Source organism: Xiphias gladius, chromosome 15, assembly GCF_016859285.1.
Source record: "Xiphias gladius isolate SHS-SW01 ecotype Sanya breed wild chromosome 15, ASM1685928v1, whole genome shotgun sequence".
In the NCBI taxonomy this organism is placed as follows: domain Eukaryota; kingdom Metazoa; phylum Chordata; class Actinopteri; order Istiophoriformes; family Xiphiidae; genus Xiphias; species Xiphias gladius.
This window is the reverse complement of record NC_053414.1, coordinates 17,579,395-17,723,573: the sequence shown is the minus strand read 5'-3', so window position 1 is coordinate 17,723,573 and position 144,179 is coordinate 17,579,395. Positions and strand designations below refer to the sequence as shown.

The 144,179-nt window shown below is 41.2% G+C and overlaps 2 protein-coding genes across 4 annotated transcripts; one reads left to right on the top strand and one right to left on the bottom strand.

The window, feature by feature from the left end:
• Positions 1 to 81,125: 81,125 nt before the first annotated feature.
• On the top strand, positions 81,126 to 122,468 carry pcdh7a (protocadherin 7a). The gene is made up of 6 exons (XM_040146789.1): positions 81,126 to 81,403; positions 81,556 to 83,536; positions 84,766 to 85,942; positions 91,091 to 91,873; positions 115,385 to 115,586; positions 118,326 to 122,468. Exons 2-6 carry the CDS (start codon positions 82,116 to 82,118, stop codon positions 118,862 to 118,864), a joined length of 4,122 nt encoding a protein of 1,373 aa, XP_040002723.1. The 5' UTR covers positions 81,126 to 81,403; positions 81,556 to 82,115; the 3' UTR covers positions 118,865 to 122,468.
• A 10,202-nt stretch (positions 122,469 to 132,670) lies between these two features.
• Positions 132,671 to 142,784, bottom strand: crmp1 (collapsin response mediator protein 1). Of its 3 annotated transcripts, none has more exons than XM_040146085.1 (14): positions 142,434 to 142,784; positions 140,447 to 140,535; positions 140,004 to 140,188; positions 139,719 to 139,883; positions 139,118 to 139,179; positions 138,905 to 138,985; positions 137,931 to 137,999; positions 137,735 to 137,855; positions 137,428 to 137,584; positions 135,766 to 135,907; positions 135,466 to 135,636; positions 133,978 to 134,157; positions 132,954 to 133,119; positions 132,671 to 132,762 (listed from the first exon to the last, which is right to left on the bottom strand). In XM_040146085.1, the coding sequence occupies exons 1-14, from the start codon at positions 142,782 to 142,784 to the stop codon at positions 132,671 to 132,673; spliced, it is 2,031 nt and encodes a 676-aa protein (XP_040002019.1). The 3 variants fall into 3 exon arrangements, with proteins under 3 accessions (XP_040002019.1, XP_040002020.1, XP_040002021.1); XM_040146086.1 differs by having other exon boundaries at positions 142,473 to 142,784; XM_040146087.1 differs by lacking the exon at positions 142,434 to 142,784 and adding an exon at positions 141,520 to 141,567.
• Between the last annotated feature and the right edge of the window lie 1,395 nt (positions 142,785 to 144,179).

Genomic DNA, 144,179 nt, shown 5'->3' with positions numbered 1-144,179 from the left:
CAAGTGATAAGAGTGTCTGCTCAGATGATTTCAAAATGTGAGTTGTTCGTACAATATACACACATTACAGCACTGATGTGCAAACAGTTCTTTCGTTTTTTTTCCCAGTGTCCCCTGTTAGTGGGTTATGATCAAGCCTCCGGGAATGATGTGTGTTTTGCATCGATTTTGGTGTAGTGGACAAAGCCAGAACTGCAGGACCAAGAAAGATGAACAGCGGCCTCCTGTGTGAAAGTCCTGTGTTATGTTAACCCCTCCATCCACCCCGACCTCCTCCTAGGGATTTATCTATATACTACGTCACCTATCTGTGCCCTTTGCTCCCATCATAATTACTATGGCCGCTAGAAGTCACCTAACAATAAAATCTAACCATGGGTTGTAATAAGCTCCTTGCATATTGTTGACAATATTCACCTCACCTTACCCACAATCCATTGCCTTCATTCCCCAGAGGTTCCATGTGTTCCAGATCTTTGTGACACTGTGTTCTGCACCAGAAACAAACTGCAGCATTGCTTCCTTGCAGCAAGACTGTCACTGAGTTTTCTTGTTTGAACACTTGAAATCTGAGTCAGCAGTTCCACCAAGATGGGGAGACCCTTTAATTTCCATTTAATGATTACAGTCCAATCTGTCTGTACACTAAATTCTTTTTTTGAATAGATTTTTAAATGAAATTATGAAAAAACAAAACACAAACAAAGAGGCTATCCTATTCAGAGTATGGGCACACAATATACTTTTATTTTTTACGGCTTGGCTGGCAAAAAGTGCATGTGTTGATGCTGTGATAGCTACTGCAGATATCTCTCCCTATATTTTTACTACTGCTTTTTCATTGCTCCCCGTTGTCTAATATTATGCATTACCACTGCAACCAATGTTTCTCCTGCACAGTGTGTAGCTTAAATTAAGGCATACATTTGGTTTCATGCCATACCTGTGATCTTTAACATTATCCATTGGTCTGAGAGTCCAATGCACTTTAAATTCAATTACTTGTTAGATTTTCTGCTAAACTGTTAAGTATAAAGTCTATTAAAGTTTTCAGAGTTATATCATGAGATGGATGAATATAGTGTCACTGTAAGATGACTCCTTGGGTGCAGGCAAGGTAATGTGTAGCTAACAAACTACTGCCTGGAGGGATCACCTCTCTCCTGCTGGTTTGTGTCCTTGTCTGCAGCCACATAAATACACGTGTGTGTGTGTGTGTGTGTGTGTGTGTGTGTGTGCCTGAAGTATCTACAGTACACAAATCACCAACAGCGCTTACCCTATTACAAGAGAGGAAGAAGAGAAGGAAGGAAGGGCACAAAACAAGCGTGGAGGGTAAGAAGGAGAGGAGTAGAGAGGGAGCACAGAGAGGGTAAATAGTATTCAAAAGAGTAAGAAGAAAATTGGATAAAGATTAGAGAATAATGCAGGAATCATTTTAGTTATGTCTGGATGCACCCAGAAATAGTGGTTTCCTGCTTCAACTGGATACTCATCCAACTTTAAGATTTGTTATAAATTACTGAATCTTTCCTAACCTTTACTTTATCGCAAAACTTTAGGTCACATAAAGGAGTCATAATGAATAGGTTTATAATGACAATGCACCAAATGTCAGTTTGAAAACAACGTTACAATGTGAGAGGGGTTACTCGTAGTGATGGTCCTACTGCCACAGCAGGCACCTCTTTTCAGCAAAAGAGCTAAAGAGCCAGATATTCCGTTAAGGAGTTAGTGGAGAACAAACACAAAAAGACATGTGAAGACAGGGAATATTTGTCATGCATTTGCCAGGTGGCAATAACGACACCAACTTAATGAAACTGTTGCTCCGTAACATGGGAATATGCAACGTTTGCCTTATCAACCTAAAGGTAATTATATGTGAATGTTGTGTTCACTGCTTGTTTCAAGGGGCCAAAAAAGGTATGTATTGTGGCTTTAATGTTCCAGGTTACCCCCTTATGATCTCTAAACGCGATCAGCAACAGAGTCACTTAGCGCTGGTGAGAACTATTGTTTTCCTATGGATAGAGTGGAAAATGCTGAATCTGACAGCAGCACTACTTTGAGCAGTGCACACCCTCCAAAGTTCAATCAGTTTCAACTTTGACCTTGTTTGTCTGTGGCTTTGATTCTGCACCTACTGTATTTAGAGGACTGCCGTCTTTGATATGCTGTACTCTACAACTCTACCTTCTTGGAAGCAAGACTACGCCAGCAGTCTGAAAGGTCAACATGGTTTTCGAATTTCCCAGTGCTTCCCTGCTACGTGGTGCACATTAGTGACGTAAACCTTTTCTACACTTTGCCTACGGTGTGTGCTCTGTGACTCACCTTGCACTGATCATGGCTAAAGAAGGCAGAAGACAACAAGGAGACAGACAGATGGAGGCAGAGTGGTGGTCAGAGTCTGTTGGTGATTGATGAGACTACAGGGGATTTAGACTCCTGATGTGGTGGGATTCTGCTGATTTATTTTTAAGGGAGTGCTCTATCACTCCCAGGGGTGTAGGAAAGAGAAGAGGGAGGAGTGAGGTGAAAGTGAGGACATTAGACTGCTTTGGCAAACCTATCTGTCAATCAGATGGGTTGTTCTTCAGTGAAAAAGCTTGCATGTCTGTGTCCTTTGTTTTTGTGTGTGCGTTTCAGTTGAATTCTTTTGTATTTAGGACTTGCAGTTGGATTTCTGTTTGTAGCCATATTTTCTGCCAATGAGGCGCCGTGTGTGTTTGTGAGTGTGTGTGTAGGCTTGTGTTGGTGTGTGTGATGTGCTTTTTCATCTGAATGACAGTAAATATATCACTGTAAATAATCACTGTTTATCTTCCCTGGTTGTGTTTTTTCTTTCCTCTTTACTATTCTGTTGGTGTGTATGCTCATGTTTGTGCACATGGGTGTATATGTGTGGGTTGGCAGGTGTTTGTGTGTGAAAGCACGCTGGATAAAAAAAGACCTAACTCTATTGCTGAACTTTGCAAAGGTAGTCACATTTGCACAGTGGCAGTGCCTACACACAAACACACACACACACACACACACACACACACACACACACACACACACACACACACAGAAACTCCCTTGTGACCAAAAGAGACATGCGTTAAAGCCTTCAGGCAATTAAAGCACTTCAGCAATATCTCCGTATCCAATCACAAGCCTTAAGATTACGGCTGTGACCAATGAGGATAAAACGCTTTAACTCTGTATATCTGTCACATATTCAAACATTCATGTTTGGCTAACAGCGCATGGAAATCGCAAATCTCCGTGACCAATTGCAAAGCATTCAGGTAAATAAAATTTAAGTAATTTGCTCAGACACAAACTGACTCACTGATTATATAATATTTAAACCCCTGATTCATTTATATTCAGAATTGGTAAAATTATACAGAACTCTGTGTGGGGATTAAATAAACAACGTTTTAAACCTGATGACAAAATACACATTGATAAAAAAAATATTTCTTTCACTAAATAATAACACGAAAGGAACAAAAGTAATTAGTGCACAGCAACTGGCATTGACAACACTTATTAGCGGAGATAAGCTCCTAGTTACCGGCCTCTTTTGCTGGTTTGGCTGGAAGACATTAGCAGATGATTTGATCACATCATGTTGCTTTTATGAATCATTTTATGACACAGAACATTGTCTAGGGCTGTATTTCACCAAAGGCATTTACTATACAGGTCATGTGTTTGAGTCACACAGGTTAACTCCTCACACAGACACACACACACACACACACACACAAAGTAACAAGATAAGGACAAAGACACACACAAACAAGTATTGAGACACGAACACAAACACACACACACACACACACACACACACACACACACACACACACACACACACGCACAGTCAGGGTAGAAATCAAACAAAGAGATGCAGACAAAGGCAGAGGCACATGTAGTGATGCACACAAGGGAAGCAAGCTGTGATCACGACTGGGTTAATAGTGAAGCCTCGGAGGGAAGTCGCCCCAGGCCTACCTTAACATGTCTGATGGGATCAGATGGAATATATGCATGTTGTATACAAAACAACAACAACATTAACATGTTCACATGCACGACAGACATGCACGTGTGCCAATGCTTATGTATGCATGGAGCAAATGAATTTGGGAGTATGTGTGTGGATGGTTTTATGTTTGGATCTTTTTGTATGACTGGCTGTGTGTCTCAGACTGCGAGTGTTTCTCTACTATATGGCCGATGCAGGTCAATTAATAATGCAACACTTGCAGAGGTAAAGGAGGCCTGTGTGTCTGGTGGAAGGGTAGGGGGAGGAGGAAGGAGACAGTATGAGACAAAGAGACTGAGGAGATGGGCAAGTAGAGTAGAAAATGTGGCATGAAGCAGGGACAACCATGGAGGGAGAGTATTATTGGGGTCTAGCTGTTTGAAAAGAGGTAGAAGAAACCAATATTCATTCTGCGTCTCTTATGTTATGATTTTTCCCAATTAAAGATAATCTAAAAAAAAGTTATTAGATCTTTCATTTAAAAGTTTCTAAAAATTCCAACTCTGCCTCATGACAGCTAACAATAACTGAGCAGGAAGCATATTAGTGTCTCGCGCGAGGCTTCTTCAGTAAGATGTATGGCTGTTGTGAATCTTAACTTTGACCTTTTGGGTTTAGCATCTTTACCCTTCCCTGTTCTCACCCAACTTGTCTAAGACTATATGCACATATTTACATATCTATGCTTAAAAAAAGGTATGTCCATATACTCTTCATATATTATGTTTACATTCACCTCATATGTGAACTCTTCTTCCTACCAGAACAACACAGACACAGGACGATTAATTGGAAAAAGGAGCAGCTTGTGTTTCATTAAAGTGATCGTCATGTTTCCAGATAATGATTTATTCATTGTGAAAACAAATAAAGGAGGATAATTAGCTAAAACAAGCTCTAAGTCACCTTATCATTAAAGAGGACTCAGCAAAGAAAGGTGAGAATGATTGGATATATTTTTGCAGGGAGGAGCACGGCAGGGAAAAAGAAGTGAATAATGGACAGGCAATGTCAGCCGCAGGGATTTGCAATGGTTGAGAAGCTTTTTCGAGGCTGACTGTTAGAAGAAAAAAATCACAATTGGTAGGTAGGTTAATATGCTATACCCAGGTCTACAATGACTTTATTCCCTTTCAAAGCCATTAGACAAAAAATGTGTTATTAAACTGCAGCCATTGTGTATAGGCTGATGTGTTTGGAGTGAAGTGGGGATAGAGAAAGAGAGCCATGGGTACAGACGGGATGGATGAGATTAAAGAGGTCAGAAGGGAGAAAAGGGGGGAGAGAAGATTTTATTGTCTGTTTGTGGGGATGCAGGAAGAATGGAGTGGGTGTGATGGGAGGAAGAGCAGGCGGAGGCGGTGGAGGTGGTTGGGGGGGAAGAGGGAAGAAGGAGGCATGAAGGTAGAAAAAGTAAGAAGATAAGAATGGAGCATTGGAGGGATACATCAGCACATGACTGCATCACTGGAGACGCAGTGTGACTAGTGGCCTGAGAAGAAGTGTGGTGTGTAGCCAAAAAGGAAGAGGTGGAGATGACATGTCAGTGTGTGTGATTGTGTGTGTGTGTGTGTGTGTGCGCATGAGGGTAATACTTGAAATATACAGGGGGAAAGGTGCAGGTAGTGATGTGGGGAAGGGAAGTGATGAGGAGTGTGTGTGTGTGTGTGTGTGTGTGTGCGTGCATGACAATAGGACCATGTTCTGCAGACAATAGGACCATGGGTGGGTGGGTAAGGTCTTGGGGGGGTGACACTCAAGAGACCATAGAATGGGAGGGCTGAGTGTCTGTGGAGTGAAATGGGGTATGGGGGTTAAAAGGGTTTTTCTAGGTGTGGGAGAGGACAGCTGGAGGTACAGCAGAAAAACAAACCAAGATGATTGTTGGGCAGAATAATAAAGGGGCAGTGGAAAAGAGTGGGAGGATGGGGGGTGAAGCAACAAAAGGCGGTGGAGGGGAGTGAGGAGGGGTGGGCGTATGAGACAGACAAGGAGGAAAGAGAGCGAGAGAGAAAAAAAATAGAAGACGAAGCATGAGTTGCTGCAGTAGAGCTTCTCACCCACAAAGAAACCCCATGCAGCCTCAGCCGAAGATCCAGAACCACTGCAGCTGCGACTGCTGAAAGTTAGTGGGTGTGTTTGTGAGAGTGCGCAAGTTTGCAACCAAGTTAAAGTGTTTGTGTGTGTGTGTTCGTCTATGTGTTTATTTTAACCTGTGGTGGTAACTGCAGCTTTGAAACCACAACCACATGTAAGACTGAGGTCTGCAACACACTGCAGAGCGTGTAGGAGTGGGTTAGAGAGAGAGAGCGGATGAGAGAGACCTGAGAGAGAGATAGAGAAGGACAGAGTGAAAGAGCAAGAGATTGAACGTGCCAGAGAGGGACAGAGAATAAGAGACTGAAAGATTGAGAAAAACAAAGATTAAACAAAGAGGAGACGAGGTCAAACGGAGGGGGGAAATTGTGAAATATGGACATGGCGGAGGGAGGGAGGGAGTGAGACAAGCCATGATGGAGACAAAGAGTGATAAAAGGGCGGGGGGAGCACATAGGAGAGAGGGAGCAGAGTGGAGTTAGGAGATGTAAAGTGAAAGAAATAGATGAAGTAGCTGTGAGCGAGGGAAAAGGATAGGAGAGTTGGATTAATGAAATAAATGCAGAGGAGGGCTCTGGAGAAAAAAGAGGAGATAGAAGAAGAGAGGCAGGAGGAGAAATAGGGAAGAGATGGAAAGAGGCGGCTGAGGGGGGGCAGAGGCAGAGGAAGAGATTAATAGTTTTGTAGATCTGCTCCTGTGTTGCTACCTCAAGAGTAATGCCTTTTTTCTCCAATCCTTTCTACCATCCTCCTAGATTCCCTTTTAAAAAGGCTTTTTGAAATAGACACTGACGCAGTCACACACGCACATATATGTATGCACATGTACACAGACACACACACAATGAATATCTGCTGTGATTCATGTAAGCTGTCGCCATTCCAGTGAGCATTTGCCAGCTCACTAATAGGAGAAATTCTTTAATACTGTGCCACTGAGGATTCCAAAGCCACTTACTGCAGTTCACATGTCTCTGAACACATTCGAAGGCCTGGGCCCTCAATCTACTGCCATAAATAATCCACAATAGCAGGTTGTTGCATCTGGAGTGTGGGTGTGCTCCTGTGTACAGGTGAACATGTGCTTATAGCTGCGTGGACATGCAAGAGAACACTAAATAGTCCCATCTACACGGGTTTCTAGAGAGGAACTTTGATCATGGTGCTTATGATTAATTACTTCCGTACCATATCTGTCAGTGCCACTGAGGCTCCCGGGCCATTCAGCTCAATATCCACCATGTAAAACATCAGCAAGTTCAAAGCTTATACTAGAACCTATTGTCTGGGGTTTGCCTGCTTGTGTAAAAAGAGTGATGATAAAATACAGCAATTTATGACTTTATTGTAAAATCTGCAATTATGAAGCAAGCTTCCTTTTCTAATTTACTTTGGCAAGACTATCAGTACCACCTACCACACACAGACAAAAAGCCTCCATCAAATTATGTTAATGACAGCGTAAAACATTTATGGCTGATAGTTCTTAGTGCTGCAAACTCTGCATTTCTGTTCCTCTGACTCTCTCTCCTCTGGCCTCACCTGCAGTGCCAGTGTGTTCCTGCGGCTGAAGTAGAGCGCTGGCGTCATTAATATTTAGCTCTGGTATGCTAATTATCTCTCTGAATCATATCATAATGCTACAACCTCCAATTAACCTCTCCAGAACTCTATCGTCCCCCTCCCCACTTCACTCCCCCTTCCGTTTCTCTCTCCCCTCCCCTCTCGTACTCTCTCTCTGACTTTTTGTCTCTCTTTCTCTTAACTGTGTCTTTCCTCCTCACTCCCAATCTCTCTCTGGGACCCTCTGCCTTTGCCTCCGTCACCTCTTTTTCATCTCTACCTCTCTCTGGCACATTTTGCTCTCAAAGAATGTATGCTGAGGCAGTTTTCCCTCTTTTGTGTGTGTGTGTGTGTGTGTGTGTGTGTGTGTGTGTGTGTGTGTGTGTGTGTGTGTGTGTGTGTGTGTGTGTGTGTGTGTGTGTGTGTGTGTTTGTGTGTGTGAGAGCACCCGGGGTCTGTGCTGTCCAAACCTGAAAGACAGCTCCTGCCTTTCAGAGTTCATCTGTTCTGCCGAGAGATCCAAGTGCCTGTCCTCCATTTGTCCTTGGTACATTTTTAATAAAGCTAATCAAAGAATGGTGGATGAACCTCGTCACCTGCCCGTCACTCTGTTACTTTTCATTCTCTCTACAATACACTTTCTGTGTGAGGGGCAGGGGAGAGAGTGAGCTCTCTCAGGTGTGGATGTGGTTCAATAAAGAGAAGTTTTTTTTCTAAATCTTGTGGAACTATGAGCTTCCTCCACAATACTATGCCCTCATGAAGTTGAGTACAGGTTTGTGCAACCCGACTTATCTGTGGACCTATGAATGCACACATGAATACTCACAGCTATCAAATTAAAACTACAGACTGCTTTTGTGAAAAAGTGAGTCATTCTGGTTTTTTGTTAGGAAAAGTATGATTATTATCAGACAGGGGATGAACTTGACATTTACTTTTTTTTTTTTTTCACAAAGCCAGACCTTCTTTCACACTATTAATATTTTCACTTGACTCTGCCCTGTCGTTTGTAAGAAAAACCTTCTATACCATCTCGCTTCACTGATTTACCGCAGAATATAATGCAATCACCACAGCAACTTTGAGAGTGAAGCCAAAGTATAAATACACAGTTGTTATTATTTTTTACAAAATGGCCCTGCCCCATACTGTTGTAGCACACAGCTGATGGTGTGAACAATTCCGGTATTCAGCTTTCAGTTGCCATCTATAAATAATCGATAAATGATCCACAAAAAAAAAAAAATCAATAACATCACCACAACAAAATAGAAAATAAGATCACTAGTTTGTAATGCTCTCTATTGCAGTTATATAGCAGCCAATAACTTCCTTTTGCTTGTTTTTTACCAACTGTGTTCTGCCAACTAGAAGAAAATTAACCCTTTAGGTTTCACTTTTCAGAATAAAAATTTATCACTATTGATGTATGACAATATACTTTAACACTGACTAAAAACCTTTACATCTGCACATAAAAAATTAGGTATCAATATGCAACTAAAACTGTACAATAATATATGTGTTCAAATCAATATGTACATAGCTCCCATCTACATATGAAGCACCAGTAATATTTTTCATTTCAACATCAGCCGCTGTAATGTTAACCGGTCGCTAGTACTGCTGATCCAACTGAGAATAAACATGTGTTATTGCCACTCTCAGATTACGGCTACATTAAGCCATCTAAATTTTAACATGCCATTTTCGTCTGAAAACAATTTCCGTCCACATTATTGTTTGCATGTAATATCTGTAGAGACCTCTGTCCAACGTTAAACAGTTGCCCTCAGAAAAATTAACTTGGGCGTGGGTTTGAGTAGCTAACCAGGAATATGTTAGTATTAAATACATTTATTTCATAACATTAAATGATTAGTTCATGTTTACTGGACATGACTCAAAGAAAATTCTGATGAATGAAATGAACATATGTTAGTCCAATGAGAACACAAGTACACAAGTATTTCAAAACAATTATGCAGACACAGTTGGCTTTTGTGCATGCGCCATGCCAACCCAATGTGGAATAACCCAGGAGGAGGTTGCTAGAAGCAGGAGCACAAAATTTAAAGGATGCAAACTTAAGGTACATACAAGAATATATTCAGCCAATTGTTTTGCTGCTTTGATGTCAGTGGTAAGTAATTTTGAATATATATCTACATGAATGTCTTAGGTTAAATAGGATGAGTGATAAAAATGTGTTATCGGATACATTTGAACCTTTACTCAGTAGGCTAATTTTCCCTAAAACAGCAGTTATCACCTAGTACAGGACTCTACAGGACCCTACAGTCTGAGCATTTTGCTCACATGTGCGAGTGTAAATGAGATTTAAAAATGATTTGGGCACACCGGTGCAAGTAACTCTTGAGTCCCTAGGGTTGCCATTTCTAAATTTGTAAGAACCCAGAGCATTTTCTGGTACTTGATGAGACCAGTTAGAGAGATTAGCAGTCAGGAAAATACAGTTTTGGTGTTTACGGTGTATGCAGCTTCTCCTCTCTGCTCTCAGTGTCCGTGTTTGACACTTAGACGGAGGGTGGGGCTCAGCTCCTCCTCCAAGGCTGTGGAGGGGCAAGTTAGCCAAGGTGAGGTGAAATGTATTACTCAAGCTGACAACATCTATGCTCATGTCTGTACCACAATAAAACCATTGCAAGTAAAAAGCCAATAAGAGTAATTTATCAAAACAACAGTTAAATAACCATAAACATTTAAAAAGGCAATATTTTTAGCTTTGCCTGCAGTCTCCCAGCCAAGCTGGTTTCTGTTAAGCATAGTGGGCATGTTACGGTAAGAGCAAATTGCTATGTACAAGCTAAAATGAAAGCTGACTGTGTTTAGCCTAAGTTAACTTTTTTAGCTTAATTTTCTACATATCTTAAAACTGAGCAAGTCCTTGAACACTTTCTGGCCGGGATGGCAGCCCCTCCTCCCTCCAACAAAAACTGATTTCCTCAACTTCAAACAGAGATGAGGATGTAATTGTTGAAATATTTTGGTCAGAACGAAAACCAGCGTGTGCTTGCACACTGCACACTGTGGAACATGGTTGTGTCATTTCTGGTCTGATTCTGGGTGTAATTTCATACAGTGCTTGGGACAAAGTTTCAAATACTGAACCTGCTTGTTTTTAGCATTCCTGTCCTAAGGTGAATGTTACTGTACCGCTTGCCATATCATAACTATGTGCAAGGCTTAAGAACAATGTACACGAAAACTTGCAGTTGCTGCTCAGGCTTTTTTTTTTCCTAATTGCTGTCTTTGTCTACCATCCATGTGAGTCTTGGTACACCTGTCTGATTGAAAACCATAAGAAAGGAATGCACGGTGAGATGCTTATGAAATACACTATTACTTGTGACATTGTTCTTCTTAGGTAACTCTCATAGGCCACTTTTTTGCACAGGTCTGGATTTGGTTGACTAATGCACCTTAACTCTCAGCAACTGAAGTCTGTAGCTCTTTTGTGTCCCTTCCAGTCACGTGTTTTGTCTCTTTTTACGTCTCTACTCTGCCAGTGATATAACAGTACTTATAGGGATATCCGAGCACTCTGATTTCACTTTTTACCATTTTACTTATGATTGTGTCTGTATTACTTCTTTACATCTCTTATGTGCTTAACTCTTCATTTTCACTTCTTTTCTTCATAAAATGGTTATTTGTGAATGTGGGATTTTCAAGAGCACAGTCGTTAATATGCAAGCAGCGTTTGCATTGATAAAATCCTTATTTCATAATCACAACATCCTCCGACAAAATCGACAGAAATCAAGGTTAATGACACCAGCTCTGCTGTGTATTCAGCTATATTGGCATTTAAAAATGAGGGATCACAGAGAAAGTTACAGGCGACTAAAGGTTGTCTTAACTTTACTCTGGCACACAGTCCCCAACCTGGACAGGGCTGGGTTACGTCATTGTTTCAGAAAAGCTCCGTTTACCTCATACACACTGGAACAACAAGTCACAGTTTTACGTTTTAGACACTCTGGAGGCCATTTTGGAAAAGCTCTGTTTTGTCACTTATTGTATAAAATAGGGTCAGTGTTCAGCTGCTTTGAGTACATGAGTTCACGTGAGATGAGTGTACACTATGTGCTGGGTGCAAAAACGCTAGTGGCCAGTAAAGAAGTTCAAACACCAAGCAGAGACTCAGAGAGCTGTTTTACCAAACTATAGATAAAAGGCTGCTAAGCAACTGACTTCACCTAGCAGGTAAGCAGAGAGAGTTTCCCTGGGTCAGTTTATTGTGTAGTTGTATGCTAACATATAACAATTTAAATGAACTGTACGTGTATCAAGGAAAATCCTTCTGCCCTTTAGGGGCCCATATATTTTTTTTTTGCATAACTTTGTGTGTGAAAAATGCAACGTGACAGCAATTTTCATTTCAAATGCAAAAGAAATAATGTCAAAACTGTCTTGGTCTGGATATTGTTTTCCAAAAACATCTCAAGGCTAAGAGGATTGTAAAGCATCCTCTTACCAAAGCACACCCAAGGACACTAAATTAACTTGCTTCTCACCTATAAGTAGAAGATTAAGAGGGTTTTAGAAACTTGAGTACCTGCAGGAGGAACTGTAAACTAGTGTATTTTATTTTGAGTCTTTTTGTTTCTTTTTAATATTTTCACCTGTAACTAATGTTCTGTATGACGAAATATGATTTCCAGCAGCTTGACTTACCATTACACTAAACTATGGCATAACATGTTCGTGCATTTGCCTCATGCGCTGTGTTTAAATGAAGGTATCACATACGTTGATCTTCTGTATTTGGACTTATTGCACCACTGAACTAGGTGAATATAAACCAAATATAAACTGCCAGAGTCACTGTCCCTTTGTGCCCCTACAAAGATGACGAACCCCCCCCCCCAAACACACACACAGACACACACGCCCTGGTAACATTTGTATGGTCTTTTAGACAATTACTCCAGTCTTGCTAATGTATTGCAGTATGTACTCTTGCTCTCTTATGCATCTCTCCCCTTAATTTTTCTCCCTCCCTCTCTCTTGTAGCAGTGATTGTGATGAATTGAGTCATCTTAAGTGTTTCCTCTCTTTGTGCATCCCGGGAGGATTTCAATCCCCCTCTATTATCCCTTGTCTCTCCCCCTCCTTCTACTGAATCCCCTCACTTTCTGTGTACTAGTCTCCCCAACCTTATTGCAGTTATTCTCTCTATCTCTCCCTCACTGTTTCATACCTGTCTTTCTCTCCATCTGTGCCTTTCCTTTCCTTTATTCTGAAAGCATTACTCAAATCACAATCATGCCCTCAGGCCCCTCCACCACTTCCACCACCACCCTGCAGTAAATAGATAATTTGCAAAATGGAGAGTGAATGCATATTAATAGTAGCAAGCTATGAATTGTACTGCATATCAAACGAAAGTCACGGCAGTCTGTGACAATGCTTTTCATGTGTGCACAAAGAAACAGGCTTACAGGGATGCGCACCGCCATACACACACACGCACACACACACACACACACACACACACACACACACACACACACACACACACACACACACACACACACACGCACGCACGCACGCACGCACGCACGCACAAACAAATCCACATTTACTTCTACAGCACTGCATCCTTCGCCAAGGTCATGACCTCCAGTTGTTCTGCATCATATCAACAGCGTTGGAAACGCTTGAGCCATCTACAGGGAGAAAATCAGGCAGAGTTTTAGGCAGCTGCTGAGATATGGTGCAGTGGGCCATCAATGAAATGGTGTCACCTCCACCGATGCATGATGATTTAGTAATATCTGCTACTCTATAAAGAAGAGGCGTTTCTTTATGGCTCTTTTGACTTCGTGAGGAGTAATATTTGGGGTCAACCCACTGGTAAGGACTTGATTTCAATACTATCATTCTGTTCTGAGTTAGTGGAATCCCTGTGTGAAGCTTAAGATAAATTATCATGGCACACTACATTTTTATGTAAATGGTATGACAAAAATTTCATCAATAGGCCCTGAGGAACTAATACCTCCCTAACAAAACATTCCCATCAGGCTGTCTGAAGACATAAATGCTCCAGCCCTGTGTTTGAAATGTTTTGGAAAAATTAGCAGTTGCCAAGACATCAGATGTTAGACGTGTATGGAAAATAAATAAATAAAATACATTCTCCCCAGTGTAAAATAGTCAGTCACATCCCCAGCCCCTTTATAAAATTTGTGTCACACTCTTGCCTAGTGGGGTTTTGTTTAATAGAGGAGAGAACTTACGTATGAAATGTGTCTGCAGTACAGCGCTTGGCGGTAGATGCCTTTGATTTGCCTATCAAGACGGTTACTTTTGAACGACCACCACTGCATGACAGAGACAGCCATCCTGAGGGCTGTCAGTCGTCAAAGCCAAAGGCCATCTCAGTTTAACAGTCTCAGTGTGTCAGAACGGCCACATTTCAATAGATGGCATGTCACAGAGCTGTTATTGTTGGATTGTATACATCTGTACAAACACAAACTTCGTGTGCACTGGACAGTATACACCTCAACACAGAGGCAATATATGGCAAGGTCACATATACTAACGCACACACTCACACAGAAAACCCATTATACAATTCAGCTTTCTGGGCTGGATGTGTTGGCAGATGAAACTGTTTAACACTATCTCATCTGCTCTCTGCTTTGCCAGCTCTGCTATGGGACACAACCAGGTGCAGGGAGAGAAAGAGCAGGAGAGAGAGACAGAGAGAGGAGGAGAGTAAAACTGGGGTGAAGTAGTACCTCTTGGCAGCACACCAGGGCTGCAAGGAAGTGAGCAGGAAAGGGAAAGATCAACAAAGCACTGGTGTGAATGAGAGGTGGCTACAGAAACAGCAGAAGTGAAGTAAAAAAAAAAAGAGCAAAGACAGTGAGATAGAAAGTGAAAAAATAAAGCTAAAAGCACGGCTAGAGTGATGTATAATATGAAGGCAGAACTTGCCGCGTTTCTCAAGTAAGCAGGTGTTGATGACTGTGAATCAGTGCCACTTTCAACTGTTCAGAAAGGTGGTTTCATCATCAGCACTATTTAAAGTACAACGGAGAAAGAACAGGGGAAAAAATTCTAAGAAAAAGCCTACAAAAGGGGGAAAATGTAGACAGTTTGGAAAGAGAGTTGTAGCTGGATAAAGGAGTGAAGAGGGTGAAAATGGTGTGGTGAGATGGGAAAGACAGAGTAAAAAAAGAGAGACATACATTAAATAAACATTTCACCATCATTACTACAATACATTACTGTCCTTTCATGTTTCCTGTGTTCATATGAACATATGCAAAATCAACATTAATGAAGTATCACATTCAGTTCCATTTTACTGTACTTTGGAACATAAAACAACACAGAACAGACAGGATTAAAAACAGAAAACGCTTTCAGTCTGGATTTAAAAGTAGCATGTTTGGTCAAAGGTCTTCTGCAAGTCTGTTCCGGCAAAGTTTGTGCCGCTTAGTAACTAAATGCTAATTAACAATGTTTTGTTTGATCTCCATGAATAAGTTGAAAGGTTCCGATGACCCTGAAGGTTTGAAGGGTATGTATATTATTGTGGACTCAGAGCAGTAGTGAACTGCTTGGTATTTGTTGGTTTTGGATGTTTCTTTTGGGTTATGTTTCAAGCTCCACCAGTGACAAGGGAGTGCCTGAGTGCTCACTCGTACTCAGAAAAAAGTCTCTGCATTCCACTGGATGACATATTTGAACAAGGCCGGAGATGTGTTTCCAGAGCCTATGAGGTTGAACTCTTGAGATACAAATTTGGCAGATTTTCCTCCTGACAGCCAAACAATGGAATTTAGCTTAAAAATCTGCAAAGTGACCCTTAAAGATCAAAGCACACATTGAATTAGAAATGGCTTATATAAGTAGGAGGCTGTTATTCTTGCCTATGTTTATCCATTAAGGGATGAAAAGGAAATGAGGAGAGTTGTGCAGAGGGGCGCATGAGGACAGCGAGGCACAGTGACTACAACAAGAAGATAAAACTGACTGAATAAAAGTTTTACAGATTTCAGATAGTGACAATATATTTTTCTTTGATCTTTTCATTACGCCACACAGGTTGTTATTTGTAGACTAATTAATCAGAAACCGATAGCGATAAAAGCCAGACCAGAAAAAAAGCGAAACACAGTCTTTGACAGACTGTAATTCAACTATGACAGTAATTCTTTAAAGATAGGTTTTTTTAGTCTGTCTGCCACAACAGGTAATATTTACCTTCCAATGTTGGGCACCAACTGAGGAAAGATTAACGTCAGGATTTTTGTTATTATTTTAGAGCTTCTTGTTGGTGGAATCCAACACCCAAAATCTAAGGAAACATTAAGTCAGAAGAAAAAGTGCTGTATTACGCAACATCCACAGAAACAAAGGGATTCGACAAAAAGAAGAAAGTCTATAAAGCTATAAAAGCCCAAGATGATTCATTCTTAGTATGGATGAAACCAGAGGGCATTTATGTGTTTTGTTCTGGTTTTGTGTTGTGTCGTTCTTGTGCCAACAGTGCTGGCAGTAGTTGAAGGAGCTGTGCTGTGCCTGTCTGAGAAAATATTGACACATAGTCCTCCAAGTAGGATGAAGAAAACCAATGAATTCCTCTTTCATACCTTGTTTTATGTCTTCATCTAGGCTCATTATCCCTCCTAATGATTTGTTTAGTGGAGAGAGTCCCACGGTTGGAAGTCTATTAATACTTAAAACTACAGGTATTTTAAGATGGCTACTATTGTTCCTACACACAGCCCTCACACTCAGAATTTCATATTACAGTAAATGTCTTGTGAGCTGAATGGGTTGGATAAAGGGATTAGGACATGATGTAATTCTAATGTAAGGAGGAAATAATGCTGAAATACTGTTTTTAATATTGAATAAAAAGAGAAGAATAAGCAGATGAAGAATAAGAGCTCATTGTGAAGATATTTAAGAGGGATTGCCTGGAGAAGTTAAGTTAATTTCGGGTTTAAACAGTTATGACTGTTGGGATTAAAGGGACAGCCCAGATTTTTGTGAGTTTGTCCATTCGTTTACCTGACCCAGAATATGACTAGAGGGTTGGTACCACAGTGAATCCTCTCTGTGTCTATGGTAGAGTATAATTTTTATCCTCGGATGGCTCTCGCCGGTTCCGAATTTTCCTCTGGTGCCACAATGATGTTCATAATTGTGATTTTGAGTGAAATGTCTTGACAACTAGTGAATGGATTGCAATGAAAACTGGTACACTCATGATTCAGGATTCAGGATGAACTGAAATAATGTTGGTTTTAATCTAGCATTATCCACCATAAGGTCAAAATTTATATTTGTCTAGTACTTTGGTTAATGATCAAGTACCTGTAAAACTAATGACAAATGTTAGCATCCCAACATGTTAAGCTAAGATGATTAAGATGTTAAACATTACCTGATAAACATCAGCATGTTAGCGTTGTCATTGTAAGCATATTAGCATGCTGACATTAGCGGCTACATCAAAACACTGCTGTGCCTAAGCACAGCCTCACAGAGCCATTATCATGGCTGTAGACTTAGTCTTTTGTGTACCAGCTAATGCCTTACATCACTCTATGTTTAGTAAATGTGTGTAACCTAATTGTAGTCAGTATAAAGATCCAAAATAATTTTTTTTATCAAGTTTTTAAAATGACGGTCTTTGGAAAGAATATCTCCTGTAAGCAAAATGTAAATTTCTTTTATCAAAAGTCTCATAAATTAGTTGCCCCACCCCCCTCAAAAAAATGTCCCTGGTTTACGATTCAAATGTCACTCACCACTTACTCACTTACCCTGTGTAAACAAAGCAAATTACTATAGGTCTCATCGGACAAGAAAGTTGCTTCTACTGAAAGTACTGTGTTACTGTTTAACTTTATTCACTAGTTCTCAAAACAAAATACAGCCCAATTGCATTACTATAAAATTAACTCACCATCCAATCTTGCTAGGAAATGCAAGTCACCTGAAGTTATTCAATAAACAAACCCAACTCCCGGAAATTCAGCAAATTGCTTCGCGTGCATACTTGGGCAAAGAAGCCTGTGCTTTTTTTTTTTTTTTTGATACGATTAACTCCAACCATCCAGTGCTGTGGCCTTTCAAAATTCCCTCACTTCAAGGCAAATCGAGAGCATAGCAGTTAAACAAGGAGGAGGCAGCAGGATACCTCCGTGAATGGTTTTATAGCTGGCATCCAGGAAATGGTGGCTCTACAGCCTCGCACATCTTCACTCTCGCACACATTCATCTGCACACTTGGACAGACACTTGGGGCTGACATTTCAAACTGTCAGGGAGAATGCTGTCAAACAGTGCATTGTCGTGGGACAGGCATGCATGTGGCTGTGTTTTTTGTGTGTGTGTGTGTGTGTGTGTGTGTGTGTGTGTGTGTGTGTGTGTGTGGGAGCGTGTGAGCTTGCGCATGTATTTTGTAGGAGTGTGTTGATATGTGTGCCTGTGTGTGTGCTGAGTGTATATAGTACTTGCCTTAGCTCACCTGAGGCAAATTTATATAATAATGCTCATTTATTTTTTTATATAGATATATCTTGCCTACACACACACACACACACACACTTTCTACAGATTAGTGAAACAGACACACATACTCAAACTCCTCCCACTACCCCCTCCCACCACCGTCACCACCACCACTTCACACACAGACCCACACATGCACACACACACATACACACCCCCCTCTTCCCCTCCCCTCCAAACATACACTTATCGAATTAAATAAAGTCAGCGTTTTGCAGCTAGTCGGTTGCGGGGAAATAAAACACCATGTCATTTAGTGCTGATGGGATGGAGCCTCTATAAATAGTCATTTCCTGCTTGGCTTTAATTAAGTGGCGCTACTGTCAGCTGTCACAGAACACAATTATCAAGCAGACCCATTTAGCAAACTAGCCCCTTCGCCGTGCCTTTGTCGTTTTATCCCTCTGTCAGTCCGTCACTCTGTGTGCTATCTGCTTTACTGCCCATCTCTCTATCCCCATTATCCCCATTGCACTGCTTCTGTTTCTTCTGTCTACTTCCAGTGGTCAGTCTCACTAATAGTGTTTACCTTGTTTTCATTTCTCTTTATAATCTCCTCTCCAGCTTTTTTTCTGCTTTTGTTTGCTTTGGCAACTGCTCCCTCGCTCTCATCTTTCTCTTCTAATCAGCCGCAAGTTTTCTTTTCTGACAGCTTGTTTCATCTTTTTCCCTCTATATTGACATCTGCCCTCTGCTCCAGCTTTTTTAAAGGTGATTTACTTTTTTTTTCAGGTTCATATGTAGCTGAGTTTTCCCTTGTAAAAGTCCCTGTGTGCGTGTACATGCGTGCAAATTTGAATGTGAGACTTGTGTGTGTATGTGTGATAACACTGCTGCTGTGTTTACTTAAAATGTCCGGTGCAGTTCTGATTGGAGCTACACTCTCTGTCTCCATCTGAAAGCACTGAAGCATGTTACTCCCCTGGTACAGAAAGTTAGAGGGAAAGGCAGAAACGCAACGAGGAAGAGAGACGAGGAGATGTGTGTGTGTGAAGGGGGGGCTGAAGAAGACATGGTAAGATAGAGAGAGCAAGGCCAGGAGATGGAGATGGCGAGAGAGTAGGATAGAGAGAGGCAGAGAGAAGGACACTGCAAGGACAGTGCAGAGGGAAGAGAGGGCAGTAGGAGGAGGGAAATGCACTCAGGGACAGACAACGGAGAAACACACTGATGCACAAAAACTCACATATTCAGTATACACACATAGCCACACACATGGCTGAATTTATGCCAGAGCTCAAATATACTGATACACAATCCGTCTTTATCACAAACACTCCCGCAACACACAAGCTTTCATTTCCGCTGACACACTAACACCAATACACAATTAATCTCCCACACATACAGACACAAACAAATACATGGAACATTTTAAGTATAAGGCACAAATACTTTTATACATAACTAAACCATTTATGTGGATATACAGTATGTATTCATTTTTGAGGTTTTTTTGGTTTGTTTTGGTTTTTTTTGTTTTGTTTGTTTGTTTTTTTACACACATATACGCAGGGGAGGTGAAGCCTCAGATCATCAGATCTACAGATACACACACGCACACATACACAAACTCTCACGCACACTCAGATACAAGTCCAACATCATACAGCAACTTTAAACTTCAAATGGTGTTCCTCTTCGTGTCCACGTGTACGCACACATGCACGTCCACACACATACTCTGTCTCTCACTCTGTCTCTCTCACACGCGCACACACACACACACACACACACACACACACACACACACACACACACACACACACACACACACACACACAAACAAACACACTAAGATGAGAAAGTCCAATTATCAGCTGACATTCCTCTCTCAGGGTAATTTAATGCATTGGGTGAGAGCTTCTCATTTATGTTTGGTAATTACACTCTCTCTGCTTTACACTCTCTTTAATAAGCTCTAACTTCACTGCATAAACCGTTAGATTACACACACACACACACACACACACACGCACACACACACACACACACACACACACACACACACACACACACACACACACACACACACACACACACAGACACAGACACAGACACACGCTCCCTCATACAGAAACACACACCCAACTACGTCTGCAGATGAACATTTAAAGGCATACAGTCTGGAAATTAAGCTTGCATTTTTACAATACATAGTGGCATAAATGTTGGGTGAATGCATACATACATGTGCACATGTGCACATGCTTGCGGAACCTCCCCTCACTCTCGAGCATCATCACCACCTCTAACTCCCAACCTCCCGTCATTTTCCTTCACATTATCATTCATTACATTATTGCACTTGTTTTGGTGCTTGGCAGTTTTTCCCCTCTATAATTCATTTCTTCGACTGAATTTTCATCAGGGATTATGTTTTGCGTTATGGAAATGCCTGTGATTACTATTCGTTATGTGGTTTCATGATTCGGAGTCTTTTAAATTTATGTGCACGTTTGGGCTTGTGTGTATGTGCGTGTGTGTGTGAGCGCTCTCTGTTGTGTATGTGGGAGCTCTTTAATTCAAAAAGGCTTAAAGAGACGCAAAAGTTATGTGTGCATATGTGAGTGTTTCTGTGAGTGTGTGTCAGTGTGTGCTTGCATATTTCTTCAACTTGAGAAGTCGTGACTCTCCATCAGTGACAGAGAGGCAGAGTGTGTGCTAAGACTCTCGATGGAGCATCTGAGAGACCAAATTATAGCTGTGTCATCTGCTTCAGTTCCCGTCTGAGAAAACCCGCTGCATAATCATCCAATTCATTTCTGATGAAAATATATACATAAAATTGTTCTCTAGTGACTTGGATTCTTAACAATAATAACTCATAAAAACAGATAAAACAAAATCAGATTTCATAAAAGACACTATGATTCCAACAAAGGGCATTTTGTGTTTGCTCAGGGGAATTAGTTTTTTTAAAGGGATAATGGCATGCTTTGACATATTGGCTGTGTATTGTGTTTGCTTTGATACCACAAAACACTGCACGGCATGCTGGCAGTTTAGAAACATTTTATAATTATTTCCTTTTTTTACTTTAGCACCCCTCTTGACTTTTTTACCTCATAGGAGACATCCATTCAAAAAGTATAAGCCCGGAATGTCGTTTTGACAATTGAAAACTTTCTTCTGCTACAAAAAAGTTGACTGGAGACCCATTTACAACAACAAAAATATATAGACATCCATTCAAACTTATCAAAGTAGGATGATTCAAGTCTCAGGTATCCAGTTGTATGCCTAATATTACCCAGACACATGTATTTTTGATGGAAGCCACTTCCAATTCACTCATTCATTGGCCAGATTAAAATCCCAGCTAACTCACTATCCCCCTACTTACACAGCAGCATCAGAATAGCCAGTAAATGAGCAATGACTAAGTAATAACTGTGTTTGTGAAATTTATCCCTTTCTCTCTTAGAGTGGCTTCCACTTAGAGAAGCTCAACTCTCTGTAAAGGATGCGGGTAAAGACTAAATGTCCACCAGTCCAGGTTTCTGGGTTTAATGGCTGACTGAAAGTATTCACTGAAAATGCTCCTCTAACTTTTTTGCACTGCTGTTTTCCAACTTCAGTATGTGACTACCAGATTCATATCTCCAGTAGACATATTTCAAGTGCATCCCCAGCTTGGGATCAATCAAATATATTCGTAACTGTAAGTAGAGAATACACTTTGAAGAGTAGAATATATCAGGGCAGTGTGAGGATAGATGGGATTCATTTTAGTGTAAAAATAAAAATATAGTTTAAATGGAACATGAAAATTAAAAGCAAAATGAATAAGCCCCTTTGAAATAAAAAACAAATAAAGAAGACATTTTTTAGATTTAGCACTCTAGATCCACACCTTGGTTCATAAGTGGCACCGCTATCGCAGTAAAACTATTTGGTGTTCAGAGGCCCACAGACACTCCATCTCCTGCTGGTAGTAGGCTCATTTTGTAAATCGCATCCCTAGAAAATATGGCTTACAGTCAAAATAAAACTATCAGTGGGGGGGGGCTACAATGTCACACAAATAGAACCACTCATAAAAATTCAGTGCAGGCGACTTACAATACCGAGGAATCCTTTCTGGACTGCAGTGTGTCGGGTCAGTCATTCTCGTTTGTTACTGCTGGAGTTGGCTGCTCCGCTCCGCTCCAATAGTGTCTGGGTGACGGTGTAGAAAGTGCTGTCGCAGTTGAGTTCTGCCTTTCTTAAAACCCTGGCATATGCGTGCTGTAAATTGTCCGTGCACTGCACTGCCTTCATAGTTCTGCCTTTTTCTTCATGTCAAGTAACATGTAGAAAAGCTGTTTTCTTGAAGTTTTCTCTAGAACCGCTCATCGGAAAAAACTTCACAGTTGTCACTACGCTTCCTAGGGTGCTCAGCAATAGGCCTGCAAAGTCTGAAGTTGATCGGATGAACAATTGTTGACAAAAATCAAAATACAGACAGACCGAGATTCCACGATTTATAGTTAGATCTAGGTCCAGGAGTAAAAATGCAAACCCAAATAGATTTGTAATTTTCCAGTTAAGACATCTGAGACATTTAGTAGTTTTCTATCTGAGAGAGCTACAGACGGACTTTTCTTCAGCATGCATAACCTAAGCTACCATCTACTGACAATGCCCCAGTGCTCCATCACCATACTACATGTTTACTGTCTGCTAAAGTTATAAATGCAGTATGTCTGCTGGAGACAGAGAGTTGATTTTCATGCAAATCCTCTCCTAACTTGTAGTGCCTCTGTCTGGTTTACCCTACTTTTGATTCACAAAATAATGGAGTTTTTATGCTTTATTAAGCAAAACGTTTAGCTGAAATGTTGTAGATGCACGCTACACCACACTGACTTTGCATCTCAGAAAATTGGTTTCGATATTGTTTGGAGCTGAAATAAAGTGAAATAGGGAAGGAACTCACATGTTATGATAACTGTGTCTTAAGTGATATGAAATCCGCAGGAATTTTTAGAAAGGAGAAGGGGCAAACTGGGAAATGGGATTAACGTTAACTGTGACCAGAATTATTCTTTACACTAGTCGGACCCATGGAAATCAGTACAACTGATTAAACTGAATCATTAACTTTTGACATCTTTTGTGAAAAATACTATAAGGTAAGCTCAACAATGGGCAAACTTTTCCAATGGACTGAGTAACTGTGCATGTTAACATGTTCAACACATGCAGTTATTCTATATATAATATAATTGCACTTATATACACAATCATTCCGATTGCCCATTCATACAGTTTGTCTATCAAATTTGGGTATGCATCCCATCCAAAAATGCCATCCATCCATTCATTCATCCATCTATCCTTGGCCATAACAGCTTGTATTGTCCTTCTGTTAAAGCTAATTATAGGCTTTTTACTGGAAGTAAAAGACAACCTATTTTAGCTTCTTTAGATTGTGCCAACATTCAACAACACAAACACAAATGCACTCACACACCCCTATCCATCAGTTTTTGGTACTCAGTGACACAGATGCAAAGGGAATAACCTGACTGGATTTGAATAATGCAATAATTTACCTCTTGCCAAAGTAGCTTGGCTTCAGGTCTTTCACCATGCACATCCCTCCAGTCCTCATTCCTCTCGTCTTCAATTGCTATCTTTATCTTTGACATTTACCATTCTCACTGTTTTCAAAAGTGTTTCATGTTTTTTTCTGCTCTTTAACTCATCTGCCTCCCTCCCTATTCACACACACACACACACACACACACACACACACACACACACACACACACACACACACACACACACACACACACACACACACACACACAAAACCCACCTTGGATCCAACCTCAGGTTCTTTCATGGAAACCCAAACCTTTAATTTATGAGTGTTTATTAATCATTGATAGCTTATTCATGAACAGAAATGTAAAAGTGAAGTTGAAGGTATGAAATTTAACCCTATCAATGTGAAGGGGTTTTAGCCTGCCAAAAACCCGCATGGAAGTGGAAATGGACTCTTAAACATGTCTATAAGTGCAGGTCTTCTGCACACATACAATATCTACACACGCACAAGCACTTGTGTGCGCAGTGTCTGAACGTGTGCTCCTGTGGGAGAGGGCGGCTAATTCTGTCTAATAGCATGGCTACCCTTCATCTTCCCACTGGGATTCTGGTATTCAATTACCACCAGTTTATACCTCTCACTCCTCTGCTACATATTGCCACTAGCACTGACAAACTAATGGAGCATCTTATTACAGTATTTCTAACTGCGACATGTGCAATATTTTCATAACTAAGTGTGAGTGAGTGCAGTGTTTTTATAACTCTGTACACAAATGCTGCACGTCTATTGCTGTCAGAAATGGTTTAAATGGATTTATAATGCAACACAACCAAAAAGTGTACATGGGAAGGACTTTTGACTGGAAACAAATTTCAGCCATGTTCAGGTTGACATGGTTGAGTGGAGTGCTGCTCAGCTGAAAAATGCATACAGACAGGTACCATGCAGAAGTGGAACTTATTAATTCCAACTGTGGGCTGCATTGTTTCACTTCTCCAGTTCAGCCCCCCCCCCCAAGTGGGCTTTCAAGTGCTTAGTCTCCACTCTGAGACCTTTCAAAGGTCTTTATGAAGAACGGTTACTTAAAAGTGTCTGAGTGTGACTGCTCGGTAAGAAGGGAGGTGCTAAATAACACGTCTCCAGTCCAATTTGAATTCAGTTAATGAATGAAAATCAACATTATTTGCAGGTATGCCATGTCATAAGAAATCTGTCAACACCTGATAACATATAACCAAACCTATAACAGCAGAGGCAGTTTTAAATTAGCTGCGCAACTGTCATGTACACAGTTTGTAATTCTTCAAATCCAGTCTCTGCTAGATACTAATGGAATCAAATGACAATGTAAATAAGATAAATAAGATAATGCCACATTTATTTATTATTTATTTATTCTTTTTTCTACCAGATCAGCTTCAAATCACTGTTTGTTTATCACAATCGTGCTTCGCTTTACAGGGAATAAACCCACCTATATTTGTAACTATTCAGCAGCGAAATTAAACAGCATGATGGCTTTAAAGGAGCAATATGCAAGTATTTTATTTTATAAATATTCACAAACTAACTAAGATTATCAACAGAATGTGAGGAAATAAGTTATGTCAGGTACATCTATGTATTATAAACCCACTTCAAAGGAAAACGTAAAATAAATGTAAATAAAGGGTCGATGTATAGATTCCCAAAACACTGCGCAGTGAGTGAATTACAATCTGTATGTCTTGACAGACATATGGGACATGATAAATGTGAATGTAGTTATAGATGGGAATAAGTAAGGTTTTTGCATTTTTATGTATAAGTTGCCTTCGCTGGTGTACTGAGAAGACAATACACCAGTGTTTCATTAAGTGTTTAATATTGCTATACAGGCAAAAACAAATAAGCAGCATGTAAAACCACTGTGTTAATTATGTCTATTATTTTGAATGTGTAGTATACAGTCAGTGAGCACTTTATTAGGAAGACCGACCGTGACACAAGTCAGGTTCGGTCCATGTATTCATGCTGTTGATGCCAAATTCTGACCCTAACATTCTTCAGTTATCTAGTTTTGGTGAGACAGCAGCCTCAGATTTCTGATCATTGCTTAAAGGAGTGGAACCCGACCTCGTCTTCTGCTGTTGTAGCCCATCTGCCTCAAGGTTCAACGTGTTGTGCTTTCTGAGATGTTTTTCTGCTCACCACAGTTGTAAAGAGTGATTATCTGAGTTACTGTAGCCTTTCTGTATGCTTCAACCAGTCTGGCCATCTGACCTCTTTCATCAACAAGGTGTTTCTGTCCGCAGAACTTTTGCTCACTGGATGTTTTTGTTTTTCGCACTATTCTGAGTAAACTCTAGAGACTGTTGTGTGTGAAACTCCCAAGAGATCAGCAGTTTCAGAAATACTCCAACCAGCCTGTCTGGCACCAACAATCATTTCATGGTCAAAGTCACTGAGATCACATTTCCCCATTCCTTTGGTTCATGTGAACATTAAGTGAAGCTCCAGACCTGTCTCTGCATGATTTTATGCACTGCACTGCTGTCACATTATTGGCTGATTGGATAACTGCCCAAATAACCAGGTGTGCACGTGTTCCCAATAAAGTGCTCGGTGAGTGTAAGAGTAAATCTACCTCCACTGTAAAAGCAGGCCACTTTGGAAAGCATAAATACAGTATTTGAAATACAATCTGTCCTGGTATTTGAGTCTGATTTTAACTGCCCAGGCACACGAGCAGTTCAACCTTTATTTCCTAGATTAGAAAAGGTTTTAACATACAGAGTTCATTCAGAGTGTATTCCACTGCAGGGCACCCAGGTGCTCCGTTCTACTTCCTGCAGAGCCATAATTACAAACACAGAGGAAATTAAATCCATGCAGGGAGGTGTGTGTGTGTGTGTGTGTGTGTGTGTGTGTGTGTGTGTGTGTGTGTGTGTGTGTGTGTGTGTGTGTGTGTGTGTGTGTGCAGTGTGTGTGTATTTGTATTTTTTGCTTCATATCTATGTGTATTTCATTATTTCATTTAATTTCACTGATTCATTGATTCCCTTTATGACTGTTTATGCAAATAGGAACTATGGGTGTGTGAGTGAGAGTGTGTGTAAGTGAGAGAGTGAGCGAGTGGCATTCTCAGTAAATATACAATGTCAGCAGAACATAAAAGACAAAACTCTGCAGTGTACTGTGAGTGTATAAAGCAGTCAAGTATACCTATTATACTATACCTACTATAGAGGAGGGGAAAAAATCAATTCAATTAACCTGATCTTCAACGAAGGAAAGAGTTTGGATTTGTTTGGATTAATAATCTCCCTGAGAATGTTGAGTCTGAAATTATTCACAAAATATGATGATTTTAGCGGGCACTATTGTCAGGTGTTCAGTTAATAAGACTGTGCACTAATGCAGGAAGGATTTGCTCATGTTTTTTCTGCTGAAATATAAAAGATAAAGAATCTACAGTTTCCTTAAACCTGCACAAGTGTAAGCAAGTTCTGAACACAACAATGACACATTATAACCTTTTTAAGTTGATATGGCTATATCAACCGAAAAAGTTTTATCTATCTAACTCCTGAGGGAAATATCTGTCTCATTAGCTGCTAAATGCTTAATGTTTACCAGCTAGTTGCTAACTTTGTCTGGCTGTATGAGGTTATTTTATCAGGGCTTTTTTGGCTTTAAGCAGCTGCCTGCTGATTAGAGGGGTGAGGGTTGTGGGGCATAAAACCAAAAAAATGGTCTTAAAGGCACTAAAAATCGCTGAAGAATTGAGTCATGTGATTATTGTCACTATGCGTGACACCTTTTATATTGCACACTGTCATTGTTCATAAAAATAGTATTGATTACAGCAGCTTAAAATTAATAATACATGTGAGTAATACAACACTGAGAAATATTTGAACATTTTTTCATACAAAAATAATATCCTTTGGAGATAAAACTGGTAACATTAGCTTTATTGAGCTTTATTCTCAAGATCTGATTTTGAATCAAATTATAGTTCCAGGGATCAAAATCCATTTATATTCCTTAATTTCCCACGCCCAAGAAATAATTGCTAATATTGAAGCTAGATTTCACTTGGACCGGGACCAGAATATAGAGAGTAAAGATGTTCTCACAGACTCATTGTTTGTTATTTCAAATGGATATGTCCTCGTCTCTGCAGTTGAGAAAGGTGTGTGCGCCCTGACAGTTTAGCAGTGCGCGCACAGGACCTTGGAGGGAGAGATGGGGATGAAGGCAGCATCAGCGAGAGGGAGAGAGAGAGAGAGAGAGAGAGAGAGAGAGAGAGAGAGAGAGAGAGAGAGAGAGAGAGAGAGAGGGGAGCACACTGCATGAGAGGAAAGGACAAAGGTCAATCCTTTCTATAGTGACCAAGAATGTGGTGGTTTGCCAAGATAGTCAAGTGGTTAAATCCTCAGCCTCTGGATCTGTACTGGCCAACCACTGAGTGTTCTCCCTGACTCTACCCCCCTTCCCTGTCCAACCATCAGAATAAGTATGTATAAGTATTACAGGTAAGGGCACTGCTCACTAAAACGAGTTCCAGGCCATTAAAATGTGGCCCCTTGGAGCAAACGCAGTGTGGGTGTATTATATTAACATGGTGTTCCTTATTAGCAGCGTGACACTACTGCTGATGCAATGCTCCACAAACCAGTTTATTGCCTAAAATTTTAAGTTAAGTTTTAAGCCTCAGTGTGACACAACACATATGTGTAGTTACCACAGCAGCTAGCTGCTCTGAACCTTATCTAAACCCTTTTGTGTAAGTGAGTGCATTTTAAAATGAGTAGGAATGACTACAAATTGTTCAGTGTGCAATCACAACTTCAACAACAACAGCACATTTTAGAAGTAGACTTGCTCTCTTTCTTTCTGTCTCAGTCTTTTTCAAGTCCGTAAGACAGTCTAAAGGAGGGTGTGTTATCTCCTGCAGAACAAGGGGGGGCAATGCTTCTCGCTACACCTGTTCTCACATACCTGTCCTGTTTGCAGATAGATAGAGGTGTCTGTGTGTGTGTCTGCGTGTGTGTGTGTGTGTATGTGTGTGTGTGTGTGTGTGTGTGTGTGTGTGTGTGTATTGTGCGCAGGCACGTCTATCTTACTTTCATCTTATTTACAGATTGAGAATTAGTCGTTGGTTTGAGAAATGTCTCCAAGGGTGAATGTACAAGTGGGCAAGCATACAAACAAAATAATTCAGTCTTCTACGGCAGGAAAAGTGTCATAACAAATGAAATTCCCCAGAGGCAGAAACTCTAGGGCTCAATTTCAACTCACGCCTAAATCCATGAAGGAATATGTAAATATATGCACCACACACAATATTACAATGCTATGCTGCTCCATCTAGTTGCAAAATATACTCACACTGAGCATCAAAGTGCTCTTAACACAGCAAGCCAATTAATGTATGATTCAAATAATCCACCACCACTGCAGTAATGTTAAGTTTCCCACACCACGCACAACATTGTACTTACAAATACAGCCATCACAAGGCTGCCTTATGCTGCCTTGTTGTCAGCTGCACGTCTAAACATAGGTATGATAAGAAATTATCGAAAGAGGTTCCCATAATTAGAAAAAAAGGGTTTCAAAAGTAAGGTTGTTAATTGAGCTGAAGCGCCACATGTTATGATATGCCACCTTTATCTTAGTAAATCAGGGGGCTTTCAGTTTTCCCTTCAGTTTAAAAGACAAGCTGTAATGTCATCTTGTTATTATGTAGTAGCTGTGTATTGCTTTGTTTTGAATGCATTAATTTTTATTCCAATGAAGTCTTAAATCATTGCCGTACTATGTTTTCCTAATGACATGAAAAGCTGTCCTCAGTCTTATCTCCATTAATGGAGCAGGCGTGCTTAGATAAAACGTGACAGCGTTCACAATGCTAGAATGATAAATCCCTGTGAAGGTGTGGAGTCACATTGACGCTACAAACCCAATACAACTGATTAAGCTCACACTCAATCAGGGACATATGCACAGATGCAGAGCACTTGCACGAGAAAGACACACATACATGCGAATGAAACCGCTCTAGAAAAACACACACACACAAACACACACACACAAACACACACACACACAAATCAACAGGCATAAATCCTTTATAATTTCCATGTGTCCTTGTGTTATGCGCACTTCCTCTGCCCACATTTTCAATCTACTAGCTGTGTGCTGTAAATTGCCAGTTAATCATTCATTGGTAATTGGTAATTAAGCACTAAGATAACACTTGCCGTTTTATATGTGATTGATATAATTGATGGCATGAATCAAAAGCAGGAATGTGTGCATGTGTGTAAGTGCAAGCGTAGAATTATAACCTTTTCTCCTTCATCAGCCTTCCCAGAATGACAGCAAAGCTTTGTGCCTTTGCTGTCTGTCATAGAGATGAAGAAATGGAGGAAGAAAGGACAAATAAAAAAATAAATAAATAGAGGGGATATTAATGTTTAACACAAAGAGAAAACAGTGACAGATTCAGAGACTGATAGGAGAAGCAAGTTCAAATTAAAGAGAGGGGGAGACGATACAGGAGAAACAAGGAGAAAGGTGGTTTGAGGACAAAAGGAAGAGGAGATAACAAAGAGGAAAGATAGAAGGACAAGAGGGGAGAAGAGAGTGGAGGAGTGAATTAAGGAGAATTTAGTTAAAGATAAAAAGTCCTGGACCACTTAAAGGGCAGCAACATTAGCAACAAAGCTTTCACCCATATTTTAACTGTATGCATTCTCACATATAATGTATGCATCTGTCTTACATTCAAAAATGAATAATCTGCTCCATTTCCTGTAATTGCAAAGGAGGATGATTCATTTTACATTTTCAGCAGCAGCAACAGGTTTGTTTGGAATTAGCAGAAGAAAAAGTGGGTAATTAGAATGAGCAGTGATATCCACCATGACTGAACAGATGAAGAAAATAAACAACGGAAGTAGATTTAGTAATCTACTGGCTGTATTGTCTGATTGAAATGTGTCTGGGAAATGCAGTGCAGTGTAACACAAAGAATAACACCTACCACCCCAGCAGACAGTTTACTACAAGTAGACAGTAGTTAATGGTGACTCGAAGTAACTTCCCCAAGGGAAGTGAGGCGAGCATTGGCAGCAATAATAAATAATCCCAACCATGAAGCTTTGCTAAATTAGGCAATTCTGGGTAATTGGTGTGATGTTAATATTTGATTAGCGAGTAAAGGCATCTAAAGTGACCAATGATAGACACAACCCCCACTGAAACGGATGAGTCGAATGCATCTGGAGCATAGGAAAATGGGAAAAAAGCTCTTTTTGGATACGGCAAAAATTGATTGATTTGACACAAATTCAGACCTTGGTTTTTCTGTCCTTTTTTCAGCAACACACACAACAGTAGATGTGTGTGGATATATTTTTCAGTGAAAACTGATAAAAAATTAAAACAATGAGCCTTACAGGAGACGTTTCATTTTTCTAACTGAGATTGAAAAGTCAAATCGGTTGTATTATAGTGGTTGTGTGTAACACTACAAAGATACTTAGTCAGACAATTGTTGCAGTAATTTTAATGTTTAACAAACCCCAACCAAGGTAATTGTCATCAGCTCTACTCCAGATACTTTCTTAGTTATGAATTTTTGAAGTTTGGTCCTCAGAGCTGTATTTCATCATTTCTGGGATTCTTTGTAACAAGATGACATCATCTAGTATGCAACAACCCAAGCCATTACAAGCTGTAACTTGCAAATTTCCAGAGCCCAATTAAAAACAGGCTCAAGAGGTATCACACAGTGATAGAAAACCTTGAAGTTAATATATTACAAAGATCTACCTATGGAATAAAACCACTGATTGTAATACAGCCAGTAATGTTTGAAAAATTAGCCATTTTCGAATAAATTATTAAATGATGAAGCAGTAATAGAACATCTTTGAAATTTTTATATATCTGCAATGAATATTAGTACTTTCCCATAAAAAAAGTTTCATGGAAATTGAAATAGTCCTTGGGAAAATATATGGTCACAATATCTTAGAAAGTGGGGTTTTCAGCTCTGAAGCTACATTTAGCGAGATCTGCAGCACTCAGTTTTTCACGCAGGACCAAATAACTTCTAGATGTGATAGAACTATATTAATGCTACACTGAATCAAAATTTTTAGGAGTACATATCACAAATTATCCTCACGGTTTCTTGGATTTTTTAGTACAAATTTAATCCCATTCAGTGAAAAATAAGTAATTGGCGAGACTTACAAACAATGGCTGAAATGATTAAATTTAGCTCCAACGCCCAAACTTCAAAAATTCATAACGCAAAAAGTCTTTTGAGTAGAGCCATAGATTTTGCAAGGTTCCAGAAGTTTTCACATTAATTTTTTCAAGAAAATCCATGACATGAACTGGGAAAAGTTCTGAATTCTCAGTGAGTTTGTATGGAATGACCCGGAAATTGTTAAAGCCTTTTGTAGACAAAAATGATTTAAATCTTCCCACAGAAAAGCTTTCTATTGCAAACAATACATTGATTCAACTTCTGTGGATGCAGTGGAGTGTGTTGGAGAGAATGAAAATAAACAGAGTTGGCCTTCCTCTTTCTTATAAGCAACTTTCTCTTCAAGTTGAAATGTCATTAAGATTTGCCTTTAGTGAATATTCCAATTTTTATTATGTGTGTGAAGTAATTCAACATACAATTCAACCTGTAAAACTTTTTTAATGACAATTTAACCAACTTTGCTAAGTTTGTTACAATGAATAACACCAACATCCTGAGAAGTTTGAATTTATGCTTACAAAACCAGTTGCTAATTGGTCAGAAACGGAGCACAAAGAGCACCACCTCTGCCCACCCCAGAGGAGACTATGAGGCTGTTAAATGAAATGAGTAAGGCTCCCACTGATGGAGCTCTAGAGCCTCGGAAGTGACAGATGCCTGTTAAGCAATAGGAGTCAAAGATGAACACACAACCCCTACGGTGCACACACAGACACCCTGACACACACACACACACACATATATTTTCTCATCTCCTGACACTCAAAACGCTCATCTGACACTCAAACGCTGCCGACTGACAGCTAAGACATGCTGCTCTGACAGATCAAACCTGATTTACAATGCATGCATGCTGCGCTTGTGTGTGTGCCATTCTGTGAGGAAGAGACAAGCAGAGGGACTTGAGGTCAGAATTGTAAATTTGAAAGTGTCACATATCATGTCATTTATCTATCCAGCACCCCCCCACACACACACACACACACACAAAGTATCCACCTCTAACCCTCCCACACATTCATTCCAATCTTCAGGATAATCAATCAGCTCATTCTGTCTTATTTTGCTTCTTTCCTCTTTTTCCTTTCCATTTGTGGACCACGTCAGTGTCATTCCCTCATTGTTAAGCAGTGGAGTCAGTCCCACAGACAATGTGTCTCCATGACCAGATGGGTAACAATAGCCGACACCTTTGTGCTTCAGTGCAGTCCCTAGACATAGAGTGACAACCTAGTCTTTTAAAAATGATGTTCATGTACATATAATTTGCATTAGCAAATATGTTTTGTAGGAAACCTTATGCTGCCTGGATTCATCTTTTATTAACATAATGAGATGATGTTTCCCTACAGTATCTATTCTTGGCAAGTAAAGCATGATTAATACTTTAATGGTTAAGTTTAGGTAATTAAAAGACCTTGGTTAAAGTTAGGGAAAGGTCATTGTCTTGGTTAAATCTGTCTGTCCATACTGCAGCAATTTAGCAATGAAGTCATAACCCGGTCAGACTCATAATGGACATTTAAAAAAAAAAAAAAAAAAGGTTCAAAGTTGATGCCGCAGATAAGGCAGTCTTTTTTACTCCATGCATTCTTCTTCCTTGTCAAAACCTGAGGCTTATATTGCCCAGAATGCAAATCAACAGCCAAGAGTTAAGCCAGAGATTCAGGTATGTTATCCTCGTAGCCGCTAATGTAGCCTAAAGCACAGATGAGGAGTGGGCTACAGAGGTCTGGTAAGCTTACTTCTTTCTAACTCCTCAACCCCCGATATTTCTCATTTTCAAACTAGTAGTCGTCAGACTCTACCAAGACTGACTTGTGACATGTGAAGATTGGTGCAGTTCCTTTTTAGGTATGAAGGCAAGAGGTGTTTGGCTTAGCTTGGCACAAAGACCGGAAGCAGGGGGGAACAGCTAGCCTACCAGCACCTCTAAAGCTCACTAATCAACACAATATACTGTATCTTGCTTGTTTAGTCTGTGCTAACAACACGTAGATTGGAGGATGCTAAACCCCAATTTGCAATGTGCTTTGTATGCCTAACTATCCAGCCATCCCTGCAACTTCTGTGCAGAATAGCAATATTACACTTGGGTGTGGTATTGCTAGGCAAAAACGTCAACAGAGAAAGTAATTCAGGCAGCAATTATATTTCTTCCAAAAAAATATATTTGGCAAAGCAAATGAGCAGTATATACACACACAGTATATCGTAGGAGAAGTTGTGATGACTCATGTTATAAAGTCTACCCACAAACAATTAGACTCAAATTAGCATATTCAGCCCTTTGCGTGCATGCGTGTGTGAGCTGTCGCAGAGGTCGGCTGTCAAAGAATGCCAAGTTTGACACCTGTCTGTCATATGTTTGATGCTTAGTACGATCTCCAGAACAATAGGGAATACATTAAAGTTGGGGGTTTTTTCGAGCAAATACACCCTGTTTCTCGTTTTCTTTCCATCCTTTATTAGTTTTCCTTGTATCAGGACCAAACAGAATATGAAAAGTAGGGAAAGACTGTGTATGTGCCTAGGTTGTAGAGTCTTTGGATTTATGTGTGTGTGTGCATTTTTTACATGAACGCAGTGTGAGTGTGTGTTTGTGCGTGTGTGTGTGTCACTTGGCCTCAGGACTTCAAGGAGGGGTACTGCTGAGGGAATTCCCCTAAAGGCAGAGATCCTCAGACAAAAGGAAAACGTGCATCACCGCTCCCTCCCATCTTTGCTTTGCATGCCACAGACACACACAAACACCTAACATTTCTGTCTCACAACAGTCAAGCCAAGCCAATTCACATACACTTGTACATTCATACATTCATTCAATGCCGTCTTCTAACCATGCTCCACTATAAATTCAAATACAAATACACTGTGAGTGTTCCTGTAGGCATTGAGCATAGAAAGTAAAGTGGTGCTGCCAGATGATGAGCTGTGAAATATCATGAAAGACTCAAAGGAACAGGCCCAAGATACCTTTGAACATTTAACATCTAATTACCACATCATGTTTGTGCAGAGTCAATGATCCTGTATATAAAAATCACTAATTCTATCCCCTAATCATCTATTTGAACATCACCCTTGCTCATATTTTAGTCATCGGTTCAGGCATCACCCACGGATTAAATATTTACAAGTAGAAGCATAGCTGATGATGAGTCTAATTCTAAATAGATATGCCTGAAATGTGGTCTGATGTGGGGTTAAGCCACAATTCTCCTAGGCACAGTCCCATAAGTCCCATAGACACAGTGATGTATAACAACCATTATCTTATCCTGGTGTTGTGCATCTGTGACTGTGCAGTCTGGTGAGGTATCACAACTGAGTGTGCAAGATTTCAAACAGTGACTTTTTTTAACCTATAGCTGTTGGTAAAGATGCAGTTTATCGTTCTCACAGTTGGTCATTTAAGGAAAATTATGTGGAAATAAGAAGAAAAGAAGAAAAAGGTGGCGACTTGTTAAAACTGGGTGGCTGTTAAGATTATAGAGCACACAAGGCTTTTATGCTGCAAGTGACACTTTGCACGGCACAGAACTTTTACAGGGAATGTGTGAGTGTGTTTGAGTACAGCCTGTAAAAACAAGTCACAAGTTCACTCTCTGACAACTCTGCTCTCTGTAATATACCTGACTCTCAGTTCTTCATCATCTCGTTTCTTCTACACACAAGAATTATAACAATACTTGGATTAGGAGCAAAAGGGAAAAGAGGGGGGAAAAAACAAACACAGCCCTGCATTATTTAAACATTAAATGCTTGTGGTTAATTATGGCAAAGTATGATTTAAGTTTTATATGACTTCTGCAAAGAACAACAGTAAAGGCTCCACAGCAAACTGTAATATCGGGCTCAAAAAGCATTGTTGTAACAAGTAGAAGCTGCATCTGACTGATAATATTTGGTTAATTTTTTCAGAATGGTCTTAATTATAAGTATAATGATGAGTTTTAATTGTTTTTTTCGTTTCAGAAACTCCAAAACCTTATTTATTACCTCTCTATCTATATTTGCGGCACTAACAGCAGCCTACGTCCACTTGCTTTGCTCACCAAGGTCAGTATGTGCAAAGCTGTTTCCATCACAAAGATGAAAAAGGAGGGGTGTAGAAGAGACCAAAATATGAAGGTAGCAACAAAAAAATAAAATTGTTGATGGAAATGGAAGAAATTTTGCAATTCTCGGATCCTTACCAACTGGCTTAGTTGTGGTGCAAGAAGAAAGATTGTGTTATTACCAAAATAAAATCAGTTTACAGAGTAACTCCACAAACCATACACCATGCTTGTCAGTCTGTCCCCACTCTTTCTTGCTCTCAAGTAAAAGCCATGGTCAGAATTTCCAGTTCAAAGCAATAATTTCCTCATTCAGGCTGAGCACTGATAAAACATCAAACAAAAATGCACATAAAACTACCCTAAACTTCTATAATCAATACTAAAGAAACCAAACAGCTTTACAAAACCACAGAATCTAAACCTCTAACAAAAAACAAGTGTAAAGTAAACTGAAAAAAATGGCTTCTCACCACTGCAAAAACATTACACTCCTACACAATAAAGACTGTTGTTCTTACAAATGGTTCTATTTGCAAGTTTCCCGTTTACAAATATTTACAACTGCCAAGATTGCAGCCTCAAGCAGTGTAATACCGACACACATATCACAGATCTCTCAACTACAGGTTCAAGCTGTGATTTACCAACACACAACATTCTCTGTCAAACTAGTTGACAACACCGAAGAGCTAGTGGCATTTGTTGGGAGCTGGGACGTGGAGTGAAGCCTCAGTGGGCTAGCTGTCATCTGGTTATCATAGAGGGTGTGAGCGGATGTCACATTTCTCGCATGATGCCAACCTGCCTCACCACCTATGAATAAATACTGCTGCTACACCAGGAGGAAAACAAAGAAATATCTCGGAAGTTTAGGCCATTAGATCTATCACTGATCTGAATGACATACTGGACTCTCAGTGGTCTGCTGACATTGAAATTTGGCCAGAAATTGAGGTCCTTGACACATATATACATGTAGCTGCTTTGACTTATGCAGGACCTGTCTAATAAAAGTCACAAGGACTTCATAATAATAATAATAATATTAATAATAATGTATTTATATAGTACTTTTTAAAACAAACAGTTATAAAGTGTTTTAAAGGGTACACTGTTTTTCACCTTGCTCGTCTTTTTCTTTTTCCTCAGGTAGTTGTAAAAAATTATACCCATTTCGTTTGTGTGGTCAGTTTAGCCCTTTTTCCAATGTTTTATTTCTATGTGAATGCCTGATAGCAGTTGATACACTAACTGTTGCATGTTTGCCACTCAGAAGGCAGTGACCATGCCCACTTCTGCCTAGGCTGACATCATGTGCATCTTGTATCCTCAACATCTCAGGAGCTGTGATCCATAAGCCAATTCATCAACAACTTCTGCAGTCACTTGAAGCCGATCAAAAAACAAGCAATGGGTCATAGACACACACGCTCATAAGCAAAGCTATAATACGTAGTTGTAATATTAACAAACTAATGATGGCATAACAACATACTGAGTTAGATTTAATATCAAAGTCCAGCTGAGGCTGATTCTTTCCTGTTATGACATTAAGTGTAATTGTAATTATAACCATGTGGCACTAGATGTGAAGTCTGGGTATCACTAAAGTGATTAGAGTTAATCCTTTAGGATTTCATGGTAAGAGAAATCTAAGAAATGTAGATTCAGTGTTGTTATTATTGTTAATAAGTTCTTTTGAAACGTATACCACAACTGATAATCTGTTTTATTTCAGGAAAACCACTTCAGTTAACATAAATCCTGAGTGGCTGGTAACATTAAAACCTAGTTTCAAATGGTGATTCAAAAAGGTTATTTCAAGCAGATGTTCCTTGTTTATTGTTTGCTAGGGAATATCGTGGGCTGTGTCTAAGCTTGGTTTATTGTTGTTATCAATATTATATTATGTCTGAGACACAGAAATACAAATCTTTAATTATTTCCACCAATTGACCTGAGAATTAGCACATAGCAATGGTGTACCAGTGAATGTACTAATTCACCCATTTCCTGCAAGGATGAACAAAATCATTGTCCCAAATACTGTTTCATTGGGTCTAACTAATGCGCCAGATAGTTTCAAATGGGAAAACTCACAGATTTGATGTTAGAAAGAACTCTATACATAATAATCAAGAAATATCAGCAACATTACTCAGTAATTAGTTGCCTGGATGTGAGATGAGAAATAGATGCAGGAGACTGTAAACTGTGTTGACACAGAACACAGAGCCAAGCAATCCTTGGTGCTTCTTGTTGTGGTTGTTAGAATATTCATCAGCATCTTCTGTACAGAAAAATAGCCTCCATGCATGTTGCTCATCTAGTGAAACAGTTTGACGTGACTTGTTTTTGCTATAAGGGAATTGTTCAGTGAATATTTTTAATTTTTCTCTAGTTTGTAAACACATTAAATAGAGGCCTAATATGAATGTTTTAGACCATTGGTTTGGGATATGTTTTATAATATGAACATGGAGATATGTGGAATTCACATTGTGTACATGGGTGTGTTTTTCGGTGTGCATGCAAGTGTGTATTAGTATGGTGTATTTGCATGTGTGTGTTCGCTCAAGCTGAGAGATCAGCCTATATTTCTGTCTTCGTATATCCCCAGAGCTCTGAGCAAACTGTTAGCAGAGCCCAGATGAAAAAAAGGCGTCAGTTCCTTTAGCCCAACGTATGTGTGTGCATGCGTAGCTATGGTGTGTATCTGTGTGTACATATTTGTGTGTCGTTTTGGGTGCATGAGCATGTCTTTGTGTGCATGTTTGTGTGCAGGCATGTGTGCGCACCAATGTCCATGCATGTTGTGCCGTCATGCTGACTGGTCACGTTCCGTTCACAATACATATTCAGCACTTTGCTCTTTTATTTTTTTCCTCTTGTCCCCCCTCTCCCCCATTCTCTCCATTTTAGGGTGTTATTAGATAGGACAACTCTTGCCGCTGGCGGTTCTCCTCTCAGCACTCTACATCCAAAGGCATGTGGGTTTTGGAAACCAGTGTGTATGTGCGTGTGAGTAGTACCTACTCAGCACAGATTTGATGTTATTTGTACTTACTCACACACACACATACACACTGGTTTCCAATACACAGACACACAAGGTAGGTGCCTGCTGTAAATGTGCAAATACCTTTTCTGTATGTGTGTGTGCACATATACTGCTATAGTTTGCAGTATACAGAAAGTAAAAGGTGCAGAAGAGTAGAAGTGCATTTTCTAAGACCTCCTCATTTTTCTTCTATCCGCACCTCTCATTCTTCCCTCCCCCATCATGCATTATGCTTCTCACCAAAATGACAGGAGTCCCACTCTCACTTTGACCCCTCTCTCTCTCCATACACACACAAGCTGGCACATACACCAAGCCCTCACACATATAAAGACCCAGACACACACACATGCATGGTGTAAGAGCCCAGGGGCTCCATCTATTAAAGGTCCATCCATCATCACATATAATTTTAATATGGTAGAAATAAAAAGATGCTTATGCGGCTAGATGAGAAATTTCTGAAACCTGCGTGCTGGAGTCTAAGCTTGCCTAGAAAGCTGCATAAGCACTTAAATGCATGCACACTAGCACACAAACACACTGAACAAGGTCGATGCGCTCAACCAATTACAGCTCATGACATGCTGCTTTCTTTAATCTGTGTGTGTATGTGTGTTTGTGTGTGTGTCAGTATGCGTGTGTATACGTAGTCTTTGTAGTGTGTGGCAGGATTACACGAGTATGTAAGGTTCTCTACAGCTCCCTAGGGGCATATGCCATAATGCATGCATTCAGTGTATTTTGATCTCACATTTATCCTTTCCACTTCTTTTCGTTGTGTCCTTTTCAACCTTTTTTCCTCATTGCATCCTCTGGGCATCTTGGTTGAGCTAAGCAGGGTAAACTGCTTCTTAGTCTATGCTTTATAGCTCAGGATGAGCAACACCAAACATGGACATTACATATTTATTCAGTTCAATGTAAATCTGTCCGGGTCAACATCAATAAAACATTATATGCTCAAAAAACAGATTTCACTATGGCTCAGAACTACCACATTTGTAGAATTCAGATATAACTTTTTGTACATTTCTAGAGCTGTTAAATTTCCATCTTAAGTAGGGCTATTTTGTTATTAATCTGGGTAAATTATTGCTTGGTTAAAAGTAAAAAAAAACATTAACAAAACCACAGCTTCATACTGTTCAACTCACTGTTTACTCTGGCAGAAACCTTGCGCCTTCTGTATCAAGGATGTTTTACCAAAGTCAGTGATGAGTGTAGCAATAGCAAAAAATTATAAGTATTTCAAGGGGGTATGGAGCTTTATGCTCACTTCATAACAGTGCTACCAAACCACAGTCTTTATTTGTCAGCTAACAGTTTATTGTCAGTTGTCAGCAGGAATCATTGATTGTAACCATGGAAACACAGCTCTTAACTTTGAGATAGCCAGGGGGAGGGTTAGTTATAACTTTTTCTACTGCAGGTAGTGTTTCCTTAGCCTCCTTATGAAGCAGAGTCACCAGTCTGTCTGCCTCTTCACACATTGGCCCTGGAAGCAATGCTTGCCTCAGCATCACCAGAGCCCCATACAGCAGTGTGGACCTCATTTTTCATCAGGACATTTCAGAGACTTTGAATATTCAGCTCTTTGAAATAAGTCCACAATGGTAGGCCTACATGTAACAAGCTTTTGTTGACATGACATCCACTCCCTGCTGCAGCAGTTCTGTTTAACACATCATGAAATGGTAAAATCATTAACTGCAGTTGCTACCGTTTTTTCCCATTAAACAATACCTGAGCCTGTGTTAAGCTATTTGAGATAAGGGATGTGGAATCAAGATGAGCACAGACTGCAGTGTGCAACATACCCAAACAGATCTATTATAAGCCATATTGATCCATACCCAAAGATGGACACCTCAGAGCAGTATGGTGTGTTTCAACATTGCAGTCTGAAAATGGAATTTCCCAAGAGAAGTGAAATGTAGCTATGCCAGCAAAATTCACCAGCCTGGTCACTGCTGATGTCAAAACCTCTCTTTATACTGTGTGATATTATACTGCACCACTAATAATAAAATAAAACAGTGATTCACTTGTTACATTTCCCTTTCCACTGTGTCCACCTATTGAAGCAAGTTAACTAAGGTCCTGTTATTCATCACAGCAAAAGGGTGTAGGAGTGGTTGCAGGAAAAGGCAGAGTTAGTACACAAATAGTCTCACCTGGGAGCAGCCACAAAACAAACACACTGTTGTGGAAATAGCCACTGAGCAGATACCTCAAAATCCATACTGGGTAAAACCAGCATTTGGAGTTCCAAGGTTTATCATCAATACATACTTAGAGAGGGAAGAACAGAAGCCATTTGCAAAACCCACCCAAGTATTTTATAACAGATTTGGATATTTAAAGCAATAGCTCTACAGCCTTGCTATTTCAACAAAGGAGGTAATGAAAATGGAAAGCTTCCAATTTAATGTGTGAAGATAGACCATTATATTATGACCTGATGTTTAAAGGGAGGAAAACTAAACCATAAAATTATACCTATACAGTTAATATAAGTTAAAGAATAATAGGAATAATATCTAAAAGCCAGGGGCTAAGAGCATATGCAACAGGTTTTTTCAGGTATACACAAAGCTCACTCTAATCTATGCGAGTCTGCTCTACTTGTCCATGGTTCTCTAGATCATTACACTGTTTCAAAATTAAACATTATGAATGGGACCAAGTTTTTGCTTACAGTTGTGTTTGCTATCAACAGCTGACAGTGAGAAACTTAGCCCAAAGTAGTTTCTTACCAAAACAATTCCAACTAGAATGGCACTCAGTATAGTGCATACCTCCACCAAGGCCAAACAATCCTACACATGCCTGTCTAGCTCTGAATCTGCACCAAATTGTACAAACTCATAGATCTCACCACCATAAATATGTCTGATGTTTTACATCAAGATCTATATAATTATTTCCTGAGAAACTGACAGAAATGATGAAAAATGCCCTATCTCGTTAAGGAAAGTGATTAAAAAAAAAAAAATCCTGGATCCATCCCTATAACCAGATCTGCACAAGAATTTAATGGGTTCTTCCCAGACCCATGCCCAATCCCTCCACCAAGTTTGGTGCAAATCGGTTAAGTACTTTTTATGTAATCCTGCTGACAAATAAACAAACAAACCAGCAAACAAACAGACACAGGTGAAAATATAACCTCCTTGGTGGAGGTAATAAAAATGTCAATAATTGCATTTGGCTGATCACTAAGGACCAATATACTGTCCAAATTTTGTATATGTGTCCAATCTTTCTATTTGTTGTGTGTAGGCTCACTCTAGCAAAAGACAAAAACCCAAGGAAAGATTTGTCTTTGGAACAACCTGGCTTCTTCTCAACTGCCATTGTTGGCAAATTGCTGCATTTGTTGGCACGTTACCACGACCAGCTTTTGATCACTGGAATAGCAGCAGGAAATTCTTGCAAGTGGGTATATGCATCCCCCATACAAATGTAAGATGAGATAGTTTTGTTATAAACATGCTAAACTACATCACTGCCCATCATGAGACCTGCCTGTAATAATTACTAGAAAACTATTTTCACCTTATTAATGTCATCAGATTTGATTGCACAAACACAAAGGAACTTGCAGGTTTGTTGTCTAACTCCAGTTGAGTCAAGCCCTCCTCACCGATTAAGCTTATTACCTGTCGCCTCTTGTTGGTGTAAAGTGTTTGGCTGGAGTTACTAAAGGAGTGCAAAGACTCAAAAATGCACACTGCCCACCGAAGTCCCATATTGCTAGCTGTAAGTATTTGGGTAACACTTTGAATCTGTTTCCTGCATTGAAAAGGAGAAAGTAGTTCCTTCATCCAAACAACTCTTGCATGCAGCAATGTACGCATTGGTCTGCAGTCAGTAAAAGCTAGGAATATCCATAGGTATCATGTTACCTGCTTTTGCTTTCTGACTTAACAGTACTGTTGGTATTTGCTTGGTGAAGTATCCTGGACTAGTGTCATCTCTTAGAAATTCCAATGTATTTGCATTTAACTTCCAAACAGAGGTGTCTGGTGGCACCTGTAGTGTTGCACACATGCCACTTTTTTGGGCTTTGCTTTTTTTTTTTTTCACCATGCAATTTTTCCACTGATTCTTTGCACATCTCTGATGCCCTTGACCCCAGGACAGAAAGATATCAGCCACACAATTCCATACTAAACAATGGCAAATATATCACCACCACTTCCTCTACTGTCAAGCAGTGCGACTCTGCAAATTGCACTGTCAGCACAGCTAAATCCAATCGCACTCCCATTTCCCACAAAAAGCAGAGTTTTTAACCCTTTTTTTTTTTTTTAACTTTCAAGGCCAGTTGTATTTTTCACTGATTACAGTATAATCTTTACTGTACAGGTAGCCTAGCTAGCAAGGCTCCCAAATAGTAGCTTTCCAATATATTCAGTTGCCACAATTATCACGTGACCGTTGCCTTGTGATACCTGGGAGTCTCCCGTGGGGCCCATTATTCAAAGGATTGCTCTACAGCAGCACAGTGGTAAAAACATCATAAAGTTCATTCGATGATGGATGGAAACTCACAGACAGTTCTGAGATGATCTGAGACAAAACATTTATTAATGTTTGAAGACTGCTGATGCTGTGTATATTTTTCTACCCTGCATGCATACTGACGTTTAATTTATGTAGTCAGTGTTATGTTGTTAATGCTTGTGTGAGGATTTGTAGAAACTGGTAAATTTTTAAATGGTTTATTTATTCTTTGTCTAGTTGTAAGATTCTCAATCAAAAATAAATTAAAAACTGAAAACTAGCTGTGAATTTATTTTCACTTCCCTGCAATTAGCATTAGAAGGAGTTTGGCATTTAAAACCTACAAAATCTTTGCCTCTGCTATTCAAGCTTATAAAATGGGCCAGAATTGTTAAGCCCAACCCTTCTTGTAACTGCTGTGTGACACCCTCTTCCTTACCAAATTTTAAATAAACTATGAAGTCTGAGCGATCTACTGTATCCGTTTTCATCAGTTTCTTACTTTAAATAAATTATTCACTCAAAGCATATTTTTTTCACTTTATGAGCCTAGATATCATTTCACTGTTCTTTTGTATGCAGCTCACACGGCAGAGTTTATGTGTCTAAGGGTGTTCCTTATTGATTTCACATTTGTTTGCCAAAGTGCATGCCTGTAAAAAAAAAAAAAAAAAAAAAATCACTTTTCACCCCAACTCTCGTTTTCCGTTGAAAGGATTTATTTATCTCAGTTAAGCTCAAGGCACTACTTGAAAACCCTAGTTGAGAAGGGGATATTCAATGTGCATGTACAGTAGGCTTATAAAAGAAGGTGTGAGGCAGAACAGAGAAAAGACATCTCTGGCTACAGCCTCTTCTTGTGTTTTCACAATGCATTTTTTTGCTTTTCATGTGTCATTTCATGCCATGTCATTTCTCTACTTACTAACCCCTATTCCTCCCCCTTCCCCAACCCTAACCCTAAACCTAAAACTGCATTAAAAAAGTCAGGCGGACTAAAGGGCGTTAAATAAAACGTGAAAAGCTTAAAATGTGTAGACATGACATAACACGCGAAACGTACTTCAGAGTACTTAATCACTGACCTCAGCCTGGTGTCTCTCAGAGAGTTCACTGTCTGCCCACTAACCCCCCTGTCAGACCCAAGCAAAACCACAGTCTACGTGAAAGGATCAATGCGCAATCATGAAGTATCAAAGCCAATCAAACTACATACTATTAAAAAAAGCTACAAATGGAAAGAAGGTAGTGAAAAGCCTACCAAAACGCTATTAGGCAACAAGAGGTCCAATCACTCTTTGACCACTTTCTGGAAAAAACCTTTCAATACAACAGTTAACATGTAAGCAGGACAGTAGAAAACTTTAATGACATATTTGACCTTTCAGCCTCTTTATCAAACCTAAGGGCCTCAAATAGAAATGCCAAAAAAAAACTAACAACAATGATAAATGGTTTGACAATGAATGTAATCTCTTTTCTCCAATAGAGAAGAATTAACATCAAAAACACATACAAGATAAACTACAAAGTTTAGAGTCAACCATAAAAGGCTATCAGAACCCACTAGACTCTCAAATTACACTAAAAGAACTACAGGATAAAATAAAATCACTCAAAACCAAGAATGCCTGTGGTGTTGACGGGATTATAAATGAAATAATATTCACAGACCTCAAATTCCAATTGGCTATTCTAAAACTCTTTAACTTCGTCCTGAGCTCCAGGATCTTCCCCAAGATTTGGAACCAAGGACTGATAACGCTGGTCCAAAAAAGTGGAGACAAATTTGACCCAAATATCTACCGTGGAATCTGTGTCAACAGCAAAATCCTCTGTATGATCATAAACCATAGACTCCTACAACTCCTTACTAAATAAATGTCCTGAGCAAATCCCAAATTGTCTTTTTACTAAATAATCATACAACAGACCATAACACCCTCAGCACACTAATTGGCAACCAAATAAACAAAAACAAAAGCAAATTATTCTCCTGCTTTGTTGACTTCAAAAAAGCCTTCAATTCAATTTGGCACAAGGGTCTGCTGTGTAAACTGTTAGAAAGTGGTGTTGGTTGAAAAACCAATGACATCACTAAATCAATGTACACAAACAACAAGTGTGCTGTCAAGATTGGCAAAAAATACACAGACGTCCCCCAAAGCTGGGAATCAGACAAAGACACAGCTTATGTTTGACCCTCTTCAACATATACACCAATTAACTGGTGAGGGCATTAGAACAGTCTGCAGCACCTGGCATCAGCCTAGCAGACACAGAAGTCAAACGCCTACTGTTTGCAGATGATCCGGTGCTCCTGTCTCCCATCAAAGAAGGGCTACAACAGCACTTTGATCTTCTGCACTAAAATTCTCAAGACCTGGGCCTTGACATTGAAACTAACCAAGATAAAAATTATTATATTACAAAAAAGACACATCAGCACCACGGCTAACTTCAACAAAGCTGTGAGCGACCTGAGAGACAAGACAAGATTGGGTTTTTAGAGCATCAAAAGGAACATTAGGTTTTACAACCAAGATTTTAAGAAATGGGACAATCACCAAATTGGGACTCTGCATGCAGAATTCTGCAAATCCATTCCCTTCATCCAACAGAAAACAAAAGAGAGCTGTTCAATTTTATAATCACCTAAAAGAAAGTGACCCTGACAAACTCCATAAAAAAGCCCTCACCTACAGAGAGACCATAGAAAGAAGGCCACTGTGCCAGCTGGTTCTGGTATTCTGGTCACAAACACAAGCAAAACTTTCAGACAGACCTTTCAGACATTCCACTAAACCAAATTCTGGGAAAACAAAAAACTATTTGACACATTTGAAAGAATCATCCAAAAACCAGGGCAAAGTGGAATGCTGTTCGGACCTAAATAGAGAATACTCTGTGGCAGGTTATCTGACCACTGTGACGGATCCAAAACTACTCCTTAACTATGTACACTGTAAATTCTAGCAACTTAAATTTACTTTAAAAATTTAGGAAACTGATTACCTTGGAAAAGTAAGTAGAAGAACTTAACTGTGTCAAGCTGTGTGAAATGATTATCTGTTTAGAATGAACATGCATTATTTGAGTGAGCTGTACTTTTTTAAAGATGTGAGCACTTAATGTATCTCAGTATCGTCTAATTCAATCGAGCTGTTACAACTCTAAAACCGAGTCACATTAACTTAATATATTCTGCCAAAACAAAAGGGGGCATTACTTGAAATTTGTAATACACTACACTTAATGTATCTTAGTGTAGTCAATAACGATAAGTCATATGAACTTAATATATTATGGCAAAGTAAGTGAGCTGTACTTGAAAACTACTTAAAATAAAATGTACTTATTATACCTTAGTTTACCTGACTTAACCCTCTATGGCTTGAATTTTGATTTATTTATTTTGTCTGGGGGGTATTTCACCCCATATTTTGGGAGCTTGGAACCCTGATAATATATCCATCATAAACTTTAAACGAAAATACTACAAAATCTACTAATTACAACTAACATCTGATGTATAAATGTTTTTCACGTCATATAAACCAACATCGAAATGACTGTCTGTGTGTGTGTGAGTGTGTGGTTGTGAGTGGAGTGTTTAGCCCGTGTGTGTGGATATCTGTGCGAGGGTGTAAAGTACACATTGTAGGGTGTTCTCCACTGGAGTAGGTGTGGAACATCCACATCTGCTACATCTTCATCTTCACTCAGACTCAGTTTCATTGTCAACAGACAGGCATTGTCTTTTAAAAAAGAAAGCAGGATGCACAAGCTCGAATGTGTCATACACCTTTCTTCATCCACCGATATGCATGCAAACACACACACACACACACACACACACACACACACATACACACACACACACACATACACAAGCACGCTAACAAGAGAGCTAGGATTAGCTAATTTAAGGAATACTAAACTAGCCTTGTGTTTGCTAAGGCTATTTTGTTTATTACACTCAGATCCTGTATGGTTTATGATAACGATTCATTTGACAATACTATAAAGAAAAAACTTTTCACAGTTACCAACATCTTTGTTAGATCCACCCTTTTACTTGAGTGCAGCGGATTGAAATGAGTTACTAGAGCACCTCGTGGTTTCTTCGTGGTTCCAGTGGTAGATGCCCGCTAAGCGCTAATGTGCACGCACACAGTCTTCTTCCTCTTTTTTGGTTTTACTGGCGGACTACAAACCAGAAATAAAGCTGCACGCAGCAGGAGGTGGAAACTGAGCTGCAATTTTTAACCACCTTCCAACTGTACCAAAAAATCAGAGACAAATACAACTCACAGACTAAAACCACCGATAAAGACTTTGAAAACACGATTAATTACAAAAAAACTTCCATGTCTGTTGGACTAAATATAGCAAACACAGCAGCAAGATTGGTGAGCTGTTGTAACTGGAAAAAGGCGTCCAATGGAATACAACCAACCTCTGTACAAAGACATACTTACTGTACATATATACAGAACAAATATCTTTTCATACATTCACTTATATTAAAAGAAAATTGTTGCAGGGTTTGTATAGTCCTCCCTTATTTGTATTTTTATATTTTTTTAACTGCAAGTCTACATTTTTCTATTAATACACTGTTTTTTTCTTACTTATATATTTTATTTTTTATTTTTTTAATTTGTCGTTTTTATTGGACAATTGCTTTGGCAATGTAAATGTTTGTTTCTCATGCCTATAAATCCCATTTGAATTGAATTGAACTGAAAAGTCACATGATGGTAGCTTGTCATAGTCTCTCTACTTCCTCTCTCTCTCTGTATACTCTCTTTCTTTTACTTTCTCACCATGCCTCTATGTCTTAAGAGTTGCTGAGTAGGGATTCTATAATGAGAGAACGGTGACGTGGAGAGGGAGAAGTGGGTTGTGGGGAGGAGGAATGGGTGGAGGGGGCAGGGAAGGAGAATGGGAGGGAAGAGGTGGAGCGGAGTCAGGAGATCAGGATGTAGAGAGAAAATTCTCAGTCAAGGTCTTTCCTAATGAACAAATTATCATGCAAAGGTCTCACTCTCCCCCTCTTCCCCCCGCCCTCCTTCCTTTCCTCCCTCTCTCTCTTTCACTGTCACTCGCTCTCTGTCCCTCCTTTCTTTTTTTTCTCACCTTTCTCTCTCTGCTTCACTGGCTTGACCTTGGTTCCCATCTCACTCAAATCCCTTGCTTGTTGACTCCCTCCCTATTTCTATAACCTTTATTTATTTTCTGCCGCATTCCTGTTTTCTTTATCTCTGTTGCTTCTCCTCCTTTCGACGGTTTGCCCCCCCTCCTCGTTCTCCAAGTTCCTCTAGGCCTTAGGCAGTAGTCTGCTGCTCTAAAACCTCTCTATCAGCACATCCCTGCAACAGTCAGGTCTGACAGTCACTTTCGCTGCAGAATTGCCTGATTTACCACAGCAGGAGCGCACACACACACACACACACACACACACACACACACACACACACACACACACACACACACACACACACACACACCGGTTTGTGTATGGTGCCAACATTGTGTAACCAGAACAGTCAATAGTGTGTGTGGCTGTGCATGTGATTATCTTCTGCATCAATAATAACAACATAGATCCTCATGCATTAACGCTTAATTATAATTTTGATCGTATGCACAAATACGACGGTGTGTGGGTGTGTGGGTCTATGGGTGTATGTGTGTATGTTCTTGCTGGTGTGTCTACTCCCCCAATTTCTTTCCTCCACCTCTTTTCATTTCTGTATTAGCCCACTAGGATTGTAAAGGTCACTCATTGCAGCGGCGTTTGACTATGCAGTCTGTTAAATAATAGCGTTGCTATTTACTGTTCTCAACCTCGGCCTGACGTCCATGTGTGGCCTGGGGGCTACACCCTCACCACAGCATCGCTTCAGCGGCAGCTCTGCATTTTGTCAGCAGTCACTGGGCAGGCACATAGTCTGGTACGTGTTTTGAACTTGTTCAGACCCCACTTAGTATTTGAAAGGAAATGAGTTCGGGAGCGGGGGGCAAGAAAAAAGTGAGGGAAGGAGAACAGTAGGAGATAAGGAACAATAAAAAATGAGAGACAAAAATAAAGAAATTATTTTGAAGTAAACATGTTTGTTTCTGACATCAAATTCGGAATAAACAACTTGAAAAGGAATCTGCTTGTCGTCTTTACTTTGTTTGCTTAGAGTTTCAATGCTGTCAAGAAAATATTGACTTTCTTTGTTATATATTGACACTCACTTTTATTTATACTTCTCCTAGTGGCCCCAACAGTAACCTCCAACCACCAGCACAGATGACAGCTGCATCCCCTATTTCAGTAACATCTAAAGAATTGGGGTTTAAGTTGAATTGAACTCATTCAAAGGTCTGAGCTGAGTTTGAGTTTGATTTAATTTATATCCACCATTTGAAAAGTATAGACAACATAATGAAAACAGCAAAAGACTAAATCCCTGTTGAAAACACCGTAACAAAGATGGGTCGTGTTAGGTTGAATACCAGTTAGAATGATGTATTCGTCACCCCTATACTGTATATATCCCATATATCTATGTTGGTTAGTTTGAGCTTGTAACTGCTGCTACTCTTTGTCAGTACAGTATGTCCTGTCAGTATGTCTGTTGTAATGTTTTTTTATATTATATTTGAGAACAAAGTCGGGCATTATGAGCTCATTAGTTCTCTGATGTTGCCTCAGAGCTGGTAAATTACTGCTTATTGCCACTCCAACCTAATAAGACCCACCTTTGTAGCATTGATTGCAATTGTGATTAAGCCACTTCAAGGTAAGTCTGTATTTTCATCAAGTGTTTTTGTTATTTTATCTACCTCCTGTATGATAATTTTTATATTTTATATTATATATTATGAACTGAGGAAGGACAGTAAAATAAAACTTGTAATGGGAATATACTGAAATTGTTACATATTCAGAGACATTACTTATTGGACCTTTAAGTGTACAGGGAGGGGTTTAGTATCCATATCAAGAGCACACTGTCAGAACACATGATGCAGATATCAAATCTGTTAATATCTAATGATCCAGTGCTGACAGGAAATTAGGAAGGCACAAATCACCATATGTGACTGTTATCCATCCACCTATCACCCACTCCCAAATGAGCATTTCTTTTTGCTTGACTTTCTTTGACCCTTATTACAGTACGTTGAAATGTAGTTCACAGACTACATAAATGTGATACAAATAAATTTTTATCTGTTAATCTCGGGACAGATCGCGGTTACCTTACGGCATGTTTTGGCTTTCTCGTGTGGGTGCTTGCATCCTTTTTGTGAACTGTTTCTGTTTCAGGGAGCCACTCTTTCACAGCTACTGCAGATGTTCCAGGGCTTGGAGGCTTCATTTAATGAGCCTTAAACAGAATTGATGAAAATAATTTAGCTGTGATTAATCACACTGTGTGAGCTCAACACTGGCATAGTCTGTGCACAAGGTCTAGGATATCCATGCTGGTTGTCCCATTTGTAATGAAACCGGGGCTCTCCAATTCTCCTTTCGGTCATGTTTAAACAATCAATATCATCCTGTAGCACATTCCTGCAGTGAAATATTAAGGTTTTTTCTTGAATAAACTGAACCGACCTTAAAAATGTTTATGATCATGAGATTCCCATGCAGGATGGAAAAAAAAAAAAATGCCAAGACTGCAAAAAGGATTAAATCTTGACTAAGCAATCTGTGCCACTGACACATGGATACAACGATGTCTTGGCTTGTTTAGTCTTTCAGCATGTGCAACATGGCATCCACTCCGAATACCCCATACGGTTGCAGTTAAATCATTCTGTTTTCCTACCCAGTCTAAATTGATAAGGCAGTGGACTATGTAAAATTGGACCTAGATATTATGCCTTTATATTTCATAGTGCCAAGCATATGAAAATTTTTTTAAAATTGAGTAGGCTCTAAATATTTAAAAAAAAAAATGCAATCCCTCGCTAAATTGAAATAGAGGTCAATTGAGCTGAACCGCAGGAAAATTACTTATTACTTTGGTCTTTTTTTAAATTTTCATTTGTTAAAGACATTTGAAAAAATGGGAATTGCTTAAATGACACAACAAAGGGGATTTCCCCTATTGAAATGAAATTCATTACAGCCAAACAGGGGGGACTACAATGTAAATACAGCGAGTGCTAAACTGTCCCAATCCAGTCCCAGCCTCTAGGCTTGTCATTTGCCAGTCAAGAAGAGGTATTTTATCTTTGTTTGAATAGAGCTCTCTTGTTCCCCTCGCCTCTGCTTTCGTATGTCTCAGCAGCAGCTCCAGTTCAACATGTGTTGTGTCTATGTTATCTTAAGTGCCTTTTTCCCCTGGGGCTTACAAAAAGCAAGACAGAGAAAGAGCCTTTTCCCCTCTAGCCAGGGAGAAAAAGAGGAATAAATCAAGGTAAGTGTACTGAGTGCGTGAGTGAGAGAGATCATCTGTTTCAGTGTGTGTTTATACTGTATTCGTCAGATTATCTGCATGTGATTGTGCATTAGTAACACCGTATCTGAATGTGTGTGTCTGGATGCATCCATGTGTATGTGTAGAGCTACCTGTGTGTTTGTCTATCTATGGGAGTGCGAGTCCAAGCCTTATCCTCCCTGGCCCAGATGACTCTGGGTAATTGCTCCTTATCTGGTGGCCTGTCAGTTCACATCACTGGGACCAAGGGAGGGGGCTAGACAAGCGATTTATTCCACCTATCTACCCCCCCCCTCCTTTTAATGATCATTATGAATGATTTATGCTCTACTGGCATATGTGTGTATGTCTGCATGTCTCACTAAGAACAGACTGTGTGTGTGTGTGTGTGTGTGTGTGTGTGTGTGTGTGTGTGTGTGTGTGTGTGTGTGTGTGTGTGTGTGTGTGTGTGTGTGTGTGTGTGCGGCGCTCTCAGCTCTGTTCTTGGTTATTTTGCATTCACTGATTTGGTTATTTTGGTAAATATTGTTCAAGATGGGAACATTTGGTATGTGGGTCCCTGTGAGTGTTACTGTGAAGCCTTTGGGATTTGGTGGAGCTGCAAAAGACAGAAGGATTATTGTGTTTGTTAAGAAACACAGAAAATAAGGATCAAGAGACGCACTGACAGAGCTGGTGAGAGAGATAGATATAGAAGAAAAAAAAAAAAAAGAAAAAAATGCAGTGTGTGTGTGTGTGTAAATGTGTGCACCTGTTGTATATGTGTTCGTGCACTACATGGTCATGTATGTCACATTATTTTTTATTTTATGCATACCATATGCATCCATGCATGTGCACAGTCTATATTTCTATGCATTGTTCCCTTAGAGCGAGCCTTTCATCCATGGCTCAGCAGTAGTTGTAATTGGTCTCTGATGGGACAGGCCCACTGGGTACTGACTGAGTGAAACAGGTTTTGGATGGCTTTCTGAAATATTTCAGCCCAGCCAAACGTGAGGTCTCCTTGCTCTCGCCTCAGGGTCAGCCAACACCATCACTTAGCTGGCTGCCCTCGCCTCTGACACAGAGCAAGAAAAGAGAAAGAGAGCCTGATAGACTTAACGAGTGTGCCTGATGAGGGTGAATGGTTAATATGTGCTCGCACTATGCACACACTCCTCTCTCCCAAAATCCTTACATTGTGCCTTTGAGGGTGAGAATGTGAGTGTGAAAGTGCTGGTAACATACATTTGTGGAAACCAGCATATAATGACAAGCTGTCATTAAAACACAATCTGGCAACTGGCAGCTTGAGCTGCATCTCCATATCTCAAAGTTAGTTCAAATGGAGATGCCTGTTTGCTACAATGAACCACTACCTCATTAGCGCATCTTGTGTCTGGACCTTGCTACATGAACATCTTATTCTACACTACAGAAGTGGAGCATTCTACATTATACCAAATATTTGGCTTCCTTAAATGCTTTACCAGCAGCCCCGCTTCCCAAGCGCCTCATTCTACCTCTTTTTCTTCATTGTGCCTCACTTTCCCTATCTCTAAGTTACTACCTTTCTGGCTGTCACTCTTCCTCTTTCAGTCACTGTTTCCCTCCTCTGTCAACCCACTCACTCTCACTTTTCTCTGTCCCCATCTTCTTCTGTGTATTTGACATTTTCTCTACTTTTCCCACCTCTTTCTCTCCATCCTGTTCACACGCCTTCCACGGATCCAAGGCAAAGTGGAAAAGATAATTCCCTGGTTCTCTGAAGAGAGACAGCGAGTAAAAATAGAGAAGGTTACCTTTCATGTTCAATTTTAAAGGAATGTTTGAGATTTCCCAGAGATGATTAAATAGGAACGCTCCTGACAAGGTCACACAGTCTTACACGTTTAGACACACGGAGACACGCACACACACATGGAGACACACACTCAGAGAGCTTGGTCAAATCACCTTCGGGATGTGCTGCTCTCTCTAAAAGGTACAACTGGAAAGCAAAAACTGGAGAGAAGAAGAAGAAAACGTTCATGCGTGGGTGAAAAAAACAAATCACAGCATAACCAGGACATTGGTCCGCGCTGCTCCTGATACCTGAGAGGCTATATTGCAAAGGCAGCAGAATTGATTGACTTGTTTCTTTATTACTCTGACATTTATCTCCTTTCATTTTTATTGTAGCAACACAAACTTAAATTATTTACATCCGTTTGTGCGTACGTGTCTGTATTTTGAATGCCTCAGTCTTGCATCCGTCTGTGTGTTTACAGCCTTACTGAGGTTTAACTTTTAGCTTTAAGCAGCATTGTATCCCTGGAGATAGGGTTAAGGAAACTCTCTAGTGCCAGTGAAGGGAGATTGTGAGGTTCTGACAACACTCCAGCAGGTTTCCTCAGGCATGCCGAGTGTGTTTGTATGTCCCTGGTATGCATGTGTACATGCACAAGTGTAGTATTTATCGTCAGAACCCCCATTAGCTTACAAATTAGTATCGAACACGGCTTTCCAGGGTGTTGCTCTGATCATGTTTATTGCCCCTTAAACAACATCACAAGAGGAACAGGCAGTGTGTGTGTGTGTGTGTGTGTGTGTGTGTGTGTGTGTGTGTGTGTGTGTGTAAGTATCACATTCTGCAGATTGCTGTCAGTCATGGTGTTAAGGTATTCTGGATGTGTCCCAGCCACTTGGTAACTACAGCAGACTGACAGAGGTGCTGTGGGACAAAGCGGAGTTGGCGTTTTGAATGAGTTATCCCAAATTCAGACTGTGTCCGTCTCCAGAGGCATGGATGAATGGCCTGATTCTCTCGCCACCTCCCTTTTTCTCTCTGACGTTCCAGACCTCTCTCCTCCTCTCCTCCCTCTCTCCTCTTTCAAACTTTCTCACTCTCCTCTCTCCCCAAATTCCCATATTGTTCCTTTTTTTTTTTTTTTTTTAAATCGCTCTCACCCTTCAGCCTCCCTAATTCTTTCCTTTACTCCTTTATTTCTCTCTGCCCTCACACAAAATTCTCTCCATTCTCCCATTTCCCCTCTCCACTTTTTGAAAGTTTTTTTTTTTTTTTTTTTAAATGGGCTGCACTCATTGAGCCCCAAACTCTGTTTCCATAGTGAGAGGAGATCCACTTATGCCCAACTTTCACTTGAGACAGAGTTTTCCTTTACACCGGGGCCCCTCTCTCTCTCTCTTTGTCGTCCTCTATTTTGGCTTCCTCCCTTCTCTCTCTCTCTAAATTTCTACCATATATTATTTGTACAAATTTTACCACTAGAGCTTTTTGCAGTCTAAATTTACAACAAACAGCGAATATATCTATATGCTGTAGATGTAACTACGACAGATGTTAGTGGTAGCTAACTAGGAACATATGCTCCAGCGGTGTGTATGATGGTGATTTCAGGACTCACCAGGAACTCCATTTCTTTCTGTTGTTTTCCTCCAGTTCCTCTCATTCCTCGTGTCCCTGTGAATTTTTCATGCGGCATCATAAGCCTCGGATTAACAGTTGAGTTGAAACATTTTCAAACTATGTATGCTTACATCCGTTTGCATCTTTACATTGACTACACATGTAATCGCGTCACTAATAAAACTTGCTTCACATTCGGTCCAACACACCTTAAGGGGCGATTAATGGTTTCTCATAACTAAGTTTTTAAGAAGTGCTCTCCCACCATGTCGGAAATTAGAGGTGTCTTTACTGATGTGTCTGCCTGGCTCCTCTCCCACTTACGCACAACACCAATCATGGTGTGAAGTGGGTGTGAATGTCAGATCATCGGTTTAGGAAAATTACAGAAATGGTTGGGCATGGACCCCGTCTATCCGACGTCAGAAAGGTGTGGGGGTAGTGTTCCAAAGGTATCCGACCTTCCAATCCCGCTCAAAGATGTCACTATGCTTCAAACAAAGTCCAGTCACAACCTCCCCCTGCACCACCTTTCTGACATCACAATGAAAGTGGCTGTGTCTGAAAATTTCTGTAACTTTCTGGAACCGACAACCTGACAAACAGGTGTGCCAGGTGGCCAGGTGTGTGGAGGAGATGAGAAAGGACGCAATTTGAACTTCTTTCTCAAGCTTCCTTTTTTCCATTCATCAAGCAACTACTTCCTTCACTTTTGGTGTGTACAACCAAGTGCAACACAAAGAATGCCTTTGCACTGTTATCCCCTACTTAAATGATTACCGTATCTGGCCTCTCCCTATGTCAGCAGGCTTTTCACTCCACCTTCAAATTGGGCCATTTGGAAAAGCTAAATTAACACGTTGTCCTTTAGGCATGGTCAGAAGACAGTTTGTTTCAAGCATGACCCAGCCAGAACAGCTCGGTAACTCTCCTTATGTCCCCCAGTACTGCGTTTTCTTCTTCTCCCCACTCTCCTCCCTCTGTGTGACTCACTCCCTCTCTTTTCACTTTTTTCACGACTCTCTCTCCTCTCTCTCTGTCTTCAACTAAATGACCCTCAAGAGTCCCAGTTCCTCCCCTCTCCTCCTTCCATCATCCTGTTTCCTTTAAGTCTCTTTCCATCCCTCTTACATACTGCCCCCCCCACTCCTTCTTTCTTCCCAGAAGACCCATGGATATAGACGATGCACTCTGTATTTTTGGCCAGACACAGGGATTAGCAAAAACAAATAAATAAATAAAATGGTCTGGGCCCAAAGTGACTCACACGTTTCCACAAGACACATGCACAGAAGCAACCGGATGCTGACATATACACATACACTAAAAAGTGGAATGCACATAGAGGCAAAAGTGCATTACACATGTAAGGTGAATACACACAAAGCCTATATGTGCATGGATATCCCACACACAGACATGCCTGTTTTTAAACTCTCCAGGGAGTAGAAATGCAGGAAAGGACAACAAAAATCACCATTCATACATGTTCAAGTGTGGTCTATAATTAGAACTTTGGTCAATGTAAAGCTCTGCAGAGTCAGCAGCTTAGACACACACACACACACACACACACACACACACACACACACACACACACACACACACACACACACACACACACACACACACACACACACACACATAAAGGCAGAGGTACTGTAGAGAGACAGGCACAGAAGGAGGGAGGGAGCATTATTAAGTTACCATTATGCGACTTCTCTGTTTCCTATCAGTAGTTCCCTCTCTGCTACTAGAAAATAGAGACAAAGAGATCATATTAGGCAGCTATCATGTGACCCTTCTGGTTTTTGTGAGTCATTCTCCTTTTTCTACAAGAAGCAAAGAGGGGCTACTGTATCTGCTACATTATTGTCTTTGTGTCATTGAAAACACGGAAGACTCCCAAGTGCAGTGAGAGCTGTTTGTATAACCCATTTTTATGGCGGATAAGAGTATCCAGTGACAAAATATGATTGCCTCGTTGAGCAAATATAATCCAGCTTGATATATATATAGTGTTAAATAAATATATATAGTGATTTGAAAAGTGATAACTTTGATTGTCTCTCTTTCTGTTGGTAATTCTGTTTTATGTCTGTGTAATCTTTTACACTTTCCACTTGTTTTATAATCCATTCATGATTTATCCTGATGTTCTACAGAGAAGAAATGTGTCACTTTTTTAAATATCATTTCTAAATTTTATGTTTTAAATAAATGTAATCCAATTTAAAATTTAATACTGAAATGTTTCCAGCTATCTACCACCTATGATGTCACAAAATTTCCTTCCTCTTTCTCTGTAGCAGAAGTTAATGATGTCCTGGAAAAGGTTGAAGGGCCCTTCCCTCTTAAAAAGACGAATAACGTTATGACTAAGAAATTACACCAAGCGATGGAGAACGAGGGTTTATCCCAAAAAAAATACAATGCCCATAATGAGGAAGACATTTGGATAAGGGTGGTGGGGTCTAATTAAAAAGGACCAGACTATGCAGTATAATAATTCATGGATGAGGACAAAGGTTTTCAAAGAAAAACAAATTCAGCAAGAACAATCCACTGCATTTATTAGTTGTCCTGGTAAAGATTACTTTAGCAAATAATTATCATATTCCTGTTTTAGCAACAGTATTAGATTTAGCAGTGAAAAATAATTATCCTCCCCATTCTCCTGTAATAGCTAGATCAAAGCTGAATTATCCAAAAGTTAAAACCCACCCTCATGCAGTGATTTGTTATTGTAAGAGTTAGGCATGTCCTCTCACACTGATCTACTTAAGATGAGAAATGGCAGGACATTGTACTTTCTCCAGGTGGAACTATACCCATTTTTTTGATTTTTATCAAGTGAAATAACATAAAACAGCGTGACAAAGGTAAAATGTGTGCAGGTCCAAAAAATTCCTCCAAGTCAAAATAACATTACACCAGACCACTTCAGGCACCTGCTCCAAATTAATGTTGAAATAGCCCGAGGGTTGAACCTTCAAAACCCTGCCAAAATCTGTTGGCTACAAACAAAAAAAAAAAAAACATAAAAAATAAATGAATTTACTAGCTTTATGGAGATCTTTTATTAAGTCACAATAAATGTGTAAAACAAAATATCCGCTTTGAAATCTTAAATGTTGAATTCTTCTCTAATGTATATTTTAATACTTGAAAGCTCACAAGATGGACAAAAACCTATTGGCTGGCTATTTTCATCTTAGAAAAAAAAGGCACTTATCGCTTGCACTTGCCGAAGCATGTCACTTGCGTCACAGACCATAAGCACTACACAGCAGTGTAATTTATGTCTTCAATGTAATATACACTTCTTATGTTACCAAGTGTTAGATGTTATTTTTTAACAAATTAAATAAATGACTACTTTTAGAGTTGCCCATTAAATCAAACTAAGGAAACTAGCAATATGTGCTAATTTAGTTAGTCTGAAAAGCAACTTTACCCAGAAATACTCAAGTGTAGGGGTAAATGCTTATCAATCTGTGAATCTATATGTAAGCTCTGACTATTTTTGTCTTATTTTTGACTGAGATGAGACGCTGAAATACTCTGCCTCAGCATTTTAGCCTGAAACGCTGTCTGGCAGAGGCACAAGCTCCGAGTGGGAACATGATCTATAATTTATCTCTGCTTTTGAGCAGACGGTCTGTTGGGGTGTCTTGTGTGTTTGTGCATATGTTTTTGTGAGTGGATGTGATTGTGTATGTGCGCTCATGATTTTTACATGTGACATTTTAAATCATCAGTCACACTCTGTCCTCAGAAAGAAATCTTTAGCATAATTTTTTTAACATTACTTTGCCAATATGTAGTCTGTTGCCAGCGGTTTTAATGTGGTCATGGCAACATTGTTACCATGGCTTTTGTAGATATCATAGAGATGGAGGAAGACAGACCTGAAGTGGAAAATGTTGTGTGGCGTATTCCTTTGGAACATGATGCATTATTGTTTAATGCTGAGAGGATTTTCCCTAGTATTGTCTTCCTTACAATAAGATAAGAAGCGCAACTGTGTTAAGCTCTTGCAAAAACATAAGAATTGCAGTAACAACGAGTAAGTGCAAACATTTAGGCTCATAATCCTCCCAAGACAAAAGAGACCAAGTAAAAGACTGCCACAGATATTACTGTTATCCTGCAAGTAGTGACGGAGCACTCTTGATACCACCTTGACTTTCAGTATCATCAGACAAAGAAAAACTACAGATCATGTGAGATGTCATTTTATGTGTGTTTCTCTGTAGATCTATATACCTATGTGTGTCTGTATCTGAGAATGTGCGTCTGTATGCAGATTTGGGTTTGTACACGTGCCTGTGTACATGTCTGTGTGCTGTATGCGGTAGACACAGTGAATGAGAAAGAGAGAAAGAGAGAGACTAAAACTACTTTGATGCAGAAACTGTGGGACAGAAGCTGTATTGATTATCAATAGTATGTAACATGTCCAGAAGGCCTCCAAGATCATAGAGTCTCAGTAAAGCTACCTTCCACATGCTGAGATTAACAAGCCCACGCAGTTTTAAGGTCTTCAATGCAAAAAATGTAAGCACATTTTAAATGTTAATCTAATCATTTATGCTGTTATGATATTTATGATTATGATGCATGAATAAAAAAAAGTAACACAATAAATGCAGATACACTAAGCAGCATGTCGGGGTTTTGTTTTAATTTTCATAGCTGCACTTTACAGATTCACTCTTTTTCTACACTTACTTGTTATCCACATTGTTTAGTTACCCCTCTCTCTATCTCCATCCAGGCCACAGCCATAATTTAACAGAGAAACACACACACACACACACACACACACACACACACACACACACACACACACACACACACACACACACACGTATGTGCATGCACACACACTTAAACACAGGCTCAAACTCATGATGCATTGCCACTCCCCCCATGCACACAAAAATACACACAATAACATAGCATGAACTTGCTCACCAACAACTCTCAAGTCCACTCACATGTACACACACACACGCATACACAAACAACACATAGACACAGTGCTATAGGGCTATTCATCTGTCTGGAGCAGTGGCTTATGAAAGGTCAGTCTTTGAGTTATGACAGAATCTCCTGGCCACAACAACCTAAGCGTGGGTGGCAGAGCAGTGACTGTGTGTGTGTGTGTGTGTGTGTGTGTGTGTGTGTAGGTGTGTTTGGTAAATGTTCGTGTGTCTGTGCGTGAGAGAACAGGGGCAGATCTATAATGAGTGTGTGGTGCTGTCACAAGGCAGTAAAGTTGGAGAAGGAAGAAAATGAGGACTGCGCTAGAGAAGTGGGTCTACACAAACAGTTTACCTCGATGCGTGTGATAGAAAAGGACAGCTTAAAGGAAAAGAAAATAGAGTGGAGGGCCGGAGAATTGAATATGAGACAGAGTGAGACAGATTATGAGGGACAACGCTGTGGCAAAGATGGAAGAGGAAAGACAGAGAGGGGTCAGCAAAGTAAGAGAATGCCAGACAAGTGCCAGCAGAGAGGATATATTGGCACAACGGACAGGGGGCTGGGGCTAAATGAGAGATTGTGAATTATCTAGTGTGTGTCAATACATATATGTCAATCTGTTTGAGTGTTTATGCAAATCCATCCATGTGTGTAAGTGTGTGTAAGTGTGTGTGTCTTGGCAGCAATGGAGGGGCAGATGCTGCCTGCGCTCCAGGCCTACTGCTTTACGGCCTTCTGCGGAAATATTGTTGTGCCAACCATAGCTCTTATCCTCAGCCAATCACACGCCCGGGCCCACGGTGGACCAGAGTGAATGTACACACACGTATACATACACCAGCGGGAACACACACTCACCGGAGCGCACATGCAGAAATTCCAGAATGAGAGACAAGGGTAATAAATGGGAAGTGTGTGTGTGTCAGTGGTGATTCTGGTCATTAAAGTACAGGGAACAGTGTGTGCCTGTAATCAGCAGGAGTCTTTTGGAACACACGTTTTCTCTCTCTCTCTCTCTCTCTCTCTCTCTCTCTCCCTCTCTCTCTCACCGTCTCTCTCTTTCACACACACACACACACACACACACACACACACACACACACACACACACACACACACACACAAGCTAGAAGTGCTTCCTAAAGAGAAATTTAAGGATGCTTCACAACAGGCAATATATAGCTGTTCCAACCTCTGAACGTTCCTGAGTTGTAGCAGCATTTTACAGCGAGTACTCTGTATATGAAGTGGACCAGCTCTACATCTCTCTAACCACACTCCCAGGCTATTCTAAAAAATCTGTCCCCTCTCACTTGCTGGAGCGTTTGAACCGGATCCTACATATCACTCCATTGCAATATGAGGCTGTCACTTGACTGCTGTCGCTGCCTTGCTCTCCCTACAGAACTTCATCAAGAATTGGACAGGGAGTGCTGTCACGCAACGGCCCATAACAGATGACTGACGTTGAGTCGGAGACTTTCTCATCATATGCATCACAAATCCCCCCTATTTATCTTCCTTTCCACTGTATCCATCTTCACAGTCCAACTAGGTCAAGAGGCATAAGAAAGAAAAATAATGCGATCCCAAACAATTTTTTTCTAAATAAGCATAAATAAACAATCAATATCTTTTATAAAAACTACATTTCTGCCTCGTGTTCTATCAAGTTTTGTTTTCAAATACCCTCTGTTGCTCAACTCCAAGACTTAAAAAGAAAAAAGAAGTCAAGTTAGTATTTTAACAAAGAATGGCAGAGAGGTGAAAACAGCCACAGTGAAGCAAGAGATTGAAAGTAAAGCAGGAGGAAAAAAGGGGGTGGAATAACGCAGAGGGAGAGATGGAGAGGGCATCAAGGGAGATAGACAGAAAGATACTGTGGAAGAAAAAAACCAGGGAAGCAGCGACGAAGAAAAGATAAAGAGAGAGCAACAGAGGGATGAAGAACAGAGGGATGCAGATGTAAAAATCGGAAAGAAAGGAAGAAAGAGTGTGAAACAGAAGGAGAGGTTGAAGGTTGAGAGGTAGACAGACAGATCACAACCAAGATGAGACTAGCCGACAGCTGTGAGAGCAGAATTTGATACTGCGGCACAGACACACACACACACACACACACACACATATGCAGACGCAGACACGCGTATGTGTGTATGTGCATGCACACGCACAAACGTGGGCTCACAGGGGCACATACACATGCTCACACTATCCAAAAGAGCCACATTACACATGAAATATTAATGGTGCAAAGCAATCAGCAAAAATGGAGATGGGGAGACAGAGGGAGAAAGAGAGGGGGAGACAGAAAGGGGGAGATTAAGAAAGGGAGACAGATGAAAGTGATATTTCTTTATTACCAGTCCTGGACTGACATGTTGACTATCAGCAAAAATGATATGCATTTTGAATCATCAGTTTTACCAGGCGCATGATCAACCCACAGAAACAACTTATTTTCTTCCTCAGTGGTGTTGTATTTATTCCATCGCACAACAAAGCAAGGTCATGCCAAGTGCTAAAACGCCCTAATGTAGATCCATTCTGGCAACAATAAGTGTATAAAAAATGTATCTGTGTGTATCTGTGTGTGCTTATCTGGACTTAATGCTGTGTTAGAAATGCAAAGCTTATTTCAGCTTCTCAAGCATGGATGGCTTGTGTGAGTCTCAATAAATCATTAATGAATAATTTTCACAGGTGAGAGAGTGTGCGCAAGGAAAAAACTGAAAACAAAATTGGGTGAGAACATACTGTCTTCCCCAGCTAAATACTAATGTTTTCAAAGATATTGCATATGTTGGATATTTGTGTGTTTTATCTGTCCGTGCTGGTGTGTGAGTGTGTGTGTGTGTGTGTGCATATCTGAGTGTTAATTCCTGATGACAAAGCACAAACAGTCAGGTGTGTTTGTTCTCTTAAGCACCTTTCTGCCCCTTAAAAGCTTCAGGTAATAACACCATCCATCACCAGCTTGTGTGGACATGTGTGCATGTGATGTGTGTGTGTTCACACGTTCAACAGAAAGGTCAAAAACAGGAGGGGTTTACAGAGACACAGGAGGTATCGCTTCACTGCAGGGGTTTAATCAGAAGGAAAAAATATGCCAGCATGTACGTACACACACACACACACACACACACACACACACACGCAGACATTGAGCTACACACAAAAACAGACACAAATGCCCAGGACATGAACATCAGCCGAGTACATGCATTAGTGCACAGCAGTAGCTCCTTACTAATGAAGAGGGGAAACATTGTGGAACGGCGTGTCTAGGCAGGTGTGAGGAGAAATAAACAAATAATGAGATCAACACTGCCAAGATTACAGCACATTCATTACAACATTTAATCTGTTCCCTTCAACCACTGACTCTTTTCTTTTTCTCTTTATCAGACAAGACCATCTCCTTCCAGCATGTGTTTCCTCTGCACCTCCCATCTTGTTCTTTATTTCCATACATTGTAAAGCTGGTGTTTGTTATTACATCATTGACTGAATTGTCAAATGTAATGCAGCTCTTTTATCTCTATGCTAAACTCGACCCAGAAGCACAACTGATAGTCAAGTGCAAAAATGTCACTCGGGCTGACTTATAAAATCTGGCACCAAAGCCTAAACCTTGAATATTATCTAGGTGGTAGATAAGTGCAGAGTGACGTTTTTCATAAGTATCCTACTACTATAATTGCAGAGTGGTTTGTGTGTGTGTGTGTGTGTGTGTTTCCGTGTCCATCTAGGAAGCAACTAGGGGCATGGAATTTTGAAAGAACCTATTTCTTAAAGTGGCCTTTCAAACAACACCAAATTTTCCCGCTTCGGTTGTTCCAGGTTCCGGTTCGTTCCTTCGGTTCTTTTTTCCCTTGCGCATATACTGTGTTGTATACAGTAATACTGTCAAGAGGCGAGTTTTCTCATATTTTCACTCAAACCACACTTCTAAAAAAGTAAATAATTGATTCAAATGTGGGTGTAAATGTATGTATCACAGTATATATATATATATATATATCTATCCATCAATTAATCTATCTGTGTTGTAATGCATACAAGCAATGGGATAGGATACTATAACAATTCATACAGTTGTTTGGTAAAATATTTTTCATGTTTTTCTTAATTGTGGACAGGTGGACTATGTATACCAAAGGAAATTAACATTAGTATTAACATTACAGACACTAAATTTTAGTAACACAGAAGTCATGAGCCTAAATTTTCCCAAACAGACCCTACTGACCTAAGAAATATAACTAGCCACTAAAAAAACCCTGCAAAATTTTCGAGGTATTTAAGAAGAATCAGAAAATATATATATATATATATATATATATATATATATATATATATTTTTTTTTTTTTTTTTTTTTTAATTTTGTATCTAGACTTCCTCTACAGTGCCAGGTATGTAATTCTGGTGAAGAATACTAAATCCTTTCTATTTTAATTTTATCTATTTATTCATTTGCCATAAAACTGTAATTTTTAAGATATTTGGTTTAGAAATGATCAAAGTCTGCCTTTAAAAGACGTTTCAGAATTATGGGTAATAAGAGAATTTAAACTCCTCAGAAATTTTCCTCATTCCATTGAAGCCCCCAGAAGTCCCAGAAATATTACCAAGGACAGTTATCTATATACTGTTTAAGAGGAAAGGCCAAGAAGAACCTGAAGAGACAAGTCTGTTGACAACTTTAATACTGCACTTAGGTAGAACCCACTGAAAACCAATAGTCTAAATACAACTTCCTTTTTTCTGTTAGGTATTATAATTAATGGAAATAAAACAACATTATAAACAAAGCCTCATGTCACAAATGGAGCCAATGATGACAATAAATTACACTTGCCATGATAAGGTTTCAAGACGATACATTGGTACTTTCATTTTTCCTAAATTAACCTTTAAATGAACAAGAAGTCAGAGTTGAATAAGTATGACAGTGGAGTTACAAAAAAAACTTTCTTCATTCAAAATGGAGAAGAAAAAGATCACAGGGCTGTTCTGGGTGGGATTCATTTGTTTTCCTTCATATGAAAAAAAATGGGGACAATTTTTGCATATTTTAATAACACAAAGAAAAAATCCATCAATAGTAAATACTGACTATATTTAGGAAACTGCCCTTTAATTATAAATTACATTTTAGTTATGATTTTTTTGTTTTGGTTCCATTATGTGCAAAATTTATTTTTCATAGGTTCTGCTAGACCAGCATCATCCATTCACACTCAAAACAGGCTAATCTAGTTTGGAAAACTGAAATCAAATCAAAAGCATTGTCAACCAGCTCAAGGCCAAATGTATTAACTGCTGATTTCCATCATAATCTACATTCTTAAGACTCTACTACTAAGTCACTTTCTTTTTCTCAAAACATTGTCCAAGATTTATGTATCTTGACAACCACACTTAACGTCTGCTCCATGCCTGACTGTATCCATGACAAGTAGCTTGGTCTGCACAATGTAAGACTTTCAGAGTTTAACTGCCAGGTGATTTCATGACTTGGATCATGTTTGCGCAGATGTCAATACATAACATGCTGCCAAGTGCACTAAGTTTCCTCTTGCCTCAAGGGTTTGTGGCTACAATAATCTAGGATTTCTGCTGCAAAGGACATCTGCTACAAAGGATTTACAGCCTGCTGATGCTTTAATAGAGACTTTTTCTTTACTATTTCACCCCTGGTATTACTTTAGCGGTCACTTGTGGCCAACCTGAAAGGTTTGACTCAACATTCTTGTGAGATTTTGAACAATGCAAATCAAGTACTGACATCCGTAGCAGGGAAAACCTGTTATGACAAATAAAGGTGAAGCGTTGAAAGTAAAAATTTGTTCTGGTCCTGCCTTTTATTTGCCAAAGGTCTGTAACTTTTTGACAGCTAGTGCTGTAACTGTAAATTTCCAGTGGGGTAAGCCTATGCTGCCTGTGCCAGCATGCTTGTTATTCTGATGATGGAGGGAAAGGAGGAATGGAGGAAAAGCTTCCTGATCTTCATTAAGAATGACTCAGCTGCTTTTTTTCAGTCTGTCAGCATTTCCAAAGCTGATGACGTTCCAGGGGCACGGCTGGGAGAGCTATTCAACACAGGAATTGAGAGTTTAAGACTAAGGCTGCCAATGCTTGAATTAAACTATTATTGGCAAGTGTAAGAGACATTGTATACTCTGTGTGTGTGTGTGTGTGTGTGTGTGTGTGTGTGTGTGTGTGTGTGTGTGTGTGTGTGTGTGTGTAGACAGTGCATGCAAAGTCAGAGACTAAGAATAAGAACTTGTCACAAGCACTTTATATTAATATTATTAAACTGATAAAAAAAAAGGGTAAAGCTGAAAGATAATTCCCTTCTTGTTCCTTATATAAATGCCAATGTTAATATGACTACTGTAAGTTTAGGATTTGTTGTTGCCAAATTTAGTTTTTCAAATAAAGACAATTTATTGATGTTTATTTCAATTATGTGTTTAAAATACATTTCTCTCTTGACTTATCAGAAGTATTTTCTGAGCTGCAGGAGGTGCATGTTTAGTGTAAACTGCAGTGATCTGAGACTTCTTGCAACAAGAAAAGCACCAACGTTTGGATGTGTGGGACATAATATCTGGTGGAAATTAAGTGAAGATGTGGGTATTTCAATAAAAAACAGTTGAAAAAAAATTAATCAATTGATCATTAATTTCTTTAGTTTCTTCGACTGTTGTTTAAAAATATACCATGGTTTTAACTGCAGAATTGCAGGCATATATAAAACACTAGCACAGACTGGATTTTTACAATAATGCTGACATTTTTGCTAAGCTTTATGGGTGGATTCTTTCTTTCCACTGCAGCAAAGCTGGCTGAATTGCAATGCATTAACAAAGCAAATGACCACTATGATTGTTTTAAGAGGGATTTCTTTTATCCATTTATTTTTTCAAAACAGCTATGATATACTGTATATATAAGCTTGAGTGTAAAGCGTGAATGAGATATGTGTAATCTTTCTCAATACCTTGTCAGAGAAAAGATGCGAAAAAAAGAATAGGAGACATCTTTATGGACAGAATAAGAGCAGGTTAGGAGGGAAGACTGTGAGAGAGACTCACAGAGATGAAGAATCACGATGAAATAAAGCATTAACTGACTTTGGTGTGTGTGTGTACGCGCACATGTCAAGACCTATCTGTTCTTATAACTTTCTTCCAGACCTGACAGGTGTGAAGTAAAAAAATAGTAATGGAGGAGAGAATATGTGTGTTTGTGCACACGTGTGTTTGTGTGTGTGTGTGTGTGTGTGTGTGTGTGTGTGTGTGTGTGTGTGTGTGTGTGTGTGTGTGTGTGTGTGTGTGTGCTTGCCCACTTGCATATCTGACTTAAGTAAGAGACAAACAGAGAGAGATAGTAAAGGGAAACAATAGCATATGTGCAATTATGTATGTTGTGGATCCATATTTAAGTTTGTTTTGTATGCATGTGAGATGACTTAGAATTTCCACTTCCTGCATCATGACTTACGAGAGTGTGTGTGTGTGTGTGTGTGTGTGTGTGTGTGTGTGTGTGTGTGTGTGTGTGTGTGTGTGTGTGTGGGTGGGTGGGTGGATGCATGCATGCACATGGAGTGTGAATGGCTGAAAGAGAGAGGGAAAGTACAACCAACTCTCTCTCCCTTGCTCACTTTTGAGATTTATCCTCTGCAACGTAACAGTCTCTTTCCCAGGTCCATTAAGCAGCTACAGAATCCCAATACACATAGGTTTCAATGAATCAAATATATATTGCAAAGAATTAATGAATGTGGTTGATGGGATTTCTGGCATGTTTTTCAAAATGCAAAAATGAAATATCCGTGCTGTGGATAAAAGAGTCAATTTGAAAACTTATGAAGAAGGATTTTGCACTTCCAACTACACTGAGGATCCGCTCCAATACTGATATGGCCCTGTATGAAGGTTTAAAAAATCATTTTAATAAAAGAATTAAGAAATGAAAAAGCCAAAAATTATTCCTGAGTAAACACAGAGGCCAGAAGAAATTGTTGAGCCCTTTGGAAACCAACAAATAATATGATAAAGCCATGCAAAACAGTGGTGGTTGAGCAGTAAAACTTGCCAATAATGATTTCCAACAATTCAAACAATATAACCAGTTTTGATCATGAAAGCACACCTTTGTTTGTATGACAACAAATTAATAATGCAGACCTTACAGCAGGAAGAGATAAGTTTTACTACAGGCAAAACAGCTACTCTTTTTCACCTGGAATCTGTATTTTTTGGGGGGGCGTGTTAAGGCTTTATTTGATAGCCAACAGTCAAGAGATGACAAGAAGTGAGAGGAGAGGATGGGCAACGATATGCAACAAAAGTCCCCGGCCAAATGGGTACGCTGCGTTTCATGGTTGACACTTTTAGTTAAAGGATGTTTTTAGTAAAAATTATTATATTAATAATGGACATGACTACTTGTATGTGAATGGAGTTGCTATAGAGATGAACCTGATTCTACAGTTCACTCAGCTCTACAGAACTTTTTAGAAACTTTTAGCCTGCTGTTTTGGTCTTCAGCCCACAGCTTCACTATTTTGGTTCTCTCTCATCACTCTCACTGAATTTGTTTCAGCTGAAGTGGACAGCTGTTTTCAACAATAAAGCTCCAAAAATCCTTTGTACACTGCCTGCCTAGCACCAAGTATCACACAGACATAGTTAGAAACTAGCTGGTGAACATGGTGGAATACTGAGCCACTTAAGAGCAAAACCTTCCCTCATAAGTATGCGGTGACCAAAAACAGTGCGAAAAGGAAAGTGAATATTTTAATTTCCACCATTTGAAAAGGTAACATTAACATCCTACCATGTATACAGAAAGCCAAAGTCTGCGCTCCCAAACTAATAGCACTAGCATTGCAAACAAGCCTCTTATGGTAAAGTTAGTTCAAACCCAGCAGCAGTTGCTCATATTTGCCTTTTCAGTCATCACTGGATATGGTCAGAACTCCAGAAGAAGCTGGGACACAGCAAGTGCAATTTCACATTTTATGGCGAAAGACATGGTAGTTGGAACGGTGGAAAAACCAGGATTCAAAAGTTAATGAAAGAGGTTGACTCTGGGTACAAAGTCGCAGGACAGAATTTCTTTTAAAAAATACTGCTGCCTCAGCTTTATACAGATTGCAGGAGAAAAGTGGAAGAGCAGTTAGTGATGTTACACACTTTGCCATCACTACTGACATGTAGTCTAGCCACACAGCTAAGGCTTGCATGAGCCCAATAAGCATAGATGTTATACCATGTTGTTTGTGAAGCCTATTAAATGATCAATTCAGAAATAAACTACTGTTTAGAACCATAACACAGTTTGTGATTTATGTAGGATTCAATGCTAAACTTAATATACCACCTTAAATTCAAATTAAAAGGGGCCCTGTGGAGTTTTCATATAACCAAAAAATGTATGTATATATTCAGCGTTACTTGCCAAATCATCAAAACAGCATTTTCTGCCCAGCCCTACAATATGTTTTCTGTTCTGATCATTCTACAGAAAGTGCCAGTTGTGTTTGACAGAACGATTTAAATCCTCAGATAATCTCTTTCTAAATTTAACTTCTCTCTTCCCAACATATTATTATTGACAAGACACAATCTTTCATAGAGATTAAAACAAGAATTCTACAACCTTTCACAAGGTTCTTCCCTTAACAGTAAATCAAAGTGCAATTAAACTCTCATCTTTAATTAAGGCACAAATACAACATCTACAGGATATCTTTCAAACTGTACTGGTGTTATGCCACTTAAACATCAATCAGTTACCTTAAAAGCCTACAAGTTAAAGGTAACAGGGATGAGAACCTGTGCAGATACACCCGGATAAGCTAGAAGCAGTACATATCCCCCCTGACCTGGAATTTCCCTGTGAGAAATGGTGGAGTCTCTGCAGTCATTCCATCCTGCTAGTGTTGAAACTAAATCCCGAAAGGACATTCCTCATCAACATTCACAGTGGTCTACAGCCACTATAGATGTATTCTGTGGCCCAGCACAGAATGTTTCTTATTTGCCCACTGGGAGAAAAAAGTATATGCTGTATGACAAAATAGCTCAAAGGTCTTCAAAAAAATGAAAGGTAAAACAGTGTTTACATACATGTACATGATGTTACCAACTAGAAAACTACTGCACCTCTTCAGGCGCAAAGCCACAGTCCACAGACCAGAATAAAAATTAGAAACAGAACTGCAGCATTTTTCTGCTCTACTAGGCTGTCTCAGGTGCATGTACGATCAACTCAATAGTATTGTTATCCATCCTGTGTATTTTTGCTGTATTATTGAGTTGATGACTGCCTACTCACAGGAAAATAAAGAGACTAATGGGCAATCCGCATAGAAATCATTTTTAGAAGTGTTTCCTGGCATCTGTCACTCGACTGTCTCATAGAACAGATACATTTCCATTTTAAATGTATAAATTGACACTGACTCCGGGACACGCACATCGCCCCGGGACACCCTGCATTTTTCACACTCCCAGTCTATTTTCTTTCTTCCGGCACACTTAACAAAGCATAATCTCTACAGACAGCAGTCTAAATCAAATACATTTCCCACTGTTTTTAGGTTCTGTAATTACTAACAGTATCTGTAATGACTGATCAAGGTTCCCAGTGTCAGTAATAGCTTTCCAGTTTCACTGTAGGCAGATTCCCTCACCCCGCTACAGTGGATGGGAAATAAAATCAATGAATCAATAAATAAGATAATGCCAAATAATGCCAATTTCTTCCTGTATAACCCTCAGGCATCTATTTTTTCAGCCTGGTGAAGACAGTTTGGCTGGCTGCTGTCCTTTCAACATCTAAGGAGCTGTACTCCTGACAGAAAGCTGGTTCTGACGACACAGAGGTCAGAGTTGATGTGGACTGAATGGGCCGAACACTTCAGTGGTGCTTACACCAATCACGTCTCCTTTCTAATGTGGATTCCCAGTAAGACTCTGTATGGCCTCAATTTTGTTACACCTTAAATCCCTTCAACCTCACCTACCCTAAGTAAAAATTTAACAAAATTTTAGCCATAGTAGTAGTACTAGGTGTAGTAGCAGTATGACAACTAGACCTTACAGATAGACCAGAATCTCAGTGCTCAAAAACTGAGACGTGGACAGATTTGATCTGTGGGCATACAGTAAACCTGTGTAAAACAATACCCTCAACTGTCATAAATGTCAGTAATACTCAGAATGTCTCAAATATTCAAGTATCTCAAAAACCTGAGTAGCTTAAACACTGAGTACTGCTCCAAATGCTCAAATACTTCCAATAACCAAATACCTCAAACTTTGGTAAATGTACTGTAAACCTGCATTATATGCATACAACATGTCGCAATAATGCGAGTGTACTTTAAAATCGACACTTAGTCAAGAGGAACTTGCCTCTTGACTGACCAATCAGAAGCAGAATCTAAACAAAACAGTATTTTACGGTAAAGGACTAAAATTGGCAGGTTAGTTTTTACAACTTGATCACATGTCAACTCATGTACCTGTCTTACAAACTAATTCAAATGCATTCAAAGTTGTCAGTAAACTATATGACAGTCATTTTAAATGGCTACAGTCATCTAAAAACACTGCATAACATGTATATAGCATGGAAATCAAAGAAAATACCCTAGAGATTTAAAAACAAAATGGGAATACAGAGTCACAGTTATAATATGAATTTTGGAGCCAGATATGATTGCACATGCAGCATCAACAGGGGTATAGTCAATACAATAATAATATTATGTAAATATAACTACTATATTCAGAGGCATGTAGGGTTATTGTACTTGAGCTAGTAAGAAATCAGTATAAAACACCAAATACCAAGTGGATGCAGCACTACAATATGAAGTTCAGTCTGAATGGATCGGACAGAATAAAGGATAGAACAAGATATGGTATAAAAGGATAGTATAAGACCGGTTAGGAGAGGATTGGATAGGAGATAGGAAACAACAGAATATGACACGATGCAAGACAAAAGCTTAGGATGATCCCTAGGGGTAAATTTAGATATCAAAGCAGAAAACCGATAGTATATAGATCAACACAAATTATGTATAACAATATTAGCTATCTAAGTATATTGGTAATGGAAGTATGTCATAATTGTGACAAAAATACATCAGCATGCAAAGGATAAATAGTTGTAATTAGCCAAAATCAGTTCAAACAAAAATTATTTTAACTAAGTAATAAAATACTGCGAAGGTTGGCTATATTAGGTTGCAGGACAATTAAAAGTATTAGTCAGCCCCCTAGTACGTTTTTATGTGTCATATCCCTGTTGGTTAGTTTCAGCTTGTGACTGCTGTTGCTCTTTGTCACTGCAGTTTGTCCGTGTTGGCATATGCAACAATTTTGGAGACCCTTCCCCTTGATATATTCAATATTTTAACACTTTCTTGACTGATAGTGCTGTAGATAGAGTGCAAGTGATTTGGCACCTTTGGAGCCCTGTTACTTAAGTTTGTTTCATGTTACTTTGAAAGCACATCACAGTGCTGATTACCAGGCCTCTTCTTGTCTATAAAAGCTACTACTTGGCATTCCACCACATACAGCCCACCTCTGTAGCAGTGTTTGCTGTTGTGATTACGTTATTCCAGAGCCCAACTGAATTAGGTGTTTACTATTTTGGCAACCTGTGTATAGAGTATGCATACTATGAAAGTACATCAACATATAAACTGGAATAGGTTATTATAGAAATTATAGGTATGGATACACATATGGACGTGCACTGTAATGTAACTGTAGGTGCACATATCCTTAATATACAGTAGAAATCTATCACACAGCACAACAGCGAAGTGCACGGTTCAGATAACACTATAGACCAGATGTGTATGGGTACAACTGACCCCCACATTGGAGGTGCTGCTTAGAAGTTGCTGCTTAGTTAGTAGATTCAATACTGGTCTTCATCATATTCTGAATGACTACCTCCAGACAATCTGGACTCTGGCCTACAACAGAGTTGGCGATCTTGACCGACTTATTAAGCCATATAGCTTTACCAACCTTGACACCGCCTCTCTAGCACATCATAAAGAAAGAGTGCACCGGCTACTGAATGTCCTGTGTTATGGTACTGTGCATAGTGAAGGACATGAGCTTCCTCCCTACTCTGTAATTCTCTGTCTGTGCTTTTAATACAGGTATATTGTAGAGGATAATAAACTGGCACAGTGTTTTGTACAAATAGATATTGTGTACAGTAACTGTAGGTTTACCCTCACATCGGGCAAACCATTAACATATTTACAGCTGGTGTAACAAACCTATTTTAATGTCTGATTTTTCTGGTGCTCTGTGATCTGAAGCACCTGACAGAGAGAAGGAAGGAAGTGTGTGACCACGATGCAAAGGCTCTACCACCTCATATTGCTTTTTTTCCACCCTTTTTAAATCTGCCTACACCAACCATTGTCTTTATTCCAGTTCTCACATTCTGCTCCTGTAACCCCTTTTATTTCCTTCTTTCCATGACCGTACACAGGGTTTTAGAAATACCAAGGTCCAAATACTGAGCTTTCTAGGGGGGGTCGGGGGCATTCCCTGATCCACATATGTGCAATTTAGGATGTTGGAAGGCAGAAACTGGATAACAAGAGCTTTGAAACCATTTCAGTGGGAATTACAGAGATTTATCTCAAACAGTACATACATGCAAGCAAATTGTGTTGTGTACAATAATATATGTACACAATAATACTATATAACACTATAATTTTGCTGGGTTTGTGTTGTGAAACTGAGCCTATAGGTTGCATCGTAATTGCCAAAGAACATATATCTCTGATGTAATTCGGCCTACATTGTTTGAATATGCAATCAGGTCAGTTTATGTCGAACAGCACAGGGACATAATGCTAATCCTATCCTGGGCACAGTGGTCAGTACCTGCTCGTCCTCTCTTCTCCCCATCACCTTCTCTCTTTCTTTTTCTCTTAGTCTCCTCATCTTGTCCCGCATCTCTCCCCTTCCCTGAGCTGAGCTTTGATTGTTGCAGTCTTTTCATTTTCGTCTGTGTCACTGAAAAAAGTGAACACAAGGTCAGTTGATATTTATATGCAAATGGTACCGGCCTCTGCCACGATAATCTTGCAATGAAAATAAAAATATTAACATTAACAATTTTGACACGCATTTCAACCCTTTACACCAACTGAGTTGAAATAAAAGCATTTTGAACTGTCCTTGAAAGTTTATCAGTCTGACATTGGATAGAAGGAATAACTGTAAGCTAGCTAGAAAGTTAGTTGACTAACTAGCTAGCTAGCTAACTAACTAGCTAGCCGGTTCATTCACTCAACTGAAACTGACTAACCGGCAGCATGGCGGGCGGCCACAGGTTAACGCAGCGCGACCGCACAGGAGCTAATCGTCAGATAATGTCTGGAGATGAAAGGCACTGGACTACAAGCAGCTCGCAGGTAAACCTCTCTAGTTACCTGTATCACGCTTCGGTGGATTCAGCTGCCTGTCAGGTTTGTTGACATAATCAAAGAGGCACCGTGTTGAGTAAAGATTTCGTAGTAAAGACAAGATCATTCACCCCCCCCAACGCACACACGCACACACACACACACACACACACACACACACAAGCTATGAAGCCGGTGATCAGATCAGGGAGTCGGTTGTCTTGGCACAGTACAATATCTTTGCAGCACCAAAGTAGAGTTATTTTCAGGATATTACCACACGACCTTTATTATTTACACCCTGTAAAAAAACACCGAGGTTCGGCCCTCGGTGACCTCAGTGGTAGGTACGGCCATGCTTATTTCCTTAGTAAATGTGGGCTGAAGTCTCCGGCCAGAGAAGTTGCTCCATCACTGCCTAACCTCGTGAGCTCTGTACCCTGCTCGCCCTTTCAACACTTACATTGCAATAAACGGTCACGCCACTGAGCCAAGGGGCCCCGTTTTAACCGCACAGCCGGAACAACTAGCCCAAAGTTGTAGGTCTTGGGTGCACGGGCCGTGTGGGCGTATCCAACCTGCCGTTTTTGTTCGTGTAGGTGCGGCAGGGTTGAATATAAATTGGAGGGTGTGCTGGTTAATAAATTGAATCTTAGCCAGTCACATCACTGGCCTCATTGTTCTGAAACAACGGTGCAAATCGCACTGACGCATGACAACAACAGCTCAGCAAACGGAAAGAGGCTTCTCAAGGAAATCACGTTGTTGTCCGGGTGGTGTGGAGCAGCACGAGCGGAACACACAGCAGCTCAAATCTGCAGCCAGAGGCAAATGGTTTGAGTTTTTATTTAACTATTGCAATGATGATAGGCATAAAAAAATAAAAAAAATGTTGATGAGGCCATATAAATGACCACATCAATCCCACGCTATTTCACTCTTATTTCTACTTTATCTTACGTCATAAATGCTGTCATCATAACATGAAATGTGACACGGCAGCACCATAATGCATTTCAAGAATAAAACATAAAATGCTACATTTGCTAAAAAGAAAGTTTGAATGGAGGCAATGACAAACAGGACTGACGAGCCGCTGTATTCTGACATCTCCCATTTAAACAACATATCATAATGGACTATTCTGATGTATTTAGTATTGATTGGCGTTACTTTGCATCAGCCTGGTGTCATTTGCACGTGGTTTAATAAAGGTAAACACAATGGACGGCCATGCATAATGACACTGAGCTGTGGCATGGCACCTCTCAAAAGCAGATTTATTAACCTATGTGTCCTGCCTTCAGGTGGCCTCGAGGATTTAATGAACTGAAGGAGAAACTTTTCATACAGTATAAAGCAGCTGTGGACAACAGACATTGAAAGAATCACTCATACTAATTTATAGACATATGCAGACTGATTTACTGACGTTCCTGTTTTAAACACAATAAACATTCATTTTTTTATGCCAGTTTCAACGTTTCTACTGGCTGGGGAGTGATTTTTAAAATGGTTTATTTACATTTTAAGCATTATTCAATCATTGCTTTGTTTGCTCCATGTATTTAGTTTGCACTTGTTGATAAAATCACCAAGATGGCAGCAGATTACACAGCCATACCGATTACAAATGGTTATTACAGACTTAGTAATTCTTTGTAGAGCTAAACCATTAGTTCCCTCCGCTAGCTGAAAAATTGCATTATCCACCTGGCCTTTTGTATAATAGAGTATTCTCTGGCTTTCTTCCCTGGCTTTCCTCTTTAGATTAGGCTGTGGAATTCAAAGGTTATCAAAGCCATCAAAGTTCTAAACGCAGTAAAGGCATGCAGACGTTGGTAGCTCCTTCTCAATTCAACCCTCATCTCCACTGTTTTGAGCATGTTGTTGGGGTTGCCATAGCTGTTCAATTTACCACTGGTATGCAGACATAACATCCCATTTGAGAATACTAACTGTTGTGTTACTTCCAAACTTAAAAAGATTAAAAGAGATTTCCTTGCAGGTGCAAATTTGTGTAAAGGAAGAAGAACAGTGGACAGAGTGCACAGACGTCATCATACATTATCAGGGGATTGGATTGAAATTTGCGCTGCCTTGTTTGCTCTCTCCTACCTATCAGAACGCTGCTGATCCCCTGACAGGAGGAGGCGGACATGGTGAGTTGGTAGAGCTTATTGTGAAACAGTTCATGGATCAAAGCAGTGAACGTGGAGCTAAAGTCCACTACCAGAAAGGATTCTTCCATATACTCCTGGGCTTGTATCTGGTGGGCTGTGTAGAATGTGAACTACAGTGTCTGGTAGGTGGTCTATGAAGTGATTCGGGTGTGTCAACACAAGATTGTGAAAGGGCTTTATGACTACTGAGGGGCCGGTGACAGGTTTGTAGTCATTAAGGCCTTTCATGCTGAGATTTCTCTGGATAGGACTACTGCAGTTGAAAGCAACTAATCAGAGGTTCCATCCTTACTGTTACTGCTCTAACAATCAAATTTGGCACAAGTAAGCTACAATTAGTTCAGTGTCTAGACAGCCCCGCAAATCAAAAAACAGGAATTCATGTGTGGGTCTGCAGCAAAACAGAACTAGACAGCAATCAATAAACAATTAGCAATGCCCATTTACTATATGCTGCAATTTGTATTGAAAATGTGAAGAAACCAAGGAAAAAAACAAATTTCAAGGAAATGGTAGATAAAGAGGCATTGCAACATAGATTGTAAACTGTAGTGAACTTTGTCAGAGCTGTTTGAATTTCAGCCGAGCTGAGGCTCTGTAGTGAATTCTGGATGAAGTCGATTATAAAATATACTCACCGAAATCTGAATGAAATTATTTATAAAATAGTAGTCTTTCACTTATGCTACACCATACCATTCTTCTGTTTACCCACTGTTTTCTGTCACTGTTTTTATTAGTTTCTCCTGCGCTCACTTCTAATGTTGACAGTCCCAAGTTCAGTTGAAATCCGCAACATTAATGGGAATGGAAACTTGCAGTGGATGGACTGAGAAGCATTCCTTTTAAGTTTCCTTGGAAACTGATTGATAAGGGCACCCAGCATTTGTCCAGCTTCAGTATTTTTACCCATCTGAATACTTCTCAACTCACCATTAAAAAAAAAAAAAAACATATGATCACTTAAAGTTATTAAATGAAAAAAAAAAAACAAATAAATAAAGAATAATGCAGACCGTGTTCCCTATTTTTCTTTTTGTCAACAAATCACAGTTCGTTCCAACAACAATTCATCCTACTAACAGGTATTTCCTGAATTACAGACTTTCTATTTTATTCCTTTATAGAGCTCCTTTGTAGTCCAAAAACTTTTAAAAACACGTCATGATGAACCTGGGCACTGTAGTTTATTACAAGCAAGTAACGCTTGCGAAAAACTAGTGTCCAATTGTTTTAGGAAATTACTCAGCCATTTTTTTAAGTGAACCTATATATTTTTTTACCTGTTTTCAAAGATTTCAGAATCAATGGGCTAGAATATATATTTTCAATGACAGGGGAAGTCGTTAAGTACAGACAAACTGACTAATATGTTGTTGGTCAAGGAATTTGCTGAGAGTAAGAAAAATACAGAATAATGCCAATTTATTCTTTAAGTTAAAAACATTACTTTACATAACTGCTGGGATTCAACCTATGTCATTAAATGACTGCTAAATGACTGTTGCTATAGTCTACTGAATGCTCAAATGTGAAAGTTATTTTCTTTATCAGCAGTTTGAAATCAGAGTATTGAAATCTACCATGACGGATGTTGCCACAGAAATTGATTTGTATTTTTGCTATTGCAACCCTGAGCCACTAAAGTTGTTACAAAGTCAAAGGATTTTAATTTCTAAGCCATATGCCTTTAAAGAGCATGCAGAAGGAGCACAGGATTTCTTCGGGATATTTGGCAAACTTGATCCCCGATTTTTCATTTGAATATCAGTCGCTATAGCCAGATGCTGTCAAATATGTACAGTGTTTCTTCATTTTCTACACAGTGATCCTTGTAGAGCATGTACTGAAGCTGCGATCCTCCTTTCTGTCGGCACACACAGTAGATTATTCCTTTAGGCTAAAATGGATGTCAACCCAGGTTATGTTTCTCCAAAGAACATCCTGTCTTTAACTAGAACACACACAAGTGCGTGCGCACACAAGCTCACACACACATACACAATTCTCTTTTCATTCAATATGCAAATTGAAACTGCAGTTAATTTGCTGATGAAAGAGGATTCATGCTCAATTATATCGTAATGGGTCGGATATAACAGCATGCTCAGGCCAACAGATTTTTATTAGGTGGGTTTTTTTTTTTTCATTAGGTCAATTCGGACTTAAATTTCCTAATTCAACTGAAATAGGCTAAAAGGGAACCGACATGACCCAGGCAGCAGAGCTGCACACACAGGCACACATTCACGTATGTCTGCCTCTTTCCAAAACTTCCTCTCTCTCTCCCTCTCTCTCTCTCTCCCCACCTCTCCAAATACACACGCGCGCGGGTGCACGCGCGCACGCGCACACACCGCAGGGCGAACTCCGCCACTGATTTCGAAGGAAATAAAAGCGCGCGTGGCTCGAGCGACAGAGGGCGTGGGTGCGCCCGGAGCTGGCGCGTGCCGAATGCACCTGGAATGCAAAAAGCGTATACTGTAGGGCCCATGAGCACGCGCTGGCAAGTCCCTGCCGGTGCAGCTAAGGGAGCGCGAGAGATGGACAAGGAAGAGAGGACAAGAGAAAAACGGAGAAAAAGTCAGCGAGGGAGAGAAGGGGGGGGGGGGGGTGACTCGTGTGGGGAAGAAAAAAGAGAGACAGCCAGAGATATGTGACCTCTCTTTGCAGTTTGTCGGTCTTTGTTTACTTTTCTGCCAGCCATAAAGCTGCTCACTAATAGCTGCTGCGCGGAACTCTTCCCCGGCCGACAACCCCGGGTTGGGGGAAACTCTCTGCTGTCCAGCCACGGCCGGCCTGAGCAGCTTGGGAATTAGAAATGCGGAGGGGGGGGGGGGTTAGCGGAGCAGCGGCGTGGAAGCCCCGGCAGTGTTCGGTAGCAGCGGGCCGGTGCTGCATTGCGCTCCTCGCGGAGCAGGTCGGTCCGCGGGGACGCAACATCCTCACAGCGGTGTGCGTGCATGTTCGTGTGTAGGCGTGAGGGAGAGGATACTGCTGACAAAGAAAAAAAAAAAAAACAGAAAGCATGTCCGAGTATTGTAAATTTAGGAATAAAATATACGTATTGAACATAGAGCTTAATATTATACACACACACACACATATATATGTGTGTGTGTGTGTGTGTGTGTGTGTGTGTGTGTGTGTGTGTGTGTGTGTGTGTGTATGCATAACTTCAACTATTTTTTGTAATTAATTTATTTATTTGCCCTTTACAGCATTGGTCGCCGTGGTGGTGGGCAAGGAGTCTACCATAAGGCTACTTCAGGTTTGTACAATGTGTACCACTAGCGACAGCATCAATCGTTGGCCTACAGTGTACACGACTGTAGGTCATGGACATTAGAGCTATTTCCCATTCTCCAGGAGTGTATGTGACAATTTCTGTCTCTTTCGGAAAAGAATGAATGAAGCGTGCTACACTTGCCCCGGCAAAATAGCTGCACCAGCAGAAATGTGACTGAGCACTGGGCTGACTTAAAGCCGGATCACTCTCTTTTCCCCTCCGTCTCTCTTTGTCCTTTGTATGAATGCGAGAATAAAGATATTTTTCCCACCAGGAGCTGTCAGCGGCCGGGACACCGAGACATTTAATCTTCCTATATGACAGGAGGGGGTTGCGTCTGTCCCCGGTAACCGACATACACCCACGGCGAACCTACACCGCCTCTGCTGCCTCTCCCGTTACAGCTCAGCGATCGAGTTACGCGGCCGGGGAAAATGTTGCAGTAGCTGAGAGAGAGAGAGAGAGAGAGAGAGACTGCAGCATCGCTGGAGACCGGCAGCAGCAGCAGTCCCAAGCAGTGCAGGTGAGAGGAGAAAAAAACGCCAGAGGAGGAGGAGGCGCATGTGGTTGGAGACGGAGAGAGAGAGGGAGAGAGAGAGAGAGAATGCGGGACTCTCGGAAAAAGACGCATCTACACTCGGTCCATCACCGAGGCGTCCATCCCAAACACGGGCTGCGCGGGATTACGCTAAATTGATGCTGATGCCGGGACCTCCCCCTTAGCTCACCAAGAGAGGCTCTCGTTTTCAGTTCTATGCGGAAAAAAAGATATGATGAGAAACTCGCTCTGAAAGGCACTCTTGTCTCCTCGCAACTTGCGTGAAGGAATCCGACAGCCTGGCACGTTGCTTCACTGCGGGAAAAAGAGGAAAACGCAGCTGGGGCTGAAGGTAAGAAAAGAGCCAGTGGCAGCACCCCAAAGACTTTTTATTCCTCTTTGGGAATGTGAGATAACGCTCCTCGGCGTCCGGAGAGTCCAGCCGTGTGTTTTTGTTTTTTTTTTTTTCTGTTTTTTTTTTTTTTCTCTCTCTCTTTTGTGTAGTGGTGCTGCATTGCAGTTTCTAACTGTGAAAAACGCGAGAAAAGCCGCTGTCCCAAATGTGACTGGAATAAAGGGCACTTAAAAATGGCTTTATGAACTGATGAGCGTCCTCGTGTGAAAACGGGATAGTTCTCCGGTTTACAGGGAAGAAAGGAGCGAGGAAAGAGCGAAGTGGATTAATCAAAGGCTGGTGAATTAGTTTTTTTTGCCACTTTTTTTCGCAGCAGGATGGATTTTTTTTATATTTTTGTGGCACGAAGAGTCCAGCAAGACAACGGAATTCTTATTATAGAAGTTGCAAAAAACCACTACTGAGTATAGGAGGAGAATAAAAGGAAGAAGCCCGCAGCGCTGAAGTGAACTACAGTGAGAGTGCAGAAGCTTTTCCCCGAACCTCAGGCGGCAGTCCGCAGACAGCGATAGAGAGAAGGCAAGAAAGGATAAATCAAACACCCACGCTGTGAGGTACACCAGACCATTAAACACCAATAAAGAAGAGACAAGCCGCAGCTCGGAGGCAGACGGAGCGGGAAGGAGAGAGGCGAGAGGAAGACGGAGCCATGCAGAGTCTTGGTGCAGTGCACTCCTCCGCGGCGCAGGCTCTCAGCCTCGTGGTCTTAGTGCTGCAGCTGCTGACTCAGCCACCGGGCGCCGACTCAGCTCTCCGGTACCGGGTGGCGGAGGAGGGCCCACCTGACGTCAAGATTGGCAACGTGGCCGCCGACCTGGGCCTCACGGCAGGTACAGGCAACGGGGATGTCACCTTCGCCCTGGAGAGCGGCTCAGAGTACTTCAAGATTGACAATGTGACAGGTGAGCTAACAACAGGCCCACGGCGCATTGACAGAGAGAAGCTTCCACAGTGCCAGATGATATTTGATGAAAACGAGTGTTTCTTGGACTTTGAGGTGTCAGTGATAGGGCCACTGCAGAGCTGGGTAGACCTGTTTGAAGGCCGTGTGGTCATAACAGACATCAATGACAACACGCCTTCATTCCCCTCACCTGTGCTCCAGCTCTCAGTTGAGGAAAATCGCCCGATAGGAACGCTTTACCTGCTGCCCACAGCAACAGACAGGGATTTTGGGCGAAATGGCATTGACCGGTATGAGCTGATCCAAGATGGTGGAGCTGGGTCAAGTTCAGCAAGGCGCACAGCAGGAGGAAACCCCATTACTAGAGTAGATGGACTTGGGGATCGGAGGGGAAGAAGTGGAGATATTGGAGGAGCAAGGAGCAGTGTGTTTGAACTGCAAGTTGCAGATATACCAGATGGTGAAAAGCAACCGCAGCTCATTGTGAAAGGCACATTGGATCGTGAGCAAAAAGACTCGTATGAGCTTGTCCTCAGGGTTCGGGATGGAGGGAACCCACCACGTTCCTCCCAAGCCCTGCTTCGTGTTTCCATCACTGATGTGAATGACAACAGCCCACAGTTCGAGAGGTCCACGTATGAGGCAGAAATGGCAGAAAATGCTCCTCCAGGCACACCTGTCCTCCAGGTCAGAGCTTCAGACCGTGACATCGGAGTGAACGGGCAGGTGGAGTATGTCTTTGGAGCCGCCACTGAATCTGTCAGGCGACTCCTGCGGCTGGACGAGGCAACTGGGTGGCTGAGTGTTCTTCACAGGATTGACAGGGAAGAGGTGGCTCAACTGAGGTTCACAGTAATGGCCAGGGACAGGGGTCAGCCTCCCCGCACTGACCGCACCACTGTAGTTTTGGCTGTCCGGGATGAAAACGACAACGTCCCAGTCGTAGAGATCCGAAAGATTGGACGGATCCCTGTCCGAGATGGTGCAGCACTAGTACCAGAAAATGTACTGGTGGATACGCCAGTAGCTCTGGTACAGGTGTCTGACCGAGACCAGGGAGAGAATGGGGCTGTGACGTGCACAGTCGTGGGAGATGTCCCATTCACACTGAAGCCAGCTGGTGAAACAGCACTCCCACCCCTACCTGCAGATGAAGCCTTTGACAGGTAAGGCAAATTAAAGGTAACCTTTTAAAGTGAATTACACCAAATCCAGAGTAGTTACAAATGAAGGAGTCAAGAACTAACTGCTTATCAATAAGTAATTCCTGAACAATTCTGATTCAGGGAATTTATAATAGATAATAAGTTACTTGAGCATATACTTATAGATACTGCAGTTATGAACCAGTATCCAATAATCACGTCCTGATGATTTGGGTGGGATGATGTATTGCTTTTCTTGAGGAACAACAAAAATGGTAATGCTAAGGTAATTATAAAGATGCATTCCAAATATCAGCGAAGTATGATGCACCACTTTCTTTACCCAAGGGGGAAAAAAAACATTAACTAAAATGTACATAATAAACAAAACAAATTTGGATATGTGCCATTAAGCACCTGATCCCAAGTTACCAGGAACAATTAATTTAAAAATGGTCATTATTCATTAAGAAAATGGCCAAAATGTCATTTAGCAAGTTAGTTCCCGATATATGATAGTTCCTGAGTCATTCTTTAGAACCTACGCAGGTATATATATATGTGTGTGTGTGTGTATATATATATATATATACACATTTATGTAAAGTTAAATTTTAAAATTTCACAGTCATAGATAATCAGTATGTATGTATTTTTGTCAGGGGTTAGCACTGTTTTTACCCTTTTGTTTTCTAATCTTGACGACTACACAAGCAGCATGCAGTTGTTATATTTCTCAGTGACACTACTGCTCCAGGAGGTATTTGTACAATTTCTATTTTCCACAAAGAATCCAGAGAAGAGTGGCTCAAGTGTTGCTGCATGCATATTTCATTTAAGCTTGGTTGAAGTGCTGCCACTCATTCACTAAGGCTACAGGGTAGTTAGAATGTCAACTTTGAGCATAAATATTCATTAAAATTCAAGGGTTTTGGACTTTTTTAATATTTCAGCAGTGCAGAATGCAGATCAGCATGTCATCTTTGGTGTTGTGAAAATTAAAATTGGTTTATTTCACTATTTACTGATATTTCTAGCATATAATAGAACACCCCCCCTAAAACAACCAACACAATGACTACTGAGGAAATCATTTTTAGTCAGCCAACACCCTGTTAAAAAATCAGCCAAATAACTAAGAGGGAGCAGCACTAGTATTTTATTTGACTGCTTTGGGGACAACACCTATGTTATTTCCATGTAGGGTAGTAACTACATTCATGAAATTTATCTTCTAATTATTTTTACAGGAACAAGAAAAAATACTTCTTGCATACTTCCGCCCTGCTGGACTATGAGGCCACCAAAGAGTACAGTGTTACCATTGTGGCAGTAGATTCTGGAAGCCCTAGTCTGTCCAGTAACAGCTCACTGATGGTGCGAGTGGTAGATATCAATGACCATGCCCCAACCTTTGCCCAGAGTGTTATTGAGGTCCACTTTGCAGAGAACAACTCACCTGGTGAGAGGGTAGTCACTGTGGTAGCTACAGATGCAGACAGTGGCAAGAATGCAGAGATCGCGTACTCCTTGGACCCTGGTGCTAATGGGCCATTTTACATAGATGCAGATAATGGAGATATACGCGCCACTGGGGTTCTGGACCGTGAGCAGCGAGAGAGGTATGAACTCCGAGTTATTGCCAAGGACAAGGGTACCCCTTCTCTGCAAGGCTCTGCGACTGTTGTTGTTCAGGTGACCGACCGGAATGACAATGCACCAAAGTTTGTTCAGGAAATCTTTACGTTCTATGTCAAAGAGAACCTGCTTGCCAACAGCCCTGTTGGCATGGTCACTGTGACTGATGCTGACGAAGGCGAGAATGCAGAACTTAGTCTGTTTGTAGTAATGGATGGAGTTGACGAGAAGGCAGGAGAGAAGATGGAGAGTGAAGATGGAGAGAAAGAGCGAGGTGAAGAAGTGTTTTCCATCGAGAACAACACAGGAACTATCTTCTCTTCTGCATCGTTTGACCGTGAAAAGCTTTCCACCTACACCTTCCGTGTCCGGGCTGTGGATGGAGGGGAGCCCCGCAAAACTGCCACTGCGACCATCTCGCTCTTTGTGACAGATGAAAATGACAATGCCCCCTCAATCACCTCTCCAGCCAATGAGTCCTACACTCTTCTTCAACCTGTCAGCAGTGCCCGCACCATAGTCAGGACTGTAACAGCTGTAGACTCAGACACAGGCCCAAACGCAGACCTTCGCTATGCTTTAGTGGGGGGAAATCCCTTCAGACTGTTTGAGATTGGTCACACCAATGGAGTGATCACCCTGGCAGAACCCTTGGAACGGCGCCACAGAGGTCTGCATCGCCTGGTGGTCCAAGTCAACGATAGTGGGGTCCCCTCTCTCTGTGCCACTGCCCTTGTTCATGTCTTCATTAATGAGAGTTTGGCCAACGCCACCCTAGTGGATGCACAGGTAATCTTTATGTACAAAGATATGTTTTTCAAACTGATTTCAGCAGCAGCAGGTAAATTATATTCAAGAGCAAAAACTTAAGTACAAGAGGTAATGAAACCCACTGCCTTGTTTTGATGTGTGCAGACCTCTATTGTTCCACAGAGCTTGTAATGATAACCAGTAATGACAGTAATGATACTGTCCTTTGATCCATTCAAATAATGGCCAAAGTGATAACACATTACAATGGAGGAGGGTGGTAATGACAACTGATTGTAGCTGTTTAAACTAAACTGGTAAGAAGCTTATTTTCTTGATAGAATGAGATAAATGCACAATTTCTACGGTCTGTGCAGTGTTGCAATTTTCTGCCCATTTTTGAGGAAATAATTGTATCTATATTTGTCCCAGATATAGAAGCCATTTTTCTTTTGAAGACTATTGGCAATGCCAGCTTCTTTGTAGTTTGGATCCTACTGGAGTGTGTTCTTTGTCCAGCATGCATTCTTATAATGACTATGTGGTTAAAATAACTGTTATTACTGAAGTGGTTCTTCTTTTATGGTACATTGAACTCAGAGCTGAGAGTATTAGGTGTGTGTATGTGTGTGTGTGTGTGTGTGTGTGTGTGTGTGTGTGTGTGCGTCTGTATGTCTGTGTGTGAGAGAGAAAGCGAGAGAGAGAGAGAGGGCATTAGGGACGAGTGTGTTAGAGAGGCAGAGAGAGAGAGAGATGGGTCTGTCCCAGTTTTGGCCTTGTGATACAGAGTAGGCTGAAGTATGTTCATTTGAATAGAAGTTGTACTCTAGCAGTGTCTCTTCACTGTAGGCCCGAATATTGATGAGGTTTTGGAGTTTACATTGTGTTATGCAGCACAGTCAGAGCAGAACAGATGTGGTCAGACTTAGAGGATCGTAAATAAAAACCTTTATAAACTCTAAGTGAATAATGTAAATCTGTGTCGTCCCCTGGAACCGAGGACTTCACAGCAAGATGTGCAGAGGTAATTGACTAGATTCAAAGACATTACTGAGATACCAGAATTAACTGCAACAGCATGATTTAAAATTTACGATGTGCTATGCTGTTGGAAATCTTTCTCTCCTCTCTGTCCACGTTATATTAATCAAATGAAAAAGAAAAGTTCAATTAAGCTATAAATGCTGACAGGTAATAATTACTAAAACTTCTTTGGTTTGGACAAAGTAATTTGTATTGACTAATAATTAAATCACCTCAGTGGCCTTAGTTACAATGTTTGTTCTGAGACTAACAGCTGGTGGTTTTTAGGGCCTCTTAAAACTTGCTTTGGAAGGAGAAGGTCTTCAACTGTCAGGTCTGTGCATGTAGCGTGACGTAAACAGTGTAAAACTAAAATAGCTCTGAGACATTTTCAGAGGAAAGAACAGTCAGACAGATATGAGCCACAAATCTCCAAAACTGTGTCAAAGCAGAGATTTTGTTGGTACCCCAAAATACCATGCCTATGCCCAGCCTTGATAGGGCCCTTCTGTGTCAAAACGCTCAATAAAAAGTGTTTTAATGCACCGTGCCTAACCTGTGTGAAAAAAAGAAGCCAAAGATTGTGATCTTAAGGACACACCTCACAATGAAGACGTTAGCACTAAATGCTTCTCTATTGCAAACTCTGCGTGTTATCAGGGTGGTGCTTCCCTGACTGTTTCAACTCCTGAAAAAACAGAGTAAAATAGATGCACTTTGGGTAATGTATATGGTTTCCAAGTGAGCAATTTAAACCTTAGAGGATTTCTCATTTTCAATTATGTTACAGTGTAGATTTCAAGAAAGTTGCAATAGCAACTACAATATCTTTGTGCTTTTTGTGCCCTCTGAGTTCTCAGTATCGTTGTTCTGAATGACACTTAAAGCTAAATCTTATGTTTTAGCAGGAGAAAAACACATCCTGTATAACTGCAACTTGAGAGTTCAAATGACCTCATATGTAGACAACTTGGCATCCCAAAAATGTTGCCTTTCATGGCACTTTTTTTTGAACAAAGACAAACAACTGAGTAGAGAATGAAGGTGCAGGATTTGAGCACTAGCCAGCAAACAGAACACCTATTGAATGTAACACTGTCGCTTAAGTGTAGAGTGAAATGTACAAATCGAACAATCAAGGGGATGAGCATTAGAACAGAACATTTGGTAAGCGGTGGAACAATGGTGTTGACGGGTGGAATTAACTGCAATGTGCTTAAATGACCGTGGCCATTGAATCGGACAATAGGGTGTAATATGTCCAAGGCGGTATAAAAGCTGTCTTTGATTACAATATGCATAGTTTAGTTTGATTGTAGAGTGGAACTTGGTGGCGTAATTGAGTAGAAGTCATTGAAGAGAGAATACCTCCATCTCATAATGAAGTCAAACTGAGTGGTGGATGGATGCCAGCTGTAATTAGGGACGGAAAACGGCTGCTACTGCTGCAGCACCGCAGCAGAAAATTACTCCAATCTTTTCGATCCAACAGTAATGGGTGAACCACATGTTGGGTAATTAGTTACAATATTTTCAGAGTTTGAGCTAGAAGAAGAAGGAGTTTAGTTGTGATATTTTAGACATGGTTGTCATCTGGAAAACTTTAAGTTGCTTTGTACATCACAAGTACACTGTACTGTGAGGCTGATAAAGGGATTTATCGATAATATTTTCACATTTTTAAAATTTTTATTTAATCTCAGATCAAGAGTTTTTTTATCTTAAAATGTGTGATTTTTAGATGTTTTTAAATATGTACAGTCTGCTTCCTATTAAATTAATAGCTGACAATTTCCAAACTGCAGCGCCCTATTCTTATGCTGAGCTGTGAATGTGCCGAAATACAACTAAGATCAGGCACTTTCTAAGTTTGGGTCAATAGTGTGCTCAGGGGAGAACTTCTTGTCTTGGTCGCAGCATCGACATCCGCAGCGACATGCAGATAACAGAATCCTTGGAGAGTGGAACAGATAGATGGTGGTGTTAAGTCGAGGCGGAACAAAGCTCATGCAGCAGAATGGAAGATTCTACTGGGAGTTTGGGATGCGTCAGAGGGATGCACTAGAACACAGCAGTAGAGGTGGCAGTGGCATTTATCCTGCTGAATACTTGACCACCCTGTGTGTGCCCATAGTTCCCATACTCATATATAATATACATATCTGCGCTTAGATGACTATACATAGCTTGCACACAGTGGGGTATCCCGTCTTGTCACATGCACACATGTATGTGAGTTGACACACAATTATACACCTTGCACTTTCTAATGCGTCTGCCTGTCACATATACCTGCAAGCTCACTCCCGAACACATACAAACTTGGCTGCTGGACTGTCACATAGTATATGCACATATGGAAGAGCATCGCTATTTTCTCGGTTTCTCACACACAATACAGCAGGCAGTGCAGGGATGCGCTAAGCCGGAGAGATGCCCAGCAGAATGAGAATGGAAAGGAATACTGCGGGCAAAAGAAGAACAATGGGGCTAAGGGGAGAGTGGAGCCTGCCAGAGACGCACTCTGCAGTGAAAGCAGAATAATGGAATAGAACCAACACAACTCGCTCAAAAACAATGAAACTTAACCCAGAGATAGATGGGGATGAAACAATGAAATATAACAGTCCCATTCTTAGCTCGGGGGTATCAAGAAGTGAGAGTGAATAATGTGGCTCTATATGAGTAAGCCTAATATGCCTTGGATAATGTAATAAGCAATTTACACAGAGCGGTTGTGTGAGCAACACTCTCTGCAGTATTACCACTACTGCAGCTTTTACTGTCTTTTTTTTATTTTTTTATTATTATTATCACAAACCACCGGGGCTCAAATTTATTTAACTTCCTTCTCTCTCACCTGCACTCTCTGTCTCTCCCCTGCTCATTCCTGCAAGCCTTATTACAGACCCTTCTTAAGGCAGCAGGGATTACATGAGTATATAATTTCCAGCCTTGACAGGCCAAAGGAATTGTCATATGAGCTCTGAGACGAGGTGTCACTGGGCTGCAGAAAGAGTTGCCTCACTAACGGACTGGTTACACTCTGTGTGGGCTCATGTAGGTGCATGTGTACACATCAGTGTGCGCACGAGTGTTTCTGTGTTTTGTGTTTTCTCTGCATAATGATTCTCCCAGCATAGTTGCTATGTATTGATTAGCTATACTCAGATTCATGACCCTGTCTGATATTACCAGTAGGGCTCTGCAGACCAGAACTCAGCAGCCTCATCGTCTCTCGTCGAACAAGGCTCCATAACCAGTAATGGCTGTGTTTGTGCTTCAGCATATCCCACTTTCTTGTAATGATCCTTTTAGTTTACAAGTTCAGAGCATACATGTGCGTGTTCATAATGAAAGATCATTGTTATTTGTCTCCTCTGTCTTTAAACCCAAATACAAAATATTTTCTAAGTTTAATATAAATTGATCAAAATAGAGGAGCATGGATTTGCCTTGAAACAAAAAACTATTATGCTTCAAAGAACAACAAACTCAAGACCCTAAAGAGACAAATGAGAAAATGACTCTAAAAATTAAGCGCACATATTTACAGTAGCCTTCTATTTGTCTATCCATCCAGTTCTCAGTGCAAAAAATTGTGATCGCAAATCCTTAACAAATCCAAGCCTACGCTATATTTTGCAATAGAGACATTGTTCATTGATGAGACAGAAGATGTTTTTGTGTTCCAGGGATGTGTCTCTTGCCTTTATTTGCACATTTATTGACTGTTTCTCCTACCTTCCTCTTCTCACTGTCCTGGACCTCATTGTCTGAAGTTCCCCTTTATTCTTTTAATCGGCTTTCAGCAGTATAAGCCAAGGCATTTCCTGTAACACTGCTGATGATGCGAGATCACAAGTGGAGAATTACACACGCAACTTGAAATGCTGCAACAGGGAAGCAAGAGCAATTATATATTTAGTGACACTATGTTTCTGGGAATAATGGGGGAGCTCTCTCACTAAAACACAGTGATGGGTTTAATTAAGTTGAAGATGCTATTTGATGTTTCTCTGTGACTCACACCCACTGTGTCATGTCTTACAGTCGCTGTTTTGGACTTTTTCCTCATTGATGGTTTGTCTCTTTTTGTTCCTTTCCCTCTTATACTCTGCATCTTCTCTCTCTTTTTATTTTCTTCTCTCTCTCTCACCACAGGTGGCCCGAAGCCTGATGGCTCCACTGTCACTGGACATTGCAGGGGACCCAGACAGTGAGCGTGCATTAGGGAAACAGCGCCTCAGCGTAGCTATTGGTGTCCTGGCAGGAGCCGCAGCAGTCATCCTAGTGATTCTCCTTGTAGTTACAGCTCGGCAATGCGGGGCTCAGGGCAAGAATGGCTACGAGGCTGGTAAGAAGGAGCCAGAGGAAGACTTCTTCAGTCCTCCAGGAGCTCAACCGCAGGCCAGCCGTGGTGGGGGATCAGATCGTGGACGCAAACCCCGACGGGACAAACGTAATGGAAGCGGCGGTAGTGCAGCTGCAGGAGGAGGGAAGTCAGACAGGTCGCTCTACAGCGGTATTGTCACAGTCAACGGACTGCGTCGCCATGCCAATGACGATGATGAGGAGGATTTGAGTAGTGCTAGTGAGCGCCTGGCAGCCCGCTACTGTGCTGTTGACGGTGACCCCGGCAGCCCACGGATGGGCGGCGGCAGGAGGCACCAATCAAGCCCAGATCTGGCCAGGCACTACAAATCCAGCTCACCTCTCCCTGCAGTGAACCTACAGCCCCACTCCCCCCCAGCTGAGGGAAAGAAGCACCAGGCGGTCCAGGAGCTGCCTCCCTCCAACACGTTTGTGGGCAGTGGAGGATGTGTGGGGAGTGCCGGCTCCAGCAGCAGCAGTAGTGGGGGCAGTGGCAATGCAGATGCCATGTCCCTGGGATCTGACCAGTGCTCAGAGTATGGTTGCCAGACCGGGAACAAGTACAGCAAACAGGTAGGAGCTCTGGGAAGGGACTGGGACTTCTGTCTCTCTTTCTCTTTGCATGCTCCCTGGCCTCATCTCTTCTTATTCACGTATCTGCTGACATACTGTACAGCACACCCCATTGCTAACGTCAAAACACCATTTTATCTCCAAAAAAAGAGCTGTCAGTGTTTGCGCGTGGTTCCTCACACACTTGTGTGTCAGTGTCAGTATCCTAAGCCTGTGAGCAGTGTGATGGTACCCTGCTGTCAGAGTGCGTGTGTACTCCGTGTCAAACATCAGTCATCAGTTTAGCAAGATCTAATGCAAGGGACATGAGTCAACCCCCTACTGTAGCCGAACAATATGTGAATGTGCATTTGTGTATACATGCATGACTGTTTGTGTGTGTGTGTGTGTGTGTGTGTGTGTGTGTGTGTGTGTGTGTGTGTGTGTGTGTGTGTGTGTGTGTGTGTGTGTGTGTGTGTGACCATGTGTATAAACCCCTGAGGAGTTCAGTTGGAGTAAAGACAAAGAAGGAGTGGGCGAATAGTTGTTTCCATCGGGGTAATTGGTCATTCTGTGTTTCTGTTTCCCTTTTCAAGCTGTTATGTTTCTTACATTCAGCATATATTGTTATGCTGTAAACAATATCAGCTGCATAGATAATGAACGCACTGGCTTTGGTGTTTGCTACGGGAAGCTGCAGTTAAAAGCTGAAGTCCTGCTGACAAATAAATACTGTATAAAGATGGCCACTCACCCTTCTGACCCCCCCACCCCACCCTCCACACACACACACACACACACACACACACACACACACACACACACACACACACACACACACACACACACACACACACACACACACACACACACACACACACACACACACACACACACACACACACACACACACAGACAACATCTATCATCATAGACACACTGACACAGCAGCAGGGTCTCCCTAGTCCATGGGGAGTGCTCCTAAGAGTGACGCTTGAGTGACAGCCAACCCTTCTTAAAAGGGTGGCGTCTCATTTCCTTGACGGACAGCTCTACATTTATCCTCCCTTTGGTGAAAAAGTGCTGATGTGGTCATTAAAAGGGAAGGAGAGTAACTTCTTAGGCTAATCAATTCATACATGGACTCTCTGATCCTGCTCAACACACACACACACACACACACACACACACACACACACACAGACACACACACAGGAACAACCACATATCCGCATACACACACCAGAGGTTAATCCATTACGGAGTCAATCCTCTTAATCTGCCGTTCCCAGGGTAAGAAAATGCTTACTGGGAGAGTTTGGTGTTCATGCTTACGTGCACTCAAAACATGCCAGCACACATACGGAGATATGCAGACACGCAAACTGACGGCATAATGAATTATTGATTGTATGGGGTAATTAACTTCTCTGCTGCATACCCCCGCCCCACCCTAGCCTATCCCAGGGGGGTTTCATACACAACTGTGTGTGTGTCTGTGCATGTGTCTAAGACTTATTTGGATGCTCATGTGTGACTGCGTTCACATACAAGTCTGAATTTGTTAACTCCAACAGTTTGGCAACATGAGCAGGTTTGTGTTGTTGGGTGCCTGCCACTGTGCTTTAAGGACTGCTTATTACATGAAGGCATATGCATTTTATATGTGAGTGCCAGTGAGAGATAGACTCAGGGCGTAATAGGTGGCGAGTATGTGCTAAATGTAGGAACTGGGACGCTGACAGAATTTGGAATAGCATTAGATCGGGAGTGGGAGAGAGTTTTTTTGGAGGTTAGGAGGGGAGGAAGATGGAGTAAACGAGATGGGGGGCAGGGGCTGGACTTTGAATTTCAAAGCTACTTTACTGGGTCAGTGAAAACTCTAAAAACCGTTCATCTGAAGTCAGCACATCATCAGACCAACTAGGGTGCTCCAAAGAGGAAAAAAAAGGATGAAAAAAAAGGCAAGTAATAAAAACTGGGCATCATGGATAAAGATCAATATTGCATCAGAGAGGCGACACGATGATAAAACAGCTCAGTCAACGGTGTTGGTTCTCTTTTAAATATAGATTGTTCACTGAGTAGAAGGGAAGGAGAGGGACGAGGCAGGATATCCATTTCAATGGACATGAATAAATACAAAACTGAACAGGAGAAGAGGGGGGGAGAGAGTAAAAGAGTGAGTTGGGGCCTGTGTACAACAGAGAGCAGGAACAGGACTGAAAGGTGGAGTCAAGCTGAAGGGGAAGGGATGGGTAAAGATATGTGCAAGAAAGAGGGGCAATAGCATAAAAAGGAAGAGAAAATTGGGGATTGGGGATGAGAGTGTAGTGTTTTGTACATGGATTAGGGGTTGGTATCATCTGAAACTTTTCAATATTAGTGCCTGTATAATACGTGAGTTTCGGTACCAGTAACAAAAGGATTTTTTTTCAATACCTAAGCTAAAGTTCTCAAATTTTAAATGGTGTTTAGATACAAGTAGCAGAACAAGACCTTTGCCAAAATAAAATTAAGTCTAAAATAAGCAAAATTCTGATTTAAAACAGTAAACATTCGATAAAAGAATGAGTTAACAAGTCTAGACAAGACATGAGGTACTTGACATTTTTTCGTACTCAGTGCCACAGACACATTTTTGTTGGTACCAGAAAAGTATTGAGGTTCGATACTAGGCCCTAATGCTGATGGAGAAAGTGTAAAAGAGGAGTTTGGAGTAAGAGTTTCCAAGTAGGGAGAGGCAGGGAGAACGAGTGTGTGAGAGAGAGAGAGAGAGAGCGAGAAAGAGAGAGGTCTGGTTTGGGTGGCAGCCAGAGAGAGAGAGAGTGGACTGCTGAGATGTGGGTCATCAGGATACCCATTGGCATCAGGACACATTAATGATCACAGCAGTCACATGGCACTGTAAGTCAATATGGGCAAAGTGGCCTCATTCTCCCCTCTAAACACTACCACACATGCATAACACCACAAAACTGCTTTTTCTGTCCGTTGTCCTAAGTCAACCACAGCAAAGTTCATTGTGGTTGTTTGAACTCAACATTATGTTTCAGTTTTTTTGGGTTTTTATTTTTTAGTATTCTTCTTATCACAGTGTGTAACTTATCTTGATGAGCACTTTGCACTGTCCTTTTCTTTCTCTTTACCTCTCCTTCTGACTCTCACCCTCTGTTCTTTTCTGTCGCTCTTCTTCTTTCTTTGCCATATGCGTGGCCATAAATCTAAACACCCCACCACCGCTACTTTTGCGTCTTCCATGCGCCACACTGACCTCTGCGAATGAATCGACTCAGCGTTTTCACTAGTGCGACTTCTTCTTCTTTTACTGTAGTGAGCACTTTCTCTCTCTGGACCCAGAGGGTGTGTGGGGGCAGGTGCGGTGCCACAAAGGCTGAATCGAACCAGACACACACCCGCTTCCACACACACACACATCCAATGCCTAATCAATGCCCCGTTAACAAGGCCAAGACTGCAGTAGAAACAGGTGGGTTGACAGCGTGGTTTTTTTTTGTGCATTGCACAGTTCCACTGTGCTTGGTTAAGGTCAGTGTTGGGCTCTCACGATGCGGGGCGCCACAGTGTTTTGACACAGCAAGGACAGGGTATGGAGATGACTTTGTGGTGGAAAGGACTCATCCGGCCAGTCTTGTTCATCTAATTGGACTGTATAGACGGGCACTGGCGGAGAGATTAGGTCTACTGGATTATAAAACTGAAAAGCAGCTTTTCATTTCAACGAAATCCCCCCAGGATTAAATATGATGAGCGTCTGTCATAGACTCACACTCATCCCTCCACGTGCTCAGGCACACCACATGGACGCATCCGCACATACGCCACCTGTGATAACATGCGGCATGTATTAGGGACATAGAGGTGAAGGCACCCTCAACCAGAAACAAACAGAAACACACACACACACACACACACACACTACCCTCCCTCTCTCTCTTTCTGTCTGTTCACACACACACACACACACACACACACACACACACACACACTGCAATCGACCCGTGGCCCCTGTCATGATGATACGCAATGCACTGATGTATTTATGAAAGCCACAGCAAGTTAAGGCCGTACAGCCGGCCACATGCTCATGGGGTGAGTAGGTGGGGAGGTGAGGAGGTGGGGTAAGCGAGAGTTGAGAAGGACGAGGTAACCAAAGTGGGGATCACCCGACGAGGCAAACTGAAAACTGATCTACTGACCTGGAGACAAAGAGCGAGGGGAGGGGACAGGGAGGAGGTGAGAGTCAGTGGGCATCAGAGAGGTAAGATGAGCCTGATAGAAAGAAGTGAGAGAGCGAGTGAGAGAGGTACAGATGATGAGGGGTGATGAGATGAAGAAAGGTTCAAACATTAAAGGAAAATGGAAACAGATGCGTGTTTGTGTTAGATGCTCGGCTGTGGAGGTGGAACACATGCTTACCCTGTAAACATTGATTTTCTGCTTGACCAGGGTCATATGGATACCTTCCAAACACGCTGTACTTGAAGGTGCTTTCACATTTGTGGTTCAGTTCCATTAGGGCAGAACAAAGAAAAACATTAAACACTGTTGCCTTTTAGTTCTAGTCTGTTTTGTGTTTAACTTACTGTACTACAGACATTAAATCACTTTGACTGACTTGAAAGTTTCGGCTTTATTTATCCCTTCTGGTGGTGACAAAGAGCTCTTTAAGTAATAGCTGGTTTTGAGCATTATTAGTTAAGACTGCTACTGGACCTCTTCTGTTGTATTGTAAATCATGAATGATTAAGTTTTACCAAGTTTTTAATATATTTAATCTTTGATAACTATGTATAAATTAGAATATTTAATTTGCTATGATCGGAAAACACACAAATCCTATCTTTTAATTCAAGTAAAGCTTTGTAATTTATACTACTGTCACATAATTACAGTTACAGAATCTGATGTGAATGAAAAGTTCACCAAAGTTTGCTCGAGAATTGAATTACAGCAAAAAAAAAAAAAAAAAAATTTAACTCAATGTCCACTTAACAGCTTTTTCTAGGAGCTTTCAGTCACATCTCACAGTCTTCCTTTGTCATCGTGTGACTTAAGAATCTGGTCATGTAATAACAGGTGGTCGTTTGTGGAGGGGGAGATTGTAACCCCTTTGCTTTATCACCAGATTTAGTTTGAACTGTATCAATTATGGTAGATGTGAAAAAGCACCCTATCAACACCCTAACTCTATTTTCTCCTCACTTGCTTGTGTAACCACACTGACTGTGAATTGGGCTGTGAGCACTGTCTAAGCCTCTCCAATTGATAGCAGTGCTGTTCCTGTGCTGACACGTTGCTGTCACTGGGTGGCCAGTGTAGACTAGGTGTACGTTTAAATGTCCTCAGTAGGATGACGGTGAGCTCCTAAAACGGATGTTTTGGTTATCCTTCTTTCTTAATGTGTTTTGTTTAAAGATCAGAATAATGATCAGGTGAAGGTAAAGGCAAGGGGAGGCATGTCATGGTAAGGGTTAAGCTTAGTTTTAGGATTAATGAATTGAAAGTCAGTGAAACCTCCTCACAAACTTATTATATTAAAGATGTGTGTGTTTGTGTGTCTTTGTGTGAATTTGAGTGTGTGTGTGTGTGTGTGTGTGTGTGTGTGTGTGTGTGTGTGTGTGTGTGTGTGTGTGTGTGTGTGTGTGTGTGTGTGTGTGTGTGTGTGTGTTTCCATGTGTGAGCTCAGGACAGCGGGACAAAGACAGAAAGACAAAGCGAGGAGAGAATAAGAGGGAGTGAGATTGCAGGAGGCAGAGGGAGAGACATTGTCTGTTTCCTCACTCATCAAGGTCACCCAGAGCTGGAATGTGATTGGAAGTCCTCTGTCTGTCTTGGATGTTTACCACACGATATAATGCAGACAGGCTGTTCAGCTGATAATGTTACTGTGTTAACAACTCCTCCCTTCAGCTTTTGTTTCAAGTTGTCTGTGAAATGGCAGGAATGTGGGAATGTCATTCCCACACATAACACGCACAGACAAGCTGAGGCAGGAACTCACACACACAGCAGCCACTGTCAGACGTGTGATCTTAACACACGCAGACGAGCCCACTGAAACAAGCCCTAGTGCGCACATAATAGCATATAATTATACACCCTCCCAGATCCTTATGTATATACGCTTTTCACCGCAAGCATACAAACTCTGATAAGAATATGATGACACACGAGAAGAGGGGAAAGTTTTCCGGCTCTTACATCAGTTTCTTCTTCCACTCCCTCTGGATCGAATCACATGCACGAGCCCAGGCAAACTCTGTCTCCTAGAATCACACACATCCGTAGAGGCTTACAAACACACACTCTCTTAACTCCCTGACACACACACACACACACACACACACACACACACACACTGTTGAGTGCATACAAAGACCTACATAGCAAGCCCCTCGCTGAGATGCTTCCTTTTATTTGCTTCTTGAAGACTCTGCTCTGCATTGTACAGCTCTGCATTCGGCTCATCTGCCTTCCAGCATTACCTTAATGGCTGTCTCTGGGTTGAGCAATTTTACCCAATATTGCTAAACAAAAGCGCTCTCTCTTCCACTAGACAGGGATTCTAGACAGCTTAGTAGCCCTGTGACTGGTTTTATCCACCCACACAAAAGAATCTTCAGTGCATTAAGTGGTATTGAGTTGGGTTGAATTAAATTGACTTGAATGGATTTTGAATTGAACTGGACGGAGCCCCACTCAGCTGAATTGAATAATTCTAACTGTATGGAAACGAGTAGGACTGAGTCAGACTCAAACTGAATCAAATTGAAGTGAAGTGAATTGAAGTGAGGTGATTTAAATTTGTTTACGTTGCCAGTGGATGTTTCAGCTGTCAGCTCAGGGGGCAGCATGTGAGAGATTTTTAGTGTATTACGTGGATTGACCGTATATTATTAGCTTCATTATGTTAAAGGTGCGCTGAAAATAGTAATCTTTGTTTTTTAAGCTTGTATATTGAAGTGTGAGGCTGTTAACTCTGTTCTGAAAGTTTATACTGCATATTCAGGTCTGTGCTTGCGGGCTTAATTTTTTAAGTCTGAACATTTATGTCTCTGTCCGTAAACTATCTTGTTAGTTTGTGCATTCAACTCCACTGCTTCAAGCTTTACAAACTGTGCGGTAAAAGATTATGCAAAGGGTTCTCTATGCCTGAAGCGAGCTACAGTGGTGTTCATACAGTGTGTCGTCCAACCACCTCTAAAAGCCACATTTTTCTTACCTGGCTATTTCACACTGTGTGCCTGATCCATTTTCAAGAACTCTTTATGTATCTATTTAATGAATTGTAAAAATGTGTGTAAGTGCGCGCACAAAAGCATTTATGATGTTGCGCTGAGTTGTACACATAAAAAGTGAAGGATGCAGCAGAGTGAGGAATGAAAGAATAAAGCTTGGGAGAGAAGTTCAAACGCCGTCTTACGTTATCATCTCCACCCAACCGGCCAATCAGCGCACAAAGTGGGTGTGATTATCGTATTGTCTGTTTTGAAAGTTACAAAAATTGTAAGATGCAAAACACAGTTTCCAGTCACAAACTTGAGTGTACAAACTTATAAAACTAGGGTGACAAGAAGAAACCACCATTATGTGACTGAATATTCCATAGACTGGTCGCCTGCACTGTCTGCTTCTGAACTCATCCAATAAAAAAAGCGTCTCCAACCCTCTTTCCCAATATCTGTCTGCCTCCCCCACCACACACACACCCACATACCCACATCCTCCACCGTCTGTCTTCCCTCTGATTGATCTCTCTGTTCTCCCTAAGTGGTTTCTTCTCTTTTCATCACTCTCCATCTGGATCTCCCATCTTTTCAAAATGTATTCTTTAATGGTTCCAAACACTTTTTAATAACACTTAATAGTTTCTTTAAATTCTGCAAATGACTTCTAACAACCCTCTCCATTTTCCTCTCCCTCTCTTACTCTGTTTTTAGACTGTAGTTAAAGTATGCTTTAATCTTTGCTTTTCATTTTTTCTCATTGAATAAAATTAAGCATGCTACCAAGGAACAAGCCTAAGGTGTGAATAACTGCACTGAACAATATGGTTTATGCATTGTGGCCACTGGTGAATCAGAGCATATTTCCCTCACCGGATATCAGCTTATTAGATCTTGTGTGAGTGCGAAAGACTGGCCCCGGTAGCGCTGTAGTCCAAAGCCAATGTTTTTGCCCGGGGCTAAGTGTAGCCATCTGTTTTAGAATTGTTGGTGGAATATAGATAAATCGAAAGATCAAGATGGAGATAGAAAAGAAAGGGGGAGTCAGAGGAAGAGACGGGAAAATCAGTGGAACGGGAGAAAAGACACATTCCTGGTCAGTACCCATGGCTGAGAAGGAACGGGATGGTGGTGGTGGGGGAGTAGGGGTTGAGGTTATAAGAGTTGGGTAGGCAGATAAAGAGAAATTGAGCGAGTGGGAGAAAAGGTGATGCTTCAATGAGTGGTAGTGGGAGATGTGAAGCTACAAAATGAGAATGCGTTCTTACGTATCGCCTAGGGGTGGAAAGCTGAAGGAGAGAGTGTAGCGAAAGAGAGAGATGGAATGAAAAAGACAGAAATGAGGTGAATGGGTCTAGGGTTGGAAGAAGAGAGGAGAGGAGAGGAGAGGAGAGGAGAGGAGAGGAGAGGAGAGGAGGGAGCTTCACTCCGCGAGCTAAGCCAGCTCAGACTCTTCGGGCTATTTTGGTGTGAGTGTGTGTACGTGTGTGTGAGAGAGAGAGAATGAGAGCTTTCTACCTGCCCTATCAAAGAAGTTACATAAATCTGAGTGGGCAGGCCTCTGCCTACAGTGATGCTCCATATTATACCACTATACCTCTCTCAATGTATGTGTGCCTGTATGCTTGAGTGTATGTCTGTGTGTGTGTGTGTGTGTGTGTGTGTGTGTGTGTGTGTGTGTGTGTGTGTGTGTGTGTGTGTGTGTGTGTGTGTTTTGATGTTTGTCCAACCGTCCTTGTCTCTTCATGTCGGAAATAACCTAGATGAGAGACGCCCACCTACGCACGCACACTCACACACTCACAAAGACACACACACACACACACTGACAAAGACACACACACACAGACAGGTGGCTGAATTACAAGAATTAACCAGTGCAGCCTCTGGAGTGAAATTCCCTTGGTGCTTTCAAACAGAAGCATTAAAATACTTTGACCTATTTGACACACACACACGTAGTCATACAGACTATATAATCAGGCACTCACGCCACACCACTTTTAACTCTATCCCATATACATTACAAATGTATAGTTTCAACTACCACCATCATTCCTTAATGATTCATGTTTACCCATCTACATACTTCCAAACAAAAACAAACTGAACTTTGAGGAATTAAACCCGCCTTTAAAATCAATCAACGCTCCTCATATACAGCACAGTAATTGTACAGCATTACGGTAAAGCTGGTTCTTAATGGGTCAACACTGCACAGGTGCAAGCGAGACATGCATTATTTAAGAGACTCCATTCTCCTGTTCACAAAATACAGAGATATTATGAAGATAGGAAATAACAGCTCTTGAGAAAAAAGGGAAATGAAACCGGCAAAACCAAAAGAGTGCACTCCTATTGAGCATTACTCAGATCCACAGACGCACACACAAACTTAAACACAAGCGCACAAAAAAAAACTGCAACCAAAGTAATGCAAATATGTCTGCCAATTAGGGCCCCTAACAGATTTCCATGGGGATGAAATGGCAACCTCTAATTGGCTGGATAAAAGAATACTCACATCTGAGCCGACAACCTGAGATGGCTTGGAAAATATACACATCCCTGTGGGCATGCAGACATATGCACACACAAACACGCACACTCACAGGTGTACACAGTGAAAGTGGGTATCCCAGAAAATGTATGCATGGTTGGGGGAGTCACACACACTATCATCGGTAAGATGAAAAGCAAGGAGGGAGTGTGTTGAGACAGATATGGTATTTTGTCAGGCGCAGGCACACACACACACACACACACACACGCATGCTCATTGACCGGTCAGTCTCTTTTAAAAGCGTGAATAAAGCTTTGGTCGCGGTTTCGTGTTAACATGAAAGCTTTCACGGGTGTTAAAAAGAGCAGGCTCTGATTAGAGTTTGATGTGTGAGAGTGTTTCTTAATGCTGGCCTTTGCTGACAATGGCCCCTTTTAAATCCGGCAGACTCGTTGCAGGGAGCCTTCCGTCAAAAAATATGTTGAATTGACAATTTCACCTCAACATGCTCCCCGTGGCTTTTTTTTTCTTTCTTCCCCTTTTTTTCTGAAATATCTAAAAGGCAGAAGTCAAGCGTGCTCCCCATGCTTAGCCACATTTTAAGTGGATCTCAACCACAAAGCAGCAGCACCAGCATTGTAGCTTCAAGAGTGATCAAACGTTAAAGCTAAAATTATTGACTAAACCATTAATTGAATATCAAAAGAAGCTAGTTTTATTTTCATGTGTGTTGACATGCGGCTGTGGGAAAATGGCTTTGCGTGACTTTTACAAAGCTGTGTTACTCTCACTTGGCGTGATCATTATGAATGGTTTAATAATTCATTCCCTACTCCCATATGGGGCTTTATGTAGAGTCTGAGATTGAGACTGTTAGGAAACCAATTTACACAGAGCACGTCCTAACTTGGACATTAGCTTGTGCACTTGCATCTACAAAGTACTTAATTCAAAGCTTGAGCTTTTCAGTTCGCTCACTTAAGTCATGCAAATATTATATACATTTCAATTTATTTTGTTAATATTTTGGTTTTCAGATAAAGTGGAGGATTAATGAGTTGAAAAATTCTCCTTTTTTTATTTATATGCTTTAAAGAGTCATTGTATTATCAGGAAAATACATTTTCTTAAAGCTTAAAACAAGGCTTTTTGTCTTAGTTAATGAAAAATCAGTTATCAATTATTCAGTTATTCAATTGATCGATTATTTGATTAACAGAAACTAAGTCAGCAACAATTGTTAATTGTTTAAGTGATGCCGAAATTTCACAGACTGTACAAGAAACAGAATATCTTTGGGTTTTGGACTGTCAGTTGGAAAAAACGAGCAATTTGTCGTCATCAAATCATCGATCACTTAGTTGTGAAAATAATCAGCTGATAATTCAGTAATGATGGGAATCAGTACTTGTTGTCCTGAGGCAGTTTTTGCCCCGACCTGGTAGAGACCTTGCTCTTGTATCCAGACGTCTTTGAGAGTCCTTTATTGACTCTGCCTATTACTCAGAGCAGCACTCCTAATCACGCTCAAGACCTAAAAACAAAGGAATCTCTACACTTAATGTCTCAACATGAACTCACACATAAATAAAAGTGAGTGACCGAGAATATAAACATGGTTATATTTATGTGTGCTACACACTCCTTAAATCCTTATATCCCCAAATGTCCCATCATAATGCTAGGCTATCAGCTGAAGTTGACATACATTTTAATACTGAGTAAGAGAGCAGGCTATACCTTTACACATTATAAGTAATTAGTGTTGTATATACCTGCGGTTTTAATATGCACTAAATATTAGGTTTTCATCTGGAGCGTAACTATTTTACTGCAGTTGCTGTCGAATAATTTGCATTTCTTAAAAAATTTTTAATACCAGGAGTCGCATAATTATCAGGCTCCTCAGCAAAGGCTCAGCTCCCTGAAACTCTGCTGGATAGGGCTTCACTGAAGTAATTTCTTAACTCTAATGCTGAACCACAATTTTCAAAGGGGACAGCAAAAATGGAGCCAATGTACGTATATGCTTGAAGTGTGGTATGAGGTTAGCGATGGATTCTCCTCTGCTCTCTCATTAACTCTCCTTTTGCTCAATGGCCCGACTCTGCACTCGATCTCTGGTGTATTGAACAGCACACACAAACACACACACACACACAAACACACACACACACACACAGACACACACACACACATACATACACACGCTCATACATATACTCACATGCAAGAGGCCTGTTTGCATACCAAAAGCATACTTCATAGCTCAAAGAAAATGAAAGCCATATTAATTATACAGTCTGCATTCAAACACGCACGCACACAAACACACACACACACACACACACAGAAAAAGAGAGAGAGAGGGAGTGAGGGAGCAGTTGTTTTATGTTTTCCTCTGCGTCAAAAGAGACAGAGTGTGAGAATGATTGAGTCTCTCTACGTCAGGGAGAGAGGGAATGAGAAATAGTGCAGAGGGAGAGAAAGAGCGCACTGTCTTCCCTGTTTTATGTGTGTGCGTGTCTGCATATGTGTGTGTGCATGCATGTCGTCTACCCAGTATAACGCCCCCTCTGTGTCCCCGAGCCACTCTCTGTCACTCACACACACTGAGACTATTGTCAAGACATTGGGCGAGGCGCCCCAAGACATTTCTGTGGCACTGTGTCTGTCACGGGGGTGATAGGGCTGAGATGGGGTTCGCTCACACACACACACACACACACACACACACACACACACACACACACACACACACACACACACACACACACACACACACACACACACACACACACAGACGCGCACACACACCCACACATAAATAAAACTCAAACACAGATATGCTGTATTGCCATTTTAGGTCATATTTCTACGTAGGTGTGTGAGTTAACGCGGTCTTCTCTTGGAGTGCAGACCATGCATGTGTGAGTGTGTGTATCTGACAACACATCAAGCAAAGCTATCTTTAACCTTGTAAAATGAGTGACACTGATTCTAAACAGACAGGATGGGTTTCAGTTTGCCGTGGTGCTCCGCCATGTCAGCTCAGCCCGTCCACCCATTTTTACAAAAGACAAGAGCACCACAAAGGAGACAGAGTATATGCAAGAGAGAGAGAGGACAGAGACAACAAGAAAATGAGAGATATATAGAGCAGGCTGGGTCAGGTATGACAAACTTGTTTTGAATGTGGGAGAGAAAAAACTATTTCAGTGGAGAAAAAAGAACGGGAGAGGAGAAAGTGTACAGGATGCTGAGATAGAGAAAATATGAGGGATGAAACGGAGGTAGTTGTGGCAGGGGTGGGGGTGGTGGTGGTGGTAGAGACCTTGCTCTTGTGTCCGGATGTCTCTGAGTTCCTTTATTGACTCCGTCTATTGTTCACAGCAGCACTCCTAATCACTCTCAACAGGGAGGTTGTGTTTGTGTATGTGGGTGTGTGTGTGTGTGTGTGTGCCTGTCTGCCAGCCTTGTGTGCAAGACTACATATCTTTAGCCTCATCCTCATTTTTACTCTTTTGTACAATAGCCCCCACAGTGAAGTCATTGTTCCCTCTCATCTGGTCAGCCTTAATGGACAATGGCAGTGGGTGGGAAAAGCCTGTTCCTAACACCCATACTATTAGCCTAATGGTCGACACACACATATACACACAGAATGGGCAGTAAATGGCGTCTAAATAGCAGGCATACATATGTATGGTCTCTCTTACTCACGAGCGCACACAGAAGGCCAGTTGTAGACCACCATCCTGTTTGCATCTGTCTCAACAATGATTGCTGTCATGGATATTATAAGAGATGACTGTTTTAGGGGCTAGCAGAGGAAAGCGATGAACATCAAAAGCTCACGCACAAACACACCAACAAAGGAGCTAATCTGAATCATGGGCATTTGTCCGGTAAGCCTCGCTTTACATCTCACTCTGTGAGCTTTTGATTGTGTTTTGTTTCTCCCCCTTTAGACAGCGACAGCTGCACAAAAGGATAAACATTTCAAAGGCCCAACACTGTGAATAGAGTGAGTGATTTTCAGTGCGTATCTGCAGGGTGGAGGACCCAGATGGAGACAGGGAGACAGGGAGAAAGCTCAGTGCCAGAGTGGACGGCTTGATGGTAACAAAGCTGTGGTGGATGGCGATACAGTAGACCGGCTAAGCAGTCTCTCTTTCTGTCTCTCTCTCCACAAATTAGACATACCCAGCATACCTAGAAACAAAATACACACACCTACACAGTTACAGTAACTAGTTAGGGCTCTGATAATGAGCACTGGCCACAGGGTTTGGCTTAAATTGCTCCCAGCAAGAGAGCGTGATTTATGGCCAGCGAGCTTCGGCAAATTACATACAAGCATTGTATGATGCAAAAACAGTGTATCAGGACGGGTGTGCTCTTGGGCAGCGTGGCTGGTAGTTCCAGCGATGGCCACAGGGGGGCCGGGAATGGACTGCAGCAGTGTGAGGAGGAACAGAGAGAGAAAGAGGGAGAGAGGGAGAGAGGGACCGCATAGTACTGATCAGATGACCTCGCTGCTGCAGTTAATGTTCTCTGGTGCTCAGACACAAGGCTAAGGCTCTCCCTCATATCACGAGGCTGCTGTACTACAAGCTTTTGTGTTGGTAGGGGTGGCGTTGTCAGAGGTGTGTGACTGAGTGTGTGTGTGTGTGAGTGTGTATGCAGGAGGGGAAAGATGAGGGGAGTTGAGCAGGAGAAGGTGTTTGAGTGAGGGGAAAGAGGGAGCATGACACGGAGGAGGTATATGTTACTAAATCAGTGACCAATTTCTGTAATTCTTTCTTAGTTTTTCTTTCTGTCTCTTTTTTTACTGTTTTTCCTTTATTCCTCTTTGTCTTACTCTCCCTCTTTTCTCTTTGTCCCATTGTCATGCCCTCCTCCTCTCATTATCCATCCTCCCCACTTTATATTGTCCCCCTTTTCTACTGCCGCACTTGCCCCCCTTTCCCTCTACCTCATGCCCCCTTTCCCTCCCTCTTCTCTCTCCCTGTCTCTCCTTCGCTCCCTCTCTTCTTTCTCTCTGCAGTGCAGCACAGTGATTATCATTCCTCTCACAGAGTCAGGCCTGATAGTCAGATACTGCTGAGCACCCTTCTACATCACCTGCTTCTAGAGGGAGCAATGGAGAGAGACTGAAACAGAGGAAAGAGAGAAGGGAAGGGGAGGAATGGGGGGGGGACTGGTGGACTGCAGAATGAGAAGGATGAAAGAGGAAAAGGGGAGAGGAAAGCAAAGAAAGGGGATATTAGGGAAGGGTGAATGAAGGAAGGGTGAGAGGGAGTAGAGAAATATGGGAGGAAAAATAAGGGGAAAGCAGAAGCATGGAGACTTACTGCAGAGGTGGTTCCACTGCAACATACATGCTGCCTATTTACAAATGAGTGTGTGTGTATATGTGTGTGTGTAAGTTTATACCTGCAAGTGTGAGCGTTAGCAAGCAGGTGTGCTTAATGTGTGGGTTTACGGAATCCGCATGGAAGCTGTGTGAGTGTGTGTGTGTGTGTGTGTGTGTGTGTGTGTGTTGTGGTAACAAGGTGCCTCGGCTCATCAACATCTGCGAGTTAGACAGCTGAAGAAATGCCGCTCATATTGCTTCATCTCTCCCTGAGCTGAGTTTCAACCTGCTCCAAACCATTTTCTGCATTCTGCAAATACCACAAAAGCCTATCGTGTCTTAATTTCTACTTCACTGTGTGGTCACACAGGGCTTTTTGGTCTTTCCCTTGCTTGTTTTTCTTTCTTTTGCTTTCATTCTTTTTTCTTTCTTGTATAATATTTTAACCTGCCACACATGCTGATTAACACCCTTTTGCTCCTTTCTTTGTCTGTCTTTTTTTGCTTATTCATCCATTTATCAGTTGTTTTTATTCATCATTAGTTGCAGCCTCTCACCCTGGTTCTCTCTCGACACGTGTCTTTACCTGTCTGTTTGACCCAATGGCTAAACTGCGTTAACAGGATGTCTGTTGTTTTCAGCACAGTCTCAGGAAAGTGCATTTCAGGACCGCACACGTCCCTCCATTACAGCACAAGGTCTTGATTACAGCTTTAGATCAGTTCTATATTTAAATAACCAGTGTAAATATATCATCGTCAAATTAATTGTTAACACATCTGTCCTGTTCACACAGCCCCTGTGAGATGCTTTCTGTCAGCATATTTCACCATTTCTCCTCCTCACTGCCTTTGATGCATAACTTAACAGTTGACAGCAGAAGGTTTCAGAAGATTTTCTAGCAAATGTTTCAGAGACTTTCGAGCAAATGTAGCCTGAGAACAGACAGATTTGACCAGTTGACTCAATCGCTTAGTCAAAGTTGGTTTAGTTTTATTCATTGGCCTCATTGGCATGGTGATAAAACACAGAAAAGAGATGTGATAGAGAAATGTGTTAAAGCACGATGCTAAAAAAAATAAAATTAATAAAACCCCCAAGATATTCATGTGACTTTTCACCAATAAATTTCACACTTAAAGTCCTTGTAAAAAAATTACCTTGTACTGACCAAGACATCTGGAGTGGATATGAGAATATAAATGGCAACACAATTGAAATGGTAGAAAATAATAGTAAAAAATTGCAAGGACAAGCATGTATTAAACCAAATGCAAGAAATGAAACATCACATCAGCAGAGTCCCACAGACATTGAAACTCACAAACTTTGAATGTATGAATTAGGCAACAGTGTGAATTGATCCATTCAGTTAGTGTCTCTGCACAAAGCAACTTTACATGGTAGTTTAATCAGCATTCCTGCTGTAAAACTGCTCAATAATTTGAATACAAAAACAGTCAATACAACCTCATTATTTTTCAATAATGTTTGAATTCTAATAAAGTCACACTTATTGAGTTCACTTAATCTTTTCAGCACTCAGTCAACTCTCGAAGAATGAGTACATCCATTCACTGGCTGCATGAGCAAAATATTATTTTTAAACGGAGGCAAAAGAAAAGAAAAGAAGCAACGGTCATTTTGACCGATCAGCATTCCAGATATGGAGTCTGGGCCATACCCATGTGGTGTCAACAGAAGCTTATTAGTTTTCATTTTGTGTTGTGGTAGCATCGTGCAATATCACCTTACGTATTCCACAGAGTTATAGCTGTAATATACAGAAGGGCTGACATCTCCTTTATTTTTAGGTAGCAAATAAGCTATCATACTATGAGAAACAGGATGCTGTGACATAATGTGATCATATAAATATTGATATTAGATTGATGATATTGATCTTGCATTGACTATTGGATATCTGCTTGTGTAGTATGGTAGAGATCTTTTCCTGAAAGCTACATCAAAATATTCAGTAAATATTCCCTTTTTCAATTATGTTTTTGTAAACCAATTATTCCATGAAAACACATATTATGTTTTAATGGAGAGAGTTATTCTAACCATTCAATAGGCCATTCTGCCCACTAGAGCTGCTAAGCCACTTAAAGAATTCCATAAATCTGGCCTTTAATTGAGACTTTCAGTATCCCATGAGGGTCACACAATCCTATTTCTGGCTGGAAAATAATCACAATGAAAAAATATTGATGTCCACATGCTGAAACTACCAGTCAAGGACAACTGACAGGGAAAATAATGCACACAGCTACACCCCTCAGTCAACGTTAGGAAAATTTTTGGTGTCTGGAGGGAGAGACTGCAAATAGAATGTCAGGTGTCTGTGTGATTGACATTTGGCTCATAAAACTGTCCAACTTATGCCTTTTCCAGCACAAAAACTTGACCACCACAAAGAAAAAAAATATATCTTTCCCACCTCCGGTTGCTTTTTTCTTTTTTAGGACAGTTACAAATACAATCATGCAGCAATTTGGAGGAAAGTGGGAAAAGGATGTTGGGAATGAAAGGTGAAAACACAATCTATCGCTTGTGACGCTGGCCGACATGCTATCAGACTAGCTAATGGCATCATAACTGGTGAACATTTGATAAATATTAGAAAATACCACCCCTCAGACTCAGTCATTAAAACATATAAATTCCTTCTGCCACAGTCTGTTACATTTTTAATAAACAAAAGCAAGCAGGCAAGAAAAAAAACATCTTTTATGTAATTAAAATCTAAGAGCTGTTTAGCCCAAATGTAATTATTGAACAGCCTCTATCAATTACTGTGGCTACATCCACTCTATCAAATATAAATTCAAGAGCAAAAAGCTATCATACACTTGCAGTGGATATTAATCATCAATAATTTTGGTATCAGTCTGAAATACACCATATCAGTTAAATTCCAATTATATTTCGGTGCAGAAAAAAGAATTATCTTCATTTTATTTGATCTGTCTTCAGTCCCCTGAAACATGACAGTAATGTACATATTGTGGTATATCTAAAGTACGATATGCAGTAGATCTATGCACTCTGGTCAGTTATGGATAATGCATGACATCCTGACTCCTTGCGTGCAGCGTGACTCGGAGTTCAGTGAGTGGATGAACAAATGTGTGGCTACAGTGGTTGAGCGTTGTTAAAAACAACTTGTAATGTATGAAAGAGGAACTAAGCAATATAATGTATATATAACAAGCTAATAAATAATAAAATCAACCATTACATGGTGGTTCTGCCCCTGTACCTAGATGATGTCAAACATAAATGAGAATGAGCAGAGAGCCAAAGGGAAATGTGGCTCTAGTCCTACAACCATATTTGTAGTTTTGGTTTATGCATTAGCCACATCCTGTCAATTCATTATGCAGACCAGAGTGTAGCAGGGTATAGACAAACACAAACACACACTCACATCCAAACGTGCTCACACACACACACACACAAACAGTCAGATGTGCAGATGTTTCACACAAAAACTCACACCCACAGCTACACATAGGACACAAACACACACACACACACACACACACACACACACACACACACACACACACACACACACACACACACACACACACACAAACACAAACACACACACACATGTTGAATATGCAGACACATGTAACGAGAAGAGAGGGAGACTGTTAATTAACTAGAGCTCGTTAATTCTCTTTGAACCGACAGCGAGGAGGTTTACACACTAATTACCTTGATGACTAAGCCAACCTTTGCACGCGCACACACGTGCTCATCCTTCCACTACAAACAGTCTCACTCACACACACACACACACACACACACACACACACACACACACACACACACACACACACACACACACACTTGTATTCTCACAGGCTGACATAACACATCTTGCAGACTTTGAAAGACTCACAATCATACACAGCTATAACACAAACATAAAGGTGTGAAGTCTCACTCATCGGTGTAAGCATATGCACACACACGTGCACTGAAACACAGGCTCACTCTGGAATGAAAGCTATATTAGGAAAAGATTTTTCTACAGACTCTTCAGAGCTGCAAGATTCAGATGGTTAAGTTTATTCTGAGTTCAGACCCATCATTCCTCTGTTTGATTCACGCTGATCAGCCAGAAATAACTTCAAAACAACTTCCATACTGTATCAGGATACTCATTTGCTTGTACAGCACAGATGCATAACATGCATGTAGAGAGATGCACAAGCACACTCACACACGCACTCAAACACACTCACCGTGCCGTGCAGATGAGTGAAGCTCCGATGTCAGTATTGAACTGTAATGGCCCGGGTCAGATTAAGGGGAAGGTTTTTTATGTCGTCCGTCAAACTCAGTTAATATTCCATCAGGCATGAAGTCATAGGCCACACTGGACCTTAGCCAGTTCATCCTTATGTGCGTGTATGTTCACATGTATGAATGTGTGTCGACATTCTGTAGATATTTGGCATATTTAGTCAGTCTCTATAGCAATTGCTCAGGCAAATAATACAAAGCATGCACGCATACACAGAAATACAGTACATGCATTCACACAAACGTGCTTTGTGAGCCAGGTTGGAAAACATCAAGGAGTATGGAGAGGTTTTTTTAGAGAGAGGAAAGGAAATAAAAAGATGAATTTAAGGTATTCGAACAAGTTTTAAAAGCTTTAAAAAAAACGCATTGACAGAAAAATGTTAGAATGATTAGGGAGTAGTAGAAGCATAAATGAAGGAGTATGAGGCCAAATTGGGAAAGAACTGAGACAACAGTGATAAAAAGCAAGAGGTACGGGGGAAGAGTGTGTAGAGTGTACAATTAGTAGCATTTAATGACTAAAAGATGCCAAAATATGGGATTTGGCAAAAGAATTGAAGAGAGGTTTGTCAATGAACACAAGACTTTGAGATAGAGAGGATGCAGGATGAAAGAAAAAGAGGGAAAAAGTGGTTAGGGAGTATGGACAAGTTATGGGTCAATAAAGGCTGCTGTGGGGAAGTGGAGCGGGATTCATAACGAGGCCAAGGACACGCCATCGATTGCCACATCATAAAGCTGACTGGCAAAGAGAAGACGGGACAGAGGAAAGGGGGGTTGGAGGGAGCAATAGGGAGGAACAGAGAAAAGAGGGAGAGTTACAGCTGTGAAAAGCAGAGTGGACTGCAGGATCGGCCAAAGGAAGGAAGGATAGAGGAGAGACAGAAAATAAAATTATCAGGATGAAGGAATGAAAGGGGGCAGCTATGGCCAGAGAGAGGGTTGGAGGGAAATTGAATTAGATTGAATCATGGCTGAACAGATGAATTCTGTAATAGAACACACGCACAGAGGAACCAACACCAGGAACAACCTCCAATAGTAGTAACTCACTCCTTGTCTGTCAATCAGGTCCCGCCCCATGGCGCAGGCTGGATTTCTACATTCACGAAGTAACCCTTACTCAAGTTTGTGCCTCTCATGTAATACCATTGCATTCAATTCATAGAGCTAAGCATCTGATGGATGGAAATAGATTACTGGATGGATTGTCATTAAATTTTTTACAGACATACATGGTCCCCAGAGGATGAAGCCCAGTGACTTTGCCGATCCCCTGACTTTTCAGTGAAATATCTTGACTGGTGGATGTATTTTCATGAAATTTGGTGCACACATTCCTGTCCCCCTCAGGATAGATTGTAATAATTTTGGTGATCCCCTGACTTTTCAATTAGCACCATCAACAGGTCAACATATGTCCAGTACTTTGGTTCATGACACAAATACCTGAAAAGGTAATGATCTCCCCAGCAGCTTCAGCTGTACTTTGTGTTTAGTGCTAATTAGCAAATGCTAACACACTGAACTAAGACAGTTAACATGGTAAACATTATGTCTGCTTAGCATCACCATGTTAGCACTGGCTTTGTCAGCATGTTAGCATGTTGATGTAAGCAATTTAGCTCAAAGCACCAGTGTACCTAGCATGGCTGTAGACTCTAGGTCTTGTTTAACAACATTAAGCACTGTTCTGAAGGCATTTCCAGTATCCTCATAAACTCTGCCAACCGTTTAGGTGAAAAAATATTCTATATAGAGGTATATATAGAGAGAGAAATAGAGGAGTTAGTTGTGGTGTCAACATCACTGATCTCTAAAAACAAACTTATTATGGTGAGATCACGCAATTAACTTCTGTTTTCATCGCGGAACAAAAATGATCCTTACCCATACCCACTGTGGTTCTCGATACTCATCCTTTGATACTCTTTCACCCACTTTTCCCTCTCTGTGCCATTGCCCCTTGTCTGAACGAGTGGAAAAGAGGTTGGACAGCTTCATCTAAGCTAATGTTCTAAAAATACATTGATCTCTGTGGAGAGCTAAGATGAAGCCACTGGGATTCCAAGAACTGTTGCTTTTCCATTAAACTCCAATATCTCTTCCTCAGTCTTGCTTGTGCTCACCAACCCTGCTCTCTGAGTTACTTTTTCTCATTGTGCTATCATCTAAATTTTGTTAAGAAATGGCGGAAGAGACAAATGCTTGTTAATTTCCCTTCTACATAATTAATTTTGCTCTGTACCTCTCTCCTCTTGTCTTGCATGTTCATTAGGTGAAATGTTAAAATATTCCCTTTTCTTTGTGTGCTTGGAAGAAAAAGAAAGAATTGGTGCAGTTTTGACCTTTAACCTATCCGTCCATAAATTTCCCTTCAGATTATCCTGAGGTAACGTTCCAAGCTGAAGTTTTCCCGCCATAATCTGCCTCTACCCACTCTTCCCTCACTTCCTCTCTATAAGCCATGTGTTTCAAAGCAGATCGAAAATGAAATGGTTGTAATTTTGCAAGCAGATAAATGAGTATGAGAGCAGATAGGCGGGGTATTGTATAGAAATGGGCTTCCTGGTGCAGAGTGATCCCTCCAGGCCAGACAGAGTCATTTAACTCTCTCTGATATTCTCTCAGCATGGACTTATTACGGTTTTTTTTTTACTTTCCAAAGTGAAAATTGGTCGGCTAACTAGACTGGGGAGATTTGTACACTGAAATCGCAGCAGGTGTGATGTTCAGTTTGAGTGAATGACATGATTCAATGCTGAATCACCACCACTTTCACTGCAGGAATGGGAGATTTGTCACTGGTGGTAGATGGCCCATTGGTTTGTGTTCACAGTTACGGCTGCAGCCTACCCTTTGAAACCCTCATGGTTGCAATTCAAGCTTTTACAGGTAGCACAGGGTATATTTCTTTTTATTCAGCTAGAACTTCCACATGACGGTTGGTAGTCTTCCTTGGCCAAATGTAAATAAAAAGATAAAGACAAGCAGCAATTTCAAATCAAACTGTATCAGTACAACAAGAAAAGGCAGAACAATCCAAACATGTACATCAGAAAATAAGTTTAATTAATTTGGAAACTAAAGGGTAAACAATAAAAATTATGAAAACGCTGAAAACAAACCAAATAAATGAATCTAAAAATCAACAAACCTGAAAGGATAAGGTTGACGATATTCTATATTTTTGTTATTGTCAACAAATCCAACGAAGAGACCAAAACCAACAATGCATTCATACATCTCTCCAGTTTCCAACTTCCTGACCCTGTTTGTGGCACTGTTTTTTTTTTTTTTAAAGTTAAATAATCTCGTAAAACAGCAGACGACTGTAGTTTTTAGTGAACATATGGAAGTTGTTGGATACTATTTTCAGCCGCGGATTGATACACATTTCATGAACTATTTACACACATAACCACCCTGTATGCACAGCAGGACGGTTTTGGTGGGATTAATTTAAAATAAACTGCAGTGCCCATGTTATTTGTTATGTAGGAACATGTCACTCTGTGCAGTGGTGGAGCTCATTGATGTGTGTTTAATTGACAACAATGGATTTCTATGCCACAGATATGCTTTATGAGGCTTTGGATACACTTTTTATAAAACTTTTTAATAAGATAGGTGCATTGCTAGTTTGAGTTTTTTCATGGGGTTCTTTGACAGTAAGAAAAATATAGAATATCACCAGACTTATTTCAAATCCTTGACTGTTTTAGTAGAGCACCAAGTAAGTGTTTTTGAGAGGGACTCTATATTACCCAGCTGCTGCCTCCACTACTACTACTACTGGGTGCCATTCCAGATGAAAAACAAGGTTTGTAAACATCAGCCATGTCCAACAGCATTAATCTAAACTGGGATTAAAACCCAACCGAAAACTTTGAAAGACCGCCGCGATTGGTTGATGACTATTACCCTGCATTGTAGCAGCTAAACCCATAATCAAGGCGAACACGATCAGATAATCTCAATATGTCTTTGCAGACCCCTTCCCACAAGCCTAATCCCCAGATTTAGAATCTCAGATTAAGAATCCTGGATGATTAGTCCCATATTGTGTGTGTGTGTGTGTATGTTCCCTGCAGGGGACCCTTCGCCGGGTGACCTTCTCAGTTGTCAGCCAGCCCCAGGATGGTGGTTGCTATGACAGTGGCCTGGAGGACTCGGAGACGCCGAGCAGCAAGAGTTCATCAGGGCCACGGCTGGGAGCCCTGCCACTGCCCGAGGAAGGCTACGAGCGAACCACACCAGAGGGCAGTGTGGGGGAAGAGGAGCATGTGGAGAATGGTCAGAGCAACACACGCACACACAAAAGCAAGCCAATAAAATACATTGAACTCATTTAGAATTGCAGGCAATTTGTCTCTCAAAGTTGTGTGTACTATATTCTGTGAAAGGCTTAGACATGTTTTTTCTCTCACACACATACACAAACACACACACACACACACACACTCTCAATCTCAATCTCACACTCTCACTCTCTCTCACACACACACACACACACACACACACACACACACACACACACACACACACACACACACACACACACACTCTCACTCACACACACAAGGTTTCAGGAGTCTTTTCTCTCCTCACATGATGAGAATGAGTTTTATAGAATGAAGCAGCTGTCCTTTGGTTGTTTGCATGTGCTGCACATATTTTTGTTTAAAGGCATGTCTGTTTTATGTGCTCTTTAGAAAAGCTCATGTGTGGTAGTATGTTGTGACAGTGTGATGGCTGGTGGTAGGAGCACAGGCCCATGATCCCCTAGAAGGAAGCCCATGCTTCCTTCTAGGGGATCAGTTGCCCAGCTTCCTCTCAGAAATAAGGAGGCAACTACCCAGGAAAGACGACTGCTGAAGGTCTTCAGAGGCAGGATCAAGCCAGAGGCTAGCTGACTTGGAAGCAGACTGGAAGCTAGAAGGCTTGTGGTTAACTGACTGACTGGCTGGCAGGCAACCCAGTGCAGAAGCAGGTTGAAGGCTGGGCAGGGCTAGCCAGGTGGGTTTCAGGCTGATGGCTAGCAGATCTGATGATAGCCGACTGGAGGCTGGAAGAGGCTGTTGATTCCAGAGCTGGCAGCAGACAAGCCAGCCTGAGTCTAACCATCTGTGGCGCAGGACGGGGTTTAGACCCCCTGCCAGGTTAGAAGACCAGAAGGTAGCTAGCTGGTGGCTAGCAGGCCTGGGGCTAGCTACAGAGTTAGGACTGGGAAGCAGGTCTCTGGGAGGCATGCGGTATGGCTGTACAGGTGGTAAAGGTGACAGGCTTGCAAGAAACAGTACATGGATCAGAGATGAAGACAAACTTCTAATTGTTCTCCCTGTCTTGGCCAATTCCAGGTCCCACTTTAGGAAGTCTGGCTCTTCATTAAGAAAAGTGTCCTTAGACACTCATAAGCTATCCCTGGTAAATGGCAGGCCCAATAGAAGCTTGACTGCTGGGTGCATTTTAGGCCATATTGTTCTACCATTGCTGGTGGTAGGAGCACAGGCACACAGGCAGGCTGATGCAATGAAGGAACTTCAATAGAGTAAGTGATGAGAACCAGGCTTCTAGACAGACGTATGGACAGACAGGCAGGCAGACAGACAGGCACGGACAACAGGTAACTGTTGGAAAATGTACAGATAACAGAAATGGGAGTCCACAGAAGCTGACCAGCACAAAGTGAAACACACAGAGACATTAGCAAACAATCCAGCACCCTACTGGGGGAAAAGAGCTGGTCTAAATACCAGGGAGCAGATGAGGGAAATGAGGAACAGGTGTGTAGGTAGGCGGGGAAGCTCCAGTGATTGGAAATGGAAAACAGGTGAGCAGGTGGATCTGGAAACAAGAAGAAAGTCTGGGGACATCTGGTCTGGGGGGATGGAGTATGACAGGAGGCCAATAAACAGGGCTGAGACAGAAATCATGACAGCCAGAGACTCACCCGTGGCCTTGCCCTCAATCAGTAGCCCAAATCTTCCCTTTCACCAAGGAAATTGTGTTTTTACCTTTTTTTACAGAGTCTTTTTCAAGGATGGAGAGAGGCTGAAAACATTTTTATTTTACTTCCTTTTCTCCTCATTCCTCTGGTCATGCCACAGCTGCAACAACAGTAGCAACACACCAAGGTCACTATGACCTTGGTGACTGGTTGTACTTCGGGGGCTTTAAAGTGCCTCCAGTTAATACCGCCTTTTCCCCAGCGTGTGAAATCTTGAGGATTTTTTGGGGTGTAATAAGTTTTCATCACGGTCAGATGGAGAGAGGAATTGAACAGAGAATTCATTGTGTTGGTTGTAATTATGCTGTATGATTATGTGCTTCTTTGGTTTTCACATGAATTTGCTGCTGTTGTCGTGCCTAGACATCACAACTGGAATTAGTTTTCAGAATACATCAGATATATTACATTTTTTGTTTTTAATTAAAGTTAGGCAGAATTTAGAGAATTGGGTAGTGAATGAATGTGTTGTTTTCTGTTGCTCTTTGGATGTGTATGGAATACCATATAGTCCTTTACCTTTAACTATCTATTACATGACACCTGCACTGTTACAAGCTAATGTTAATTCATCTATCATCATCATGATTCCTTTCTCCATTTAACATGGTGTCAGTATTAATTAAAAAATGACTGGTTTACATAGATAATAACCATAAAATTTGACAGCATTTTTCCTGCCTTTTTTGCTTTCTTAAAATTCTATCCCCTCCCTTATAACCTTTGTTCCCTGTTCTTTTTTTTACACATTTGTCTTTCTCCCGTATTTCTCACCCAATGTTCAACTCATCTCTCCTGTTGTATTTAATCCATTTGCTCTCTCTCTTTTTATTTAATTGTCTCTTCTTGAATGGTCTAGTACTTACCATATAACTATAGAATCACCAGTTGCAAATAGAATCACCAGTTGCTTCTGATAGCCCTCTCTCTCTCCCCATATTTCTTGTGTGGTTCTCTGCTTAAAACTATTAAATAAAGTTTATTTCTCTTTTTTTGACACTTATTTTTCTTTCGCCTGTATCCAGATGCCAGACAGCTGCCAGACGTAGCTCTGACAGGAAAGTGTACGAGGGAGTGTGATGAATTCGGCCACTCTGACACTTGTTGGATGCCCGTCCGACCTTCACCCCGCCAGCGTCAGCGCCACGGCAGTGACCCCCCACGGCTCTCCACCTTCACCCCAGGAGATGATAACAACAACCTCCGTGGCAACGACCATGAGAGTGACAGCGAGAGTGCCGGCAGCGCAGGGAGCTCAGAACCTGGGGTGGTCGTCAGTGGAGAAGGTCAGAGATTACCCTTAGCCAACGGGGATCCTCTTGGCACCCTGGGTAGTGGAGACCGCAACAGGAACATGGGCGATCACAACCGTAACCTTCTGAACCGCAAGATGACTTCGGCATCCTATGACACGTTTAGTAGCGCGGGCTTTGGGAGGCGCCAGCAAGAGGAGGAAGGAGGAGAAGGCCAGAACCCACCTGAGGTCATACCACTGACGCGAACAGGAGGGGACTACAAGACCACGTCCTGTCTCACATTGTCACGCCGTGAGGTCTACCTGTGACAGCCTTGCAACAGAGCAATCACCACACAACTCCCTTTTCTGTAAAAGAGGGAGGGTTAAGACTTTACTGGCAAGTCATCAGTTTGGAGGGCCCTTTAAACCTGTGAAGATGTGAAAATGTCAGGGAAGATGTTTTCCAAAAGCTGTGTATCAAATTGGAACTTTTGGATGCTGAATAATATTTATAGGCACTTAAACTTAAGCAAGTGATGGATCAAATATTCGGATAGCTCTGACCACAAGTACTTTCTAAAAAAAGTGGGTTTTTTTTTACTAACAGTGGAAGTTGCCTACAGGCAAAGATCCTATAATGTCCTTGTGGAGGAGGACGCCTTCATCTCCTCTTCTTTTTACCTGAATCCAATGCATGCCTGACCCTCTGCCACAGAGGGATCTGTGTGAAGAAGAGAGAGATTGAGATTTAGTAAATTTTCTGATGTTTTAAATGCCTCGGTGCATATAAAAACCTTTTCTGAGGCTACAGAGGACCATATTTGGATTCAACTGATGAACCATCCTCTGAAAAACCACCGAAGTCTTAATCAGTCAAAACAGATGAAAAGAAGTAATGGGTCTTTAATTGAGTTATTTGGATCTAATTCAAACCAATGAAACTTTCTAATGCCTAATCAAACTTTATCCTTACGCAAGACGGGAATATTAACCAATGAAACTGCTAACCCCGTGAGAGTCTTAAATCATAAACAGAGAATCAAAGTACCATCAAAAGTGTGGTCGCTGTACAGTTACACAGTAGGAAAAAAATGTGCTGATCTCAAAAATCAGGTTATGTTCTTTAAAAATATAAATGCTTCAGAACAAACTGCAACAATGTGACTTTTTTACAGTAATCAAATGTAACCATTCAGAATACAAGGTTCTCATAGAGTGTTAGTAGTGCCACAGTTTCTCTGGCGTGCTTGAAAATATGTGTTTATTATTTTGCCTTCACGCCCAGTCTGTATGTATATATTGTATGTGTGTATTTGATAAAACAGCAGTTTTCTCTCTCTGCTGCTGTCCACCGTTTCAGAGTAGACTGAGGTGCTGAGTTCACAACACACCTACAGTATCCTAACAGTGGTCATGCATCATAACGGTTCTTTCACACACACACACACACACACACATGCATATACACATGCACGCATGCACGCACTTACACATACAGACCTTAGCATGTAAAAACAAATTCAAGCAGTGCATTAACAGAATGTGAACATGCATAGGGCCACAGTTTTAACAAGATTCAGTGGCAGTGTAACATAAAGTATATAATAACTTGCATTAAATTTCATAAACACAAAAAACATTAAGCATATACACACACACAAGCATATTAAAACATAAGTAGAAACACAAACCGATATTAAGATGTTTGCAATGTGCACAGTTCATATGCACTATGTGTGTATGTGCTCTTAAACTTAATTTTTTACCATATTGCCTCTGACTGAACTAGCTGTAGCATTTTGCCTGCTCCCCTCCAGCTAATATTTAAATATGAAATGTATTTAAATGATTACTCATCTCTCCAACTGATGTGTGGGGCTACATTAAAAGGAATTTCAATGACATCTACTGTATGTAATGATAAGCAATGTGAGAATATTAGATATTCTGCATACTGTAAGTAAGACTCATAGAAAAACCAAATTTCTGTAATTTCTGTAAGAAAAAAAGGAAACGAAAAAAACTGCATGAAAGAAAGATAATGCTAACTTTTTTTCTCTCTTTTTTAAACCATACGCCTTTTTGGATAACACGCCTATTTGGATACATCTGTACTAAATGTGTGTGCTTACAGGGGAAATGGAGATAATGATGGCAGCAAGGGAGTTAGCTTCAGTGGATTAAACTGTTGCTCCTTTTATCGTAGAGCGAGTTTGGGCTAACCTTGGGCCTTTCTCTCGGTTTCCATGCCCCCGAGTTGGTACAAAGGGTGAAAACAGGCTGTAACAAAAAAGAACACAATGTGGTGGGAGCGCAGAGTTCAGCTGTGACCCTTTTCACCACACTCTGCCAACCTGAACACGCCCATACTGCTGTGCTGAACCGCGCAGATAACAAACTCCTTCACATTTGTCCTTCCTAGCAGCTACTGCACGACTCCAGACACACTCTGCTGCACTGGGCTGAAGAGTGGGTGTGGATCGAGGCCAGCACATCTTAATTCCCATCATCAGTGTGTGGTTCAGTGGTGTGATAGGGATAATAGGGTTAGGTCGTCCCTGTGGTCTTAATGAGTTCCCTTTCTCCTCTCTTCTCCTCCCTTGATCTGCACTGATCTCATTAATGTCTGGATAGGCAAATTTAACACTGCTAAAAATTACTAGTAAGTGTGTTTCTTCATTTTTGGTGGTTTTTTTGGATTAGATTAGGCGAAAGAGACATACTCTTTAATGATGTACTGCAACTTGGTTCATAGATCTTTGTAGGGCTTCGAGTGAGAAACGAGAGCAACAGTCAGGTAAGGCCATACACAAACCCACACATTGCTTCTGCTTGACTGTCCCCACACTGAAAGATAACCTAATGTGTGGAAACAGTAAAGTAGTAAGTATCACGACTTCTCCTTTGATTTTTTCAATGGTAATCAGGCTGAGAAATGGGTGTGCTCTATGTACGTGATTACAATTTGAATACCTGTATATACCTTCAACTTTACAACTTTGTAGCATGTTCTGGGCCACTGATGTACTTACTCCCTGAGCCTTCATTACCCCCAGTTCCCTAACATGGCTGTTTACTGAGCTCTGTTATTGATGGACTGTGCTGAAGATGTAACGAAACTCAAGGCCTAACATATGGAGTCACTGTTCATGGAGAGTTCAGGTCTAAAAAGCATTTGTGAAAACAATCACAGCATCCTGCAGGGTACATACACTGACACTTGTGCTCATTCTGTGGGATAAATGTGTCTCAATCCCATGGACACCAGAAAGGTCTTGAAGAACAAATGTCCAGTTTGTGAGTTTTGGAAAGAGACTCTTGACACAGTCCTGCCTCATCAAAGTGGCAGATATTTCTTCAAACTGCTGTTTTATGGCAGTTCCGTTATGGCACCTTTCAAACCCCTCTAACTCGGATTTAAGGGAACTTGCTGTACATGAATCTGTGTGGGTGTGTATCTTTTTTATACTGCACGTTTAAACATGAATATGTTTAAGTCTACAGCAAAACAGAGAGGGGAGACAGACAGAGAAGAGCGTCAACGTCTGAGATCTGTCGCCCAGTAATCAAGACATTTTTAAAAACTGACACTTCAGTGGACATCATGTACCTGTCATCCCCCTCATGCTGTTATCCTTATAGCCATGTACAGATAAAACTACACTGTAGAACAGACAACTGGAATCCATTACAGACAATGGCATGCTTAAGGTCTTCAAATCTGCACTGGAAAAAAAATGAGAAAAAAAAACTGTTACTTTTATTTTCCTCCTCTTTGTTTTCTTTCTTATGGGGCTGGCTCTGTTTTTTGCCGCTCCCGTCCTGTAATTACATAATGAACTAATTGCATTTGCTATGACGAGGAAGAAGAGGAGCTGTTGACGAATGGTTTGGTATGAAGATTAAATCATGTAAAAGTTTGACTTTGACATTAAAAACCTTCAAACACTTGTTTGTCTGCTAACTTTCTGAAGGCTATTTTTCACGCAATAACTGAGATAAACAATAGTTGAGACAACAAATGAAAGTCTTATTTGCCATATTTTCTTTAAGAAAATCGGTTTGGGATTAGCTGTTAATGGTAACCAGTCCACGCAAATAAGTAATAATGTTTTCTAATGAGGCGGCATTTATTAAGTGTTTATAAGGTTTATCAAGGGCTGATAAAGCATTTACTAATGCCTTATATACAACTATAATCTGTTAATAAGAACTACTGTTGGGTTGCCAGGTTGTACAAAGTCTTCCTCCAGCCTGAAACTTGTTTTTATCTAGCTCGTTAATGCATCAAGAAGACCCCCTCCAACGGACTGTGTGAGCACTTATCCTCTGGAAAGGGGCTGCAGGGCATCTGGACCAAAATCCACTTACTAACATCTTATTAACATTAACAACTGCAGATTAGATTGATGTGTAAGAGCTCTTTATTAATGATCAATTAAAATTTGTAATTGTAGCTGACTGAGTAACTATGGCTGATGTCTTATTAGAAAGTGAGAAACTTTTGACCCTTTACATGCCTTACTAACATTTCGAACTGCATGATGACTTAAAAGTTGTTCACTTTAATAGGTTGTATTATAGCCATTAAATAGAGCTTCTGAAATGTTTAAAAAAATAAAAGGTGCCTTGTTTGAATGGTATCGCTCTATTTAACTGTTGACAAAACAATCTCCATCCAAGGTCCACTTACCAACTTGCTGAGTAGCTTTTGACTTTAGATGTTCAAACTCAGTTCCACGACAAATGAGCAAACTTCCTCTGCTGATGAAGATCATGTGGTGCGGTCGAAAGCTCCAGAACAAGTGAGTAAGTGGAAATTGTTTTGTTATGTGCTGTTTCCAAGGTCAAAAATGAGCTTAATTTTTAAACTGTTTGATGCCCAACCAACAGAACCAAAATCCTCCCATTTAGCAGAATGACACCTTGATACTCTTACTGTGCAATGTCAATTTGCACCTGGCTGGCATCCAAATTTATTTCTGGAATATCACTTAAATGTATCCCTATCCATAAACTTTATCTTTGAAAGTTGAATTTTCTAACTTGGGTCTTGCTGCAAGAAAACTTTTGAAATGTAGAGGGCAATTGGGACTTAAACTTATCAAAAAACACTTCAGAGGTGTTAGCTGCGGCAAAGATTAGTGTGAAGGACTCAAAATGTCAAAAAAATCTGTATTCCTCTTTATCCAGTATGCAACACTGACACCATGTGGTCATGTTTCACTATTTCTTGCTGGTTTTCTGGCGGTGCATGCAATCATTGTGTAATGAGCTGTTTCAAATTCATTTAGGTCATAGTGAAGGATAGCACAAGTAAAGGTCAAGAAAATCAGTCTCTCTAAAAAAGACATCAGAAACTACAACAAATACTGAAAAGCCACAAATACATTTATTTGCATGTTCAGTTTAACAGCCGTTTCTTTTGAGCTGACAGTTGGAAGACACACCTGCCAGTTTAATTTACAGCTGAGAAGGGGGACTCTGGTGCTTATTCTGCGATAAAAGAATGGAAAGAGATTCAGTGTGACACAATCTGGAAAATGATCGTGTACGAGTGGAAAGCACTTCATATTTCACAATTTGTGTCATATCAGATGTCAAATGGATAATATGGCGGATAATACATACACTGAAGGTGTAATTCAGAAGTGTAAATCAGAAAAAGTGAAGGAGCTGTGGCTTAGTGAATGGTTTGGATGTTATATGCCACAACCATATACAGATAAGATAAAGAATTCAATGGCTTTCCGGACATTTTCAATCTGAATCTATATTAATCATATATTTCATGTGCAGTAAAAACCAAAACTCATTTTAATATGTGATTGTTCGCTATCTTCAACAAAACAACCAAATAGCAAGCTCTACTCTGTTTTCCATTTTAATAGGCCAGGGTGTCGGACTTCATTCTATACCAGTCACAGGCTATTCACTTAATGGAGATCCACTGTAGCCTAGTAATTCAATTTTTCAAACAATCACAACTTAATATTCACATCACAGGTTGAATGAATTATACTGTTTGAGGAAAGGATTGAAACAGTTTTTCAGTGTGTTGTGTTTTTCTAATCTCACATTTATTTAGGGTTTAGTTGAAATGTCAATTCATGGATTCTAGGGCCATATAATTTTGTATCCTCATTATCTGCAATTAGTATAATCACTTGAATTAAAAAGCCAGCATGTGTCACATCCAATAAAAGAAAAATGAATTACTGGCCACTGTTTTAAGTCTTCAGGAAAGAACAGTCCAGACTTTACCATCCCCGAAGGACCAATTGTTCTGCAGCCTGCAGTAAAGTCATAAAAACACACATAAAAAAAATAATTAAACCACACAGTAAAAGGTATTAGCAACCATCTTTGAAGGTATCATATAAATCAACTTGCACTCATAAGTCATCTCATGTAAGTGGAAACCATAAAAAGCTTTGTAATTAAATCACAGTGTTTCACCAGATAAATGGACACGGAGTTGTCAGCACTCCCAAAAAGGACATCAGTTTCTCTTAAACTCTTAATTAAATTCTAAGGATAGACCCAATGGATGTACATTTTATTGTTTTCATAAAGATAGAGGAAAATGCTGTGAGGGAGGTGCCTGATGGAGTAAACCCCAGAATGTTAACCCTCCGCACACACTGTCCAGTTTATCAAATGGTCTTTGGAGTTGTCAGATGCTTTCAGGGGCTTAAGCAGATTCTCCTTTACTGAGTGAAAGCAAGCTGAAGGGAATCGCCTTTGAATTGCCTTTACATGCAGAGGGAGAGAACCTCAAGCTCATGGCTTCAAAGTGAAAGGACATAATCGTTTAATATGTTGAAATTTCCCTATCTCGCCTAAATATGCTTATCCTGTCAGGAGGAAATCTTTTCTGATGCCCAGTCAGTTGTCATCTATAGCAGGTTGCTGCAACCCTCCAAAACCAAAGAAACATTCAGCATCAGTACAGCTGAGCATAAAGCATTGCAGATGTGATAAATTCTGTCAGTGTAGTGTTCGTCTGTTCACGAAAGCCTTGCAGCAGAGCTGTAAACATTCTCTCTCACTGATGTGTCGGGCGTTTGATGTGAGATTTGATCCTCCCTGTCTGCCTCCATAGGCTGCCGTTTATGTCTCTTCAGCTTTTCATGGTCACATCAGCCTGAACTCATCAAAGCTGTTCCATCAGCGTTCTTGTTAGAATAGCAGGAAATAACACGTGTACAACATGATTTCATATGAAAACATATCCTTAACCGGGATGAGGAATGTATGTATCAGCTTTCACTACACAAGGGAAAAAACTATATACTTAAATCTTAATTAGGTAGTATTAAACAAAAGTTACATTTCAGCTTGTTTTTACACCATTAATTCCCCAATTATATAAAATATATATGTTTGACGTGATCTGCTGAAGGCCTTTATTGCTTTTACTGCGATGTGTGAAGACTGTATAGCCCTAATTTAGGCTCTTGTATGCTGTTTCACATTTGTGTTAACGCTTCAGGTGTTATTAAACATTGCACGAGTTAGAAGAGTCAACAGTAAGCATGCAGATGTGCAAGCCGTGATTTTTTGGGTGGAAGAATGAAGTTTCCAATTTATTCTAGTTGATTTCTGTGATACATAAAACCTCGGACTAAAGAAAACTATATGCAGGAAATGAAACGGTTACATTCAAAAGCAAATAACAACCTGCACTAAACCTGGAATGCCATGATTGTCAGTATATCAGCTGGACACATTATGATGAATTGAGGTTTCAGCGGAGAAAATATGCAATGCAGTATTTGTTGAGAGGAAGGACTGGTTGGACAGTTTTTTAGTGAGATAAAACAGAAACAGCTAAATAAACGCAAAATTATTTATATCGTGTCTTAACATACATTTTGTGGAAACACATTTATATGCTGTCTTTTTAAAACAGTTTTAAAATAAAGTAACAATTTAGGAAATATTAAGTTAAGCATTAAATTCAACCCATGTTCCAGGGGAAATTAGCATTTGCTTACTGTAAAGTGATGTGGATTAATGAAACCAGTCTGGATTGGCATATATGCCTGCTCAATTTTTATGTAATGGTCCTGGGATTTTGGGACATCAAAACTTGATGCTCACCAGAAATCACCTTATCCAAACAAAATATTAGATTTAAAGAAAACCCAAAACTTCACACAGCAAAAGGCTGGTTTGGTGTAAAAGTGTAAAATGTAAATGTGAAATTCAATTTTTGTTTTAAAAAAGCTGCAATGTAAAGTTAATAAAAGGAATTACTTTTCTATTTGTCTAGTCTGTTTCCCTTTTCTCTGTCTTCTCTGTCCTCACAGATAACTCTGAGACTGTGGTGCTCAGAAAGTAATGAAGACCCGCGTGTGTGTGTGTGTGTCAGTGTGCGTGCGTGTGTGCGTATGTGTGTGTGTGTGCATGTGTGTCTCTGATGACCTGCAGGTGGTGATGTGGGATTTGCTGTATCAAGTGATTGCAGAGGTCTGTATCATCTGCTGATTGGTCGATAGTTGAAAGCTCCTGGTTTCTAAAAGACCAGAGACAAATTTCACTCAGTGGCCTCACCCTCTTGTTGTTTTTCTCAGTGACTGCTCAGCTGTTGTGCAGTTTACATACTAATAATGAATGTTTCTTGCTCTTGTGTAGATAATTGACAGCTCCAAGCTGTAGTTGAGACAGTAGTGATTGGTGGGTAGGTATTAGGCAGCTCAAGGCTATAATTTGTTGTTTTTGTTTTCTTTTTGTTTTCTTTTTTTTATGTGGGAGGTTTTGAGATTTTTGTAACAGTGTAGTTTGTTTAATTTTGGTATAACCTTGATGCTAACTTATAAAAGTAAAAACTGCTCCTGTGAACCTTGATTTAGAGTCTCACCATCTCGTCAGAAGTCCAAGTTCACCTAGGTGGGGGCAAAGTTTTTTTTTTTTTTTTAATGAACTTCAAATGAATGTACATCCATCCAAGCTTGCTTCGAGGACAGGCTTGACCTTAGAGCAAAGCTCAATATGGACACCAACTGGACAAAAGGGGGTGTTACGACCTCATTGTCATGCAACATTCATTAGATGTCTCCCTGCTGAGTTAATTTGTTAGCTTCACAGCAATATTAATTTTGTTCACGGCCTGCTGCTAAATATGCTTAGAGATCTATTTGATACAAAGATGTGATGATGTATAATCACGTAGGACAAGCTAACTGGATCAATAAAGTGAATGATATAGAGATGATTTGGGGAACCCAAAGAACTACTGTACATCAATCTACAGTTCCACATTTAGAAGATAATATGATGGTATTAGTATTAAAGGCACTGTCAGTGTCATCTAAGAGCTAACAGTAACCAATGTCAATTTGACTGTTCTGATCTAGATATAATTGTTATACATTAAACATTGCCGTCCATCCTTAAAATGAATCAGATGTGTACGGATGGCAGTGACAGATTAAAGTTCCATGTTATACACCTTTGAAATTGCTGTCAAATACATCCATTAAATATCCATTGTAGGCCATTAGACATCAGAAAGTACTACTGAATTGCTACCTTATTGTTGGCTTTTTAATGGATCATACTTACAATCTGGCTGCATTCAGATGCGAGATATAGCATATTTTTTGTTTACTGCACAGTGACTGGATGCGGCTCAGATATGCACAGCAGGGACCTGAGGGTCCATCAGTGGTAGAAGAACTCCACAGCTGGCTCAGTAATTTGCCTGGATGCAATCGATCCCCTGTTATTCTCAAACAGCAGCCTGTACCCTTTCAAGGGCTGGGAAGTCTCTGCATTGTTATGGCACCTGTTCAGACTTCTGTGCAGCCTACACACACACACACACACACACACACACACACACACACACACACACGCACACACAAACACACCCATGCCAACTGTTTTCCATTTCTGTGATTTGATGACCTACTACAGAAAATGGAAAACTTGCATAATTTCTGTCTTACAAGCTTAATATTACATCCCTTTGGTTTGCTCCCAGAGCAGATGGCAGCGGCAGCATGCAGGTCTCTGTTGGTCTCTGTGAAGGTGATCTTGTCTGGAATCAGTTCATCCTTAGCAGAAGCCAGAAAAAAAATTCTTTTCATATATACAGTCTGCATCTTATAAATAAAAAATGCATGAGGCAAGTAGACTCAAAGAGGTTTCACTGGGAAGATCACATTACTGTAGGAATGCCAAATTTTCTGCTTTTATTACTCTCCTTGCATTGGAGCATTTTTCTAATGTTACAGAACACCACTATCTGCTACACATGGAATAAAAAAACAAAAATTAATCTTCAAGTGTGTCACAATTTATGAAAGAGTGCATTCTGATGTTACACTAAATAATAATATTTATGCAACTATCGCATGAGGAATGTCAAGAATTTTCCTTTGAGAAAACACTTTAGAACAAGTGATGCCAATCTCCGCCAGATGACATGTGCGGTAAATTAGTTGTTATTGTCAAGGAATAAAATAAAAGGAAACATTCCTGTGGGACCAAAGATAGGTGTAGATATACTGCAGATGTAGCATCATTAATTATATACACTGTTGTGACACAACTACAAGTTGTGAGATATAAGTCTTGTTATATAAGCTCAACTAATGCCTCTTAGAGTCTGCAATTTTCATTGCACTCGAGACAGTTTGCCTGTGAGATTTTGATACAGTACTTCTTGTGTGAAAATTTTGGTCTTATGGGGATAGGATCCGGGGGTCAAACACAGGGGGGTTTACGTTTTCTCGGAAGCGTAAACATCAGGAGCAAATCATTTGTTTTTTAGATCAGTTTTTAGTTTTTTAGACCTCATCATGGCCCAAAGTGTTCATCAAAGGCACAGCTTGACAGTGGCACAGTTTTGATGGTGCTACTATAAGGTGAGACTTTTGAATCAACTTTTTTTTCTCAAACAGCCAGGAGGTCATGAAAATCACCACCCTCCATGGAGCAGGAAAACATCATGGCAATGTGGCAGGGTGTTTGCTGAAACATCCGTCTGTCACAACATCGGCCAGTTCTTAAAGAGAAACTTGACCACTGACTTTTTGAAAAGCAGTGTTTTGCTGCCCTCTCTCTTAAGCCCGCTGACCACGTACAGCATCACTGATAGGTGTGGTCGGGTGTGGTCAGAAAGTGTGCTCGGTTGCACCTGTGACCATGCCCAGCAGTGATGTCGCGGGGTCTTGAAATACACCTGGGGCATGTTCAATCTGAAAACGTTGTCCACCGTTTTGCCACGGTTTCCGGGTTGAAAGACACGTTTCCTCCAAACGGTTTGAAACAGTGTGCAACAGTTGTTGAGGTACGCGTTTAATCGTTGAGTGGATTTGTCAAAGGTGTTAACCAGTGAGCATTAACATGTATATAAACCCTGCTGTTTTAAAAATCTACCATAGCTGCAATGCTTGCGTAACACAGCAGCGTGTTCAATGCACCACGTTTTTTTAAAATAAAAGTGCCCCTGATATTTACATCCCTGCAGCAAGGTGAGAAGTTAAACCACTGGAGGTCAACAAAAAACAGATTTTTCAGGGGTTGCAAGGTTCCTATTTATGCTTTTTTTTCAAAGTCTGTCTTTTTCCAGATCCAGCTGATCCTGTCCTGCAGTCTGGCAGTAATCGCAGTGTTTCTGCCATTCCCTGTCACCTGACTACCACACCCACCTGCGTACCTGTTCTCCATTCCCTCTTCAGCTCCGTAGGTATTTATACAAGCCCGTTTCCCCCTCATTCCTCATCAGGTAGTCTAGCGTGTCATCCCAAGGTATAGTGTTCCAGCCTTTTTCCCCTGCCTGCCAGTTTTTGCTGGTAATGAACCCCAGCCTGCTTTCTGGACTCACCTGCCTTTGCCCCTTTGCCTCAGTTTCTCTGCCTGCCCATTACTAGATCTGTGCTTGCCTTCAACATCAAGTAAACTTGAAGCTTTTATCTTGCAGCTCTGCCTGTGAGTTGTACTTTTGGGTCCAAACCGTTAGATTTTCTTTGGACATGACTGACTGACATTAGCATCCTCAGGCCGCTTTGTTAACCCTTCTTTTGATGTGTTAATAATATACTAGGTTATGGCCAGAGGCTTTTATGAGTCTTGACCATTCCTAATTACAAAGCAAAAAAGGAATTTTAAATTAAATTGAATGACATTAAATTTTTTTATTTATATTTGATTTTTTTTTTTTTGCTCATTCAGCAGATGCTTTTATCCAAGGCGACTCACAAGTATGGGACAACACTAAAGCTTAAGTACAGTAGGAGACATTGAAGTAAGTATGTATCTATGTATATCTATATCTATCTGTCTATATATAAAGCCACTCTAGCCACTTTTATCACTTGTTTACTTTTCAGTGTTTTTAAAACCCTTTTCTTTGTCATATATTGTAATAACTGATTCCTGATGACTAATCAGACACAACTATCAGGTACTAAACAGACCTTCAGTACAGGTTCTTTGTTGGATTGGAATTACTTGGAATTGAAATCTTGCTTTAGGTTACCATCAACTGATTGTGTCATACCTGGATGGCTGTGTTAACAATTCCTTAGGCATGGTGTGTATTTGTGAGTGTGTGTGTGTGTGTGTGTGTGTGTGTGTGTGTGTGTGTGTGTGTGTGTGTGTGTGTGTGTGTGTGTGTGTGTGTGTGTATGTGTGTGTGTGTGTGTGTATGTGTGTGTCTCAGGGGTTGTGTGTTGAACCCATATCGTCTTAACTGAAGCACCAATTCAACCTGATGGAATTTATTGGCAAAGATGAATTGTGCCAGAGAAATTCAGCAGGTAAAAGCCAAACACATGGCATAATTAAGTACTTGAATGATCTGAATCACAGTTTCGCTCGAAGCCACACATAATATTAACAAATTAAGTTAGTATTAAACTCTCGGGAATGTTTGTTGTACCATGATTTTTGACAACAGTCAAGTCTTTATTGATCATTAGTGGTTCCATTGGAGACACCAGACAACAGCAACAAAAACAAAGTGCCATAGAAACACTAAATGTACCAAGAAACATCCAGAATCAATACAATAAAATTAAAAACAGCTTTAAAAGATTCTCAGTGTTGGATGTGTAAAGTTTGATAGAGTGGTGGTGGGAGCTGAAGCCCTTTTACAGCAGTGGGTTAAGCATGTCATTAAAACAAAGATCTATTTGTGACATGAGTGATTGGCAGAAAACTAGCACACACGTCGTAAAGTCTTAGCTGTGTAGAGCTATTATGTGGACACAGCAATCTAAAAATTCCGTTTTGTGTTTGTTTCAACTTTTCATCTACTTGACACTTTATAGGTGAGTATTGACACATTTGCATAAAGTATCTGATGGTGGAGTTGCATTGCTTTTATTGAAATTCACAGTAATGTTAAAAATGAATTCATGTGTTTTGAACCTGGTAAAAGCTGGCTCTACCCACAGTGAATGTAATTATGTGCTCAAAGCATACATTTACCAATATAAGAATACTGTATGTTTGTGCTGTTCAATACAAATGTACCTTGAGTACAATTTTAAGTGTTCCTCCATTGTAACAACAAACGACAAGTAGTGCAACATCTAAAGATGTGTCCATGCAATATGTATAATTGATCCACATTGAGAAAAAATATTGCCAAGATGTCTAAAACCAGATGCAGGAGAAATCCGTTATTTCTTCAGCTATCCACCCGGTGGGTGGAAAGGAGCACCATGTCTGAGCAGACTCACACAGTAAGACATGGGATGTGAGGAAGATTAAGGAGGAAGTCATGCTCATGGGAAAGGAGACAACAACGTAAGGGACGTAATACTGGGATCACATTAAGGTGCTTGGAGGGGGTCCTACACCAGATCTCTGTGTGTGTGTGAGTGCCCCGATCGTGAGTCTGTGAGTTTGTAATATTTCTGAATTCACTTGGTTGATTGTAAATCACACTCTTATTTTATTGGAAGAATAAATGTGCTTCCTCTCAATGACCATGGACTCAAGGCAAACTGATAAAACCATAATGGTCTAAAAAGAGCGTGTCACCATTGTACCAAAAAATACAAAGGTATCCATTCATCCCAGTGTGCTCACACTCTCAGTCATACACATACACTCACACACACTCAAGAGGTGAAACCCCACAGCAACCACACTTTGTGCACAGTCAAATGTTCAACCAAGGCTGGTGATGTTGGAACGACCACCGGGGGGTGCTACGATGCGGTGGCCAGACCGACGTGGGACATTGTCATCGATCTGTGCCCCTGAAAAATAAAGACAAAAGTAAAAAATTATTTTTATTTCTCTCAAATAAATCTTGTAAGCAATAGTTCGTATAAAACCCCTCCAAATGTCATTTAATGCATCTCGATTTTTATGTTCCTTCTGAGACGTGAAAAGCATCAAAGAAATCACTGGATTTTAAAACTTGCACAAAATATATAATATCTGTTACCTGATAGGCTGAAGTTGGACTGGTGTAGGTTGCGTATTGGTGGTGGTTGGTGAGACGTGGGTGAAGATTTGGCTGACGGAGCAGGAGTAATATATTTGGGTGTAGGAACGACATCGCACACAGGGCCATCATACAACCCGCGAGTAACACCCTGCTTCCCCTTCACCTGGATAGAAACCACACAGAGACACAAACACAAAACAGTTAGATAGTGTCAGCTATTAGTCATTCTTCACAAACAAAATGGCCTGTAACCCACCACATGGATTACTTTGAAATATATCTTGTAAAATCACCAGCATGGGCACATAGCACAGTATAACCAGTCTATTTTGCTTATGCTGTTAAACTTTGGTGCAAAATATAGTGTTATCGTAACTTATTATTAGTACTGACCAGTAGTTACAATTTCTTATCACTTCTGACCAAATGTGAAGCTACGTTCTTGCCTCAGTTGTCCTACAATAACAACGCACAACAAAAATGAGTAGACGGCCACTGGCTGTTGTCTGTTGGCTTTTATGGTGTGATTTTGTATTTATTCATTTGTTCTTTGGGTATCTCTGATACTTTTTTTATTTTGTCTGCTCACTGAAAAAAATGTATCAAATGTGCATATGAGATATGATTCAATTTCCTAGTGTTTTTTTTCCCCTATTTACTAATAACTCTTATGGTCAGTCACTGAATGCGTCATTGAAGGTTGATTGATTGGAAAAACAACAATGGAAGTAAGTCCAGGACTTTATTTATTGCCGAACATAATCTGGGATGTTGCATCTTATAAATATACTGGAATATTGCCAGTAGGCCAAACCAAATTAGACTGACAATTATGTATGAGTATTTTGATGTTGATTTTTTTAAGTATTTTTGAAAGTAGTAAGAAAAGAAGCTGTGCCGCTATAGGGAAACTAACATTGAAGTTTGACAGCCCATCTAATCTTTGAAGTGGAAATATTTTTAAACGTCCCATTTTTAAAACTGCCGTAGAAATGTCCTTAAAATGATTCATGTTGTGTACCTGGTTCCTGAATTTAACGCGCTGGTAAGCATAGTCTGGGAAGGGCTTGCAGGGAATAAACCGACCGGTGCCCGGCTGAGCCTGCAGCTTGCCTTCCTCATAAACCACCCGACCTTGACTCAACACCAGCGCCGGACCTCCACGGCACTCCAGACCCTCAAAGATATTGTATTCTGAAGCCTGTGTGTGGACAGGTAAAACATACAAGAAAAAGAAAGTGGGAAAAGGGAATTAAGCAGAAGGACAAACGAGAGGTTTTTATTTCCATTATTCCCCACCATTTGGAACACTGACACCCAACACTGTCGAGGCCCACTGCACTATTTCAGCAATCATTGTATCAGAGAGCTTAATACGTGAAATAAAATGCAAGCCGTTGAGAAGATGGGGATGGGGGTGAATAAGTGAGAGGCTCGGGGCATATAGAAGGGGAGACAGTGTGAATACAGGGGGATGGTAGCACAGAATGGGTGAGGGGTAAAGTGGGATTATGACCTAAAGCCTGCAGCAGCCTGGATTAGAGCCTTTGAGAGGGGCAGAGCAGACTGAATACATTTACCACTGTCTATTATCTTCACTGTATTGTGTCAAATTGCCAAAGGCCAATTTTCACCTCTGAGGCCAGTCTCCTGAATTTAAACACATCGTTTGGTCTTGAAATTCAAAGGATCAGTTCATCCAGCTTGCTATAAAACACATTATTTCATTTACCTTTAGCGGTATCTTAACATGCAGACAGCTTTGCTTCTGCCACCCCAATACAAAGGGGGTGAATGGAGTTTCATTTGTGGTGCTCAAAAGATTAAAACTACAGTGTCGTAACAATCCCCAGTCCTCAGTGTGAACATTTTCGCTGGAACCACTTTCTATTAAAGAGATAATTATTTTTCATTGTCATTTTAAATGGATTCGGTGTCATTTTACAATACAAAATTCCACTCACCACCATTGTTTTTAAGGTGGCAGTAGAAAGTTTTGGTTGGAAATTTACCCAGACCTGAGTAACTTTCAAACCTGAGCAAAACGAAACCCCAAACTATCTGCATGTTTAGATACTACTTGAGATAAATGAGAAAATACATTATTTCATAATTTGGGTGAATTAGCCCTTCGAAAGATAAATCTCATACTCACTTGTCAAATGCATTTCAGCTTCCTTTATATATATAATCTTAATAAACAGTGGTTTTTAATATAATGTAATGCATGTATTCTTCTGTTGCCACTGCACCTATGCAATGTGGCGTCATACTGTTCACAGTAATACCAGGCCTGACTGAATATCACTCTCACTTAGAATTAGATTTCAGGATTCTCTTTACCTCCTCTGATCTTCCACTCGGTTTTGAACCTATTTCACGCTCTGCAATCTCCCATATGAATCCTTCCTTCCTGCAGCCTTTCTCCCCCAACAGCCGGTGTACCCACCCTCCCTTTACCCTCACCATCTTTCCTCTTCCCCCTGCCCTATTTTCTTTGTGTCCTCACCGACTGCTGGCGTTTGGCCGTGATGGTTTTGATACTGTCAGGGTCCCAGATGACAATGTCAGCATCAGAGCCCACCGCTATCCGGCCCTTACGTGGGTACAGATTGAAGATTTTAGCAGCATTGGTAGATGTTACTGCCACAAACTGGTTCTCGTCCATCTTCCCCATTGCCTGAGAGACAGATAAATGGTTGTTTAAAGTGGTAGACAAAACTCACACCCACAGCTATACACACACACACACACACACACACACACACACACACACACACACACACACACACAAGCGATCATTGCTCACCACAGCCTTGTCCCAGATGAAACCCATTCTCTCCTCCACGCCATTGGTTCCCTCTGGGATGAGGGTGAAGTCATCTTTACCAATTGCTTTCTGGGAAGTGGAGTACGCGCAGTGAGCACTGCCTACCACCTGGAGGTCCCCACTGTATCAAGGCAAAAAAATGATAGGAAATTATCAGCATACCCTTAATCCTGCAGTTATTAAGATGTCAAATGTTTGATGATTTTCCCCTGCAGAATTTAAAAAAGTCTTGAACTATTGAATACAGGTAGCTTGTGATCAGATGATCAGTTTAAGGATATCTGGCTGAATTTTGTCAATTAAAGACAAAATTCACATTCAAGTAATAATGATAAACACAAAGACAGTCATTTTCTACTATTAGCCACCAGATGTCCTCATTGAGCACGTTAGTTAAAGCACAAGTCATGTAGTGGCCTGGGGCTGAACCAGTCAGAGTGGTGCAAGGCAGCTGCAGTACCAGTCCCTTAGGCATTAACTAGACCAAAAGGGATACACTGCATTTTTAAAAAAAAATCATCAACCCACCTGACTCACTCTACCTCCTATTACAAAACAGGGTGAATTTGACTGATAAAGAGCTATCATTATCATAATTTCTCATCTAAGGCCTTTTATCATGTGTTAATTACATTACTTCATGGTAGTGAGCCGTGGGATCATCACCCCAATGCCAAGAGAGTGCTTATTATGGAAATAATGGGCCTTACTCAAATGTGAGAGAAAGTGTTGCTCTTTTGTCCACGTCACTGAAAAATAACCGAAAAAATACACCCTGTCGCTTCAGCAGATGCTCAAAGACAACGGCAGCATCACACCACTGGCGTGACAGCAGTGACCCGCCTTGAGAAGCCGGAATTGCAGACGAAGGGCGGAGGAGCAGGGGGGACGAGTGAGGAGGAGGAGCGGGGGGGGGGGGGCACTTGGTAGCCAAGGCAACGGGTGATGGAGGATTCTAGTTCCTGTGCTATTTATGGAAATCGGGGACAGTCAAAAGTGTACAGCAGTATTTGGTGTGCATTTTGTATGTGTGTGAGTGTCTGTCTGAGGTGAGAAGAGAGTTGGGTTTGGTCTGGGGCACTTTATCCCTCTCTGTGATACTCGTGAATTACTACTTAACTTACCTTTATCCTGTATTTTACATTATACGTTTAAAGTTGCTTCAAAATGATTATACAGGTCCTTATGAAGTCTCCCTCACCTCCTTCCTTCTAACCATCTTCTCCCCATACAAATACCTTTGCCTTCTCTGCATCTGTTTGTCTTTTCTCAATAAAGCTGGTCTGACATTGTGCATTACACTAACAGCTGTTTGTGCCATGAATACCAAGTAAATATCTAGGGGCAAACAGTGAGAGTTAGATCCTTGCTGGTGTCTCCTTTGGTTTCATCCGGCTGATATGCATTTCACTTTGTGCAGAGGTTATAGCTAAATTAAGCATGTTGTCTGTCTTCACTCCATATCAATTAGTAAAGTTTTTACATTTTCTACTGTTTATGAAATACATTGTAGGCTACATACTTTGTCAGGTTTCCTAGAATATTATTGAAAAATACTGAGGAGATGCATTAAGAAGAGACCTTAGTGCATTTACGTATTTGCATTATGTGCATTGATTGCTGAAAAGGTTTAAGACGTACCAAGCCAGCAGTGTGTGGAGATGGTCTGGAGTTGTGGGATCAGGACTCAGAGGTGGAGAGGTCACATAAGCAGCTGCCTTGGCCCAGTTCTTGCTCCAATAGTGAGAACCGTCAGTGGCCAGGCTAGCTGTAATTGGCTCCCCAAAAACTACAGAACCTGGATGGGAAGGTAGGACAATAAAGTTCAGACTCTGAATATAACGAGTCAATAAAGACAGGAAAAGTCATTAAAATGGAACCAGATATATGAAATGATTAGAACCTGGTGAGCAAAATTAAGAAATGGAAGGAAAGGAAAGTGGCTGACCTTTCCTCCGGGCCTGGGTGATAGTGTCGGCTGCACTCTTGCTCATCACCTTGGTGATGTAGACAGGACAGTTCACACGGTTACCCAGAGTGATGGCACGAAACACCGCCTCAGCCTCCAGCTGCATGGAAAGGAAGCGTTAAAACCTATGCAATGATAGATGGATAGACGGACAGTGAGGGTGTATGAACATCACCTCTTCCGGACGACTCAGAGGATGGCCCTCAGGTCCGGTGATTCCAAGGCCGAGGATTTTTCTCTGTTCCTAAAACGCAAAGGTTTCCTAATTATCCTCACACGCATTACATTAACAGTTACAGTACCTGTAAAGTCATGCTTTATGCACAGGACTCACATTTTAGTGCCTTTGTTGGTATCTCTTGGCTGTAAAATAAGAAATGTCATGGTCTGTCCAACTTCCAAAGAAAACAAAGTGTGCATTGTAATCCTAGACTGCCAGTGCTCCGTGGTGAGCTCCTGCTGGCTGCGCTGTGCCTCTGACAGCGCTTTCTGGGGCACAGTGAAATTAAGATGAAAGCCAGACCGCCACCCTGTTCCTTTTTTTGGTTTCACTATGTGTTTTCAAACGGGTCGGTACTTCTGCTGGTTTTTCATCACCCATCTTCCTATTCCCATTACAATTAGGTTAACAAGTATGTCATTATCATTCATCAGCTCTCCCATTATCATTCATTACTCTCATTCATCTTCACATACATCATGGTTTTCACCATAATTTTCCCCTTAATCAGGACCATGATCTCCATCACCATGACTACTATTATCCATCACTGCCGTCAGCATTATCAGCACCTTCACCCTCACCATCTTAATCACCATTACATCATCATTAGTATAATAACGGTCAACAGCAATCTTGGCTAAGATAAACCTGTCATTCTCAGCATTCGCAGCAGCAGCATTAAACCTTTTCTGTCTGAGAGCTGGAGAGTTATGCAACAAGAATATCTTTCAAATGCAGCGGAGGACTATAAAAGTAGAAGACTGGTCATGATTCAGTTCAGGCCATTATATGTTGTTAGTTATTTCGCCACGGAAGACTGCTGTGTCTGGAGGCTGTCAGCGACAGGCTGTGATGGTGCTGCAAGAGGTATGGGTTGCCAGTCCCCACTAAGAGACCAAAAATAGTGGAGGTTATGGAGCACTTACCTGAGCAATCAGGTCACCGTTTTCAGCGTGAACTAACACCACAGCACCCAGCTGCTTCAGGAAGGAGAACGCTTCGTAGAGCTGAGAGAGGGAGGAGTCCGAGGAACAAAAAAAGGATTAATAGTGGAATGAAAGAGCAGAAGGTCACAGATTTGCATGAGGAAATTAGTGCAGTACTAGTGATTGGTGTAATTAGTGATTTCTGAAACATACCTGAGAATCTGACATCTGGTACACGTCCTTATAAGCCATGTACACTTGGAAGGAGTTGATACCTGACATGAGTGGAAGCAAAGAATGTATTCTCAGAGGCAAGACAAATTCTGTGAGTGTAGCCAAAACAATGAATCGTGAAATATAATAAATAAAATCAAGATCAAGACAAATTTCAAGTTGCAAAAACTGATCTATGGGCTTGCGTGGCATACACAGCATTCAGAGCATGTTTATGTCCAGCAACTGAGCCAAGCGTTACAACTCTACTTCATTTCTGAAGGAAATTGGTCACACAAGCAGCTGCCTTGGCTCAGTCACTGCACTATTTTGTGGCTGCCCCAAAAGAAAAGCGATTTTTTACTTAAAACAGATTACAAGCAAACTTTAAACACTGCCACCATGACAGTGCCGTGATGAGAACAGTGGCTTTCGGGTGAGCCCTCACCATAAGAGGATTCAGCACTCAGCCAAATTGTTTCTAAATCTGTCCCTATTGTTCCTGTGAAACGGGTCCAAAATGAGGATGAACAGGGAACTGAAACAAGGATTACAGCATTGACCACAGCTCCGATCTTAGAGTAACTAAAAACTGACGTACCTTTCTCTTGCACCAGCAGCTCCAACTCATCTTTAACAGTCTCATTCCACTGGGGGATGTCCACATGCAGGGAGTAGTCACAGCATGCCTTCTTATCTGCAGCCTCCTGCCAGTGCTCAAATGCCTCCAGCAGGCTGTCCCCAGGCTGTGGTGTCACATGGTCAACTGAGAGGTGAGAGGGGCCAAAGGTTAGGATGGAAAGAGCGCAAGCAACCCGATATATTCAATTTACGTGTGGTCACAGAGTGCATTCTACGCTGAACGCATCTAGGCGTCCACACTCACTGATCATGGTAGTGCCTCCAGCAAGCGCAGCCTTGGTGCCCTGTAGGAAGTCATCAACAGGCTGTGTGCCCAGATAGGGCTTCATTAGACAGGTGTTGACATCTATCCCCCCTGGTATCACCATGCGGCCATTAGCCTCGATCACGTTGACGCCCCCCGGAACAACCAGATTCTCCCCCACCTGCCTGCCAAGGACCAGGCACAGGGAGGGTGAGAGGGAGACAAAAAGCGGGAACGAGGAGGTGCCGAGACGATGGGAAGAGATGTGGCGCAGGAAAATATACGGGTGTGGATGAAAAGGCGTTGTGGGGGATGTGAAGATGGAAAACATAGAGAGAATAAAGAGGCGAAATCATTATCGACGGAAATAGATTCACAGCACTAAAATCTATACTGTTATGCCTCTACAGTGCTTTGACATAATTAGCTCCTTATATACGCACTTGATGAGCCCATCTTCGATGTAGACATCCGCAAAGAGAGACTGGTCATCATTGACCACCCGCCCTCCTTTGATCAGCAGCTTCTCACTCTGCACAGGAGAAGTACAGAGAGGGAGGGAGGGAGAGGTACAGGAGGGGCTGAATTCAGTCCTGACATTTCGATATATTGCACAATGAGTTATGTAACCCATGACCTTAGAGCAATATGACCAGACAGTGCTGAGGGTGAGGTTGGAGAGAAATGCATAGCCCCACCGGTGCTGTGCATGGGTGGGGTGGCATAATAGCTAACAATACCGATATTTGACTAAATGTCTAATTTAATTGTATAGGATCAGACTACTGAGTATTTAGAAGTGCAGCGTTAAAACGAGCACATGTATGTCAGACTACCATGTGTCCACACCCTCTGCCACCAGGAGGGTGCCTGGCAACAGCCTTAGGAAGATGTTATGTCTCCATGGTAACCAGCGATCATCCATGGTTCGAGATGACGGCATCTGACAGCCCAGCTGAATTCTCAGCATCCACAGCCAATGGGGATGCTTGCAAAAGAAAAAACGTGGGTCGGTCGGTCGGATTTGTTATTTCCTGCCTCCGCCACGAAATGTAATGCTCGGCTACATCGACCGTATGTTGCCTTTGGATTCGTTTCGCATTTAATAACACTCTGCATACTGCAGCATCCATGGGGGGAAAAAAAGGACGCGTCTTTGTTCAAATCCAGTCTCACACCTCTGTGATGTTTTATACGAGCCATTGTTTCCTGTGCGACTCGCGATTAGCCCGTCAAATCAACCGAGTTAATCCCACTGACAGGCGGCCGGATTACACAACTGTCCGACCCCGAGCAACAAGACGCGCTCGATTGGACGCACAGACACTGAGAATTGTAACCTCTCTGTCTCGCGTTTGCTGCCTCACACGGGAGCAACGGTAGCCTCGAGGGCCCTTCTGCTCTTTGCCGCCCCACTAAGAATTTAATCCCCGCTCCGCCGGCATTGGCAGCGGGGATTTGCATACGAGCGGAGAGCCAGTCCGGCCAACGCCGCTGACCAGGCCGGGTCTCTTACCGTCAGATGGGGGATGCTGCTCTTCCCCTGGTAACTGGTCCCAGACATGCTCACTCCGTCGCTCTGCCCCCGGACGGTCAACACAGTGGCTGGTTGCGGTGACTCCGGCGCCCTGCGCTACGCTCTGCGACCCTTTGTCTCCCCCGGTGTGTGTTGGTTATTGTTTCCGTGTGTGTGTGTGTGTGTGTTTGTGCGTGAGAGGGAGAGCGATGAATCCGCCGCCGTACGGCTGCGTCAGGGTGCGTGGAGCGCGCACAGTGGAGGACAGGTGACGGTTCCTGTGCGTGCGCGCGTGCGGGAAGGGAGCGCCTGCCCGGTGCTTGCGTGCGCGCGGGAACACACACGAGCACACGCGAACAGCTCACGCGAGGTCACAAAGACAACACAGCGAGGGGACGCTGTCTGCCGCCGACCAACTCAGCACCACAGACTCAGCGCAGCGCGTGTGTCTCGACGCGCCTGCGTTTGCATGTTTTTGGAGAATTTTTATTGGAGCTACGCAGACGTAAAACCAAAACGGCCAAACTGCAATGCAGCACAAAAGTTCATCATTTATGCAGACTGAGGCATTTCTCTCAGAATAGGCTAACTCCTGGTGGGCTGTTTGAGAAATCCATAAGACGACAGTTCCGGTCTTTCAAGAGGAGGCCAACACAACATTTTTTTGTCGAATAAAATGACTTATTGAAATATCTGGGGGCGACTTTCAGCCGACAAAAACAATGGTGATTGCTCATGTTCTAAGTGGACCTATAGTCCTCAACCAGCTGTAGTCTATATGCTACACTACACTATACATATGTGTGCATTAAATGTATCGGGAAGTCTGTTCATAGATGTCAGCCATCGGAATTTCAACCAAAAAGCCAGACACAGGGAGAAAAAAGGCCAAGGATTAAAATCGTCAGTCTCACCTTTCCATTAGGGTTTTCCCTCCCCGAGGAATGTCTAACCTCAACAGCGGAGCGTGCGTCGTCCCTCTCCCCGGGCGAGTTGGTCACTGACCCCTCCCGGGCCTCGCTGGGCGTCTTCCCGATGGGGTCACCAGTGTCCAGGAGCCTCTCGCGGCTCCCGCTTCTCGGGGTGCGGCTCCCTTTCCTCCCCACCGCGTAGTTATCGAAGTCTATGGTCTTGCTCTCAAACGCCCCCTCCACGGAACTGAACATCCCGTAGGATTTCCGCTGGCTCGGCCCGGTGGTGACCGGTCCCGCCAGGTAGACCGGCAGCTCATCCTCCCGGTTCCACTGTCTTCTACAGTCCGACATTGTGGCTTCCGCGGGAGACGGAGACTTCCCCCACCAATCTGAAACGACGGAGACGGCAGCCGCGCTTCTTTCACGTCTAACCGGGTCACCGTCCCTCCTCTCAGGCAAGCGCGTTCATTCGATGCTGTGAACTGTGGAAAAAGCAGCTTTCTCCGGGCTACCCAAGGATCCCGCCTCTTAACACACGTACACACACGCACACACAGACACACACGTACACACACACGCACACGCTCACACGAACAACAGTGAAATGATGCAGTGCTCCAGTTTTGATGGGAGGAGTGGTGGTGTGTCTGTGTGAATTGGTTTTAATGCGAAACATTACTGTAGCTCTGCAAGAGCCTAGTTGGAGACCGCACGTAGCCTACAAACATTCACACAAATAAGATGAGAGCAAGCCTGGGTTTCCGCCGCTCTCTTTGTCTTCGTCCCTCTTTCATTTTAATGCGGGGGTTGTGCGTGAGCATGTCACTCCAACAGCGGATTAAACCGGCCCGTGTCATCTTTTAACCCACGTCCGCAGGGATAGGCAGATTGGAAAATGGTCTATGTGCCCTCGGAGTTAACGGCTTGTGGGCCGGTCTAGGGCGCCGCGCGGGGCCTGAATGAGTGCAACCTGCGGCTCGGGCAAGGCTCCGCACTGCAGCAGGTGCTCTGTGGCCAGTGACCCGTATGCTCATGGGACGCTTGCTGATGCGCGCCGACGGTGACAGCGGGAGCTGAAGTCTTGTTCTAGGCAGCGACAGACCGTCCCTCTCATCGCCCGTGGGGATACTGGGAGAGGGCGAGAGACAGAGAGCCAGAATGAGAGAGAGAGAGAGAAGCCGGGAGCTGTCTGTTCAGTACTCACGCAGGTGGACAGCTCCCAGAGAAACAATGCACCAAACGTGAAACACAGCAACAACACGACACATGCAGCCTTGTTGGATCGCGTTACAATTCATACGGCTCTTTGGTCACTGAGTGCGCGGTTACAAACAATTTCTGGCACTATGTGGAGTCCACGTATCTATATCTGGAAGCGGGCCTATGGGATATATAGCACGTGATATTATAATTATTATAATAAGAAAACACTATAATAAGGGCACAAATCAAATGCTTATAACTAATGCATGAGTCGTGGTGAATTAATGCAGGATTTATCACGAATTCCTGTTGCTGACCTTACACAAAATTGATCAAGTCCCAACGAGTTTATATCAGTGGTTAATGTTTAATGGATCATCGGCTGCCCACAGTTACTGCACGTTCATTTATCCCATCAGATCTGCTGAAATCCAGTCTCGTCGGCGACTGGTGCCGCAGGGGAGAAAGGCGAACTCGATCAAGGGCCAGACAGATGATAGATAGATTTTTTTTTTTTTTTAAGACAAACAGAGACACGAGGGA

Coding starts and splice junctions, on each gene's coding strand:
- crmp1 (XM_040146085.1), bottom strand. CDS start 142,784: ATGTCGGACTGTAGAAGACAGTGGAACCGGGAGGATGAGCTGCCGGTC. Junction 139,180..139,718: donor GCTGCTGGTGCAAGAGAAAG/GTACGTCAGTTT, acceptor CACTCATGTCAG/GTATCAACTCCTTCCAAGTG. Junction 135,637..135,765: donor TCATCTGGGACAAGGCTGTG/GTGAGCAATGAT, acceptor TCTGTCTCTCAG/GCAATGGGGAAGATGGACGA.
- pcdh7a (XM_040146789.1), top strand. CDS start 82,116: ATGCAGAGTCTTGGTGCAGTGCACTCCTCCGCGGCGCAGGCTCTCAGC. Junction 91,874..115,384: donor GGAACAAGTACAGCAAACAG/GTAGGAGCTCTG, acceptor TGTTCCCTGCAG/GGGACCCTTCGCCGGGTGAC. Junction 115,587..118,325: donor AGAGGAGCATGTGGAGAATG/GTCAGAGCAACA, acceptor GCCTGTATCCAG/ATGCCAGACAGCTGCCAGAC.